Source organism: Balaenoptera musculus, chromosome 1 (assembly GCF_009873245.2).
Source record: "Balaenoptera musculus isolate JJ_BM4_2016_0621 chromosome 1, mBalMus1.pri.v3, whole genome shotgun sequence".
Classification (NCBI taxonomy): domain Eukaryota; kingdom Metazoa; phylum Chordata; class Mammalia; order Artiodactyla; family Balaenopteridae; genus Balaenoptera; species Balaenoptera musculus.
The window spans coordinates 115,915,197-116,059,375 of record NC_045785.1 but is presented as its reverse complement, the minus strand read 5'-3'; the positions used below and the strand labels follow the sequence as shown (position 1 = coordinate 116,059,375).

Genomic DNA, 144,179 nt, shown 5'->3' with positions numbered 1-144,179 from the left:
AACTAACTCTGACTGTCTCAGATCTGGAAATTAGCCTGTGATTTTCATTCATCTCTATGCGGAGCCTGAGGTGATGCCTGTGTCTTGCCTTTGCCCTCTTCATTTCTATTTACATTGATGAACTCATTTTCTGTTAACCGTTGGGCACCTCAAACTCTGAGTTTAAACACTTGCCTAAACAAGAGTCTGGGAGTCTCCCAATTCTTACTGTTATTGCCTTCTGAAGGGGAAAATTGTATTGATTTGTGAGAAACGTTTAAGGCTTTAGGATGATTTGTCCTGGCATTCAAAAGAGGCAGAACTTGCCAAATGTCTTCCAGTCCATAAAGGGCTGACATTAAAAGAAAAAAAGAAAGTAGTCCATGTCTCCCACCCACTATCCTTCTTCTGCTTGAGGACAGTCCAAGTGTCCCCACTGAGGATGCATTGAAATTGCCTGTCAAACAAAGGACTTGGGACTCCCTAATGGTACCAGGGTCAAGAAGGGAAATCTTCATGCTTATGGAGAATTACCTGCAGGAATATAAGCTTTGCCTCCCTAGAGGAGCTACCTCCAAGAGAGTGAATGTGAAGAAGAGCCTCCAAGGCAGTTAATCTTTGCCTTTATCTGGGTTCCCTGAGAACACTTCTGAATCCTTTCCGGGTTAGGTTCAAGGGTAACAGTCACAACCTTGCTTTCTGAGAAAGCCCCATTGGAGATTTTCTATTCGGGGGTCCTGCTCATGATAGTAGCCCATTCTTGAAAGGCCTCTCTCAGCAGTCACATCATTTTTATAGATTGATGAACTTTTTTGCACTCAGGACCCCCATGGGGCATCCTACAGCTATACAGGGCTCTAGAAGATTGACAGCCATACTGAAAGCAGTGTTTTCCCCTGAGTTCCTATAGTTTGATGCTGCAGAAAATTATGTAATGTGTGCAACAACAAAGAATGTATATTAAAGGTCTACCTAGTCCTTGTGTCTTTAATGTAGTTTACACCATCTTAACAGAGCCAGAAAAATGGAAATCAATGTATTTAATTTCAAAGAGAATGTGTGAGTGACTATTATTAAACACAAATCATGTCTGAAGGGAGTGAGGCTTACACCTACAACTTGGGCTTCACCACCACATAGCCCCTAGCTTTATAAGTCAGGGCCCGCCAATTCAAGATGTTGCCATTGTAACAGGAGGAGCACATATTCTTTAAGGGGACCACATGATCCCACAAGGACACATCCCAGATCTTCCCAACAAAGGATTGTTTTGCATCAAAACGTCCCCCAAAGGAATGCTGCTCTTGTCCCAGGATGATGCTTGCCTCTGCTCCCAAAGAGTACCCTTTCCTCAAACGCTTCCTCCCCACAGGCTTCCCATTCACCCGGAGTTCAGCAATCCCAGAAGCAGACTTCCAGCTGACACAAAGATGGATTGAGGCATAAGGGGACAGGGAGACCTTGAAAGTGACCCCGGTGTTCCCAATGTACAGCTTGTACTCTCCTACTTTGTTGACAAAGAGAAGCAGCTCATTGTCTGTAGACCTAGTGCTGTAGGAGAAGAGGCTGTAAGAGCGGGTGAGGTCTGTGGAGGCTTTCAGGCACAGAGTGAAACTTTTCAGCGGCTTCTTCACCCTGGGGATCAGGGACACATGGGCTTTGTTTGATTCTTTAGGGAAAATAAACACCTTCCCTCTCAAATCTGTGGAGAAAAAAAAAAAAACAATGTGGCAAAAATTCTATCAATTCTTTTGTTTGATTTGCTCTCACTATGGATCATGGGCAGCTTCCTGATAGAGTATATACGGTGTTTACAAGGTGCTTGTAAGTGCATTATCTCAGTGATAGTATAAGCAAAATGTTAGTGTTAAAAGGCAGGTTTTGCTACAGTTGTCCTGATAGAAAGAGGAATTAAAGATGTCCTATATCAACTCCCACTCTCATCTTCTTTGTAGGTTTCATCTGGGTAGAGCAGCAAACACCAGTGTAGAAAATGAAACACAGGGTACTTCCCTGGTGGTCCAGTGGTTAAGACTCTGCGCTTCCAGTGTAGGGGGCATAGGTTCCATCCGCAGTTGGGAAACTAAGATCCCACATGCTGCGTGGTGCAGCCAAAGAGAAAAAAATGAAAAAAAAAAAAAAAAGAAAAGAAAATGAAACACAGATGACTCATGGAGTATAATGGTTAAAGTATGTAGCACCCCATATTCTCCCATTGCTGATCATATTCTGAGATGTCAGTGATCTAAATATCACCGTATGTGTGGTTTGTGACCTTGTCAGTATACAAACCTGAAGCAAAATAGCGTGGTTAGCCAGAGAGTGGTGTTTTGAATAACTTATAACTGATAGTGATATGATAGAAAAGTGGGTGTCTCAAACTTGAGGAGCTGGGGTTGGGCTTATTAGGTACAATAGAAAGGGAGAAAAAAAGAGTGTCAGGACATTAAAGCTTTTTTACTGCTAATAAAACCTAACTTCTTTGTAGCACTTATGCATCACAAAGTAAATTTTTCCCTTTAGTGTGATGTCATCCTTATACCCATTTCATAGACAAAGAAACTGAGGGTCAGAGTTCAGCAACTTCACAAAGGCAATTCAGTTAGTTTGGGAGAAACTGGTTCTCTACTTAAAGTTCAAGATTCTTTTAAAATTTCATATTTCCTCTCACGTGACCCAGACTAAAGGATTGAGAAGGATCAGAGAATGAACACCCTAATAACTGTAATAACCTCTTTTTCTAATAAAAGTTGCACATCCCTTCTTGTTCTCTCAGGTGAGAGGTAATGGTGTTCCCAAGTAGTAAACAAAGCCAGCTGTCCTTTCTCTAGCCCTGGGGCTTCCTTCTGCCAGGCATGTCCTTACTCATCAGCATCTGTAGTGGTTTTAAGAATATGTCTGAAATAATTCTCCTCTCCTTGATTGTAGGCTAACTTGCTGTTAATGAATAGAATACAGCAGAACTGAGGTAAGTGACAGAAGATGAGATTTTGAAAAGACTGTGCTTTTTTTTTTTTTTTTAGTTGCTTCCAAGTTTTATTTCTTTTTTAAAAAAATTTTTAATTTAGTTTTTATTTTATATTGGAGTATAGTTGATTTACAATGTTGTGTTGGTTTCAGGTGTACAGCTAAGTGATTCAGTTATACATATACATATATACATTCTTTTTCAGATTCTTTTCCCATATAGGTTATAACACAGTATTGAATAGATTTCCCTGTGCTATGCAGTAGGTCCTTGTTGGTTATCCATTTTATATATAGTAGTGTGTACATGTTAATCCCAAACTCCTAATTTATCCCTCCCACCAGTGTTTCCCCTTTAGTAGCTGTAAGGTTTTTTTTCTATGTCTGTGAGTCTGCTTCTGTTTTGTGAATAAGTTCATTTGTATCCATTTTTTTTAGTTTCCACATATAAATGGTATCATATATTTGTCTTTGTCTGAGAAAGGTCCATCCATGTTGCTGCAAATGGTATTATTTCATTATTTTTAATGGTTGAGTAATATTCCATTGTATATACATACCACATCATCTTTATCCATTCATCTGTCAATGGACATTTAGGCTGCTTCCATGTCTTGGTTATTGTAAACAGTGCTACAATGAACACTGGGGTACATGTATCTTTTCAAATTATAGTTTTCTCTGGATATATCCAGGAATGGGATTGCTAGATCATATGGTAGTGCTATTTTTAGTTTTTTAAGAAAGACTGTGCTTTTGGGCTGGGCCCTTTCTCTCTGTTAGATCACTCACTGTTGGAGAAGCCAGCTGCCATGTCATAGGCTGCTTGATAGAAAGGTCCATATGGCAAGGAACTAAGGGAAGCCTCCAGCCAACAGCCTGTGAAGAACAGAGGCCCTCAACCCAACAGCCTGTAAGAGCTGAATCCTGATGATAACCATGCGAATGAGCTTGGAAGCAGATCCTCCCCAAGTCGAGCCTTCAGATGAGAGGACAGCTCTGGTTGACTGACTGCAAACTTATGAGAGACCTTGAGTCAGAATCATCCTGCCGAGCTGTTCCCTGAATCCTGACCCACAGAAAGTATGAGATAATAAATGTTCGTTGTTTTAAGCTGCTAAATTTTAAGGTGATTTGTAATACTGCAATAGATAACTTATAACATCCTTCATTCACATCTTCCTCAAACAGCAACCCCAGTAGTAACAAAATGTGCTGTACTCCAGTTCCCCTGGGACTTGGAGAAAACTTTATCCCAGCAAGGCTCAGGACCTACCTTTCTGTGTCATACCCTCTGAGAGAAAGGTGAGAAGCAGGACACCCAGAAGAAGCTTCTCCATCCTGTGCTCCTTGGATCTTCAGGAGTAGTGGGAGGAACAGCAGTGGTCCTACCAATGGAGAGATGCTCACTGTCTGACTTCTTATATTGTGCTTTTAGAGGCACAGCCTTTGTTCCAGCAACAGAAGGCAAAGCTATAAATGGTAAATATTAACTGAACCAGGAAAGGATTTGGAAACAGATTTGTTTACTTTCTGGTCTATTGCTTCAGTTGTAGGGTCTTTCCTTTCTTTTTTAAGTGTTCTATTTCCTGCTGAACTGTCCTGGTCATGTCTCCCCACAAGAAAAAGAGACTCTATGTCCTCCTAAAGGGACATTTAATTACCTAATATATGTAAGGAAATTGTGGCAGTCTGTTGTTAGTTCTGTCAGATGGGCATCCTCGTGGAGCTGCTGGAGGAACCATTTCCCCCCTGTGTTTAGGGGCTGGGGTATCACAGTGGAGAAACTGACATTTACTGATTCAGGTGGCTGTGAACTTCAAGATAGTGGAGATCTAGCTCTTGTGGTCTTGATGATGAAGTTGCCAGGTTGTCTGTAAGGAAGCTTCTAGATGCTGGGTGTTAAGATGATGCCCTTCACTTGGAATCTGGACATCAGCTAGGAAATAAGCTCAAAGAAGGTGTCTGTGAAGGTGGATAGACTGAACCCATTTTGAGAGGGCACAGAATAGTGCTTAGATACTGGGAACAAGCCAGATATGTTATGACCTAAATCTGTGATTTACAAACCTGACTACATCTAAACATTTTATCCTGGTGTTTCTCTGTCTCTAATAAATTTTTTTTTGTAAGTTGCTGTATCAATTTCTCCTTTATTATTCATTACACATTATAAGATTTTAAAATTTGAGAACATATGGGTCAGGTATGTTTTCTCCCACAGTTTAATCTCCAGCACTTATCACTGTGATTCATTTATAAAAGCCCTAATACTACTTATGGAATGAACTAATCTGGGTGTTTCCGGGTTGATGAGAAGAACTAAAGGAAATTATCAAAGGCTCTCAGTTGCAAACAACAAAAGCCACTGTATTAGTTGTGGCAGTTTATTTCTACTTAATGAAGCTGTGCAACAAACCACCTCAAAACTCAGTTTTTAAAACAAAAAACATTTATTTAGTTCATGAGTCTGTGGGTTGATGATTTGGGCTTAGTGATTCTTTCAGTCTTAGCTGGGTGATTAACAGCAAGTTAGCTAGTTGGACAGTAATATTATATGAGTCAGAAATGGTACAATGAGAATTAAAGCATTTTAAAATTTTTGTCTTATTTGTATAATTTTAGGTTGGTTTAAATCAATCTTGATTTCTCCCTCTCTCCTTTAATTCTAAACTATATGCACATTAACATATCAAGAATTCCCTAAGGAATTTTTAAAATTATTTTTCATGGTATATGTTTATACAACATAAAATAAATTATTTTCCATAAAATATGTTACTTTAGGTCAATATATTACAATTAAAGGTTACATTGTAAGTTAATTTTATTAAAGCCTTTAATAATATTCATGATACATATCTAAAAAGACAAATTTGACCTATCCACATTTAATGTGCTTCATATTATTGAATTAACTTTATGAAAGCAAGAACACAATTTATGGACAGATTCAAATTGACATTTTGTCAATCCCACATTTCATTTGAGGATAAAACTAAATGCATTAAAATGAAGTTTGAAAAAAAATGAAGTTTGAAATTTAACTACTTTTTGCTACATCAGAAATATACAAAAATTTCTTTGATGATTTTGATTTGTGTTTCTGATGTTTAGAGCCTAAACACACACACACACAATTTAAAAATATAAAACTATTATGGGACTTCCCTGGTTGTCCAGTGGTTAAGAATCCACCTTCCAATACAGGGGACGTGGGTTCTGGTTGGGGAACTAAGATCCCACATGTTGTGTGGCACAGCCAAAAAAAAAAAATAAAAATATTAATGCTAGATTCCAAGTACAGTACTCCCTCAGCATCTATGGGGGATCCCCCCCCCCATATTAGAATTCATGAATGCTTGATTTCCTTATATAAAATGGTACAGTATTTGCATATTATTGACACACAACCTCCTGTATACTTTAAATCATCTCTAGATTACCTATAATACTTAATGCAATGTAAATTCTATGTAAATAGTTGTTGGTGCATGGCAAATTCAAGGTTTGCTTTTTGGAACTTCCTGGAATTATTTTCTAAATATTTCTGAACAGCAGTTGGTTAAATCTGTAGATATAGAACCCATAGATATGAAAGGCCAACTGTGTTTACCTTACAAGGACTTAATTAAGTGCTAAAGACATCTTGATGTGCTATAGATTATAAGATTAGGATCTTTTTGTCAATCAATACGGATAAATTTTGAAATACATATGTAAATTTAAAATAATACCATATGTTTATAATTACATATGTATAAACATGCAAAGGAAACATACACACATTCTCAGTGTGGTTACCTCTGAGGAAGGAGGAAGTAAGGAAGTGGAAAGAATGTGGGGACTTTCTGATTGTATCCATAAATATTACCTTAAAAAAAAAAGACAGGAAACAATTATGACAAATATAGTGTGGCAAAAATATGGTATATATGGTATTTGATATACAATTTTGTAACTTTACTCTGTTATAAATTTAAATTTTCACAACTGTTATTTTTTTTTATTTTTAAAGATAAATATCAGGTATTTCATAAACAAGACGAAAAGACAACCCTCAGAATGGGAGAAAATATTTGCAAATGAAGCCACTGACAAAGGATTAATCTCCAAAATATACCAGCAGCTCATGCAGCTCAATATCAAAAAAACAAACAACCCAATCCAAAAATGGGCAGAAGACCTAAATAGACATTTCTACAAAGAAGATATACAGATTGCCAACAAACACATGAAAAGATGCTTAACATCATTAATCATTAGAGAAATGCAAATCAAAACTACAGTGAGGTATCACCTTACACCGGTCAGAATGGTCATCATCAAAAAATCTACAAACAATAAATGCTAGAGAGGGTGTGGAGAAAAGGGATCCCTCTTGCACTGTTGGTGAGAATGTAAATTGATAGAGCCACTATGGGGAACAGTATGGAGGTTCCTTAAAAAACTAAAAATAGAACTACCATATGACCCAGCAATCTCACTACTGGGCATATACCCTGAAGAAACCATAATTCAAAAACAGTCATTTACCACAATGTTCATCGCAGCACTATTTACAGTAGACAGGATATGGAAGCAACCTAAATGTCCATCAACAGATGAATGGCTAAAGAAAATGTGGCACATATATACAATGGAATATTACTCAGCCATAAAAAGAAACAAAATTGAGTTATTTGTAATGAGGTGGATGGACCTAGAGTCTGTCATACAGAGTGAAGTTAAGTCAGAAAGAGAAAAACAAATACTGTATGCTAACACATATATATGGAATCTAAAAAAAAAAAAAAATGATTCTGATGAACTTAGGGGCAGGACAGGAATAAAGACACAGAGGTAGAGAATGGACTTGAAGACACAGGGAGGGGGAAGGGTAAGCTGGGAAGCAGTGAGAGAGTAGCATTGACTTATATACACTACCAAATGTAAAATAGATAGCTAGTGGGAAGCAGCTGCATAGCACAGGGAGATCAGTTTGGTGCTCTGTGACCACCTAGAGGGGTGGAATAAGGAGGGTGGGAGGGAGATGCAAGAGGGAGGGGATATTGGGATATATGTATACATATAGCTGATTCACCTTGTTATATAGCAGAAACTAACACAACACTGTAAAGCAATTATACTCCAATAAAGATGTTAAAAAAAAAAAAAGGAAGATGTGGTACATATACACAATGGAATATTACTCAGCCATCAAAAAGAACAAAATAATGCCACTTGCAGCAACATGGATAGACCCAGAGACCGTCATACTGAGTGAAGTAAGCCAGACACAGAAAGACAAGTATCACTTGATATCGCTTATATGTGGAATCTAAAAAAAAAAAAGAGTACAAATGAACTTATTTACAAAACAGAAATAGAGCCACAAATGTAGAAAGCAAACTCATGGTTACCAGGAGATAAGGGAGGAGGGATAAATTGGGAGATTGGGATTGACATATACACACTGCTATATATAAAATAGATAACCAATAAGAACCTGCTGTACAGCACAAGGAACTATGCTCAACACTCTGCAATGGCCCACATGAGAAAAGAATCTAAAAAAAAAAAAAAAAAAAGTGGACACATGCATATGCATATGTAAAACTGATTCACTCCGCTGTACACCTGAAACCAACACAACATTGTAAATCAACTATACTTCAATAAAAATTAAAAAAAGAGAAAAGTAATAGTACCCAGCAATCACCAGGGCTGGGAACAGAGCCTGATCCCACCAGCCAGAATGGAAAACCTTAGAATTTAACACCGTATTTATTTATCATCAGCCACATTCAACTCTATGTGGAAAATTCTCTGACTTTGAGGGTGTACTGTCCAGGCACCAGGTATGAGAGATAAAGGGATATATAGAGTTCTACCACCTTTGTTCATTACCCTCAGTAAATCATCCTTTTAAAAAATTTCCCTGGAATTGAGTTGGTGGAACCAAACAAGTAAGTTAGGGAAAAAAATACCTCATAAGATCTTTAATTCCTCTATCACATATAAATAAAATACATATATTTGTAAGTCTTCTGTAAACTCCAAAATACAATAAGCTCTATATGGAGATAGAACATATGGCAAACGTGAGTCATGAAGTTGGTAGGGTAATTTTCATCTTCTCTCTTGTTGACATTGTTTCTTGTCCTGATTCTAGAGAAATCCTACACACCAAGTTCACCTGTCACTAAAGCCTCTGTTGCTCTGCAGCACCCAGACCAAGACAATGCTCTCTTCCTATATCCAGATAAAACTGAGGAGTACGGCTTACCAATTGGGCATAGAGAGGGCATTGTCAAGCCACTCAAAGACCCTCTCACCTCAGTCCATTTGTGCCAACTGAAATCAATCTCTGCCACCGTAGAACTCCTGGGTAGAAGAGGAACAAGTGAGAAAGAGATGCTCAACTGGACAGAAGGAAAAGATCACCCTGGGGCAGGAGCAGGATTCTTTTAGGGGAAAATTTGAAAATCTTTTAGGGGCAGTTCTTTAATGGCGACATTTGAGATTAGTCCTATAGGATCACATGCTCTTCTCAAAGGAGATAATATACCATCTATTGTGATGACATCGTCACAAACTGGCAGGTTCTGAGGTTGTCTTTTTATTCATATAACTTTTTATTTTAACACAATTTCAGACTTACAAAAAGTTGCAGGAATAGTAAAACAATTTCCATATACTTAAACAATTTATTGTGGTAAAATATGCATAATATAAAATTTACCATTTTATCCACTTTTAAGTATATACTGGTAATATTAAGTGCATTCACAATGTTGTGTAATTGTCACCACTGTGCACTTCCAGAACTTTTTCATGATTCCAAACAGAAACCCTGTACCCATCAAACAATAACTCTCAATTTCTCCCTCCCCCAGTCCCTGGTAGCCTCTATCTACTTTCTATCTCTATAAATTTACCTATCCTAGGTACCTCACATAAGTGGAATCATATAATATTTGTCCTTTTGTATCAGACTTATTTCACTTAGCACAATGTTTATGTTGTATCCATATTGCAGCATGTATCAGAATTTCATTTCTTTTTACAGAAGAATAATATTCCTTTGTATGCACATACAACATTTTGATTATCCATTTATTGTTGATGGACATTTGGGTTGTTTCCACCTTTTGGCTGTTGTGAATATGCTGTGAACATTGATGTACAAGTATCTGAGCCCTTGTTTTCATTTTTCTAGGTATATACCTAGGAGTGGAATTTCTGGATTATACAATAATTCTATGTTTAATTTTTTTGAGGAGCCACCAGACTGTTTTCCACAGTTGCTTCACCATTTTACACTTCCACCAACAATAAACAAGTGTTCCAATTTCTCCACATCCTCATCAACACTTGTTATTTTTCATTGTTTAAAAAAATACATATTAGCCATCCTAATGGATATGAAATGGTACTTCATTGTGGGTTTACTTTACATTTTTCTAATGGCTAGCTAGTGATGTTGATTATCTTTTCAGGTGTTTATATTGGCTATTTGTTTATCTTCTTTGGAGAAATGTCTATTCAAATCCTTTGCCCATTTTCAAAAAATACATATATATATACATACATACATACATAAACACACATATACACATTCTGGATAACAATACCCTATCAGATATATGCTATGCAAATTTTTCTCTCATTATGTGGGTTGTCTTTTCACTCTTGATATTTTCCTTTGATACACAAAAGTTTTAAATTTTGATCAAGTCCAATTTGTCTATTTTCTCTTTTGTTGCCTGTGCTTCTCTCATGCATATCCAAGAAGTCATTGCCAAATCCAATGTGACAAAGATTTTTCCTATGTCTTCTAAGAGTTTTATAGTTTTAGCTCTTACACTTAGGTCCTTGATTTATTTTGATTTACATTTTGCATATGGTATAAAGTAAGGATCTAACGTCATTCTTCTGCATGTGGATATACAGTTTTCCCAACATCATTTGCTGAAGACTGTCCTTTCCTCGTTGAATCATCTTGTCACCCTTATTGAAAATCAATTAACCATATATGCAAGGGTTTATTTCTGAGATCTCTATGCTATTCTATTGGTCTATATATTGGTCCTTATGCCCCATATACTTTTCACTTGGATTTCCTAAATGTTAATATTTTACCATGTTTGACTTTATAGCCCCCACTGCATTCTCTCTCTCTCTCCCCCCTCCCCCTTTCTCTTTCTCATACATACACACACATACACAAACATGTGTGTGCACACATATATATGTTTATATAATTTTTATCTATGTCTTTTTTTAAACTGCTGAGAATCATTTGCAGACATGATGCTCCTTTATCCATGAATACTTTAGTGTGTATTTTCTAAAAGCAGGGATATTCTCTTATATTATGCATTCTCAATAGGGGTGATATCACCCTCAAGGGGGCAAACATTGATTCTATGGGCCAAAAAAAACCCCCAAAAAACAGATACTACATATGACCTGTAGCTTTCCAAAGCTCAGCCCTATTCAACAAAATCTTATTTCTTAGTATTTAATTTCTCTTATTAGGGAGAAATTAATTTAATTTAAATATCACTTAATCTAATTTTTCTCCTGGGGGGAGTACAACAATGAAAAAATAAGGTTGAGAAACATTATACTGTATAATCACACACATCGAAATCAGGAAATTAAAATTGATACAATACTCTATTGATTTGATTTGTTTTGTTTTTACATTTCACTAGTTATTCTACTAATATCTCACAAGGCAAAAGAAAATCCCAGATCACCCATCGTATGTCATTGCCATGTCTCTTTAGTCTCTTTCATTCAGAACAATTCTTCAGTCTTTCCTTGTATTTAGTGACTTTGACATTTTGAAGAGGATAGGTCAGTTGTTTCGTAGAATGCCCCTTATCTTAGATTTATCTGGTGTGTCCCTATGATCAGATTCAGGTTGTGCCCTTTTGTCAGGAACACCACACAAGTGATGTTGTGCTCTTCACAGTGCCCTTTTCAGTCCTTTCCCTCTCTGAGTGAAGCACTATTCCAAGCACTGGAAATACAGCAGAGAACAAGGTAAGGTTTCTGCCCTCGTGGTGCTGATGTCCTAGGGAGGAGTTTGCAAAGCACTGAGAAAGGTTGTCCACAGGAAAAAAGACTTAGGGGTAACACTAAGGACTAGCCTTGTTCTTTACAGCCCCATTTGATTGGACAAAGTCTATTAGAAAACAGATTTAATCCCAATGTAAAAATCTCTCTCTGTCTCTGTCTCTTTGTCTCTGTCTCTGTCTCTCTCTCTCTCTGAGTACTGCAGATGAAGTGGGTTTCTCAGGAAGGTGCTGAGTTTCTTGTTACTCAAAGGACATTATTATGTAATGGTTAGCATTTGACCTCTGCCATGAAAAATCCCTTTTTTGGGGAATTGACCTGCTTTCTGTGCTCTTGGAAAAATAAAAACTCCCTCAGCCTTAATATTCTTATCTGTAAATTGGAGAATAAAAATAGTACATACCTCAAAGAGTTATTGTAAAGATTAAACGCAGTAATGCATGAAAAGCTTTTAGCTCAATGCCTAGCATTTACTAAGAGCTTAATAATTATTGATTATCATTACAATTTTTAAGAAAAAGACTATTTGCTTAAGTTATTATTTTTCAAGAAGATTGTTTACCAAACAATTCTTTTAAAAGCAAGGCCAGCATGGGAGGAAGCTTACACTAATATTATTAAGTTGTATCTCAACTATGCTAATATTTAATTTTTATTTTTAATTAATAAGCATCAAGGTTGCATACATAGTAGTTTTCTATAAGTACAATAGGGCATCTGGGTGCCCTGGGTCAGGCCGGTTTGGGGGATGGTTTCTTTCCATTACAGTTAAGTTTATACCTGGCTGAGTTCTAGATGAACTGGGAAGAACTTATAGCATTAAGGTTCTGTTTAGGCTCAGAGGTGGATTTACTAAGAAGTTAATGAAACTTAAGCTTCTCCTTCATTTGCACAGACCTCTTATAAGAAACCGTCTTTTCTCATTCAAATAAACATTCATTTTCATGTACTCAGAACCTGAACCGCGCCCCTCCCGCCCACCCCCCACCTCGTTAGATGCCTGTACAGAGAACTGAGGTCAAGTTCTGGCCATCTGTTTTATTCAACTGGAAAAAAATCCTGGTTTTAGGATCTCATCTCAGACTCTTCTCAGAATTTCATTGTGTGGCATACAGCAAACAAAACACAATGGGCATTAAAAAACGTCATTTAAGGCTATTTCTTTCTTCAGAGGCTTGTCCCTTCTCTCTGGAGCAGAGGGTCTTTTCCATAGAAAAATGCCCTTTTTAGGCCACTTTGTGTCACAATGTTGAGCTCCCATTTTCTCTTCCTTCCTGGACACCCCAGGTCATTGTTTGGAGAAGGACAAGTAATCAGAGATTTGAAGCTGCTGTACATAGAAACGACTTGATTTTTGGTGGCCTCTGTAAACAAAGAATAGGGGAAAAGGTGTAGAGAGAGGCTCAGAAATGTGGCATACATGATGACTGTAGAGAAATACGGTACAATGAGAGATTGTAATGAGTGAAGACTGTCGAAGAATTTTAAGAAGACTTATCAGATATTAACACTGAAACAGTTTGCAGTGTGATGCTACAATGGAAACTTTCTCCATCCCCTCCTGCTATTAGTTCTGCTACACAAACAAGTATCTATCTGGCTGACTGCTACTTTGTGGCAAGTTAGAGAAATGGGCTGGATTCCTCTCCTGTGTTGGTATGGGATCAAGAGAAGACAATAGCCACAGGAGGTAAGGGCAAGAGAGAGCAAATGGAATCAAGAAACCAGAATTTGAAACAAGCCTAAAAATAAAAATCCTGGTGAATTTGCAGAAATTATAAGGGCGTTTTGGATTTCCCATCAGACTGAATGGAAGGTGTGAATCCATTTCAAGCAAGTATTTGTGTATGGCAAAGGACAGGGTGACCCTGACTGACATCTGGGGTGACTATGTGAACCAGCAACATTTGACAACAGGGATATGTTTAGTGAATATTGAGATTACCTTCCCTGGGGTGATGAGGGGAACCAGTGACCATTACGGGGAGGGGAAGTTTGTGATCCTTAATCCATGTGTGCCTCTGATTGGTTTTCCTGTTGGGAAAGAGAGAATTAGGCCTACAGTATGGAGAAACAGCATGAGCCATGGAAAGAATACCATACAAAAAGCTGAGGTGACTTTGGGCCAAGTGCCAGCTCTTCATCTAATTCTGTAAGACTCTGAGCAAGCAGTTTACTTTTTAATTTCTTTACACACCAATTATTCAAATCACTCTCTCTCAAATGCTAGGCAGCCTCTTAGGACTGACCTCTTCCATTTTTCTTTCTTATAGGACACACTTTTTTTTTTTTTTTTTTTTTTTTTTTTTGCTTTGGGCAGGTGGCCTATTATCTCAGGCATCAACAGATGCTTTAGATTATAGCTATGGCTTACTGACTATACTTAATGCCCTAGTTTTCATTGTCATTCCCAAAGTATTGGTTTTTTTCTTCCCCCTAAATAACTCTCCTTGATTAAACTCAATATGTGTGTCTCCTCTGTCCAGACAGAGTACTCATTCTTTAGGGTCTTCCTGATTCTTCATCCTAATTATGTCCTAATCAGTGATGCCTATTGCCACCAATTCCCATTGGCAGAGAAGCATGTCAGACTATAGAGATAACTACTTCTCTCAAATATTCAGAAACTCCTACCCAATTTTTTTGTTTCAAATGAGTTCTTTGGCTTTGGCAGACAGGAGTGGGGGGTGCAGTTGGTAAGGATCAGGAACTATTCAAAATCAAATTGGTGTAGGTTGGCAAACATACTGTTGTTGGCTTCCCATCTGTTAGAACAAAATTTATAGGAATTGCTGATTAAACAAACATTTTCACATTCAGGTTTGCAGTTAAAAGATGAAGCGGCTCCAATTGCGTCAGGAGGCTGGTTTTATTTTAGTGGGAGTTTCCTTCTGTTTGTTTATACTGATAACAAGACTTAGATGTTAAGTGTTGGTGGTATAATAAATATAGCATGCTTAATGGAAGAGCTATCAGAAGGGTATAATACAAATAGCATGCTTATAAGAATGATATAATAGAGGGAGCCTGAACCAAGATGGTGGAGTTGAAGGACGTCCTCTCACTCCCTCTTGTGAGAACACCAGAATCACAACCAGGTGCTGGACAATCATCGACAGGAAGACACTGGAACTCACCAAAAAAGATACCCCACATCCAAAGACAAAGGAGAAACCACAGTGAGATGGTAGGAGGGGTACAATCACAGCAAAATCAAATCCCATAACTGCTGGGTGGGTGACTCACAGACTGGAGAACACTTATACCACAGAAGTCCACCCACTGGAGTGAAGGTTCTGAGCCCCACGTCAGGCTTCCCAAACTGGGGGTCTGGCAATAGGAGGAGGAACTCCTAGAGAGTCAGACTTTGAAGGCTAGTGGGGTTTGATTGCAGGACTTCAACAGGACTGGGGGAAACAGAGACTCCACTCCTGGAGGGCACATACAAAGTAGTGTGCGCATTGGGACCCAGGGGAAGGAGCAGTGAACCCAGGGGAGACTGAACCAGACCTACATGCTAGCGTTGGAGGGTCTCCTGCAGAAGTGGGGGGGGGTGGCTGTGGCTCACCATGGGGACAAGGACACTGGCAGCAGAAGTTCTGGGAAGTACTCCTTGGCATGAGCCCTCCCAGAGTATGCCATTAGCCCCACCAAAGAGCCCAGGTAGGCTCCAGTGTTGGGTTACCTCAGGCCAAACAACCAACAGGGAGGGAACCCAGCCCCACCCATGATCAATCAAGCTCAGTTTTACTGAGCTTTGCCCACCAGAGCAACACCCAGCTCTCCCAACGCCAGTACCTCCCATCAGAAAACCTTCACATGCCTCTTAGATAGCCTCATCCACCAGAGGGCAGACAGCAGAAGCAAGAAGAACTACAATCCTGTAGCCTGTGGAACAAAAACCACATTCACAGAAAGATAGACAAGATGAAAAGGCAGAGGGCTATGTACCAGATGAAGGAACAAGGCAAAACTGCAGTAAAACAACTAAATGAAGTGGAGACAGGCAATCTTCCAGAAAAAGAATTCAGAATAATGATAGTGAAGATGATCCAGGACCTAAGAAAAAGAATGGAGGCAAAGATCAAGAAGATGCAAGAAATGTTTCACAAAGACCTGAAGAATTAAACAACAAACAAACAGAGATGAACAATACAATAACTGAAATGAAAACTACACTAGAAGGAATCAATGGCAGAATAAATGAGGCAGAAGAACGGATAAGTTCTTCTGGAAGACCAAATGGTGGAATTCACTGCTGTGGAAGAGAATAAAGAAAAAAGAATGAAAAGGAATGAAGACAGCCTAAGAGACCTCTGGGACAACATTAAACGCAACAACATTCACATTATAGGGGTCCCAGGAGGAGAAGAGAGAGAGAAAGGACCCGAGAAAATATTTGAAGAGATTATAGTCAAAAAATTCCCTAACATGGGAAAGGAAATAATCACCCAAGTCCAGGAAGCACAGTGAGTCCCATACAGGATAAACCCAAGGAGAAACACACAGAGACACATAGTAATCAAATTGGCAAAAATTAAAGACAAAGAAAAATTATTGAAAGCAGCAAGGGAAAAATGACAAATAACATAAAAGGGAACTCCCATAAGGTTAATAGCTGATTTCTCACTAGAAACTCTACAAGCCAGAAGGGAGTGGCATGATATACTTAAAGTGATGAAAGGGAAGAACCTACAGCCAAGATTTCTCTACTCGGCAAGGATCTCATTCAGATTCGATGGAGAAATCAAAAGCTTTACAGACAAGCAAAAGCTAAGAGAATTCAGCACCACCAAACCAGCTCTACAACAAATGCTAAAGGAACTTCTCTAAGTGGGAAACACAAGAGAAGAAAAGGACCTACAAAAAAAAAAAAAAACCAAAACAAATAAGAAAATGGTCATAGGAACATACATATCAATAATTACCTTAAACGTGAATGGATTAAATGCTCCAACCAAAAGACACAGGCTTGCTAAATGGATGCAAAAACGAGACCCATATATATGCTGTTTACAAGAGACCACTTCAGACGTAGGGACACATACAGACTGAAAGTGAGGGGATGGAAAAAGATATTCCATGCACATGGAAATCAAAATAAAGCTGGAGTAACAATACTCATATCAGATAAAATAGATTTTAAAATAAAGAATGTTACAAGAGACAAAGAAGGACACTACATAATGATCAAGGGATCAATCCAAGAAGAAAATATCACAATGTTAAATATATATGCACCCAACAGAGGAGCATGTCAATACATAAGGCAACTGTTAACAGCTATAAAAGAGGAAATCGACAGTAACAGAATAATAGTGGGGGACTTTAACACCTCACTTACACCAATGGGCAGATCATCCAAAATGAAAATAAATAAGGAAACAGAAGCTTTAAATGACACAATAGACCAGATAGATTTAATTGATATTGATAGGACATTCCATCCAAAAACAGCAGATTACACTTTCTTCTCAAGTGCGCACGGAACATTCTCCAGGATAGATCACGTGTTGGGTCACAAATCAAGCCTCAGTAAATTTAAGAAAATTGAAATCATATCAAGCGTCTTTTCTGACCACAATGTTATGAGATTAGAAATGAATTACAGGGGAAAAAATGTAAAAAACACAAACACATGGCGGCTAGACACTACGTTACTAAATAACCAAGAGATCACTGAAGAAATCAAAGAGGAAATCAAAAAATACCTAGAGACAAATGACAATGAGAACACGACAATGCAAAACCTATGGGATGCAGCAAAAGCAGTTCTAAGAGGGAAGATTATAGCTATACAAGCCTATATCAAGAAAGAAGAAAAAATCTCAAATAAATAATCTAAGTTTACACCTAAAGGAACTAGAGAAAGAAGAACAAACAAAACCCAAAGTTAGCAAAAGGAAAGAAATCATGAAAATCAGAGCAGAAATAAATGAAATAGAAACAAAGAAAACAATAGCAAAGATCAGTAAAACTAAAAGCTGGTTCTTTGAGAAGATAAAGAAAATTGATAAACCATTAGCCAGACTCATCAAGAAAAAGAGGGAGAGGAGAAAAATCAATAAAATTAGAAATGAAAAAGGAGAAGTTACAACAGACACTGTAGAAATACAAAGCAACCTAAGAGACTACTACAAGCAACTCTATGCCAATAAAATAGACAACCTGGAAGAAATGGACAAATTCTTAGAAATGTATACCCTTCCAAGATTGAACCAGGAAGAAATAGAAAATATGAACAGACCAATCACAAGTAATGAAATTGAAATTGTGATTAAAAATCTTCCAACAAACAAAAGTCCAGGACCAGATGGCTTCACAGGTGAATTCTATCAAACATTTAGAGAAGAGCTAACACCCATTCTTCTCAAACACTTCCAAAAAATTGCAAAGGAAGGAACACTCCCAAACTCATTGAATGAGGCCACCATCACCCTGATACCAAAACCAGACAAAGATACTACAAAAAAGAAAATTACACACCAATATCACTTATGAATATGGATGCAAAAGTCCTCAACAAAAGACGAGCAGACAGAATGCAAAAACACATTAAAAGGCTCATACACCATGATCAAGTGGGATTTGTCCCAGGGATGCAAGGATTCTTCAATATACGCAAATCAATCAATGTGATACACCATATTAACAAATTGAAGAATAAAAACCATATGATCATCTCAATAGATGCAGAAAAAGCTTTTGACAAAAGTCAACAGCCATTTATGATAAAAACTCTCCAGAAAGTGAGCATAGAGGGAACCTACCTCAACATAATAAAGGCCATATATGACAAACCCACAGCAAACATCATTCTCAATGGTGAAAAGCTGAAAGCATTTCCTCTAAGATCAGGAACAAGACAAGGATGTCCACTCTCACCACTATTATTCAACATAGTTTTGGAAGTCCTAGCCTCAGCAATCAGAGAAGAAAGAGAAATAAAAGGAATACAAATTGGAAAAGAAGGAGTAAAACTGTCACTGTTTGCAGATGACATGATACTACACATAGAGAATCCTAAAGATGCTACCAGAAAACTACTAGAACTAATGAATGAATTTGGTAAAGTTGCAGGATACAAAATTAATGCACAGAAATCTCTTGCCTTCCTATACACTAATGATGAAAAGTCTGAAAGATAAATTAAGGAAACACTCCCATTTACCATTGTAACAAAAAGAATAAAATACCTAGGAATAAACCTACCTAGGGAGACAAAAGACCTGTATGCAGAAAACTATAAGACACTGATGAAGGAAATTAAAGATGATACCAACAGATGGAGAAATATACCATGTTCTTGGATTGGAAGAATCAATATTGGGAAAATGACTCTACTACCCAAAGCAATCTACAGATTCAATGCAATCCCTATCAAACTACCAATGGCGTCTTTTATGGAACTAGAACAAAAAATCTTAAAAGTTGTATGGAGACACAAAAGACCCCGAATAGCCAAATCAGTCTTGAGGGAAAAAAACGGAGCTGGAGGAATCAGGCTCCCTGACTTCAGACTATAATACAAAGCTACAGTAATCATGACAATATGGTACTGGCACAAAAACAGAACATAGATCAATGGAACAAGATGGAACAAGAAAGCCCAGAGGTAAACCCATGCACCATTGGTCAACTAATCTATGACAAAGGAGGCAAGGATATACAATGGAGAAAAGACAGTCTCTTCAATAAGTGGTGCTGGGAAAACTGGACAGTTACGTGTAAAAGAATGAAATTAGAACACTCCCTAACACCATACACAAAAATAAACTCAAAATGGATTCGAGACCTAAATGTATGATGACACTATAAAACTCTTAGAAGAAAACATAGGCAGAACACTCTTTGACATAAATTGCAGCAAGATCTTTGATCCACCTCCTAGAGTAATGGAAGTAAAAACAAAAATAAACAAATGGGACCTAATGAAACTTAAAAGCTTTTGCACAACAAGGGAAACTTTAAACAAGATGAAAAGACAACCCTCAGAATGGGAGAAAATATTTGCCAATGAATCAATGGACAAAGGATTAATCTCCAAAATATATAAACAGCTCATGCAGCTCAATATTAAAAAAACAAACAACCCAATTGAAATATGGGCAGAAGACCTAAATAGACATTTCTCCAAAGAAGACATACAGATGGCCAAGAGGCACATGAAAAGCTGCTCAACATCACTGATTATTAGAGAAATGCAAATCAAAACTACAAGGAGGTATCACCGCACACCTGTTAGAATGGGCATCATCAGAAAATCTACAAACAACAAATGCTGGAGAGGGTGTGGAGAAAAGGGAACCCTCTTGCACTGTTGGTGGGAATGTAAATTGATACAGCCACTATAGAGAACAGTATGGAGGTTCCTTAAAGAACTAAAAATAGAATTACCATATGACCCAGCAATCCCACTACTGGGCATATACCCACACTAGGCATAAAAACCACAATTCAGAAAGACACATGCACCCCAATGTTCATTGCAGCACTATTTACAATAGCCAGGTCATGGAAGCAACCTAAATGCCCATCAACAGACGAATGGATAAAGAAGATGTGGTACATATATACAATGGAATATTACTCAGCCATGAAAAGGAACGAAATTGGGTCATTTGTTGAGACTTGGATGGATCTAGAGACTGTCATACAGAGTGAAGTAAGTCAGAAAGAGAAAAACAAATATCGTATATTAACGCATATATGTGGAACCTAGAAAAATGGTACAGATGAACCAGTTTGCAGGGCAGAAATAGAGACACAGATGTGGAGAACAAACCTATGGACACCAAGGGAGGAAAGCAGCAGGGGGGGTGGGGGGGTGATGAATTGGGCGAATGGGATTGACATGTATAATGTATACACTGATGTGTATAAAATTGATGACTAATAAGAACCTGCTGTATAAAAAAAAAGAATGATATATTAATTAATTCTTATCAGAAGAGAATAATATAGATAGCATACTTATAAAAAGAGGTAGACATTAAGTACTGGTAGTATAATATAGATAATATGCTCATCGGATTAGGTTCTTAAATGTATTACCTTTAGAAAGGGCCCTTCTTATTTTTTCCTCCTGGAATTGCATATATTTAAAGGTTTTCAGGTTTTTGCCAAATGAACTGTGCTTCTTAAGTAACTCACATTCTCATATTAAAAAAAAAAAAAAATCAAAAGTTTCCCAATTGTTACCAAACTTAATTGAAGTAATTCTAAGCAAAATCAATGAAAGTTGACATGTGGTTTAACAATACTACCTTAGAGAAAGTAACAATACAATTTCTTTCAGGATATTTGAGGTAAGAAATAATATATGGGTCTTTACCAGGCAAAACCTTTGGACACTAGGTCAGAGCAGAACTTAACAGTGATTACGGTAGTGAGTTGAATGGTGCTCACCCAAAAGATATGTCCACCAAGAACCTCAGAACATGCCTTATTTGGAATAAGGTTTCTGCAGGTATAATTAAGGTAAGGATCTTGATGTGAGATTTATCCTTCGTTGAGGTGGGTTCTAAATCTCATGGCAAGTGTCCTTGCAAGAGACAGGAAAGAAGACATAGTAAAAAAAAGTTAACCACAGGAGAAGGCCACTTGAAGCAAAAGTAGAGGCTAGAGTTATGCTGACACAAATCAGGGATACTGGGAGCACCAGAAAGCAGAGGTAAAGGAAGGAGTCTCCTCCAGAGCCTTCTGTGGGAGCATGGCATCGCAGGTACTTGATTTCAGACTTTCTAGCCCCCCATAACTGTAAGAGAATACAATTCTGTTTTTTTTAAGACACCAAGAGTGTGATGATTTGTTACAACAGATTTTTAAAACTAATATAATTGTCTTGCTGGAATATTCTAACAAGAGCTTTATAGGGTAGGAAGTAGAAAAAAATATGACTAAAGGATCCAGAAATTCATTGATGAGTTGAGATTGTCTGGGGGTGATTCCAAACCTAAAGAGTCAGAGAAAGTTTCTTCTTGGATATGGAATGTACATGGGGCTGGGCAAGGTTGGCTGACACAATTATTTTCTGGTCATGACCCTTCACATACATTTCACACCACAATTTAGAGACAGCAGCCAAATTTAAGGGGTTCTATGCAGAGATTTCTGAGAAAATCAAGGCCATGGTATTAAAAATTATGAGATTTTTGATAAGTTAGGTATTTCCAGAGAAACTTGCCCAGGATGAGCCTCAAATAAGTTGATCTTATCTCTAGATTCAGCTGTTTAGACTCTTGTTCTCACTTCCCAATAAGAATGCCAGACCCTGCATCCTGGTAGTGATAGAAATTTCCCAGTGATAGACACACTGTAAAGTTAATCTTATTAAGACAAATATCATATGATATCACTTATAAGTGGAATCTAAAAAAAAAATGATACAAATGAACTTATTTACAAAACAGAAACAGACTCACAGACATAGAAAACAAACTTATGGTTAACAAAGGGGAAAGAGTTGGAGGAGGGATAAATTAGTAGTTTGGGATTAACAGATACACACTGCTATATAAAAAAGATGAACAACAAGGTCCTACTTCATGTCACAGGGACTATATTCAAATATCCTGTAATAACCTATAAAGGAAAATAATCATCTGAAAAAGAATATATGTATATAAACTGAATCACTTTGCTATATTCCCAAAAATAACAAAACATTGTAAATCAACTCTACTTCAATTTTTAAAAATCCATTCTCCTATGGAATTAATATTACAGTGAATTTCACTGAACTTTGGTGTCCTGATATCAAAGACATGCTGGGTCTCTTTGTTTCCACTAATTTAATAATTTTAGAACAGTTTTACATTTATAGAAAAATTGGAAAGATAGTACAAATGGTTTCCATATACCCTGCACTTTTTCTTATTATTAACATCTTACATTGGTATGGTACATTTGTCACAACTAATGAACCAATATTGATACATTATTATTAACAAAGGCCATACTTCATTAAGATTTCCTTGGTTTTTACCTACAGTCCTTTTTATTTTCCAGGATCCCATATAAGACACCTCATCATATTTATTCATCACGTCTCCTTAGACTCCTATTGGCTATAACATTTTCTCAGACTCTTGTTTTTGATGACCTTGACAGTTGTAAGTATTGGTCTGGTATTTTGCAAACTGTCTCTCAATTTGGATTTGTCTGATGTTTTTCTCATGTTTAGACTGGGGTTATGAGTTTAGGAGAGGAAGACTACAGAGGAAAAGTGCCATTCTCATCACTTTATATGATGATTCTATAGGGTACACACTATTACTGCTGATGTTGACCTGATTGCATGGTTGAGGTAGTGTTTGTTAGGTATCTCCACTGTAAAGTTCCCTATTGTTACATACTCTAGTCTTAGGAGGTGAAACCGAGCAGGACCCTGTGGGGCTCCCAGGCACGGAAGCCTTTCTATTCTCCATTTCTTGTTTGTAGGGAATAGACTCCAGCCTCCATGACCTTCCCTGTGTTCCAAAGGGCAGATTTGAACAGTTGCTAATCAGGGAAGGGAGGGGATGCAGAGACAAGGGAGGAGCAGACAAGAAACAATAAGTGCAATCTTGGGGCAGGGTCCTGGTTCTGCCTCAAGGAATACACATAACAGTATCTTTGAGCTCTTTACAGAACTAAAACCCAACAAATGGAAGATGTCAGTATTCCTTATTCCAGAGAAGACCACCTGCGGCCAGATTAAAGGAACCAGAGAAACTCATCAAGAGATTACCTGAGACCAGATGAAAGGAGTGCAGGCCCCATACCCACCCCAATCCTATCAGTAACTCCGTCCTAGGACCATTGCTATAAAACTCCTTACCAAATCCTCCCATGTGGGGACACACAATTTTTGAGGGCAGGAGTCCGCTCTGTCCCCGTTTGCCTGGCAAAGCAATAAAGCTATTCTTTTCTACTTCACCCAAAACTCTGTCTCTGAGACTAGATTCGGCACCAGAGCACAGAGGCCGAGTTTTCAGCATCAGAAGGAAGTCACCATACATAGCCCATACTTAACTAGTGGGGAGTTATGTTGCACCTCCTTTGGTGAAGGATACATTCAGATATTTTTTTTTCCATTTTATAATTGGGTTGTTCGTTTTGTTATTGTTGAGTTTTAAGGATCCTTTCTGTATTTTGCATACAATGCCCTTATCAGATATGTGAATCACAAACATTTTCTTCCAGTGTGTGGCTTTTTTTTCCACATTCTCTTAACAGTGTCTTTCAAATAGCAGTTTTTAATTTAAATAAAGTCTAATTTATCAGTTTTCTTTTAATAATCATGTTTTTGGTGTTGTACATGTAAATTCATCACCAGTCCAAAGGTCCTATCAATTTTCTTCCATGCTTCCTTCTAGAAGTTTTATAGGTTTGCATTTTACATGTAGGCCATGATCCACTTTGAAAGAAGTAAGGTCTTGGTTTAGGTTCATTTTTTCATTATGGACATCTAATATTTCCAACACCATTTGTTGAAAACACTATCCTTTTTTCTTTGAATTGCCTTTGCTCCTTTGTCAAAGACAGTTTGCCACAAAATAACTTGCTAGAATTTTTGTTGAGATTGAGAGGAATCTGTAGAGCAAGGTGTATTTAGAGCATTCACAATTGAAGGTAAGTTATTGATAATTTGGGTTTATATCTACCCATGTTGTATTTGTTTTCTACTTGTTGCATTTTGTTTTATTTCTAATTTTTTCCCTATATTTCTAAATTTCCTGGTCTTAACTGAGCATTTTCTGATTCTATTTTATCTCTTTAGCATATCAATTATGTTTATTTAAAAAATATTTTAGTGGTTGCCAGTAGAGTTTTCAATATGCATTTTTACCTGATCTAAGTCCAACAGCAATAACACTATACTGTTTCATGTATGGTACAGTACTTTATAACTGAGTATTATCAATTTCTCTTTTTCCATCTCTTATACTTTGAATCATTTATTTCAGTTTTCCATATACTATAATCAACCCAATACATTGTTATTATTATTACTTTAAACAGTTATCTTTTAGATAATTTCAAAATAGAAAAATAAAATATTTTATTTTACCATGTATTTATTTCTTCTCTGAACTCTCTTACCTTTCTTTATATAGATCCCAATTCCTGATCCATACCATTTTCTTTATGCCTGAAAAGTTTCTTTTAGAATTATTTGTAAGGCCAATATCTTGGCAATGAATTCCTTCAGTTCTTATTTGTTTGAAAAAATCTTTATTTCTCTTTCGTCTTTGAAGTACGTTTTTGCTGGATGTACAATTCTAGGCATGTGGCTTTTTTTCTTTCAAAGCATTAAACATTTCACTTCACTCTGTTCTTGCTTGCGTGGTTTCTGATGAGAAGTCCACCTTAATTCTTGTCTGTGTCCCTCTATCGATAAGGTGGGGATTTTTTTTTAGCTTTTTTTTTTTTTTTTTTTTTAAGATTTTGTCTTTCTCTTTGGTTTTCTGGAGTTTGACTGACATGTCTGATTGTAGATTTTTGGGTATTTATTGTGTTTTGTGTTCATGGAGCTTAATAAATCTGTGGTTTGTTGTCTGTCATAAATTTTGGAAAATTCTCTCCATTCTTATTTCAAATATCTCTTCTGCTCTCTTTCTTCTTCTTCTGGTATTCTAATTACACAAATATTACACTTTTTGATTTTGTCCCACATCTCTTGTCTTAGATGTTCTGTTCTTTGTTTATTTGTTTTTTCATTCTTTTTTCTCTTTGCACTTTAGTTTGGGAAGTTACTGTTGACCTATCTGCAAGCTCACTGATTCTTTCCTTACTCATGTCAAGTCTGATGAAACTATCAAAGGCATTTTCTAACTCAGTTACAGTGTTTTTGATTTCTAGGATTTCCTGTTGATTGTTTCAAAGTGTTCCCATCTCTGCTTACATTACTCATCTGTCTTGTAAGTTGTCTACTTTTTCCATTAGAACTCTTAATGTATTAATCATAACTATTTTAAATCTTCTGTCTGATAATTCCAAAAACTGTGTCATATGTGAATCTCCTCCTGATTCTCACTTTGCCTTTTCAGAATGTGCTTTTTTTCTTGCCTTTTAGCATACTTTGTAATTTTTTGTTGAAAGCTGGACATGATGTATTAGCATGGAAACTGAGGGAAATAGGCATTTAAAGTGAGGTTTTATGTTTATCTGGCTAGGAGTTGGACTGTGTTTTAATATCTACTGTATCTGTAGTACTAGAGACTTCAAATTCCTCTAGCATCCGTGCCTTGGGCTCCTCTATTGATTTTGGGATGAAACCAAGCAGGACCTTTTGGGACCCTCCTGGGTACAAAAGCCTTTTCATGCTCCCCATTTCCTGTTTGTAGGAAAAATGTTTCAGCCTCCTAGACCTTCCCTGAGTTCCAAAGGGCAGATTCAGTTACTAATTAGAGGAGTGAGGAAATACAGAAACAAAGGAAAGGCCATCAAGAAACAATAGTTCAGCAATTGGGCAGGGTCCTGGTTCCTCCTCGAGGGATATACATAACAATATACCTCTGAGTTCTTCTACAGGAACTAAGGCCCTCACCCAGGTGGAGGATGGTAACTTCAGGCTGAGCACAAGAAAGTGAACCCCAGACTGGCTGGAACCAGAAGGCTGATGATTGAGATTCCTGGAACATGACCCTGTTATCTCTCTACCAACCAATCAGAGGAGGGTCACACACCCTGAGCCCTCCCCCCATATTTTGCCTATAAATACTCTTCCCCCAAAACCATTGGGGAGTTTGGGCTTTTTGAGCATGAGGCGCCCCATTCTCCTTACTTGACCCTTGCAATAAACCTTTCTCTGTTCCAGACTCTAACGTTTCTGTTTGTTTGGCTTCACTGTGCATCGAGCATATGAACTTGGGTTTGACAATATCAGGTCTATGTAAGTAATTCAATTACTTCAGAGTTTCTTTCAATATCACCTCTTCCTTGGAGCATTCTTTGAAGCCTCATCTCATACTGAGCTCATCTTCATTTGAGTCTAAATCCTTTTTTTTTTTTTTTTTTTGTCTTTTTCTCTTAATTTGCACTTAATTGAATACCAGTTAGTAATACTTGATTTTGGATGAACTGCCTCTTCAACTAGAAGCTCTTTTATGAGAGGGACAGTCTTTTATGCAACCATTATATCCCAGGTTGTGCTATCATTAAGTGTATATGAGACATGTAGGAAATATTGAATTAAATGTTTGGGGTAGTTCAGGGGTTACTTTTCTTTGACTTTGGTATTAGTGAGGCTTCATCAGACTTTCAGAATAGAAATATGTCCAGGTCACCACAGTTAATAGAGGCTTATTGTAAGGATAGATGAGTTGGTAAGAAGGAGAAGGTAAAGCAGTTAAACCACCAGACCCCGCATGTGGCTGGCACATCATTCATTACTTGTTCAAATGCATTCATTTCAAAGTAGGTGTAATGAACCAACAGCAATTCTGCAAGTATTCCATGTGGATGACAACTCCTGCATCTCTCCTCCCCTCTCTACCTACTTTCTGCTTGACTACCCTTCCTCTTACTCTTGCCATATGTTTCATTGATTGAATGATTGGTTTAATAAAGATTTGCTGAGCACTCTCTGTGTGCTAGGCAATCTGCAAGGCTTTGGAGAGGTAAAGGAGAAAAAAGATACTGTTCCTGTGCACAGAATTTACAGCCCAGAAAGAAAGGCAAGTAAATTGGCAATTATAGCATCATGTGATGAGTGCTATGATGGGGGAACCTGAGAGTATAATGGGAGCACATAGAAGGAGGATTTAATCCAGTCTAGGGGGTCAAGAAAATCTTCCTGTAGAAAGTAACATCCAAAATGAGAAGTAAATGAAGAGGAGGAATATATCAGCAGGGTGATTGTGATAAGTCTTTGTTACAGGCAAAGGGAAGAGTAAGCATGAAGGCCTAAAGAGACCACATAGTGTTTGGGAAAGAGAAAGCAGTTTAGTATGGCTAGAGTATGGAGTATAGGATGGTAAGCAGAGGGGGGAGGTGGTAGAAAGATAAAGAGATAATGCCTTAAAAATAAGCAGGGTCCAGATTATTAAGACATTTTAATCATGTCAAAAAGTATAAACTTTATCTTGAATGAGGTGGAACTGTGTGGGGTAACTGGAAAGATCTCCAATATGTGTTAAGAATGATAGACAAGAATACAGTGAAATAAAGAAGAATACATATGTTTATGCTCTGTATGTCTAAGTTTTCTGAATCTTTGCACTAGACACTTTAATAGTGGTTTCCTGTGAGAAGGAGGAGAAGCAACTTGGACTTAAATATGTTTATGTTCTTTAGAAAGTATTCTATCATGCGCATTCATTACTTTTACTTAAAACTGTTTAAAAGTGTCTTGCTTTAAAGAGTGATTTGTGTTATTGTGTTTTCCTCTCTGGAACCAGAACAGGCCAAAAGGAAAAAAATGTGAGCAGGGGAAATAGACAGTGAGTACCTGAGAAGTAAATAAAGATATTTTACTGGTAATAATAATAATAAAAAAAAGTGTAAACTTTGTCCTAAATGCCCCTGAAGAGAAAACACTGGAGACTTTCAAGGATGAAAATGACATGATCCAATTGATATTTTGGAGGTACCTTCCTGTTAACAGTTGGAAGAATCAGAGCAAGTCTTGACACAAGAGACTAGTTATTGAGTTTTTTCCAGCAATCCAAGTAAGAGATGATGGGTGTGGTGAGAAAGAAATGAACAAAATGGAGGGAGAAATACTTAAGAAGTAGAATGGCTAGACTCAGGACTTCTTGTATATGCAGTTTGAGAGGTGACTGGCCAGCCTCTTGGTGCTGCATTTGCTTCAGCAACCCCTCCTCCCTGGGCTAGTCAGGGAGTGCTCAGGGCAGTAGAGTCATGCAGCTCAAAACAGTGTCATTCTGAGCTCTTGCATGTACTGCTGAATAGTCTGACTTCTGATTCCTGGGGGTGGGAAGGAAAAAGGAGATTCTAGGGGAAAAAAATCTGCAGAAGCTTCTCTACACCAAGAACGAGGGAGGATTTTAATAAGGGCAAGTAAGAGGCTCGTTGAGGATAGAAGGGGTAGCAGGAAGCCCAAGTAGCTCACCCTCGCCTTTTCCAAAGGCGGTGTGCATGAGTGGGGAGGACACAGTGTTCCCCAAGATGCTCTTGTCCACCATAGGCAGGTGTTTCTTTATGGAGAGTCGCGTGGTAAATCGAGGCAGTTAGCTTCTCCTTCATCCAAGTCTTAATGTGTAGCAGTTCCCTCGGAGGAAATGAGAGTCACACTGCTCTCTCCAGACCAGGGCATCCTAGCACTTGAGTAAGCAGTCCTTTTCCTGGTGGCTAGTCCCCATTTGGACTGGCCCATGAAAGCTGTTTTTCAGATCCACAGTAATACCTCCATTTTAAATTTATTCATTCTTCTGTGCAAGGAGGTTTCACTCAAAATAAAGCTATGCTATCAGTCTAATTATTGTGTAATTCTGAATGAAGATGAGTCCCACCACCAGCAGCCAAACTGTAATGCTTATGTCTTGATGGGTTACAGGCCTATATTCTTGTGCTCTTATGAAACTATTTTTGGTGAAACTGAAGAAGGAGAAGGAGAGGGAGAGGGAGAGGGAGGGGAAGACAAGGAGGAGGGAGAAGGGGAGGAGGAGAAGAGGAAGAAAGAATACTGCTATTTAAAACAACAGCTGCCTTCTGGGGGAAAGGGGGATGGATCTTGTTAAAAATAATCTGAGGGACCCTGCTAGACTTTTGTGCCACCAGTGTAATAGTCAGCCTCTGTGCCAAGCACTGTAATGGGTTTTGGTACAGCCAGTGTGGACGGGGAACTGAGTTTTAGAAGAAAGACTAGAGAGGGTTTGTTCTGCATCATAGTATGAAAAGAAGTCAGAGTTCTTTTCAGGGCAGGGGTTGGGAGGTGGTGTGGATATGGGAGAGAAATAGGTGATGAAAAGATGGGAAGAAAGATGGGAGGGAAAAAGAACCAACAAGATGGTGAGAAGCCTGTTAAGTCACATAAGTGCCATGAACTTCAGCACTCTTCATAGGACTGTGGCTAATATAATTTTTAGGACAAGGGTGACCAACATTCATTTGTAGTTGTGCATTTCTGCAGTCTTCTATACCCTACTGCTCTCCCCATCATCTTGAACTTTTAGGAAAGTCTGATACATACCATATATGAGAAGTTTTAAGCAGAATAAAAGGGAGAATTCCCTGGCGGTCCAGTGGTTAAGACTCTGTACTTTCACTGACGAGGGCCCAGGTTCAATCCCTGGTCGGGGAACTAAGATCCTGCAAGCCTCCCTGGGTGGCCCAAAACAAAACAAAACAACAACAAACAAGCAAGCAAACAAACAAGAACAGCATAAAAGAGAATTCTCTTTTCCAGGGGAATCCATGAGTTGGGCAGTATGTTTTAGACATGAAGCCATCTATAAACTGAACTATTGTAATAGGAACCAGAGGTAAATATGAGAATATAAACCTCTGAGAATTCAAAGAAATCATGGGGAAGGCATTGGACTTTTCATAAATTATAAAATGGGGGTTGAGAAAACTTTCTTATTTTATTTTTAAAAATTATTTATTTATTTTTACTTATTTGGCTGTGTCAGGTCATAGTTGCAGCATGCAGGATCTTCACTGCTGTGCACAGGCTTCTCTCTAGTTGTGGTGCACGGGGGTTAGTTATCCCCTGCATGTGAGATCTTAGTTCCCCGACCAGGGATCGAACCCGTGTACCTCTGAATTGGAAGACAGATTCTTAACCACTGGACCACCAGGGAAATACCAGAGAAAACTCTTTTTTTTTTTTTTTAAATTTATTTATTTGTTTATTTATTATATTTTTGGCTGTGGTGGGTCTTCGTTGCTGTGCGCGTGCTTTTCTCTAGTTGCGGCGAGTGGGGGCTACTCTTCGTTGTGGTGCATGGGCTTCTTATTGCGGTGGCTTCTCTTGTTGCGGAGCATGGGCTCTAGGTGCTTGGGCTTCAGTAGTTGTGGCACGTGGGCTTCAGTAGTTGTGGCTCACGGGTTCTAGAGTGCAGGCTCAGTAGTTGTGGCACACAGGCTTAGTTGCTCTGTGGCATGTGGGATCTTCCCGGACCAGGGATCGAACCCGTGTCCCCTGCATTGGCAGGCAGATTCTTAACCACTGTGCCACAAGGGAAGTCCAAGAGAAAACTTTTTTAAAGCAAGGGTTACCCCAGCTAAAAACTTAGTTATAGTAGCCATAACTGCCTCTAATATGTGTGAGTTGTGGAAAAGTACAAAAGGATGCCCAAATATATTTAAGTATATAAAAATTATAAATCAAGTGGAAAAATTGGTAATTAAAATGTTCTAAAATCTTATCTAGACAAATATATCTTCATACTCTCAAAACTAAAAAAAAAAATGTATAAAGTTATGGTTTTGATATGACTGGAAGCTGGCAAAACATCAACGATGACTGAAATTATCTATTGTTGCATATGTCTGGGTGTTCAGTTTAGGGACTAGTTATGTTTGGATAAGAAATGAGATAAATGCAGAATTCATAAAGTATATGTTTATTTCAAGAAATTATTTTTTCTTTCCTTCATTTCAGAAAAAAACACTAATTATGTTCTTTTATCAATATTTTCATATAATATTGTCTTATTGAAAGCAATGCCAAATTAGATCATTTTCCTTGAGTTACTGTGGTTCTTAGGTAGTTTTTATTAATTTCAATTTGCAGAAAATTTGCTTTTCTGAGTCACTACCAACTGGAACTGACAAGAAAATGTTTAGGGCAATATTTTTTTTTTTTTTTTTTTTTTTTTTTTTTTAATAAATTTATTTATTTATTTATTTATTTATTTTTAGCTGTGTTGGGTCTTCGTTTCTGCGTGAGGGCTTTCTCCAGTTGTGGCGAGCTGGGGCCACTCTTCATCGCGGTGCGCGGGCCTCTCACTATCGCGGCCCCTCTTGTTGCGGAGCACAGGCTCCAGACGCGCAGGCTCAGTAATTGTGGCTCACGGGCCCAGTTGCTCCGCGGCATGTGGGATCCTCCCAGACCAGGGCTCGAACCCGTGTCCCCTGCATTGGCAGACAGACTCCCAACCACTGCGCCACCAGGGAAGCCCCCTAGGGCAATATTTAACTGAAAATGAGCTATAAATTTTACCTATTATGTTTGAGCATAATGAGTCAAATATAATAAATTATTTCTATCACAGAGTATGTTACAAAATATTTAAATTTCACCATATAAATTACTAACACTTTTATCACAATTTTTTGCTGGCTCTTAAAATAATATCTTGATGCATACAGTATTACTTAAGTCCTTCTTTCAAAAATTTCAATGCTGGAATATTATAAAGAAAACCAAAAATGGCAGTATGTAGTCATCTCTCTTTAACTGAGACTATACCATTATCTCTGATGGACTTAAAATAGTTTGTGTAGAGATTTATACCAGAATTTTTAATATATGAATATTTTCCTTCAGAGTTATGGAAATGTCTTTATTTCATTTTTATAATTTCTTTTATGTTGCTGGAATATCACTTTCGTTGCATATTTCACATGTAATTTCTTCTGACAGAAAAAACAATTTCTTTAAAAATTTGAGAAATACTTCTTTACCCTTTCAGAATATTACTTGTTTGCTATTGATGGTGTTGTTCATAAGCTTTTGCTAGCATAATTAATACAAACAACATTTCTTATAAAATAACTATGGATAACACAAGTTGAACTTTATTTTCTGCTGAAGACCATGAATTGCTATTTTTTTAATTTAATTTTATTTATTTTCTTATACAGCAGGTTCTTATTAGTTATCTATTTTATACATATTAGTGTATACATGTCAATCCCAATCTCCTAATTCATCCCACCACCACCACCCCACCTACCACTTTCCCCCCTTGGTGTCCATACGTTTGTTCTCTACATCTGTGTCTCTATTTCTGCCCTGCAAACCGGTTCATCTGTACCATTTTTCTAGGTTCCACATATATGCATTAATATATGATATTTGTTTTTCTCTTTCTGACTTACTTCACTCTGTATGACAGTCTCTAGATCCATCCACATCTCTACAAATGACCCAATTTTGTTCCTTTTTATGGCTAATATTCCATTGTATATATATGTACCACATCTTCTTTATCCATTCGTCTGTCGATGGACATTTGGGTTGCTTCCATGACCTGTCTATTGTAAATAGTGCTGCAATGAACATTGAGGTGCGTGTCTTTTTGAATTATGGTTTTCTCTGGGTATATGCCCAGTAGTGGGATTGCTGGGTCATATGGTAATTCTATTTTTAGTTTTTTAAGGAACCTCCATACTGTTCTTCACATGACTCACTATTTAAGGCTGTTCTTTTGTTTCATTTAACTCTTCTAATATTTTACCTTGTTTAACCTAAATTTAATTGTTTTACCAATGATTAGTAATGTTTCCATCATGTGTTCAACCGTGGTTGTAGGGTCAATTTGATAGGCATTTCAAAAAAAAGGGATCTTTAGTAGATTCAGAAAATATTGTATATAAATTTGAATTGTTCCAATGAATGTCATTTCTATTGGCACAGTTGAGGACATATCTTCTAGTGACAAATTTAAACTATGCAATGTATATGGCACCAAAAAAATCTTCTGAATTTTTGGCTAAAAATCTGGCATAGATGTATTAATTTGGATTGAATTCTGTTTTGCTCAAAATATTTATATGATGTCAAAAGGATGTGATGGCCATTTTCCAAGGTCTTCATCTAATAAAGCTCAAGAGGTTTAGTCTTCCTCAGCCATGAAATTTGCCAATTTCATGAATGTAATTTTCTTCATCTTCCAATGGCAAGGTCAAAATTACATTTGGTATTTCCAAATTTTAAGTTTGATATGAGTAATTCTCTTTTTCATTCTCATTGATTGTATTAGTAATTAGTTTTCTTTTAGTAAGAGATATGAAGAGAAATGAAAGCATTTTGTTTCACCTGTTCAAGTTGCAGACTTGATGAGAGTAGTTTTCTTGTTCACGTGTATTGTTTTCATAAATTATTAAATCCTTAATAAAAATTGTAGGATCATAATTACAAATTTTATGTGGGTCACATGTGGATGTGTTCATTTTCATTGTTTGCAGTTCTAAATATTTCATCCTCTTTTTCTTTTTCTCTTTCCAGCTCTTTTTCTTTTGTGAGCTCACATTTTTTCCTGCTGCCCTCCTCCCCCGCTGCTTTATTGAGATATAATCAATATATAACATTGTGTAAGTTTAAGGTGTATAACACATTAATTTGATACATTTATATATCGCAAAATGATACCACCATAGCATTGGCTAACACCTCCATCTTGTCACATAATTACAATTTCTTTTTTGTGGTGAGAACATTTAAGATCTAATATCTTAGCAACTTTCAAGTATATAATACAGCATTATTAACTATAATCACCACATTATACATTAGATTCCCTAGAACTTATTCATCTTATAAATGCAAGTTTGTACCCTTTAACCAATACCTCCCCATTTCCCCCACCCCCCAGCCCCTGGCAACCACTAATCTGTTCTCTATTTCTATGAGTTTGGTTTTTTTTAGATTCCATGTAAAAGTGATATACAGTATTTGTCTCTCTGCTGTCTGGCTTATTTCACTTAGAATAATGCCCTCAAGTTTCATCCAAGTTGTCAAAAATGGTAGAATTTCCTTATTTCTCGTGTCTAATTAATATTCCATTGTGTGTGTGTGTGTGTGTATCTCACATCTTCTCTTTATCCAGTCAACTGTTGATGGACATTTTCAAATTTCTTAATTCTTATTTATCACATTTTGACTTGTACTCGTTCTCATTGACCTAAAAAAATTTTAAATGTCTTCCTTCAAACTGTAAAAGATTTGAAGATATTTTCACCAAAAATGCAGATTAAAGTAAATGTAGAAGATTTTCCAAACAGAATAACTTTCATGTTTTCAAGAAAGTCATTTTCTTCTACAGTATTTAAATATGTTAAAGTTAAAAGGCAAATATGAATAATTGATAAATATAGAATTTTTCTGCAGCAGCCTGGGTGGGAGGGGAGTTTGGGGGAGAATGAATACATGTATATGTATGGCTGAGTCGCTTTGTTGTGCACCTGAAACTATCACAACATTGTTAATCGGCTATACTCCAATATAAAATAAAAAGTTTTAAAAAAATGAAAAAAAACTACCTTTCTAAAAGCTCTGTCCAGTCTTTCGGTCTATAATTCTGCTCCATATCTGGCAAAAATAAGAATTCCTGCTTGTGATAAGACTTAGATGGTTAATCCTCTATAAAAATATTTCCCAAAGGAAAAGAAATATAAGATTTTTCATTAAAATTATTTTAAGCTGAAAGTTTATCTAATAGAAAAAACTTTATTTAAATCATATTGAATACCTTTATAAAAATAAAACTATTTACAATTCTAGAGTTCAGTGTCTATTTATCTGCCAATGTAAAGAATCAGTGCCTTGCTTTTTAAATTTCATGTATATTATGCTAGCTACAAATGTCTAAAGTTAAGAGTAATGTAAATTGTTTAACATGCAAAGCGTTTTTCATCTGCCATGTGCAACCTGGGCTAGTCTGTGCGTCTCTGTGTAACTACAAATTGGTATGCAAAGAGAAGCAACAAAATAGACAGTTGGGCACTACTGGGAAATGATAATTTTTTTATACAAGAACTTCCTGCATTCATGTTTTCAGAGAGGACAAGTTTGACAAGTTAATTCATTTGTTTTTCGCTGTCTGAAGAGCTCCTGCCATTCAAACCTCTTCTCATGAGGTAGCCACCTCATAGTGCCACAGCCCACCAACTTAACAGTATTTGGACACAACTGCTTTTTATTTTGAGGACAAAGGGCAAGAGGTGTGGATCAGCATTTCTCTGGGGGAGTAAAACATGTCAGTTAAAAGGGTTCTATGTCCTTAGGCTATCACTGGACACTAGATCTTCAGGGTAGAAGCACCACTGTGTTTTTTAATAAGTCCATTTTGGGCTATGTTTATGATATGAGTCCCTCTAAAATATGAGGTGTAGGGCAGGATCCCTTTGCCAGAATCAGAGTGTTACTGACACTAGCAGTTGTCTTAAATATTGTTTAGCTTATTAGCATTGGTGATGAGCAGCCATACTCTTTTTGGCTTTACCTCAACTGTCAGCTATAACATCAACAGCCTTATTATATATCCTGAATTTCAAACTCTTTTCCAGTTATGCCATTGTTTTTTCTCTCTTTTTTTTTTTTTCCTTATCTTTTTCTCCTCCATTTGGTAATAAAATTCTGCTTTTCTAGAAACTGTAGCTTCCTAACCCTGGGCTAGGTTCAGAGGATGGGATTTTCTGATGGACCAACCTGGATTATTCACCAAAGACAGCCTTGGAAGAGATGGGGTCACACAACCGTGCTTGGCCATCAGAGTTGTCTTCCCCACTCCACACATGATGATTAGTTCAGAGATGGGCACATGGTCCCAGCAGGGACAGTTTTTTTTTTCAGAGATTGATACCATCTTTGAGATTTCTCTGCTTCAAACTTATAAGCACTGAGGGCCATGTAAGCCTAAAGATGCCACCAGCTATTTTTTTCTACAAACTAAATAATGGTTACCTGAGAAAAAACCCACACAGAAGAATAAAGAGATAAGAGATTAAGAGGACAACTGGGGGATTCCCTGGTGGCGCAGTGGTTGAGAATCTGCCTGCCAATGCAGGGGACACGGGTTCGAGCCCTGGTCTGGGAAGATCCCACATGCCACGGAGCAGCTGGGCCCGTTAGCCACAATTACTGAGCCTGCGCGTCTGGAGCCTGTGCTCCGCAACAAGAGAGGCCGCGACAATGAGAGGCCCGCGCACCGCGATGAAGAGTGGCCCCCGCTCGCCACAACTAGAGAGAGCCCTTGCACAGAAACGAAGACCCAACTCAGCCATAAATAAATAAATAAATAAAAATATATTTTTAAAAAAAAGAGGACAGCTGATGACATCATTTGAGCCCCTGGATCCATCCTCACCTACTGTGGATTTTTGAGTTGTATGAACAATTAAATTCTTTTATACTTGTCTTTTTTAAAAAAATTATCTAATTCAGGTTAAATTCCCATCATTTATCGCCAAAATGTTCCAAATAATACAGTCTTCCTCCCATCTGGTTTCTGGTTTTGTTCTTTTATGTTCTTCACTTTAGCATTTTCAACATAACTTCCCCATTCAAGTCTCCGTGACATTGAATAAAAGAGTGAATGAAGCTAACAATGACTTACTGTTTTTTTCCCACATATGGAAACATTTATCACATCCTCCATGTTTAATTAATGTCTTTGAGATGTGAATTATTATTCTCATGATTACAAGTGAGGAAATATCTGCTCACAAAGTTTCAGTATCTTGCCCAAGATAGTGGGAAAACTGAAGCAGGATTTGGAGCCTGGAAGGACTGACTCCAAAGACTAAACTGTCCATCCCCCTTATACTGAATCACCATTTAAAAAAACAAAACAAAATAAACAAATAAATAAACCCTCCAAAACAACATTTGTTTGTTTTAGATGCCCTAGATGCAGTTGTTTCTTGCCTTTCTCTTCATAGTTCCATGATTCTCTTTGCCACCATTTCTTCCCATTTACTTCTTTTCCTATTGTCTGAAAACCACTTAGTTTAATATTTCATAGTTTTCAGGTTTGCCTTTTATACTTAGGATTTTTAGGATTTTCCTTTAATATCCCCAGAACCAAGCACAGTCCCTGGCACATGGTAGGTTCTCTAGGCTACTGGTCTATGGACATACGTTGGGGAATTACTTGGACCATTGATTACTTGCTTCCCTATAAGATAACTCCTTCAGCCTGTAAAAATAACTACTGTGTTCTCCTTGAGTCTCCTCTCTTTCCAGAGTAAACTTTCTTAGTCCTTTCAGTTCTTTCTGAAACAGGTTCCAGTTGAGGAGGGTTTAGGCTTACTGTAGTTTTATAAGTATAAAGATCCAATTCCCTAGGAAGATTAATTTTGTTTTCATTTACAAGTTGGCTAAAAGGGGAAAGAGGCAGGAAGCAAAAGGTCCAGTGATGTTCTATCACAGGAACAAGTTATGCATGTATCATGGCCCTTATCATCATATATAATATTCATTCATTTGTTTTTCTCCACAAACTGTAAACTTCTTGTGAATGGAAATACTGTCTTATTCTTTCTTTTTTTTTGAATGCCCAGCACAAAGCACATGACCTCATACCTGATATTAAGCACGTACATGGGCTTTGAAGCCAGACTACTGAGGTTCCAATCTTGGATCAACCACATATAGGCTCTAAGCAGTGGCAAGCCACCTAATTTCCAAAACTCTTTATTTCCTTATCTTTAAATGGGGATAATAATCATTCCTATCTCATATAGTCATTGTGAAGATCAAACTAGATAATCCATAGAAAGTGTTTAGCATAATGACTGGCACAGATTAAGCGCTCAGAAATGCCTGTTGCTGCTGTTGTTGTTATTAATACAGAGGTCCTTATAAGTATTTTGAAATGAATTAGTTATGTGGCTCCAGGCCCTCACTTTTCCTGTCTCTAACCTCTCCATACTTAACCATTTCGTAATGCTCCCCACATTTAACCAACATATCAGACAAGATGCAACCAATGAAAGGTCATGAACACTGGTCACCTCCCTTTTGCATGGTTATCTTTCTCATCTAATCAGGAGTTAACACATAGTGTGTTTGCCAGACCCCTGGGCTTTCTCAAACATGTGCCATTTATCAACTTGTCCTGCGAAATCTAGGGGTAGAAATGATGGATTCACCAGCCTAAAATCTAGCACTTAGGATGATAGCATTGGCTTCAAAATGAGATGTGGACCTGAGGGCAAGATAGAAAGGACATTGGTTCCTCAGTGACCCAGGAAAGCAAGGAAAATAACTCTAGATCTGGGGCTGGGCGGGGGGAGAACAAAAGTTAAAACTAGAAAGCAGGATAAAGACAACAGTAAGGACTTGCTTTATGTGTCAGCAAATGCCAAGCTGAAGTAATAAAACTATGCTTATAAGGATTCACCCAGACGTAGTTTATACCCTGAGAGCTCTGCATGTATCCCCATAAAGCATCTTTGTACTCTGAAACAGCTGTGAGGGAGGGGCAGAGCAGAGGTGAAGGGGAAAGGATGTGGGTTCTGGGGCATGATCTTCGGAGGAGTCACTCACTCTTGCCTTCTGTGGTGGCAGTGGAAATGTACTCAGCAGCAAAAGTGGCCACAGAGCCTGCTGTTTGGGAGCTGCTCTGGGCACCCGCATTATCACATGTTCACAGATCATGTGCTTTCACCGGTCCAGATGGACGCCACCTGTTTCTGTGCCAACATCCTGAACTTGTGGTCACTGAGCAGTGGTCAAAATGTTATGCCCCGACCTAATCGTAGCTGTGGGCCTGAGCCCTGCCACTGAACTAAAAGTGTTTCTCCATGCCCTTGTTACTGCTCTCTCTGTGTGGAGAGGGGCCCACGGCTCAGGCACTAGTAGGCAAACACCAATACCTCCCTGCTCTGAGGTTTATGTGGGACTGAGCCAGGAGAGCCTCTAGTTCAGATAGGGAGCTCGGTCCTCTTTTGAATAAATCTTTCTCCAGGTTTCAGATTTTAAAAATGCATAATAAATATTTATTTATGGGGTTGATTCATTGATTAATGAATTAAAATGTTGCTTCTAAACTTAATTTTTGGCTTCTGTAAGAAACATTTAAGCCTCTGTTTCCTCTGATCCGCCCAAAGATAAAAGTCCCCTTTCTCTCAAACTCAAAACTCCTTGAGAAAATGCCTTATGGGACCCAGTCCCAGACTGGTCCTTTTGGGACCAGTTTTTTTCTCCTGGGTTGCATATAAAGACACTTTAAAAACAGAAAATAATTAAAGTCAGAAAGAAAATTGTCTGATCTCTATTTGATTCTCTCAAAGAACATTTAAGGAAATCCCATTCAGAATCCACATTTCTGGCACAGATCAAGCATTCCATACACAGCGGTTTTGCTTATGCTTTTATTATGAGTTTTCATTTATTGTTGTTCTGTTTTACAACCCACCCCCCAGAGTTCCACCTCTACTGGGGCTCTGTCCTGGAACCCTAAATTCCTTTTGTGAAAGCTCTTGTTGAAACACACATCTTATATGAATCACACAGAAAGTCATTATCAGCCAGAACCATAGCTTACATTATATCAGATTGGCTTCAACCATTTGCCAGAGACCAAAGTAGCAGAACCATGGAACCTAGTGAGTAAAAAAGAAGTGTCCTTGCCCCCAAATTGAAGAGCATTCAAAGTGGCACTGGTAAGAGGCTCAAATTTCCTAGTCTAAACAAAAACCAAATCCTTTGAATGACTATGACAGAAAAACAATAATCCACCCATAGTGGATGGAATTGCTTCTCATACACTTGGAGAAAGTAGCCACCTCTAAATGCTGTGAATGTGAAAGAAGATGAATTTGCAGACTTTCTATGTCATAAGACAAGTGATATAATACAAATGGAGCAGTAAGGTTCTACTTTGTTACCTTCTACAAGAAACACTGAAACGACGAAGAGTGTATGTCTCTAGCATTGACTTAAAGATGCAGTTCGATTATTCAGTTATTGAAAAATATACCTTAACAAGAGAAGGTCAATTTACCAATCAACAGAAACTTTTAAAGTGTTAGCTTTCTTTTTTAAACATCTTTATTGGAGTATAATTGCTTTACAATGTCATGTTAGTTTATGCTGTATAACAAAGTGAATCAGCTATATGTATACATATATCCCCATATCCCCTCCCTCTTGTGTCTCCCTCCCACCCTCCCTACCCTACCCCTCTAAGTGGTCACAAAAAACAACAACAACAAAACAAACAAACAAACAAACAAACAAATCTTGGGTATATCCATACAATGGAATATTACTTGGCCATAAAGAAGAAGGAAGTAATAATTCATGCTACAATGGGGAGGAATCTTAAAAGCATGCTGGTGAAAGAAACCAGTCAAAAATGCTACCTATTGTAAGATTCTATTTATATGTAATGCATGGAATGGACAAATATATAGGGACAAAAAGTAGATTCATGATTGTTTAAGACTAGGGGCACAGGCGGTGCTGGGAGATGAAAGCTGAAGGGTATGGAGCTTCTTTCTGAAGTGGTGAAAGTGTTTTAAAATTGATTGTGGTGATTGTTTCACAACTCTGTGAGTATACCAAAACCCACTGAATTATAGACTTTAAATGGGTGAACTGTATGGTATGTGAATTCTATTTTAATAAAGTGGTTGTTTAAAAAAAATTTTTTTTAAGTTAGCTTTTAAGAACATTCCACTGCTTAAATTCTGAATTCTACAATTGCTAAATAGCTTTATGTTCTCTGCTTTGCCAACTGTGTGACCTTAGTCAAGGCACTTAAATTTCTGGGCATATCTTTAAACATTCAATGAAAAGGCTGGGCTACATAATCACTGCGTGACTTTCAAGGGCTAAAAGATTGTGTAAATTATAATCATTTATAATTTTATCTGCTGAGTAGAGCAACCTACCGCAAATCTAGTATAAGAGTGCTAGTCCCACTACTTTTTTCTAAATAAATTTATTTATTTATTTATTTTTGGCTCCGTTGGGTCTTCATTGCTGTGTGTGGGCTTTTCTCTAGTTGCAGCGAGTGGGGGCTACTCTTCATTGGGGTGTGCGGGCTTCTCATTGCGGTGGCTTCTCTAGTTGTGGAGCACGGGCTCTAGGTGCGTGAGCTTCAGTAGTTGTGGCTCGTGGGTTCTAGAGCGCAGGCTCAGTAGTTGTGGCGCACAGGCTTAGTTGCTCTGCAGCATGTGGGATCTTCCCGGACCAGGGATCGAACCCGTGTCCCCTGCATTGGCAGGTGGATTCTTAACCACTGTGCCACCAGAGAAGTCCTAGTTCCACTTCTTAATATTTATATGCAAACCTCATTTTAGGGTGTTTTGCTTTATTGTGCTTCTCAAATACTGCATTTTTTACAAACCAAAGCTTTGTGGCAACCCTGCATCAAGCAAGTCTATTGGCCCCATTTTTCCAACAGTATTTGCTTACTCTGTGTCTCTGTATCACATTTTGGTAATTCTTGCAATATTTCAAACTTTTTCATTATTTTTTTTAACATCTTTATTGGAGTATAATTGCTTTACAATGGTATGTTAGTTTCTGCTTTATAACAAAGTGAATCATCTATATATACATATATCCCCATATCTCCTCCCTCTTGTGTCTCCCTTCCACCCTCCCTATCCCACTCCTCTAGGTGGTCACAAAACACCAAGCTGATTTCCCTGTGCTATGAGGCTGTTTCCCACTAGCTATCTATTTTATATTTGGTAGTGTATATATGTCCATTCCATTATTCTTTTATTGGTTATGGTGATCTGTAATCAGTGAACTCTGATGTTACTATTGCAAAAAGATTATGACTCTGAAGACTCAGATGATGGTTAACATTTTTTAGCAATAAAGTATTTTTTAATTAAGGTATATACATTTTTAAAAGACATAATGTTATTGCACATTTAATAGACTACAATATGGTATAAAAATAACTTTTATATGCACTGGGAAACCAAAAAATTGTGACTCTCTTTATTGCGGTATTTGCTTTATTGCAGTGGTCTGGAACCTACAATATCTCTGAGATATGCATGTATGTAATGTGCATCTTTTTCTGTTTATGTTGCTACCTCTATTTATCTTTAGACTGGACTGATTAGCCTACTTCTTGTGAACAATATTATTGTTCACACTGAATATCATATTATAGTTTACAAAGTGCTGTCAGGCTAGAAGACAGGCAATAGGGCATAATCATAAAAGAGTGGTGGCTCAGGAGCCACGTTGCCTGGTCTTGATACCTTCTCTACTACTTCCTAGCTGCATGACCTTGGAACAGTTCCTGGTGCCTCAGTGATGTCAGCTATACAAAAGGAATACAAAAATACTTACATCGTAGGGTTACTGTGAAGATTAAATAAATTAATACTTTAAAGTGCTTCAGACAGTTGCACAGCCCATAGCAAACACTCAGTGACCATTAGCTACAATGTTAATTATTATTATCATGTCCCTTGTTCTTCACAAGGCTGAAGAGGCATTTCCAGGGACACTTCAGAAGAAGCAGCTGTAGGTTAAGACAAGCTGGACTGATTGCCAAAGGTCACCAAATGCAGAAGTGTCTAGTGATGAGAGCAGACCTGAAGCACTCTAGTTTCCAATCCAGTGATCTCTCTATACACTGCTTCACTGTGAAACTAAGGGCTGGAGTTTGGCCATTCACTGGTCTGATGAGCTTCACTCCAGCAGACTCTGCCTGGTAGGTCAGAGAGTACCCCACAGTGCTCCACCAGCCATCTCAAAGTTCTCAGCTTGAGAACCTTCAAACAAGACTAATAACTATAAAGCTTTCTGTGTGAGGCACAAACCTGTACATATAGAACCTCCCAAAGACTGCTGCCTTTACTTCCTTTTCACTGGAAGTAATTCATCTCTTCTTTTAATAGCCACATCACTTTCTCTGCACCTCTTCCATTTGGCATCATTCACTTCCCAGCACACGTTATGGCATCCTGCACACATGTCTTATCTGCTCTGCTACACTGCTCACTCGTTGAGTAAACTGTTGCTGCCTTATTCTTTTTATATCTGATTGTGTACTTTATCAGTATCTGTTGATTGAATGGATGGATGAATGAATGAATGAATGAAGGTATCCTTGAGGGATTGAAGTATTTGGGATCAGAATCAAACCCCTGCAGAAAGACACAATTTAATTCAGCTCTAGTCAATTTTGAGTGGTGAAAATATCCCTGGCACTTTACCAGATGTTATAGGGGATCCAAAACATATGTCATAGTCTCTTAAAATTTTTTGGATGGGCAAAGACTTGTCTTCATGGAGAAATTATACCTGAGGGAGAAAAAAGGAAATGATATAAGAGAGTCCTGGCAGTGCTTAAATTAGAAGCCTTCTCCAAAATTTCATTTTTTGTTATTTGTTGGAAATTTGGAGTACATTTATGTATGAAAACATTGTCATAAATTGTGGTCTGTTTTCAATATTGGTCCACAATATTTTGCCAGAAAAGTCAAAGACGGAAAGGACTTCAGAATTTATCTGGTGAAAACCTTTCATTTTATAGAAAATACAGTGTGACTTTCTCAGGATCACACAGTGAGTGAACTGAGACTAGAATCTGAATCTCTTGACTTCCTATTGTGTTCATTTTAGTAACACTCAGTACTAATGACAGAAAAAACCATCATCATGACAGTGTACTATATTTATATAAATATTTATCAAACACCCATTATGTGACAGACACTGCAAATGTTTTTTCACCCAAACTACTGCAGACTCAGGCATCATCCTTGACTGCTCCATCTCCTTCCTCTACCTTCTCTCCTACCTTGTCCCGCTGATTTTACTGCCTAGATATTCCTCAGATCCATCCCCTTCTCCCCATCCCTACCATCACTTTCTTAGTTCAGGCCATCTTAACTCTTATCTGGCCAATTACAGCAGCTTTCTATACAATCTCCAAAGTGATTTGTCTCTGATATCTTAAAAACAAACCATATCATCTCATTTCTCTGCTCAAAATCTTTTCATGAGTCCACACTGTCAATAGGATAAAATGTACACTCCCTAACTTGTTCTGCGAAGTTCCCCATAGTCTAGCCCTCCCTACCTCCCTGTCACTCCCTGCCTCCCACTGGGTGCTACAGTAACACACACCTGCTTGCCATTATCTGCTCAGACCATGATGTCGTTCCTCCCTGTGCCAGCTCAGTCCTCCCTTCTGCCTGAATCCGCACCTCCCCACTCCTCTCACCTAGCTAGTCTTTATCTGCCCTTAGGTACCAGAGGTATCCATTTCACTCTCTCCAGGTTGCTTCCAACCATCTACTGGGTACAGGTTCTTGAACTCCTTACCCAACGGACTGTGATAGAGGAAAATTCAAAGCAATTCTTTCACCCCCTTATTAAATGACCAGAGAGTTTCTAAAGATTTAAAGTGTCCAAGAGCTTTGCTTGGGTAAGAATCCTCAGTATTGCTGGATGCACTGCATTGACTGAAGAGCTGTGGATGGCCTCTCTGAGGCAGAGACAGATTGCATGCAGTGACTCTGAGTACCCAGAGAACAAGAGTGGTCAGGGTTCCAGATGTAGATGGCCAGCTACCCTGACAGGAGGATTGTCCCCAGCAGCCACTGCTGGAGTTGTCCTCTATGTAGGTGCTACATCCAGGTAGCCAGTTCTCTTGTCCACCAGCCCTGGCCTTTCCTGGCCCAGTATCCCGCCTCTATAAACTGCTCTCTCAGGGACTTAGGACCCTGACACTTTTCTTTCCTGGTCTCTCCCAGGTCCTCTCACCTTTTCTCTCAGATCTTCTCCAACAAGGGGTGATTCCACCCTCTTTATATAATAGGTGTGTTGGCCCACCAGGGCCCATACATTTTCTTAAAAGCCTATTTAGCAGGTTATGATCTGGGCCATCTGGCAATTTCTCTTGTCCAGTCTTTAAACCCAAAGGTTGATCATTTTCCCAATGAGGGCAAGAAGGTGTTTATTTTGTGCCACAACATTATCTCTCTAGTTAGAAAGAGACTGGTGACATTTATTTACAACAGGGCATTTTGCTAAGCTTTGAGACTTAGCTCAACATCACCACTGACCAGAAGTCACTCTAACAAGCAGTATTTTTCCACTCCCCTCCCGCTGGTCTGGGTGCCTCTCCTCTGTGTCCCTTAATAGGCAGAACAATATCTCTCTCGTTGCACTTATTGCACTGTGTTGCAATTATCTGTTTATATGCCTATCTTCACAATGCCTATGAGTTTCTGAGATAAGACGAACATGTCTTATTTGTATTCTTTATCCCAACAAGTGTCTGACACATAGTAGATGCTCAATAAATGATTGATGTTGTTTCACTGACCTCCTTTGCTAATTGGAGTAAATCAGAAAGCTGGCCCCTGCCCTCAAGGAACTTACCTCCCATTTAACATTGATTATTACTACTATGAATGATGAACTTTTCCTGATAGGAGGGGTAGCTGAGACACCAAGAATTACTATGAAGATGGGAGACACATAGAAATACATTTAGCTAACCAACAACCATCAGATCAGCTGAATGGCTAGCTGTGATGATTCAGCATCAGTCAGAGGCCTGTGATAAGAAGTCCACCAGGAGCCCAGGTATCTTACATTCTCTGCAGGGTTCTGGATGAGATATAAACTTTGTGGAGGGGTGGCGAGGGCTCTGACCCACAGAGCACAGAGTCAGATACCAAAGGGGTATTTAGCAGATACTTCTTTCAAAGCAGCTCCATGTCGAGGAAAAATCCTAAAGCCTGGAGAAGAGCTGATGAAAAAAAATAAATAAATCTAGCAGAGTCTTAGGAATGCATGAAGGGTGCTTAGAATAGGAAGTCTTCTGGGAACTTTCATTCTTACAGAGGAGATGAGGCAGGTCCTTGTGCAATTGGCATATAGATATCTTTCTAACCTCTTTTCTCCGAATTGCAAAAATTGGCAGAGAAGCAAGATCTAGTGGTGATGAGGGACTTCAGCTAGCAGGACATCTGCTGGAGGTCTCATGCAGAATAGCTGATGAATTCTTGCCTTGCCTTGCTGACAACTTAATCTCTCAGTAGGTAGAAAAAGCAATGAGGGGGAACTGCTACTCAGGACTTAATTATGACCAGTAAGAAAGACCTGGATCATGAGGTATATGTTGTAGGAAACTGGGGGAAAGTGACTATGGCATTTCTGAAAACTAATAATAAATGATAGGGTATCCTCTTATTATAATAATATATGGCAACCATCTCAATACCTTCTGGGCAGCATTATATGAACACATTAGTTAAAATATTCAGATCAGTGTACCCCAGACACCAGGAGAGCAGATTTCTGAAAGTTCAGAGCAAAGGATTATAATCTTGTGACCCATGATGCAAAATAATAATGGAGCTCCACTCTCTAATGGGATGGGCACTTCTAAGAAATGAAATTCAAGTAACATAACCATGAGTCATCCTGATAAAAAAAGGAGAAGGCAGCTAGCAAAACCCATGGGGCTTCATAAAGAGTTCTTTGATGAGCTCAGATTGAATAAAGCCCTGCACAAAAGATATAAGGAGGAAAGTGTAACTCATAACAAATCCAAAAGTTCACATGGTCCTATAAAGACAGTAATAATATTAATGTCCAATATTTACTGAGGATTTGCTGTTGTGCCAGGAATTGTTCTCAGCACTTTACATATATTAACTCATGGATTCCTTGGAAGAACATTATGAAGTAGGTGTAAAATTTATCTTGCTTTTACAGAGGAAGGTTCTAAGAAAACAAAGTGATTAAATTACTGATCCAGGGTCAAAAAACCAAAAAGTTGGGATTTGAATCCAAGCAAGCTGGCTCCAGAGTCGGCACTCTTCACCACTATGCCCTACTTTTATCTACTTCACAACTCTTCTCGGGCCATTGTAGGCAGGTTAAAGAGCAGAATGCATAGGTCTTTGGCAAAATAATAATTTGATATGGCTTTTAAAGGGGATATTCCTGTAACAGGAAGAAGAAGGAAATATAGACTTAATGGAGGAGACAAAATGGGAACAGGTGTCAAAGGAAAAGCAGTCCTATTAAACTCTTATTTTGTTGCCATTTTCTTTGAAGCGAGGATTTTTAAGTTGGAAAAGGTAGATTAAACATGGTTGTAATACGGAAGCCAAAATAAAAAGGAAAATGTTTCTTGTTGCTCCAAAATAATAGCTGTCCTGGATTCTGGGGATTTTAGCTGGCCAGAAAGGAAACAAGACCCATTTGTGCTGTGATGGCATACAGGGTTCCCCTGTCAGGAGGGGTAAAGGGGTGATAGGCATGGAACCCGGGACCCTAAAGACCACCCAATTCAGCTCTTTGTCTCATTTCACTCCATATAGTTGACTAGATTTTGCTCAGTTCTGGGCAGACTATTTTGTGGGAAGCATTCATCAACCATTCCATCCATGTCCAGAGGAGGAAAAGCTGATGGTATAGAGTAGATGCTGTGCTGTACGAAGATCTCCTGATGGAAATGGGGCCCCCTGTGACTACAGATGTAACGTTTGCATGGTACATCACCACTCGGAGAGTGCTTTCAGGTACATCACCTTCCTTGATCCGCACAATATTCTTCAGCAGTAGATGCTCCTGGCCTATTTGATAAGAAGGTTAGAGGAGGAACCCAACACTCTTGCAGAACTGGAAATTCGTTTACACCAAAAACTCTGCCCACTATCCCAGGCTCCCTCGTGGTTGCTGTCTTCAATCATCTGAAGGGCAGTTGTGTAGTACAGGGGTTATATCTGTTCTCTTAGCTCTATCTGGGATCCAAGGGGAAAGGAATTTCCCAGCAGGGTGGCACCCTGATCCTGGAAGTGTTCAAGTGGAACCCAGAGATTAGCTTATAAGGTTATGCTACTGATTGGAGTTTGGTCTGATACCATAGTGGTCCTCAGACTTAAATTTCATGAACAAAACAGCGACAACAACAACAATAATGATAATAAATGGAGGACCGACATAGGATTAACACTCTTACCATCTGCCTTTTATCAGCTCGTTAAAAAAAGGAAACTGAACACCGAGAGAATAGTCTACTGCTACATTGCTTTTTTTGTTTTCACATTTTGCTGTAGACTGGTAAAAAATTTGTCACAAACTGGCAACATTCCACAGCCCATTATTTGGGAAACATTGGATTAGAGGGTTTTTAAGGTTCTTTCTAATTCCAGAAATTGTACTCCTCTAAATCATACATTTTGTTACCTAATTATGCCTTTCTTATATTTCAGCTAACATCCTGAAAGCATTCTCAGTGCCAAGCAATGTGTTAAGTTCTTTACATGTCAGGCAACTTAATCCTCTAAATAACCCTATGTCATCGGTAGTTGCTGGTCCACTTTCAATGGAGACAGACTCAGAGAAGTTCTATGACTTATCCCAGGTCACACAGCTGCGAATTCAACTTTGGTCTCTGCCTTCAATGCCTCTGCTCTCAACGACAGTATCACATGTTTTATTATTAAATACAAACAAAGTATTTCAAATATCTTCCTAGACTCTGAGTTCCTAGATGGCAGGGTGTGTACATTTTAGCTTCCAAATCCCACGACTGATGTTAGCACAGTACCTCTACTGCATTCAACAAAATTAGAAGGTATTTATTAAATACCTACTGTAGTTCAGCTCAGGGCTCCCTGAGGCACACAGAAGATATTTGTTGATTAGCTGATCAACAAATTAGTATAGGAGAATGTTGAATCTATGAAATTGGTTAAACAGTTCTCTTATTTCACTTATATGCTGTCTGAGTATTCAATTTCACAGGAATCACCAACAAGGAGAGTCTTTTCTCTGACTTACTAACTCAAAGGAGGAAAGTCCTGATGTTCTATTGCTTCTCAGACTCTCCTCCCATGCCAAGAAGAACAGCAAGGACCCTGTCCTTTATTTCCTGTGTTCTCCAAGCAGCACCAGCTGCCTGCCTTGCAGCCTGAAAGACCATATAGACTTCCCTCTGGGTCTTTTTGAGCCTCTGCACTGTTAAGAGGCTGTTGGGAAGAACCCACTGTGAGCCAAATAGCGGGAAAAGCTGGTTCTCTGAGAAAAGGGGAAAGGACTTGGGATAATATGGTGAAGAGGAAAGATTCTAAAGGGACCAAGAGCCTGGTGGTTGACTTCACAGTTTATATTCATATAATGTTCATGATGTGCCCACTGTCCTGTGTGCAGGAGGGGTTTTATTGTATTGCACTGCCACCAGAACAGTGAGAAACCATGTAACTTGCCAAGAACGTCCAATCAGCATAGTTGTTATCTTAGTCTGAGCACAGCAGATGTGACTGAGCAGCCTCTCCCAGCTTGTCCTGAGGACAGGGACTCAGGCGAGGCTGCTGGAGCTGCCCTTGATGCCCCCCTCTCTGCCACCAAGCTGGAGCTGGGTGTTCCTGTCCCCCTGTCAGCACTGCCCTTCCCACAACACCTGTGCACAATCATCCAGTGTCAAGGTTCCGGGATTGTGGGCAGATGAGAAGGAAAGTGAGAAGAGCAAAATCTATCCACGACAACCAGAAGGTGGCAATAATCACATTTACTTGAAAATTGTCTAAGAATGAACTATGCACTCTTGGGTGGGTATGCAAATGTATGCAAATGAACCCAAATGAGAGACCCTCTTAACTAGTTTCTGCATCTGGATGTGGCCCTTGTGGTGAGGCCAGAAGGAAATGGACTCTAAGTGATGGATTCTGCCCAGTTCTCCCTTTGGGCTGGGAGGTCAGGGGTGGCTGGATAAACATATTCTTTGTTCTCTAGGCCACCTTTTTCCCGTAGCTGGGATTTGGGATTTGAGATTTGGGCACGTAGCTCTTGATCAATCAATATATATTGCTTTGTTTCAGTGTGATCTGATCTGGAGAAGATGGGCTTTGTGTTCTCTGGCCCCTTCCTCATTCCCCAGCTGCTCTCATCAGAACCTGGCCCAGACCATGATGTGATAATATGACAACATTATCATGTTGCTCTCAGTACCACAATAAAAAGGGAACATTCTATACCCCTGAGCCTCAACCATTAGCTAGAAAACAAGAAGGCAGAAACTGATTCACTTTAAGGTCCCTCCCAGAAGGTCAGATCTGAATGTCTGGAATCGCTGACGGAAAATATAGCAACAGGGCTGTGCTGTGATGACTCATCACCAGCTGGATGCAAGAGAGGAAGAAGCAAGGGCTTTAAAGTTGAAGTCGTTCTGGAACACAGACCCGGGTTCAAATCTTAGATTTTTCTGGTTCCTAACCATTTATGCTTGAACAAGTTGCATAATTTCTGATTAGATATTCCCTTTTGGTACTTAACCTCTGTCCTCCATACATGCGTTAATACACACAACAGACATTTAACATTTAAAATGCATACTTTGTGTCCGGTACTGGGCTGGGTTATAGAAATTGAAAGATAAGGAAGCCATAGACTCTGTTCTTAAGACACCTAGTCTAGTGAGAGCAACACACAGGGACAGAGACTAAATAACACAGGGTAAAGTAACTATTGTGCCCAAGATGCTTTGGGAGCACAGAACAGGTGCACCTAATTCACCAACACAGCCTATGAGGATACAGAGGATGGTTACAGGTTAGGGGACACTTGAGTCGAATCTTGAAAGACAAGTTTAGGAATTGATCAGACAAAGGGGAGGTGTAGAGTGCTTTTCAGTCCAATGGAGCATCCCCATGCAAAGGCATGGGGCCCTGAGAGAAGGTGATTTGATTTTGGGGAGTTGTGCATCATGTCTGGAACTCAGGATGTTTGGCGAGGCTGGAGAGGTGGGTTAGGGGAAGCTTAGGGAGGACTGTAGGTGCCTTGCTAAAAGCTTGGCTTTCCTCTAGGATGGTGGGCCCATCAGGAGGCTGGAAATGCTAGTTCCTCCACTTGCCCCAAGAAGCTGGATCTGTGTAATCCCAGCCCACATCCTACACTGTGGACCAGAGCTACTCCTTGGCACAATTGTGAGGCTGGGAGAGTCTATCTGGGCTCCCCCACCTCTGCTCCTCCTTCCATTTGGTTCTTTGTTCCTCCTCAGCTGACTGATTTTCTCCTGTTGCCCTCGACCCTCCTTGCAGTAACATTTCTGATAAATTGACTTGCACTTGGTGTCTGTTTCTTAATTCATTGCCCCTCTTAAGGGAATATCTATGTTAAAATAGGAACCCGGTTGAGGGCAACGTTTACCAATGAGAGAGAGCTTTCTAACAGCAGTCATTTCAGGAATCAGCAGAGTGGACATGGGTGGCAGGGATTGGACTATGAGGCCTTCCCCACCATCCCGTCCCCTCCCCTTCCCATCCCCAACACTCTCAGACCACACAGTAGATCAGAGACAGCCTGCTGGAGTTACGTCTGTGCCACCAAATGCAGACAAGCTCTGGCCAGTGAGGATGGGGCAGCACGGCCTTTGCCTAAAGGACACGGTGCCCAGACAGCATCTGGAAGGGGAATGTGATGTGTGGCTGTGCCCACAGGCAAGCATGAGTGTGCCTGCCTGCCTCTGTGTATGGTGTGACCCTGTGCGGTCCCCTCGCTACCTAGAGGGAGTGATCTTTTTCCATTCTGTGGCTGGCAACCCCTCAACACCTGGTCACTTCTTATCCTCTCTTACCTCATATCTGACTTACTGACAGTTTCCCACAGTTGCCCTTCCTAGAGATCTCGCTCACCCACAGTAAGAGGAGAAAAGAAAGGTAGAAAGACTATATTCCCCATTGCCCCACAGCCCTCAAACCTGTGCCATTTGGGGCAAGACTTGAGGAAGGTCTATCCTTCTGGGACAGAGGGAGCCTGGGAAGGAACCTGGGTGTGGTTTTTATCTCACTTTGTCTAAAGCATGGAAACTGTGCAGGGCCTCCCCTCTTGCATGGTAATTCCTGAATTTTGAAGTGGAGTCTGGAAGGCAGGGAGACTGGAGAAGGGAAAGGTTCAGGGAACCAGGTCTCCTACCTGCTGGGGATGGGGTGGTAGATGGGGGACGCTGGAGGAAAACAGAGCCCAGGTTGAATATCCAGCAAAGTGTGCGGTGCTCCCCAAACTTCCATGAGCCAAAAAATCACCTGGGATCTTGTTAAAGTGCAGATTCTGATTCAGCCGTGGGTCTGGGGTGGAGCCTGAGAGTCTGTATTTACTACAAGCTCCCAGGTCTTGCCAATATTGGGATCCATGACCCCCACTTTGAGTGGCAAGGGTGTAGAATATGTAGCATTAATCTTTCCCAAAGAGTTGGGGGAAGCTCACCGGCTGCTGAGCAGGCAAGTTCTCCCACAATAAGGAGCCTCCAAAAGATGCCATATTCCAAGGGACAGAAACTCTAGGAGAGAACATGTGAGAAGAGCTGGAATGTGGTCGTTTTAGGGTCCCTGGGGAAAGGTTAGGTATCATAAACAGCATTTAGGTGATATCACTTTTTGGCATTCCAGGAACACTTTGTGCTCTGCCCTAAATAATACTGTAATGCAGCAAAAGCCAGCCCAAATGCCAGCAAGATGCCTGCAACAGTCCCTATTATTACCACCACCATCACCCCCACTGGGTCAGCCTCTCTTTTAAAGGCACACTTCCTGGGAGCTTCCTATTAAACTGTCTCAGACAGATTCTGTTAGCCCTTTGGTCACAGGGTTAAGTGGAGACACAAGGACAGAGGTGGAGGTGAGTCTCAGCAGTCCAGCTCAGTCTATGTACTATTGCCTTTGTAAAAACGTTTCAGTGGAATGGCCCAGAAGGTAATGGACAATTTTCCCAATTGCCTGCCCGGCAAATTTTAATACTAATTGCATTGTATTTCCTTCTAGCTGTAACTCATTTTACAGCTTCCACATCTGCGAGTTCATTTAATCTTTATGTCAGATCTGTAAGCTAGGCAGGCCAATGTCATTACCTGCTTTTTCTCAGGTGGGAAAACTAAACCTCAAAAAGCTGGTAAATGACACATTTCAGAATGCCATGATCCCTGTCTCCCAACTCAACCCAATGCTCTATCCAAATACTCATTTCTCATATATTTTGTATTTTCCCAGGGAATTGAAATGACCCGTGGAGTCCCTAATTGATGGCCTGGTGTCCTGGGGAGTTGTCAACTCTGGTTTTTAGAAGTTACCTAAATTAAGATCATCTAAGACATGGCAAGGGGCAGGAGGAATTTGGTAAGCAATTTCTCAGTTTTACCATTTCTATTTATTAACATTAATTCTAGTGAATAACTTTCTAAAATATGTATTTAGACTTCTCAAAAAAAAAATATGTATTTAGACTTCTCTGCTTTATTTTCATAAGGCCCCTCATCTTCATAGAGCCTGTGTCAGAAAATAATTCTCTGGCTAAACGGGGGTCTGGAGACGTGGAGCTGAAGTGATAATTTCTGACCACTAGAGGGACCCCAGGCACCAGCTACAATTTTTCTGCAGCAGCTGGTGCCTGGAATGGTACCCACCAGCCTGGAAAAATTCAGGTCAGGTGCATATCTGGCTAAGAATCCCTTTATTGTTCTACAAACCAGGTCTGGAAGAGACCAAAGCATCCCAGCTCTGAACCAGAGGACTTTAATTCGAGGATCCAAGCAAAGAGATTAAAATCGTCACAAGTGAGACCTAGACACCAGAATCAAAGAATATGCATTTTAGTCTAGCTCTTTCATTTAACATATCACCTTAGGGTTTTCAGAGTCTTCTAGTCCCAACTATTCGGGTTCAGAATATCCTGAATTGAGTCAAGGACTGTTGAAAAAATCTCTCCCTGGGAGATTCTGATGCACTGCCAATTTGGGAAAAAGCTGCTGGACTGGTCCTGGCTCTATCCCAAAGCATGGGATATCCCTCGACTATATTTTGATGATTTGTTAACTGTCCAGCCTCAGCTTGAGTCCTTTCTGTTACTGTGAAATCCTGACTCAAATCAGTTCTATCCTCTTATTCTTTTCCATGGCACCAGTTCTTTTCTCTTATAACAGCATTTGTAATTTATCTGTGTGTTTAGTCTCTGATCTCTGCCTCTCTTATTGTCTCTAAACTTGACAAAAGCAAGGCCCTCATTCGATATGCTCATTGCTGTGAAACAAGAACACAGAGCAGTATACAGCACATAGTGTGTGTGTGTGTACATGTATGTGCATGTGTGTGTGTATTATTGTTTTACATTATCAAGAATGCCACAGCCCATCCCTGTAATCTGCAATCCTGTTGAGGAAAGCCTTTCCTAACATTCAGTCAAAATCAATCTCTGTTATTTCTCCGCATCCCGTGTTTCTAGTTCTAAAGCTCCAGCTACATATATGTTTAATGCTTCTTTCAAGGACAACTCTTCAGTTATACAAAGATAGCTATGTATTTTTCTATTTTTCCAGTGTCAATGCCCCACCCGCACTCAACCCTGCTCTTTCAACCCCTGCTTATAGAAGAGGCATGGTCTCCGGAGTGGCATCATTTTGGCAACCCCCCTTGGAAGAGCTCTGATTTGTTAGTGTCCCTTTCAACATTTGGTACCCAGAGTTGAACCGTTTATTCCCCAAATGGCCTGTCCTGGGCAGGAGAGGATGGTGTAGGGATGGTGCCCTCTCTTGTCCTGTACACCGCATCTCTTAATGCAGCTGGAGTTTGCATTAGCTTTTTTGGCTGCTACACACACTATTGAATCATCTTTAGCCTGTGCCCAAGCGAAACCGCTAAAATTTTTTTTTTTTTCATAAGAACTTTTGTTGAGCCAGGCCTCTTCCATCCTGCTTTAGTGCAACTGATTTTTTAAAACACAGGTTTTGCATTAATCTCTCAAACTTTATTTAATTTCTGCAAAATTTTTTTCTATCTCAGTGACCTTCCCTCCAACTTACTCCTTTCACACTTCCAGAGCTTTCCATAGATCTTCCTCTGTCAATCAATCAAGAATGTGAAGTGAGCAGCCCTCTTCTGGGGACTGAAGGAGTGGGTGTAGAGGAGGAGAAACATGGTCATATTTTTGGAAGCTTCCAGGCTGATAGTCAAGAGAGTCCACTTCTTCCTCACCTCTCTCTCAGGTCACAGACAGAAAAGGGCCAACTGATTTGCAAACAACTTTCTTTTCCAATGCTCCACACCCATCCCCTCTTTTCTGGGTAATTGACCTTCATTGCACTGGCTTCCAGAATCCACCACATCTACCTTATAAGAGTGTGAAAGGAAAAATGTCCTTTATTCTTGTATCTTCTCTGTATTTGTACATAAAGAACATTCTGGATATGACAGTGAGACAGAACTACCCATTGGCCGGGGGCTTTATGGTTTGCTAAGGGTCTGTAGCTGTGAAACAGAGGCCTGGACGGAGCGGTCTATGTGACGGAGGGCCTTGTGGATTTCCAGTGTGTCCTGGGATCCGGATATGTTCAGGGTTATTAGGGAGATGGCTGGGAAAGCCTGCGAACCAAGGAAGGAAGGGGACAGGAGGGGACCAGATGAGTCCAGAGAGATGCTGATGTCCAGAATTGTGTCTGATTCACTTCTGTGTCTTCTGGGACCTCTCACAGTGTCTTGAACTTAGAAGGCACTCAATACATCCTTTAAATGAAATGAATTATACACCCCTAAGTGCCTTAAAGGGTTAACCCGACCAAGTACCTAGAACTGCAGAGAGATAAATGCCACATTCTGGCTACAGAGGCAAGAATGGGAAAGAAGAAACCAGAGTTCAGAGGTTGGGAAAGGCTAGGGGGCAGGGGCATTAACCTGGAACTAAAGAAGAGGAGGAGGGAGAACAGAGAAGAAAAAAGTCAGCAAGGAGACGGAAATGACTTTTAGATCCAAGGAGGGTGTGGGCTCTCCCGCTGAGTGTGATGAAATGTGAGGAGGTGGCTAGGCTCCAAATTTGGTTCTGAGCCAATGGAAAACTGTCTCCCAGAACTGTGGTGAGTCTCCTGGGACTCACTTTTCCACAAGTAAAGACGAAGAATGACAGCGCTTCCCAGCTTTCCCCTGCTGTCCAAAGCTCGCAGCTTTGTCCCAAAGGAAAGCACGCATTATTCCTCCGACGTGGCTGGGGAACTGTGGTGAAGTGGTGAAGTCCCCCAGCTCCAGCCACCTGAAAGTTGATCCAGAAAACAGGTTCTCAGAAATTGTGTGCTGACAGCCCTCCAGTCTCTTCAGCCCCCAAATGCTTGCATGGTGTGGGAGAGATGGCCTATAGGACTTAGGGAGAGGAGCTCTGTTTTCTGGCAGTTCTTCTGTGCTAATTCTTTGCTTACTTGTTCCTCTTCCCCACGGGACCGTAAACCCTCCAGGGTGGGGACCATGCTTTCTTCATATAAAATTAATTAATTCCCATATTTAGCACATGTTTACTGAGCTCTGACTATGCTCCAGTCACAAAAGGGGAAAAGTTCTTGCACTCTTGGTGCTTGTTTTCTAGTGGTGGGAGGAAGGGTAGATTAGCAATAAGTTGGTAAGCAAACAAATGAAGAAAGACACGATTTCAATGTGTGATACATGGTACACTGGAAACGTCCCAGGTGAATTGGTGGGGAATCAGTAGGTGCGTGAGGTGGCTGGGGGCTATAGCCCATTGGATGTCAGGGAAGGCCATTCTTGGAGGAGGCGAGATTTGCATTGAGATCTCAAGTATGGGAAGGTGTCAGTCATGGAAAAAGCACAGGAAAGAGAGTTCTGGGTAAAAGAGATGTCAAGGGCAAAGACTCTTATAGTGGAAACAGGACTTGCCCATTCAAAGAACAGAAAGTCCCCTAGGCCACTGGGCCTCTGGCTTACTGAGCAGGGAGGAGACTCATGGAAGTCCCAATAGGCAGTGGGAAAGCATGTGAGTTTAGCTCTGGGTACAGCAGGGGAGAACTAAATACCAAATTTGGGGTGTAATATTATATTTTCCTGAAAAGAGACTTCACAACTTTCATCAGATTTTCCAAGAGACCTGTGATCTCCCCTCCCCCATACGCTAATGATACCTGATGTAGAGGGAGAAGAGAAGGCCCAGGCCCTTCAGAAACATCCAGTTTGGAGTCACATGCAGTGTATTCTTCCAGGATGCAGAGAATTACCCAGGAAAAAAAGTACAAAGAATGATCCTTGAGGAGGTCAAGGGTGGAACTTGGGACATTATCTGTGAAATCTTAGGGAGTAAACAACTTCTAAGTGTCCCCCAAATATGGTAGGAACATACCCAAAAATATGGGGAGAAATGGCAGGGTTGGGAATGTTGGGGATCTCATGGAAGACATCAAATTTGCAAGCAACTGGACAATGAATCAGAGATATTTGAGCATTACAAGGACCTCTTCCTCTTGTTTCTACAACTGTGTCTAAAAGGTTTCTAAAAGTCTAAGGGTGATGTAAAGATGCCTAAAATCCCCCTAATACTATGCCCCTAGATTTCCCTAAATCAGTTTTTTCAAGGACCCCTTTCTCCTGGAGATTCCCCCTTCCCTTCACCAGATAGTTATAGGGAAGATGAAAGCTGACATGCATTTTGGCTGAATGGACTTCTAACCTCCCCCCACACCCTGCGTGCCCCACACCCCTCCTGCCCAAATCACGAGAAGATGTGCAGAGATGATCTGGAAGGGCTTGGACTTGTTTATTAACCTAAACAGTCACATTTGTCTGCAAGGTGCGTTATTGTTAATTAAAACTGCGTTTCTCCTTGTGCCCAGAGAATAATTGGATAGCATACAATGGTTTTCATGCAAATCCCTGGCAATTAGAGTTGGCGATGAATTGGGTTTGAAACCCCAGTGAAGTTTTCAATCAGAATTCTCTGAGGGTGGTTTCTGGAGGAAGGTGATGATGGGGCTGGGGGTTTACACAAATAGGAGTAGATAAAAGGGTGTGAGGACCAGGTATTTGCTTCCTAAATCCTTTGGGAGGGGTTGCAGTTTGAAATCAATGAACTATGGGTGTCAATGTGATCTTCCATCTTCCCTTAGGGAATAAGTCTCTCTCCATAAAGAAGCAATGCAGACTGACCCTCCCCAGGGCGTGGAATGTTCCCAAGAGCTTGCTCCCTGGCTGTCATCTTTCTGAGAGGATTTTTTCTTTAGGCCCAATAACTCATACACAGCTAAAGTCTTTGCCTTCCCTGAGATTAAATTCTTAAGGGTTCAAAAGAAATAGGATTTGTATTCCTGAAGGGTTGCAGAAAAGATGCCAGAGTTAGACTAGTTTGGGAGTGGTTGGTGGCATTCAGTGGGTTAAATGGACTAGGGTGACAGAACCCCAGGAAAGCCTTAAAGAAATGACTGAGGCCAGGGTTAGACTTACAGAAGAACTATCCAAATGCAGTGTAGATAACACAGGGAAAGGCCAGCCCCCTACGGGACTGGGGCAAAACTGTAGAGGTGGAATGGGGAGGAGATAGCCATGGGGAGGTGTCTCCAACCCATCCTGACCTCTTATCAGCTGCAGGCTTCTGCCTCTGCCTTTCTTTTGTGAAAGATGTGAGAGCTGCAGAGCTATCTGAGGGTCTCTCTAACAGGACTGAGCAAAGAGGGATTTCTATCTGGAGGCATGGCTTGGGGTGTAGATAAGACAACTCCAGTGGTCTTAAATTAAGCCTCCCTTGCATCAGGTTGACACTGGAATATTCAACAAGCAAGTCGAAAATGCCCTCTCCTCCCCCCCTTAACTAGGTCAGCCTCCGAATCCAGTAGCTTGTAAGGGAGTTGGCCAATGTCTGAAGGATTGAGAGTGGTCAGGTGCTGCAGGGGGCAAACTATGAGAATAGGCGGGAAAGGGAGTAAGAAAAAAGAGAACACTGGGACACATGCATAAACTGTGGTTGGAGACCTTAGCATAATTTAGGTTTGTAAATTATGTCTTTTTTCTTCATTTTCTCTGTCTTCCTTTCTGTTTCAGAATGTCTCCCGCCTCTCAATAGGTCCCTAAATCCCACCTTTCAATTTAGGATACACCAATCGGCAGCTAATCTGGTGGTTGCTAGGAGACAGGAGGTGGGGGATTGAGAGGATTTGTCACTGCACCCACCCAGGAAAATTCCCCGAGTCTAGGATTCTCTAACTCATCTCTGCTCCTCTCCTGCACTCCTACTTATCTCCAAAGTCCAGAATCAAGCAGAAACGGTTTAGGGGAGAAACCAGTTATAGCACATCTTTGAAAAATGAAAGACCATACCTAGATTCAGACAGATGTAAGGTACCTCTCAAGTCTCCCCAGCTTTTTAACTGGGTTGGAGGGAGAAACTCATCTGTGTGTGTGTGGTATCTTGGGTAGACGGTGAATTTGTTGGTGCCAGTAGAAGTTGTTCCCCTTATGAAGTGGGGTTTATTCATGGTCCTTCCCATCATCACCCGAACTTGGCTGAGAAAAAGCCCTCAGGATCATGACTAAGCATCCCGAGAAAGGGGCGGGGGGGGGGGGGCGCCCAGGGTGAAAGGGTACAGCGTGGAAAGCGGAAGGATATATTTGTGTGGCAAACAAAAAAGGTTTATTTTGAGAGCTGTAAGGTGTTTGAAAGGGAAATTTGGGGGATTCCAAGAAGATGACCCAGCCAGATCAGGCCCTTTCCCATTAAGTATCTCAGGCTTCACAACTTCTTGGTTTTTTTAGTTCCCTCTACACAGCCTTCCACGGAGAAGACTAGATACAGAAACCGGAGTAAGGAAAACTCATTTGGTAAGGAGTGAGTTACAAATCCTGATTCCATATCCTGAAAACAAGGAAGGAGAACAGAATGAGGTGGAGGGAGAGGCCTGAGAGAGATCAGAGCACACACAAATGCAAATCAGACACTGATGGAGAGGCAAGTATACACGTAGACATCTGTTATTACATGCATGCATCGAACGTGGATATGGGTTCTAACGGATTGAAGACAGACAGATGCACACATGCACACACACACACACACACACACGGGCATTAGGATTATGCTGAAGAGTAAACCTCGGAGAGATGACTCCCGGGAAGTGGCTTTAGAATTATCTTGATATGTTCCCTGGACTAAGTAAGGTCCCCCAGGATGCTTCTCTCCACCTTCCCTACCACCACCCTGATCTCTAAGCAAAGCGAACAGGGAGACAGAAGGCAGGGAGGAAGGCTGGACAGGCTGAGCAGAGAGGAGGAGTCATGCTCTGGCCTCATCTTCAGTTTTCTCTGTTTTTCTCTCTCTGGCTTCTATTCGATTTCATTTGCTTTCTGCAACAGCTTCTCTTCTTTCTTTACTAGCTAAGCCACCTCTTCTAGTTTAGGTTTAGCTGCTCTCCTCATATTCTGGTCCCCCTGCTCTCCCCCCTTGAGATGGCAGTAACCCCACACCTCAAGAGAACATCTGTGTGCCCCGAGGATGTTTGCACATCATTCATTTTCTCCCCAGGTCAGCCAGAGAAGCGGACGCTGCCAGGAAAGTCTGGTGTGAAATCTCTCTCTCGCTCTCTCCATTCTCCTCCCTCTCCTCTACATCCTCAGACAAAACAAGAAACCACCAGCTTCATAAAAACAGCATAGACTTTAATTCAGGTTGACAGGTGGGAAGAGAGCTAGGATTTGCATCCAAGGATGTCCAGATGAGAAGACTGTGCTGCCGAGAGAGGCAGGGAGGGCAGAGAAGTTTGAATGGCCTGGTAGCAGACCTGGGCGAGGAGCAGGGGTGTAGCCACACAGTGCAATATTGCCAGGGCTTCTGCCAGGTCCAGCAGCACGTCCAGGGTCTGCTGGGCCAGACATGTTGACACCACCATGGCCCTGGACCTCACCAGGGAGTCCAATCCCAGAACCATGCCCTGAGGCCACCAGAAAATGAACCAGATGCATAGGATATCAACCCAGGGACATGGCCCCCTGCCCAATGCCTTCTTCAGCCCCTTGGCTCCCAACAAACCCAGTGGCAACAAGATGAAGATGGCAAAACAGGCTGCAGCATGTATGTACCGCAGAATTTCCCATTCCCCACTGAAGGTCACTGTGCAGAGCCCATGGGAAGTGTCACTGCCCAGCGTGATTGGCAGTGACAATAGGGCAGCCACTCCCCAAAGTCCCACACTGATCCCCAGCCTGAGGCCTGGGACATGACCTATACCCAGTTTGGGGCCCAGGCAGGCATGGCACCCTATCAGCAGAGCTTGGGCAAAGGCTGAGCCATACGAGACCAAGTGAGCTAGGTGGCACAGGGAGGTGATGAGGGCCCCACTTAGCCCCCGTGCCAGGATGGGCACCATGATGCTGAAGAGAGCACTGCCCACAGCCAACTGCACCAGGATAGACCGGTTCTGGTAGACCCGACGGGGGAACAGAGGTCTGAGAAACGCGTAGAGGACGGCTCCACTCATCAGGATGCCCAGGACACTGGCGAGGATGAAGAAGGGCAGTGAGGAGTCGTCGAGCAGGATACAGGAGTGGCAGGGCGCAGCTGCTTCCACGTCGGTGAAGTTATAGTCTGCGTCGTACAACTCAAGAAATTCACTCCAATTCTTGTCTTCAACGGCCATCTTAGTAGAGTTGTCATCAGCCACCTGGAGGACATTCTCAGAAGGGGCAATCAGAGCATCTAGTTACCCCACTGAAGGGTATCCTGGGAACCGAGGGCAAGAGGTGGGGAGAGAAAGACAGTGGGGACGTGGGGGCTGGAAGAGCTGGATGGAGTGGGGATGGTGGGAGAGGACAAGGCAGGGCGACTCAGGAGGAGCCAAGAGTCGGAGGAAAGCAAGGGAAGGGACTTCCCTGGTGGTCCAGTGCAGGGGGATGCGGGTTTGATCCCTGGTCGGGGAGCTAAAATCCCACATGCCTCGCGGCCAAAAAACCAAAACATAAAACAGAAGCAATATTGTAACAAACTCAATAAAGACTTAAAAAAATGGTCCACGTCAAAAAAAATCTTTAAAAAAAAGAAAAAGAAAAGAAAAGAAAAGCAAGGGAAGGGGAGTGGACAGGACTGGGAGAGCGGGGAGGGGGGAGGTCTGGATGGAACTGACAAAGATGAATGAGGAGGCAAATAATTGGGGACCTAGGACACTGAGGTAACAAGGGGAGAAGGAAAACGAGGGAAGGGACAAGAGATGAGAGGAGGAGAGAGGTATACAGACGCGAGGGGCAGACAGAAGGAGTGGTGGGGGGCAGAGAGGGAGGGGCTGTGGGCTCAGCCCCACACTCACCGGGTGCAGACAGTTCCCCATGACACTGCTGGGCTCAGGGCAGGCAGAGAGATGGGCTGGGATAATTCTGTCAGTGGCTGTGGTTCCCAGATAAGTGCCAGGGACTAATGAAGGCCATTGGCTCTGGGCAGGGCTATGGGGCGGGCAGTGCAGGATGGGGATGCATTCAGGAAGTCTTTACCCCACGCCCACTGCCTGCCTGAGCCTCAGGACCACTTGAGGCCCTGGCCCGGGGCTTCCTGTTTTGAGGGTGGATTCCGCTGGTGGGGACCTGCACTCAGGAAAGGAAAAAGGTGGGGACCAGAAGGTGGGTATTTTCCCGAAGGTGGAAAGGGAGGCTTTCCGAAGGTGGAGAAGCCAGGGGGTTCCCAGCATAAAGGGATTCTTCAAGCACAAGGAAGGAAGAGGGGGCCAGAGGTGAAGTGTGAGACAGAGATAAGAGATGTGCTGGGAAGTTGGAGGGAAAGGGCAGCTGATGGCTCTCGCTGCTTCTCTGTCCCCTTGAACTTGATCCAAGGAAAGATAGTTCAAAAGGGACGTGTTTGTGGGAGGAGGTATTAGTGCTGCTTGTGGCTGGATCCATGTGATGTTGACAGCCTGAGCCACATGTGTGTGAGCAAGGGCTCTTTGTGTATCAGTCTGGGTGTAGGAATGTACTTACTTATCTGTACTTGTCTGTGTGTGTGGCTGTGTATTGTGTATCCTGTGTATCATATCTTAGTGCTAGGTTTTAGGCACGTGTCTTGGTGTGTGTACTGCTATCTCCAGGTCTGGGTGTTTCAGTGTGAGAGGAGGGAGGGCTTGGGGGCAGCTGTCAAGGTTGCATAATGAAGCTACTTCAGGGAGCGATTGGGCACTTGCCCAGCCACCTATGGGCACAGCGAATGCATCTTCTATACCAAGCAGAACACATGACGTGACAAGTTAAAGCAGGCTCCAGGGGACAATGGGACAGCATATTTTAAAATGGGACTGTTGCCTATGGGATAATCTCTATTCATATTTCTGTTGGGGGACATAAAAGCTCTGGAAATGCTACACTGGCCTGACACCTTAGCAAGATGTAAAGTTTCTTGTGGTGGGGGAGAGCTATTTCTCTTCAGTTGACACAGGGAGAAAAGGCGTGTACCCTGAAGAAGGATGCCCCTAAACCGACACCTCTGCTCCTTGGTACCCCCTCTCCCCACCATCCCACTGCTTTCACGTGATCTCTGCTCTTTTGTTCCCTCCACCCCTACCCTGCATTTTATTTCCTCACGTGGAGACACTTAGCCTGGACATTGGGAGGGGTGAGTCATGGAGTGTCCGAGTTGGAACAATGAGATAAACAGAGTTGGTTAGGCGACACTGTTTCATTTGTCCAGGAAAGCGGGGGATGTGGTAGCGTCAGTTCTGACGAGTGGTCTTTCCCACTCACACAGCGCCGCCTGGAGGCGGAAGCAAAGGTGCAGAGGGATGGCCATCTTGCTAAGATGGTCCCCTTTCTCCCAGGACTCTAAAGGGGATGAACGCACTTCTCTCCCTTGGAGAGCTATATCCATTCCATACAAGATGCCCTGGGGGGAGCAGCACGGCAAGGCACACACCACCCCTGGAGGCGCCACGTGCAGGGGGACCAGCAGAACAGCCCTTACACACACGCATCCCAACAGGAGCAAGAGCGGCAAGAAGGAGGCAGCCGAAGGACACGGATAATCCAGATATATTGAGGGTGGCCCCTCTGAGATTAGCACAGGAGAGTTAGAAAGATTATAAAGATACACGATGCCCTCGCTGCTCCCTGCCCCGCCCCCCCCAGACAGACACACACACACACAGCACAACGGCCCCTCTCCCCCTCCCCCCGCCCCCGTACAAATATGGCTTCTGTGTAATATGGACAGAGTGGTTCAGCTCAAAGAGGAAAAGTCATTTTCCCAAAAGCGGGTGCTGGGAGGCAGGGAGCCCACAGGCCTGGGGCCCTAGGCTGCCTTGCTGCTGTAAGAGGAGGGGACCCCGGGCTCTAACCAGCGGCTGGAAGATTCACAACGGTGTTACCTGGACTGAAAGGGGTGGCAGCTCTGCTGCCTGCAGCTGCCCCCACTTCGCACGCCCCTGGGTTGTCAGGGCAGGAGGACATGTTGGAGCAGGGGGAGAGCAGTGCCAAGGGGCACCCTGGGTCTGAGGCAGGGCGGCCGGCTGGCGGGGAGGGGCGAGCAGTCTCGTCTCCACGGCAACCGGCTCGGCCACAAGGAAGACAGAAAATCAAAAGCAGGGGTGGAGATGGGAAGGAGACAGGCAGCATCACTCCCAGCCCTCAACGCGCCGGGTACAGACTATGGGAACAAGAAGTGACAGTGGTCATTCCAGGGGTCAGCGCCAGGGGGAGGCCGAGGGATGCATAGCAAAGGCTGTGGCACTGACTCCGTGGCTCTGAGAGGGGAGATGGAGGCGGGGGTTGAATGCCCTGTGTTTTAGGGAGAGATGAGGCGGACGTGAGCAAAAACACACCCTGGGACTGTTTTCTCCATGACAGATGGGCGCTGGGGACGGCACGGAAAATACCAGGATGGGGCAACATCCCAGGTGAGGTACACAGCCTGCCTAGGGACCGTCAGCTCCCAAAGCCCTCCTTTACAGGAGCCCTCCTCCCACAGCCCGCCCACAAGCCCAGGAGCCCCTCTGCCTTTCACTCACACACACATATGTGCACAGACACACACAGACATGCACTCACATTATTCCCTTCGTTTGGGCAGGAAACAGCTCAGTGCAGTGAAGCTCCTTTTAGTATTTTTGTTGTTATGTCTGCCTGGCTGCTGAGGGAGGGATGGAGGACTAAGGGACAGCTTCGGGAACAAGAAGGGGCACAGGGCAGCACAAGACAGGGAGGAGGAGTTGCCGAGCAATGCCATAAGATGAGTGGTTGCCACAGTCCAGGGCTCGGGTGAGAGTGAAGGGCCCCTCGGCGGGGAAGCGGATGCAGTTTAGGGCCCAGAGCAGTGCCTCTCCCACAGCTGCTGGAGCAAGGAGGGCAGCCTTGCTCTGCTATCATCCCCACCGAGGGCGGTTCCTGGGAAAAGGGCCTGGCTTCATTCATCGTGGGGGGCCATCTCTGCCATCCTTCCTCTCCAAGTCTGCCCCTCCTGCAAGGACCGGTGTCCTCCCCCACGGGGAAGCCCTGGGCCCCCGCGCACGTGGCTGCATGCCACCTGCAGGTCACATCCCCTCGGGGACCCCCATTCACTCCTTTCCTGTTGGGGTGGAGAAGGGGGTGTCAGATGGTACCTGCTCCTCTGTCCAGAGCTCAAGGTGTGCGACTAACAGAGGAAAAGCCACCTCCAGCTCCTGCTCACAACCTCCCCGTCCCTGGAGAAGTCCAGGAAGAGCTCCTGCTGTAGAAGATGGAGGGCTGGTGAGAGCCCCCCACCAAACTGACCCCGCTTCTTTCCTGCCCTTACCCTCTCCTCATTCTCCTCCTAACACTCTGGGTTTTTTTAATTTTGCTTTTGTTTTCTTTTTTGTTTTTTGCTTTCCTCACCCCAGGACCCCTGCCCCTCCAGCCTGGAGACGGATTTGATTTGGGATTGTTACAAAAATAATAATAACCCAAAAGCAGAGAAGCCATGGAAAGGGCTGAGGGCAACCTTCCCTCCCCCCGCCCTCCTCCCTCCCCATTCCAAACCGAGTACAAAACCGCACCCAAAGCAGACATTCTGTACAGGGGGGTGGGGGGGGGGGGCTGGGGAGCAAGCGGGAGGGGCGGCCCTGGGGTCGCTCTGTACAAGTCCAGGTTGGTGATGGCCCCAGCAGTCCCCACGGGGTCCCTGGGGGGCTGCCCCTAGATGAAATATTCCTTCTTGTCGTCCCCGCCCGACTGCCCGCCTTCTGCGTTGATGATAGCTGTGTCCGCATCTGGGGCGTCATCAGAGCCTTTCGCCTCGTGTGTCAGGTAGGTTCCTGGGGAGAGAGAGAGGCTCCTTCTTTTAGGAGCAGTTTCCAAACCTCTGAAGCCCCTCTGTACACTTTCCCACCACCCACCCACACCTTGCTTCTGTAATTTTTCTCCTGCCTAGAGCTTTCTTCCTCCCCGCCTGCCCTAATTTGCATCTTGCTGCCAACATCCATCCCCTGACCACACCTCCAAGAATTAATGAATCCTGCCCTTAATTAGAGTCTGATCTATAATACAGGCCAAAAAAAAAAAAATGGTGTGTGTATGTGTGTGTATATGTGTGTGTATGTGTGTATATATGTGTGTGTGCATGTAAGGTGGTGATAGGGAAACTGCTAGGTCAGCTCCATGACAACGAACCTGAGATCTGGCTAGCATTTGCCCAGTCCACGTAAGTCCAGCTGCTGGCTAGAAGGAATAACAGAGGGGAAGGTCTGAGAGGAAGGCGTGTGAGAAAAGGGGAGGGAGAGATGGCAGGGATACAGGAGAGGAGAGAAAAGTAAAGGGGTGGTGTGAGGACAAGGCACAGGGAGACCAAAGGACGAAAAACACGAGGCTAAACAGAAAGGAGGAAAGTGCAGGAAGGAATGGGAAGAAGATGCAGAGTTTTCGGCAGTCCTCTGTCTTAAAGGCAGGAGACCCTGGAGGCAGAGCAGCAGGGGGGAAGCAGCTGCTGACTGAGTGGGAAGGTTTGATTTTACTTGGATGATCACCAAGTGATCACGCTCTGCTGTGGGGTTGGAGGTGCTCAGTTTATCACAGGGTTGGCTGTGTTCTTTCCTCCTCAAACTCTCCAAGGGGCCGACTGAGTCTCCAGAGGCCCTTCCTGCAGCCTGCTCCTACCGGCCTGTCCTTCACTCACTGATCTCCCTACCCACGCCCACGTCCTCCTGATGCTTCCCTCACGCCTCTGACCTTTGTGCCGGATCAAGTAGTGGCCAAGGAAGATGAGCAGGATGAGCAGCAGGAAGACGATGAAAGCTACAATCCCGCCAATGATGGCGTGGTAGGTGCTGGAGGATGAGGGCACCGGACTGGGATCTGGAGGGAGGTGGGATGCACAACAGTCACGTCTGGGAAGAACCCTTTATCTTACAGCATTTCTGACCTGGCCATGGATCATCTTACACGGCACAGAACATGGACTAACATCAGGAGAATGGAGTGGCATCATCCAGCAAAAAGGGATACGTCTTATTTTGTACCTAGTTTCTTACAGAGTATCTGGAACAGAGTAATTGTTTTAAAATAATGTAATCATGAATACATAGATACATCTGCTCACACTGAACCTTTTAAGTTGAGTTCGTGAACCTGAAGCTTGACCTTGGTCAAAGATCATCACTTTCATGTCTAAATCATCTCTTGTTCTCTCTCTCTCTCTCTGTGTGTGTGTGTGTGTGTGTGTGTGTGTGTGTGTGTGTGTGGTGGTGTGTCTGTCTGTCTCTCTCTTTCTTTCAATTTCTGGTTATCAGAGTATTTCTTCCCTATCCCCCATGCCCTCTTATCCTCCCGTCTGCTTTATATTCTGAGCTGGCCTTTCTAGGGGGGCTTCTCACCATATCCACCCATTGTCCTGATATCAGATAGGGAAGGAGAAGTGAAAAGCTGATGGAGCCAGGAAGAGGCACTTTGAGAGCACCTTACAAAAGACGATGGAATGTGACTCCCTGCATAAAGAACAGTGTTCCTTCTTGGTAGGGGAGCTTAGAGTTCCAGCAACACCCAATCCTCCAGCAGGTCTCATTAGAGAGGTCTGGGACTCCATCTTCACTTCCCCACCAACCAAAGGTTTGTGGGAAGGACAAAGACTGAACTGCTTCCTCCCATGATGGCAAGGTCTCGGCCACTGGATATAGAGAATCTGTCCTCCATAGCAGCATCTATAGAGGACAGATTCCCAAGCACAGGTTTGGCCAGGCATGCGAAGGAGAGCCACAGCCTTAGTCAGAGTTCCGCAGATCTGAGGAGACAGTGCACAGGCCCAGGACACAGTTCTGATGTGTCCCAAATTACATGAGCTGTAGTTGCGGCTCTCCCACCCATGGGAGAGCTACTGTTTTTTTATAGACTCAGCTGGAGCCTTGATGCCTCATTGACTCCTCATACATTTTGTCTCTCCTGCCTTATGTCTCCTCAGGCTTGACTGGACCAGCTTTTTAGTTCCTTGCCTGTCTCCGCCTTATTTGGAAAAAAAAAAAACTTATGCTCTGGTTTTTATGCTCTGCTTGGGAGGGAGGGAGAAGAAGGTCCCCGGGGCTCTATGATAGGAGGGGTGGGTATGATGGTGTAATCTGGAGGAAGCACAGTGAGGTTATCCACTGTTCTTCCTCTTCTCTCCCCTCTCCTCCCGCCCCCGGGAGAATGTGAGACACAATCCACATTAAAAATCAGTCCTGGATAATTATCCCAGAGGCTGTGGGAATGTAAATTCCCTAGAAGAGCATAGGTCTGCACGACCAAAATGAACTCTGGGGTCATCAATTACATGTCACTGTCTCTAGGTAGAGCTCCATTTAATTTCACTCCAGGTAGTTGGGAGTCAACACGGTTTAGGATTATTTCTGGAAGGAGATGCAGTAACTCCTGCTACCACCAGGTGTCAGCACTGGCAGCAGATGCCGTCAAACAGGACCGCGCTTTCTAGCACAGGGTCGGGGGAGATCAGCAAGAGACCAACCACAAGGGCACAGGAATTTTCTCTCACTGCCAATCATCGTCAGAGATCTGGGGGCAGACACAGGACCTCAGTGCATTGTCCTTGCTCCTGGCACCCTACAATAGCTTTGTTTGTTGTGCTGAGGCAGCTCCCACATGCTGAGGTCTGTTCCTGGAGTTGGAATCACCCCATCTAGACACTTTGGTCCCAAGATCTCCGATCTCTTATCCCTGGGAGGCCTGGCTTCTATCCCTACACTGCTTTAATGGGCATTTCACATACGGGAGTCTCTCATGTTCCCCTGCCGATGCATTTCCCCTATTCTGAGGAAAGGCTTATTAAGGCTTTCTGGCAGGACCCCACTGCTGTTGGGGTCTTCAAAAAACCTCCTGCCACCTCTGCATAAAGAGGCCTCTGTCCTAGCCTATCACTTCTCCTGAAGCTGGATTGTGTGGTCACACCTTTGGGAAGAACTTCAGAGAAGGAGCATCATGTAGTCTCTCTAGAAAATATGGCATCTGAGAAAAGATTCTGACTGTCTCTCAGCATAGTACGAACTTATCTCTATCTTCCACCTGGATTCTATATAGTGTGTCCAAGGTCTGCGGAAAAAGGAGATGACAGCAGCAGCATGCATCCTGTACTAGTCACAGGAGAAGCAACTCTGAGGACAGCCTGTTGGAAAGGGAGACGCATCTACACTCACACTTGAGCGGCTCTGGGGCCTCTACACACAGAATTCTTATTCTTGTTGCCAGGTGAGTGCAGGGGCTGGAGGATGGTATTGCCTGGGTCACCACTGCTAAACAAAGGCAGATGAAAGTCCACCATTCCACTGAGTTTTCCTTATTCCACATTCTAGAATGGACCTAGAGCCTAAGTCCTCAGGCCCTCTGGTGGTGGGCTGTTGCCCTACTAGCCCACTCCCAACTATGGTCTGGGGATGCTATCAGGAGATGGAAAGACCAGGGTACCAGATGGCAGAGGAGAGGAGAAGGGGTTTGCTGGAGGAGAGCTACGCAGGGCTCACCGTTCACATTGAGAGTGTAGTAAGCCTTGTAGCTGCCCATGTTGCTGGTGGCTGTGCAGCCGTAGGTGCCGCTGTCACTCTTGTTGAGGAAGGGGAAGATCAGGGCACTCTCCTGGGTCATCCTTAGCGGTGGCACACTGCCCTCCTTCTCCCATAGGTACTGCTGGGGGCTGTTGAGGCAGAGAAGTCGAAGTGATCAGAAAAGAGTAGGGCAGGGAGCTAAAGAAGGACAAAACAAAACAACACAAAACTGGGAGCAAGGAAGTCAAGGACAGTTTGATGAAGGCTGGAGCAGTTATAGGGGCCAGAGACACTGAGCTGCTCAGAGGCAGGCGGAGAGTGACTCCTTGGGGTTCAGTCTGGGGACGAGGAAGATTGCCTAGCTTGTATCTAACTGTGACTTGGTTCCTTACAGGAACCTCAGGGGCTCAGCCAGGGGGCGGCCCCTCCCCACTTCTGCTGCTCTGCAGGAGAAGCAGTCAGAGGATGGGCGTTGTTAGACAGTGTCAGGGAAAATGAGAGGCTCAGACAGGATGAAGGAGATGGGAAGACTTTAGGCAAAGTCTTAGTCTGTAGAGGTGTATTACAATCCAGGAAATGGATTTCCTTACGCGGGATTGCCACGCCCCTCGCAGTGGAGCAACAGCTTCTGGCCCTCGCGGGGATGCGGAGGGTCTGGCCTAATCTTCGCTGTTGGTGTGTCTGTGGAGAAGGAAATGGGGTCAACGTGAAACTCAAGGTCACCTCGATCTCAGAATCATCCAGTTACGCATTTCAGCCACCACCCCTAAAGGCCCAGGAGCCCAAGAGGCTGTGAACAAAAAGACCACCCCCCAACCTCTGTGAGCAAAGACCACTATTGCTGTTGGATGTGTGATGGAGTCATACGGCAACCTTGCAGAGGTAGGATTATGGAAGGTCTGTCCTTGCTGGGGACCCAAGGGATGTCTTAACAGCTGAGAAGGGGGAATCACTGGATCATCTGTGCCTAGCACATAAATGGGACTTAATACATGTTTCTGACGGAACAAATAAACTTGAATTTGATCACTGATTGAGTTCACAACCTCTCCGTCCTCTCTGCAAGGGAGCTTAAACGGGAAGCAATGCCTTAATGCAGAACATCATTTTTAGTGGCTGGTCCAAAAATGAAGTGAGAGCTTTGAAACAGCAAGAGATGGAGGTCATATTTTGGCTGCAAAAAGGCCCTGACACAATATAGATGGGTTCTGGGAAGGAATGATGGCATCTGCCACCGATGCCGAAGGGCTGCTTAGGAGACTGGGTCCAGATGGCCGCATAGAACAATACAACCAGATGCCGGTTTAGAACAACAGATAAAGAGGCCGAGCTTCCCCTAAGGATAGAGCCAACCTTAACATCCGGTTAATGAACGTGTTTCAGTCCAATCAAACGGGACAAAGAGAATCAGGCCAGGTGAGAGAACAGGTGTTCCAGGGGCCCACAGCCAGAGAAGCCTCTAGTGCAGCACCTGGAGGATAGCATTTGTTGACTGACTGCTGATCACAGTTGGGCCAAAATGATCCCTGGAGAGTAACTGCCAGATGGTCCAGTACCCAACAGAGAAGTCTCTGGGGCTCAGACAGGGGATGGCCTTCTTTAGCCCTGGCCAGGGACCAGGCCCTGGACAAGGAGCCCAAGGCCAGGGGCTTTACATTCAGAACTAGTAATCAGAGAAACACCTTATAGCAATAGAGAACTTTGAAGTTTACAAAGTTCTTTCATTATATAGCGTTTCATTTATCCTCATGAAAATTCACTGAAGTAAGAAGGGGCCACTATGAGATTAAATGCTTTGGTGAAAGTGACCTAGCTAGTAAGCAGTGGCTCTGCGGCTAGAATCCAGGTTGTCTGTTTCCAGATTGAGAGTCTGCTAAACGGACAGTGACACCACCCCAAACCTACCTCATGGTCAAGTTTCAACAATGGGTCTAGCAATTGATTTAAAGAGCACTGAAGTCAGGCCTGGATCGTCCACAAGGAAGAGATGAAAGGTTTGAGTTACTTTAGAAAAACACCCAGCCTTTAGATAAGTTAGGACAAGAAGTGCATTCTTTTATAACTCATTATCTTCTGCCTTTCTACTTCATTTTTTTCCCCCTTGACTTTTCTACTCAGAAAAGTTCTTTTTGAAAATTTGTAAATTTCCTCAGGTGAGTGGGTCATTTCCTACCCATATTCAAGGCAGATTCCATAGAGGGATGAGGATCCTTGGAAAGGTTGGGAGTAGTGATTTTGACAGTGGCCACTTCAGGTCAGAATCCCAAGAAAAATCATAGACCTGGGGCAGACTAGTGGGGGTACTATAGGGAAAAATCTGGGAATAATGATGCCAGAGAGAGCATGTTTTCCTACCACCTCTTTTCTTGAACTCATAGTATGTTAGACCAAGAAGAAGCCTTTGTGATTCCATGTCCATCTTCTCATTTAGCAAATAAAGAATCAAGCTCAGTGGGGTAATTTCCTTAACATCACTCAGCTAGTAAGCGGTGGAAGGCAGACTAGAATCTGTCTTCTAATTCTTGATTTGCTACAGTTACTGCTACAATTTACAATCTAGATGCATAACACTGGCCTAGCCTAGGAGATGGTAAATTTACCTATCGGGCCAAATCCTGCCAGCTACATGTTTCTGTAAATAAAGTCTTATTGGAACATAGCTACGTTCATTTGTTTACATATGATCTATGGCTACATTCCTGCAGCAACAGCAGAGTTAAGTAGTTGAGACAGAGACCACATGGCCCTCAAAACCTAAAGCATTGACTATTGGGCCATTCATAGAAAAAGTTTGCTGACCCTTGGCCTAACCCTGGCAACTCTTGTCTTATTTTTTTTTAACCTATTTACTTATCTGTGCCTGGTGCTTCATATACAGTAACCCGCACGTTTCTTTTCCCCACTCCCCATCTCATACCGGATACTCTTCACTCACAAGCCCATGACATACATAAAACTTCAATGCGTTGAGCGGTGGATCTGTCAGCTCCCTTTAGAGATTCATGGTTCACAGAGCATACAATGTCTGCCCCATCATCCTCCCGGGTGACCTGGAAGGTGACTGAGCTGCTCACGGTGAAGGTTTTGCCATTGGGATCTTCCTGTATTCGGGTTGGTTCCCCTAGAGAGCAGAAACAGACACACACTCGCACACACACATAGACACAGAGTGAGCCCTAACATGCAGAGATTGTGTGGGCCCCACTGTAGACATACAGATGGTGCGTCTCAACTTAGGCAGACTTAGGAAGTTGTGAAATGGATATGTACACACAAGGAGGATGGAGTCCCCAACGCGCGCACGCGCACACACACACACACACACACACGACTGTACACAGAATATCTGTCATTCCCCTTTCTTCTTCCACACCATGCCTTATGTGCCTATACACAGGCATATAGACATATACCCCTCACTCCCTCTCTCCTCCCCGCTGTCTCAGCACCACCTCCTCCTGTCACCCCCAAGGCAGGAGGAACTTACCATGAAGCTCTTGGTCACCCTTCCTCCAGGTGAGCTGGGCTGCAGGTTTGCTCCCAGAAGACTGACAGTTTAGGGTAGTTGTATCCTTTTCCCGTAACGATGACTTGTAGCCAGTGATTATGGGCTTCTGTGGGATTCCTGCCATGGATAGGGGATGGCCAGGATAGGAAAGAAAAGCACCCTGAGGTCACACCTCATCTCCCCCTGCCGAGATAGACTCTCTGAGGGTTAGGATATCTGAGTTCTATTTTGGTATATGATGGGTAGAAGGCTAGAGAAATTATCTTTCTCTTTGATAAGAGAAAGACCACCCCAGGGGGAGGAGATATGGTGGCGGGAGATTTACCACACCTGAGATGATACATGACCCAACAACCCAAAAGCACAACTGGGTGGCCACAGACATAGTGTGAGGCTCAGGGGAGCAAAGAAGGAAATTGAAATGTAGGATCAAGATGAGAGCATGCAAACAACTGGGGTGCTCATCTTGGAAATTATAATCATACACTGCACATACTTCTCATGTTTCCCTTACGCAATCTTGGGAGGTAAGTGGAACAGACACTATCATCCTTTTGTTACAGGTTAGGAAAGTCAGGCTCAAAGAGGGTAAGAGATTTGTCCCAGAGCAAACAGTAAGTAAAGGAGAAAAGCTTAGACCCCACCACTCTTTGCATTTCATTCCATTGCAACGGAAACACGCGCTGAACTTTCCCAAAATGCTTGGAGACTTGCTTGGCTCTAGGCTGCTTCAGGGGCCCACCCAGGGAGATTTGTTTGCAAGGAAGCACGCTGTGGAGACACTGGGGTTTGGGAGCCTCACCGAGCACGGTGACGAGGGACTTGGCAGTTCTCACGGGCATAGTGAAGATGGAGCAAGTGTATTCACCCTCGTCTGCCAGGGCCACGTTGCTGATGCTGATGCTGAGCTCATGGGGCGTAGATCTAACCAGCTGAATCCGATTATCTCGAAGGGCTGGGGGAAATTGGGAGAATTGGAAGCAAGGCTTTTACTGGTGACTTTCATCTTTATCTTCCAATCCCAGGCCAGCTTTTTTTTTCAAGAAAGGGTCTAGTGTGGTTTGGGGCAGGGGAAAAAAAAAAAAAAAAAAAAAAACTGCTCCTGAGTTTGAGTAGTCTTTAGTTTATTCAGTTACTTTCCTGGGCCATTGGGCTCAGTAGCCTCAGAGATACTCAGAAAAGTAGGTTGGATCTGTGGGCCACATTGGGGAAACACTGACATCAGCTGTCTCTTAGGGCTCCTTTGGGGTGAGTCATTCCAGGACCCTATAAGACCATGCATGGCCTAGGTCAGAGTCATAATTATGAAGTTTCTCTGGAACCAGCTGAGGAGCCCATGGCCTGCTGCTTCCCCAAACAGCATCCCTTCATGTTTCTCAGTCTCTGGACTACAGGGACATTTCCTCTCAGCTCTGCAGCCCCCTTCTCCAGCCCATGTTTCCCATGGAGGCAGATAACTCATGGGACACTACCTCTCTTCTCCCCAAAGTAGAGAGTCTGCTGGGCAGGGTTAGACCACTGCAGGGATGAATCCTCATGATCTTTGACTTGGCACTTGAGCACCACGGTGCCACCAGCCACCACTGTCTCATCAGATGTCCAGGGCTGACTGTCTGCAGGGGTAGAATTGGGTTAGTTTCCTAAGGCAGCACTAGCCCCTCCACCCATTTCTGGGCCACAGTCCGCCTCATCTAATTCAGACGATCCAAGGCCCACGTCTCTGTATTCTCTTAACGCATCATGGGGGAAGGAATAGAGGTGGGGGTGAGGCAGGGGAAGACAGACCTTACTTCCTCTTGCTTTGAACGCACAGAAAAACAGTCACTTGTTGAATATTTGCTGAATGAACTGACAGGGCGACAAACATTTAGAGGGATAAAGGCACCCCAGATCTACACATACCACTCCCCACGTATCTTTTCTGATAGAGTTCTACCATTCACCTTTGAAAACACACATACGAGTCTGTCATTCTGTTTTACCTTCCTGCCACCACCTGCATATAAGAGCAAGAACAGAAATGGTTGTAATAATGCCCAAACTATAAAAGCGAAGAAAAGGCCAACCCCCAAGAATGTGGGTTGCACATTCATTTACACAAGAGGTAGCTAATAAAACTGCAAAATAAACAAAAAAGATTTAAAAAAAAACCTAAAACGTTTTGACACAGACTTTTCAATTCCTCCAACAATAACTTCCCTTCAATCATCAGCTCCCTTAACATATTCCTTTCAGTATCAGTACTACCCGCCTCCCAAATCAACACACAAACCCAAATCACTATCCTGACGTTATTTTAAAGAACAATGGATTAAAGTTTTCCCTTCGACGTGATAGAAATATGGTTTCTAATCCCTCTCTACTTAGTCAAGTTAAACAAAAGAAGGACTAGTAAGATATCGTGAGGATGAGTCATTTGAATCCCAAATGTGCCTTCTAATCAGGCCTAGCTGTGAGCCCCTCAGTCTGTGTGACACTTGCTTCCTCACCCCAGTATTGTCCCATGTTCCCCAAAGCATGGATTCTGATTCCTAATATTGATTCCCTCATCTTCAGGTCTGACTTCCTGTGACCCAATGGCACTGACCTCTGCAGAGCTAAAATAACACCTTCTAGCTCTGATTCCTGAAACATCCACACAATTTCTTCTATGGTACTAAATTACTTAACCAGCATTGTCGCCTCTGAATCAGAAACCAAGAAACGTACTTCCTACATTCCCTAATTGAGCAATTTAAAACAATCCCCATACTCCCTATGGCACCAACCTTACCCCTGCCCTATCTGCTTATTCCTGTCTTTCCTGGTCACCAGAGCTCCATTTCCAAGGAATATTCAATGAGCGTTCCTAGCAGAGAAGGGGCCCTGAAGAGTGAAGGTGGCACCTGCCGGAGCTGACACCAAACACCAACGCTTCTGAGTGGCTGTCTCCAAATTGGAGCCCAAAGCCTGGTTGCTAGTTTTAGCGTTTAGAATCATAAAAATTAGAACTGACAGGGATCTTAGGAATCATGGAATCCAATTCCCTCATTTTACAGATGTAGACAATGAGGCAATGGAGGCGAAGTGATTGCTTAAGATCATTCTACCGATCAGTGATTCTAGTTAGGACTAGAATCCTGAGTCTCAAGGCAGTGCTCTTTTCACTGGAATGCGCCTCAGGTAATCATCTAACTTGAGAATCAAAACTATGACTTTAATGTTAGCAAGCCAGAGACTGAGCTGGCTGAATAAAGGTGGAAGTGATATCTTCCTTAAATATCTCAACGAAAGGTTTGGGAAACCTATCATTTACTGCTAGCCATAAACCGATTTTTGACTGGTAATCCCATTGTCCCTGGTTCCTTTTGAAGAATTCTATCTTGATTGTGTCTTTCCAGAACCTCTTTATTCTGAGTAATACACTCCTCCTGGAATCATTTTATTTTTGGAAAAAGGTGTAAGGGATACAGAGGTCCCTGTACCGGAGTGAGGGAAGGAGGAGTAGGTGCCAGGGGAGTTGGTGGTGCAGAACTAAGTACTAAAATGTCAAATGGAGAGGGGGAAGAGTTGTGTGGTAATGAGGGGAGTGAGAACACAGGGTGGAGGCAACATGAGTGGGAGACGATGTGAGGATGGCGGAGGGAACTGAGGGACATTGAGATGAGGGGGCCTGGATTCTCACCTTGACTGGCCAGCATGTCAGGGCTGCTCCACACTGTGGAGCCCACGGCCTCTTCGAGTGGAGCCAGAGTCCCCAGCTCCAAATTCTGCTCTTGCCAGTAGCCTGGGGAGAGAGTCTCCATGAAGGATGAGCCCTACATTTAAGCTGCTACCGTTTGGGATCTGTACTTTCATTGTTGGGGATGGGGGAGAGGACTGGCCCCTGTGAAAAGCAGCTTCACCAGGGTACCTAAGAGAAGGTGGCTTTCTCACAAAAGGGGGAGATTAACTCAAGTCCTGAAAAGGGAAGTGAAGTCTTCCTCCGAAGGGGTGAATTAAAGGAGGATGCTAAGCTTTAGCAGTCAATCACATAACGTTAGAGCCAACAGAGATCTTAGAGGTCATCTGGTCCAGTTCTCCCAGTTCACAGGTGAGGACACTGACGCCCACTAGGGTTAAAAGTGACTTGGCGAAGGTCATGCAGAAACAGGAAAGATAACCAAGACTTTTCATTCCTGATCCGGGATTCTTTCTGCTACACCAAATTATCTACTAAAATAATGACAGGTTTAATCATTAAAAAGTACGTTCCCATTTAGTCCTTTTAATAAACCAGTTAAATAAGTACTGTTGGTATTATCACTTCTACCTTGAAGAGGGGAAACAGAATGAAGTGACTTGCCCAAGGTCCTACAAACAGAAGAACAAAGACTGGAAATTAAATGCCTGATTCCAAATCCAAAGCTCTGTTTCAAGGTGACACCCTTAGCACTGACGACACAGACCACAGCTGGGGATGAAAGTTATCCCACGCCTTCCTAGATTGTTACCTTCTATCCGGTGCTCCGATTCTTAAGCTTTCCTCCTCCACTCTCAGTCCCACTCACCATTTTATATCACTGACTCTGCTCCCTCATCTGGCACGGCACACGCCCAAGGCTTGAGTCACCGGCTCTCTTCCTAGTTGGTAGGCCCTAAACCCTTCTGTGAAGTACTGTATAGTTTCCATGGCCTGTTTCCCCCAACTCAACCTGAGAGACGGAGGGACAAAGAAACCGGCCTTGAGAATCTTTTCATGATCTCCCGTTGTAAAGCCAGTAGCCAATCACATGCGCACAATTCAGTAACGTCATCGGCTGCTGAGCAGAGTCCGGAACTGCTCCTTGTCCCGGGCCTGGAGTCCGGCAGAACTTCGCCAATTGTCCCAGCGCGCCCGCTCCAGAGGCAGCGGGGGAGGGCGGTGGGAGAGGAAAGAACGAGAAGGGGGCGATGGGACCGAGGAGGATGGGTAGGGGAGATGGGGAGGGTACGGGGTGGCAGGGGTGTGAGACTAAAAAGATAAGTGGGACGTGGTCTTAGGGTCCACGAGAAGAAAGGGGACGAGGAAGAGAGTTGCAGAATCAAAGGGAAAGAAGGGTGAGGGAGAGGAGAGAGTGGGGGAGGGAGGGAAGGGAGTACCGGGGAAGGGAGAGGGATGGGGGAAGGGAGAGGGTGTTAGAAAGAGTCCTAACCTCGGGATAGGGCTCTAAGATAGCTTCAGAGGTTCACTGGCCTTCAAGGAGACGCCTCGCCTCTCCACTGTTCCTCAGACATCCTCCAGGAGGTTTGAGAAATGACTCTGTTCCCGAACAGGAGAAGCGCTAATGCCCAAATGCGGAGGGGGAGTAAAGCAGTGGAAAAAAAAAAAGAGTATCTGTAACAGGTAGAAGTAGGCAAGAAAGCGAACAAGGAAAGTGTTGGTGAAGAGAGGCAAGAAAGATGAGGATGGGAGAAGGAAAGGAGGCCAGGAAGAGGACCAGGGCGCTCAGATCCAACAGAGAGTCCCCCTGGGTGCCCTCGCCCTGCTGCCTTCTGTGGACATCAAGAATGGAGGCAACCGGAAGTTGGTGAGTGTTTCTCGGTATTTTCCAGGTCGTCTGTTTGTGGGCGCTTCCACACACAGTGGGAAGCCAAACTGGTTGTGGTAAAGCTTGGAATGGTAGAGGGACAGGGAGAAGCCAGAGAGGGGTCAGTGCTCCACACCACAGTATTGGTACCTAGTGCACCAAGTAAGCACTAAATAGACCTTTGCTCAAATGGATAAAATAGCCATCTCCTACGCTGGCATAGGGCTTTCAGTTTGCAGAGTGGATTTTCAATCATGATTTCATGTCAAAACAACCTTGAGGGAGAGGCAGCCAGATACAATCTTTTTTTTTTTTTAATTTTAATTAATTTATTTTTTTGGCTGTGTTGGGTCTTCGTTTCTGTGTGAGGGCTCTCTCCAGTTGCAGCAAGCGGGGGCCACTCTTCATCGCGGTGCGCGGGCCTCTCACTATCGCCGTCTCTCTTGTTGCGGAACACAGGCTCCAGACGCGCAGGCTCAGTAGTTGTGGCTCACGGGCCTAGTTGCTCCGCGGCATGTGGGATCTTCCCGGACCAGGGCTCGAACCCGTGTCCCGTGCATTGGCAGGCAAATTCTCAACCACTGCGCCACCAGGGAAGCCCAGAATCACTTTTTAGAGATGAGGTTTAGAGGGATTCAGTGACTTACCTAAAGGCACACAAGTAACACCCTCTCAAGGATCCTCTTTCTCCTGCTGGTGGTGCACTCAAAGCTTTTTCAACAGCTTCTGTTTCTTATAGCATTTCAGTCCATTGTATTGCAATTTACTTGTTTCGTTATCAGCCTCCTCATCTAAACTCAGAGTTGGTGAAGAGAAGGAGCCTTCCCTTATTCATCTTTGTATTTTCAGCACTTAGCCCATAGTGGGCTCTCAGTACATTTAACTGGCTCTGGTAATTCATTCAGTCACAATTGGCACTCTGCTGTGTCCATTCTTACTCAGGCAGAGCATGTCTTCTGTCCAGATAGCATAGGTTTAGTCTTCATTCTCTTGCTCCTTATTTCATTTGTGCTGTTTTCTGCCTTCTTCTCAGTTGCTTTTCTCCTTGCTTATATTCCTTTCATCCCTCCCCTCCTCCTGCATTTTGCTGGCTTTTTTTTTTTTTTTTTTTCTGAATAGGATGAATAAGTGAAATGATGATGTCATTCAAACTAAACTGAATTGTTTAGATGAGGGGTCTGATAACTAAACAAATAATCTCCAATAAATGGCATATTAGGGATATGCTTGATATACAGTATGGTCCCTGTAGGTTTACAAGGAACTCACTCTGGTTTGTTGTGTTTTAAGAAACTGATTAAGAAGTAGCTGGGTTTTTTTTTTCCTCCTGGAGGTGATATTTTACCTTGTAATTCTCCAAAGTACTTATGATCTCATGTCTCCTCTTGAGAACTGTCTGTTAATATGCCTGAACGTTTTCTTGCTGTTTTTATAAAATTGTACACCTGTAATGATAAATTCCGAATAGCCACTCCCTTGGGTGCAGATGAGTGATTATAATGTTATTCACAGAAACATGGATAAATGGCAGAAATTATAACCTGGAATGTGAAAGCCTTGTTCTTTGGATTTAGAGCTTGCCAACTGTTTATGACATCAGCATAAATTCCTTCAATGGATTCAGACTCAAAAGGAAAACTTAAGAGTGCTCTGAAAAGGTGGCATGCACTTTGAAGTGGAAATAATGACAGTTCTGCTCAGGCAGGGTCATTGGAAGGAAATGCAGACTTTGAGTCCACAAGACTGTTAGTAAGGGGAGGGCCCAGGTTAATCACATTGAAAAACAGATAAAGAGAGCTCCAGTCATATGGGTCATATTGTTTCCCTGCTTAGAAACCCTCACTGACTTCCCACTGTCTGCAGATGATATCCAGATTTGTTAGCCTGGCTTATAAGATCCTGCACGGTCTGATGCCATTATGCCTTTCAGCTTTGTCTTTTCTTTACTTCACTCACCCCATATCCCAGACATATGACGCTATTTGGAATTCTTTCTATAAACCCTTTCCTTTCCTGCATACATTCCCTTTCCCACAGTCACTCTGTTGATAATGCTCTTCACCCATCTTCACACATCTAAGCCCTAAAAAGCCTATTTTCTGTGGCACTTCCTTCAAGAAGCCTCCCCTGATTCCCTGATTGCCTCAGATGGAAATAATTTCTGATTTTTTTTTTTTGAGTCACAACACTTTATCTACTTTTCTTAAATTATGCATCACTCTTTACTTTGTACTGCAAGTTTCGCTTTCTTCCTAAATTTTAACGATTCTGCAGGTAGGGTTGATATCTGATTCGTCTCTGTATCTGGTACTGGCCCTAATACAGCATATTGCACTTAGAAGGTGCTTAATGAGTACTTATTTAATAAATGAATCCAAGATGCTTAACATCTTCAACTATGAGAGCTAGGTTCAAAATATGCCAGTGAAGAGGAAATAGCAAACCAAAAAGCCTAGGAAGAAATGGGCCAAGGAAGAGGGTAGATCACCCAGAAGCTGAAGCTCTGTAAGTTTACAAGATGGGTGGAAATCTCTATTTATTGATTACCTTCTGTGTGTCATGATCCAAGCGAGGTGCTCTATATGCATTATTCCAGAATAACCCTTTAATAGGTATTATTATGCACATGCTAAGGATGAGTTAACTAAGACTCAGAGACTAACTAAGACTCAGAAAAGTTAAGTAACTTATCCATATGATGCATCCAATAAGTGTTGGGATAAACTTAGATCTCTCTGACCACAGAGCCCAGACTTTCTGCATATCTTCAGTACACTGCCTCCCTTTGCAGGAGCATGTGCTTCGTGTGTGTGTGTGTGTGTGTGTGTGTGTGTGTGTGTGTGTGTGTGTGTGGTGGGGGAGGGCAGAGGTTACAGGTGGAAAGATTCCTTCTTGCATTGCTGGCCTGGGGGTGCTCACCTAAACAAAATTCACAACGCTTACCTGCAATATGAGAAAAATAACAGTGTAGCAAGTTGGAAATGAGTGCTTATGGTGGTGGTGTGATTTGTATCCACTGAATTACATTTTTAATTGGATTTCTTGGTGTGTCTTCATCTATATCTTTGGGGGCTCACCCCAAAGGCCTTATAATTTGGGATGATTCTTCAGTTAACCAAGCAATAGACGTGTCTGGTTAAAACTAAGAGTGCCCTCACGTTTTCATAGCACTCTAGCACCTAGGCTACGAACTAAGATTGTCTTCTTATTTGCTCTCAGTTGTCTGGGAGGTTTCTTAATTCTTGGTCTATTTACTCATGGGTTCCAGTAGCTTTAAGACTCCCAGCATTTTAAAGGACAAAGTAGCCCTTTCACCCACTGATTTCCTTCTGATTAATTGTTCATATTAAGAGTAGCAGAGGTGGGAACCAGGGACTTACTAATGTGCCTTTTAAAGCATACATTGGCACCTCTGATTTCATTTTTCATCCATAGTACAGGACCTCACACATAGTAAGTGCTCAATATTTATTGAATAAATAAATAACTCAGATGAATAAAAATGTATTATGTTTCCAATTTAAGTGATGCTAGTAAGGAAGTTTATATGTCAGTATAACCCCTTATTGCTTGGTTTATGTATCTTCCCTGCCCTGTCTGTTTCGGGAATCTACATTGCATGGGCCTTAGGGCCATGTACAGGGTCACGGGTGCACATTTGGGATGGTGGGACAAGGGGACAGAGCTCCCCTGCATAACTGTTGCTGGCCTTGCCAGTGCTTGGGTCCAGAACTCCACTTCCCAGATTATAGAGAACACCAACTCCCCGAGTAGGAGTTGATGATGATGGTGATGATGATGATGATGATGATGATGATGATTCAGCATTTCTCTAACTCCAGAGTTAAAAATACTCTTCATCCCAGCCTACTTGTTATTCCTCACGACTACCATGACAGGTGGGTGGAGGAGTGTTATCTCCAAGGGAAAAACACATTGGGGGCTGTGGCCCAGAATGCCGGAGGGACCCACTTTTAGAATGGTTTACCCACCCCTATCACTGGGCTCCCTGACCAGGTGATCTCACTCTGATTCTTCCCTAACACTAGCTACGCAGTGAATTCTTATATGTATTTCGATCACACACTGAAGAGAATGGCCATGAAATCAGAACTAGAACTCAGCGCCTTAATCTTTTCTTTATGCGCGGAGCCACATTTTTCTTTAGCAGTGAATGTCTGCTTCCGCATTTGGAGGAAAGTGGACCAATCTCACCTGAGGCCTGATTTAATCGATAACTCCAAGATTTGGGAGGGGAGTTACTTTGACCTGAGTAACTTTAGAGCACAACACCCTGATCACAAAGGACTCTCTTAAAACTTAATTTTCTCCATTTGCTCTTAGGTTGCCAGGAATTATGCTACTTCTGCAGAAGTTACTGTGTAGTTTCCTAGTCTAAGACACTGAGGGCAGGAGTGTCAAAATATTCTCTCACTACCTGCTCTACGTTCCTTTCTAACTTTGTCCTCTCCAAGCTCCCGATTCGCTTCCATTCCCAATGTTATAGTGCGGTCAGACGAAAGAAAGCTGGGGCCATAGAGGTAAGAGTTATTCTGTATTGGGGCTTGTCTGTCCTTTCAGGTGTACTTCCTTCCCTTCCTGTTGCTCTTCAGGGCAGGCCCCTGTCCCCTCCCAGGCAGTAGGATCCCCTAAAGGATCTCCTTGCTCAGCTCAGATATGCGCCGGCGCACATCCACTTCAGAGCGCCACAGCTCAGTCACGCTTCAGCTGCCTGCCTCCCTGATCTAGGCCTTCTCTCCAGCCCGCTGGCCTCTCCACCCTTTCTGGCTTGAGCTGCTGAGACCTTGCTCCTTTGTGTTCCCTCCCTCCATTATTTCTGTTGCTGTCTGGTTTTCCCTCCTGGAGTCTTGTTTATCTACTTTCTCTCTGGCTCCCAACAGCCTCTTGGGCCCGAAGTCACTACTCTCTGGGTGTAGCTTTACTCTCCCAGGAGGCGTACACGATATAAGTGAAACTGGAAGGTGAATAGGGTGGGGAAGAGAACCTTCCCTGTAAGAAGTCCCTACTATACTGATTAGCCTCATAGCTTGGTAAAGTGTGGCCAAGAGGTACAGATTTATAGAACCAGGGATCCTATTCTGTTAGATGATCCAAGAGATTTAGGTTTGGAAAGGACGGATCTGGGCTCAAACAGGTTTATTATTGCATGAAGGCAGATACCTTTTGCTTCCATCCTAAGCAGTTGTTGAAAATGAAAGGCTTTTGTTTCCTGGGATTGGAATGGTGTGGGGCTTAGCTTTTCTAGGCTGAATGAAGAGGAGGGAATCTTTAGGGTACTTGGCTAGTTGGCTAGCTTGCCTGTGGTGGGTGTGAGGGTGGGGTTAAAACAAAAAGCACATCTTGATGTTAACCCTCTTTTCACTGAAAAAAAAAAAAACCCACTTATTCCAAATGTTTTCCTATATCCAAATGTTAAAAAAGTATACAAGTTTAAGTGCCGTGAGTAACTATATTTGATACATTTGCTAAAACCCTGCAGTCAATTTGCATGTTCTAGTCATTTTCTACTGACCCCTAATGGCCAGAGGTGGTTATTCCTAAGATCTTTTTGAGTCTTCTAGACAGAGGATGGAACTGATGTCCTTTCTGACTCCCTGTTACCAAAGTTCAGTAATTCCTTGCCTTCTCTTTCTGTACCTCATTCTTCCTAAAATATTTTCCCGTCTATGATTCTTAGAAGCATAGACTTTTAGAGTTGATAAGAATCTTAAGTAGCAGCTAGTGCAAACTTCCCATTTAAAAGATGAAGAACCAAGGCTCAGAGAGGCTTAGAAATTTAAGCATGGTCACACAGGCAGCTAGTGGGAGCTGTGGTTATAACCCCAGTCTTTTGTTCTCGTTGCCATTTGACAGCAGTCCTGTGAACTAGCTAATTTGGAAGTTAAGTTGCCATTTAGTGTGATTTTACTTCCAGTGACATCCACTCTTCCTGCTTCCCATCTCCCTGTGCATTGTAGTGAGGAACCCCAGGACCCTAGATCTCAAGGGAAGTAACTCTACTAAATGCCAGGCAGGTTAGAGAAGTTGGGGTGAGATGAGGAAGGAGTCTCTGAAGGTGCGAAGAATGGCATCGTCACAAATGTCGGGGACTTCATGGCAGATTCCAGTTCTCACAAAAGAGGAGGCCGTGGGGCAGAAGCTACTTCCATGCCCTTTAGGAGTTAGAAGGGTGATGAGGAGGACAGGCCGTGTGTACGTGTGCGTGTTGGCATCTGTGTGGTGGAGAGCTGGAGGCTGCTAACCTCATTGTGATGTGGGAGACAGAGACTAGAAGAGAGAAAAACGCAGAGGAGCTTTTCCTATTCTTGAGCTGGTGAGAGAAAAAATCTGGAGGCAGAAGTGGGCTTGCAGTAGGCTGAGGGGGGCCTCTCGGAGACTTAGTTAAGATTCTGAGGAGCAGAGACTGGGAAGTGGGTGGCAGAGAAGGAGGTGGGGACAGCTGTTGCTTTGATTTGCTATTGAGTCAGTGTTCTCGGTGCATTAGCACTGGGAGGGAGCCCTGGGCTGGCCCCCAACAAAAACAAGCCCCTCTGGAGCCAATACTTTGTTGTAGTAAGAACTGCAGTTGGGAGACAGAAAGGAAGGGGATCTAATCCCAAAAGAGCCCCTTCCTCGCCTTAGCGCCTACCTTCTAGGACTGGGCTCTGTGCTCCAGACAAGTGTCTAGTGTTCTGTACTAAGAGGCTGGGGGGGGGAGGTGATGAGACAGAGCAGAACGGATGGCTCAGTAAGGGCTGCTGGGAGCATGGGTTCTGTGCAGGGCTTTGACTTTCATCAGTTATTTCTCAAGCAAGTCCCTAAGGTCGGGCATGAAATCACTCCAGTTGATGACAGCCTTGAGCCATTTTAGAAGTGTCCTTTTACCCCTATCGCCTCATTCCCTTCCCACCATGCTCACATGCTCAGAAATCACAACAGGTATGACCTGGAGTCTGTATTCTAATGCAACAGAGAGTCAGGAGTCTAGACTTTGAACTCTCAGATGTCCCTTGAACCAAGTACAGGCACTTTTATACCCTTTCCCTAAATGTATCTAGCTGCTTTCACACGTATGTAATAGAACTGGGGAAAAAAATCACCCCATCTTAGGAAAGTACTTAGGAAAGGATACATAACAGAGTCAGTGTGGAGTAAATGAAAGCATAATTCAGTTTAACTTGTTGGAAAATATGTTTAGCTATGAGAAAATAGGGACTGGGAATGGGAGGGAAAGCCCAGGGACCCTGGGGAGAAGTAAAGAACAGATTCCCTGAGGAATCTCCAGCCAGGTGCCAAAGCCTTGCTCCTAAGCCTCCAGAGCCTCAATACCTGTTTGAGTGCGTGGCTGCATTCCCTTCTCAACAAGCTCTATCTCATTCTTTGCTCTTTAATGTCGCACTTTAGATATTTCAGGCTGATGGCTTGGTGTAGCGGGATAACAATGCTGTGAAAAAGTTTAATTTGTTAGAAGTCAGGCAAGAAAGCACTCATCTCGGCTGGCTCTCATTTTACTGACTTGTTTTTACTGTTTCTCTTCACTGGGTCATCAGAATCAGGGTGTGGATGACAGGTGCAGGGCAGTGATTAGGAGGATCACATGGAGAAAAAGGTGGTCTGCTCTACACACCCACACTACTCCGGGTTCCCCTCTTCTGCCAATCCTAGCTGAGATGTAGTCTCTGCCCTTCACCTTTCTCACCTAAAAATGTATTTTTCAGCAGGTGGTTGTTCAATTAGCCTTACTTTGGGCCTTCCTGGGAATTTAACCCTTCTGTGAGATAGACACATTCTTCCAAGTCTGCAGACCTCACAGTTCCCGATATGGCCAATAATTCTGTTCTGACCCAGAGATCTCCTCCTCTCCTTAAATCTTCATTGAGAATCTCTTCTTCAATGTGGATATACATTCGATTTTGTTCCCCAAGATGCACACATATTCCAACCTGGTTACTCTCTTTTTCTCCTTCAGTATGTGTCCCTCACTACACACATGACAACTACCATTTTCACTCCTTGTATCTCTGTTTTCATTTTTTTTTTTTTTTGGTCATAAACATAGCTTTTTCTTATGACCCAGATACAGAGCCCTTTTCACCAGCCTGTTATTAATCAGAACCCCTAATGTCCAGCAAACCATATGGTTTAAACTCAGATTCTCCCCAAAGCAGAATTCAGGCTCTCTCTCCTGCTCAAACTCCCCAGGAGAGGGCCAGAATCCTCTTCTCCCCAGGGCTGAGGCTCAGTCCATCTGTCACTGACACTGGACTCCGGGGCTTGGAAACCAGAAGAGAGTTGGCATTAAGCAGCAGTAGAGGATAAATGAGAATGTGTGAGGCCCATGGGCTTAGTGATGGTGGGTTTTATATTTGTTTGAGATTATAGGATGGAGATTAGAGGAGGGAATATATAATATGTGTTTGGAAATTTCTTCGTTAAGAACTAGAGTAAGAACTAGTAAGAACAAGTGAGTATAATTGTCTCACTGTTAAGTTTGCATTTGCTGAGGGACAAATGATTAGGAGCAGACGGTAAAATGGGCCCCTCATTTTATGATAATGAGAGAACTTGACTCCAGGCTCTTCAAAGACTGACCTAGGCTAGGCTAAGTCTTAAGTTACTTGTCATCGATGTATTTATTAGAGGTTTGCTGGGTTTCCAAGGAGCATTGGGTATTTAAGTCAGAGACTCAATAAACCAGTTCACCTTCTGGAGCTTTTTACTCTGTCTGAGGCTTTGGCTGGAATTCTAGAATCCAAATTGGAAGCAAAGAGCCAGGTCCCAGAAGAAAAATGAATACAAGAAACAAGGATCTGCATATTCCCAATGAAATCTGGTATTGGAAGTATAGTTCTCCATTCTATTTTGCTAACAGCTGGGACTATATGAAGGAAATGGAGAACTAAGTAATGGCTAGCTTAGAGATGAATGGCTGAGATATCAGCCTTCATTTCTTTTTCTTTTTTCCCTAGGGTGAGGTGATGCATCTGACCTTTCTGACCCTGAACTGGAAGTAAATGAGCCAAAGGTGCTTATAATTAGCAATCAATACACAATTAGTGTAGGTCTAGCTGGGGTAAGGAAAAATAAATCCTTAGAGAAAGCAACATTTTAGTTCTTTATATTATTTAGCTTTCTTATTCTCCTGCAGACGTCCAGAAGAAAGATGGAGAGAGATGAGAGGGCTAAAGAATCCCAGAGGTAAGAGCTCACATAGAAGAATGATACACATATTGAAAAAAATGTTGGAGTCTCTGCATGAGAATCCTTTCAGAAACATGTCTGCTCTTTATGAGAACGGGGTCTCAGGGAGATGAGTAGATGGGAGAAACTCCAGCTGTTACCATAACCCTAATTCTGTCTTCTTGAAGGCTCGCTCATGGAGATAAATCACTTCCATTACCTGTCCTTGAGGAATGAAGTTTCTCCTTGTATCAAATAAGGAAATGGAAGAGGGGTCCTGGAAATTAATTCTGGAAACCTGTCTCCCCAGCCTCACTCTGGTGTAGGTCATTCATAAGTGTTAACTATTATATGAACTATTATGCAAAACTGACATGGGGAAATCAGCATTTAGGGGAAGAGAAGCTTGTGTAGCTTTGATGTGATGGGAGGAACAGGCTATCTAGTCTCAGACTGGCAGGGGCTGAACATTCTCATTGGGATCATTGGCAGTACCCCAAAAGAGTAGCAGAGTCCAGTTTAAAGATCCGTCTCCTGAGATCTGGCCAAGGACTTGGACTCTGGGATAGGATGGTTCTATTTAAGGCCATGTAGTCTGTACTAGATGGTTATAATGATGAGGGACATGAGTCAGGGATTTGATATTTATCTTCTATTCCTCTCATATATTGAATTCCTCTATTATCTATTCTGATAACCTATTCTATATGTTGTCTTTACGTTTACTGCTAAGGCTGAGGGGACAGGAACAATGGGTACCATGACAGGACAATTAGAGTTGGTTGTCAGGCTCAGAGTGGTGTTAAGAGGTACATGCTCATAAACTGAGTAGGACTCATTTTGCATTCCACATTTATAGTGTATATGTGGTTATAGTATATGAGCAATGTTGTCTCAATCTAAACCACGACTATTTGTAGTTCTGTTTTAAATCTATGAGTCCAAATATGGCAAAACATTCAGTTCTTTTGAGGCCATCTGAGGTCACTCTATGTCCTAGTCTCCTGAACATTGCAAACAACACTTCTTTTCAACCTCAGTATTATTTGCTCTTTCTGTCCCCTTCCTACAGGGGATTAGGTGGTAATGAAGAATCTCCAGATCTATATCTACAGGTCTTGTTTACCTCTTTCTGGTGGAGCAGGTCAGGGATCATAACAAAGATCATGTGTGTGTTTGTGGTAGGGGGAGGGAAATTCCAGCCCCGTTCTGAGGGCTGCACTGTAGCGAGTAAAGAGATTAGGAGCTTGGATGGGGAGCAGGACCACGGAGAGCAGCAAGAAGAGCCTGGAGTGTCCCTGTCAGGGGCTAGCACCATGGAGAGCTCAAAGCACCTGTGGTTTGTTCCACAAAGAACAGGGCAACCAGGATCATAGGTGAAGGCAGCCAGCTCTCAAACAAACCAAACAAACCAGACATCAGGGCTTCTGCTAGGATCACGCCACACACATCACTTGCTCTCAAAGGCCTCCTGAAGTACTCTGTTTGAACCTGCCACACATACAACCAAGAGATTGTGCTAAAAAGTGAGGACCGCCACCAGACTGAGTTGGTCAACATGAGCCTCAGTAATTATGAAAATTACATTAGTATCAGTGGTGGTGGAAGAGGTTTTGACTTGCTACAACCAATTATGAATGAAATTAATAGTATCTTTCATTGTGGGAAAAAGAGCACCACAAAGCCTGTGTCCCCTCAGAGACACACTAGGCATGAGGAAACCAAAACGTGTATTACAGTCAGATAAGGTATGAGATGTATCAGAGTCCGAGTGCTCTAAGGCACCCCAAATTGCTGTGAACAGTCCAGTCTTGATCATACACAGAAAAATGGAATGGATTATGACTCTTAAAAAGGGTATTGTCCTCAGGACTTAGAGGCCTCTGTGTTAGTTGGGAAATTTGGCCACTCTCTTTAGACTTAGGGGAATTTCAGTAAAGGGACAGATAGTTCTCTCTTTCAGTACTTGTTGCTTCCGCGAAGAACAGGTAGCTTTAATGAGCTTATATTTTGTAAAAATCTCAGCAGCTTCATGTGTTCAAGACTCTTGACAACTTGACTTCTCAGTGCTAGAATGGATGGATCTCCTTGTTACAACAGGACTGGATTGGGTTTTTACTTGGGTTATAAAACCTCTGAGCATCAGCTGGTTCTGACTTTGTAAAGAATCATCTCTGCTGCTGGTCCTAGAGGAAGAAGCAGATCTTTGGCCCCAGAGACTTGTTCTTCTCTATTTTACAATTACGTGGAGTGTTTGTTCTTAATTTGACTGAGTTCTTAGAGACCCTGAATCTTTTTCTGATGGCTTGCTTTTCTGGTGGTTTGTTTCTCTCTATTTCTTATAAGCATTCCCATGAGTATTGCTATTCTCGGAATTTATGGATGGACCTCTAGGACATGACCTTATCCAGGAAACAAAATGTTCCAGTACGTGGACCTATAGCCAATGATTCAACAGGACATACTAACTTTTAGCCTGAAAAATGAAAGGAGAAGATATAATTAACAAAACTATCTAATACCCTGGCTTTTTCATTCAGTAGTCAGTAAGGAGCTGGTCCAGTCCACAGCTTGCTTTCATGGAGAACCTGGATTACCACCCTTCAGTGAAATTCCGTTACTGAGAAATAGATGACAAAAAAGGGATTGTTGAGCTGGTTCTATTGGAGTAGGAAACAACAAAGAATGTGACTAGCCACGGCCCCAGGGGTTTTATTATTTCTCTGATGATAACCGTGAGGATCTTTTCCTAGGTTATTTTTTTGTGACCTAAGGACAAGCAGCTTTTGATTCTATTGTATATATTATTTGGACTGCAAGAAAGTAGTAGCAATAACAAGGGGTACCAAAATCAGATCTAAGGCTTTTCAGAGCAATGGCACAACTACTTAGTCTGCTGTTTCAAAGTGACCAGAGCACCAAAAAGATGCCATCTGTGGAATTTTATGGCTGCAGAACTATGAGTCATTCTTCAAGTGAATAGTGAATGTCTCCAACAAGGCGCTCTTGAAATTAGATTTGGCCCTCCTTTTCTCCTCAGTTGGAAGAAGAGAGAGAGAGAGAGAGAAGACACCTAAGGGTAGTGAGCTGTCTCATTTACTGTCAGTCTAGGGCAGAGGATTTCAAACTGTATGTGGCAGAACCTCTGTCTGTGCCTTAAGGATTAGGGGGAGTGTAGGGGAAGCCAAAAAGAAGGGTGAGAGGGCTCCAGGTCTTACTTATCTGTTTCAATAAGAGTAATTCTCCTTGGATCTGTTTTATTTATTTGATAAAGGAATTTCACATCTTTAAAGATAAAAGTGAGAAAACCACTGTACTAATAAAAGAAACTACTAAAACCAATAGTGCTGTCTAGCCCTAGGGAGAGCTTAGGACAGAATCTTTGGTGTAACTGTTGGATAGGCAGCTGATATGCCACAGCTTGGACCCCACATCAGACAGACTGGTTCTGCATAGTATCAACTCAACTCTATGATACCAGTGTCTCTCTGATGGTTTCAACTTCTTTGTGCCAGAAAATGCACATGTCTGAAGGGAGAGCATCTCTTTCCCAGGGGTTCCCAGCTGCAACTGGGAAGAGAACAGGAACAGAAACAGAACAGCTACAGCTGCAACTAGGAACAGAAACTGGATGGAGTAGGTCTGCCAAGCAGATCTGTGGGCAGCTCTAGAGTGAATGCCTGCTGGACTTCTCCGGCACACTGGGCATGATCTCTGCACTGGGCACCTGGCCAGGGGGCTGCAGAATGGATGGCAGTGGACGGAAGGTCATTGGGAAGGGAAAGATATTCATGCGTGAGGCAGTGCAGTCCAAAGTTAAACTGCTATATCCTGGTATAAAGCAAAGTGACGCTGCCCACTTGTCTTGTCTCTGCACTAGATCAACGCACAGAGTGCTGGAAATAACTTGAAAAGGAAGAATCCAAGGAAGTCTGGTTACAATGTTGAATGTTGAGCTGCTCACCAGAAAGACAACCACAGAATACATTAAGTTCACAGGCCTTGTATCCCCCAAAGCTGGAACTGCCAACTTCTGCCCATACTAGTGGACAAACGTGAGAAGGAAGGGGCAGGTGGCAAACTCTGAATATCTAAGCCATTCCTGAGTTTCTAGCCACAGCACTCATGGCCGGGTTCAGATAACAGTCGTTTGCCCTTCTCCAACCTCTCAATCCCTGTTCAGCCTTATGAAACCTAAAAAAAAAAAAATGTATGCTGTACTTCAGGGAGCTGTATACCCCAGCAGCATATGAAGTTTGTTTTCCTCATTCTAAATGGAAATAGCCGCTCTGCCATACACCCTTGACCACTCCAGCATCTGTGTATTAGGATATCTTGTCCTTAAACTTTCACACCACATCTCTTCTTGTTCTGGTCAAATGTTACCAGGTAAGCTATATACTGCCTAGCTCCCTGCCCAGGGTCCTCAGGCCAAGTCAGGGGTACTAGACACACCTTCTTCATGATCCTGGGCAGAATGGCCTTAGGATCACCACCCATGAGCATTAAATCTATGCACCTACCTCCCCCATCAGAGTGGGTCTTTTTTGATCCTGAAGCTAAGAAGTAGAATTAATTTAGATAGAAGATCACATGTGGTTGTGCCTCTTGTACATCAGTACATCCTGAGACATTACAACCAGACATATGTCCACTGTCTGGACAGATGATGCTCTACAAGGAAAATGATGCTTGATTTGACTCTTTCTTGGGAACAGATTTCCCTCCCCATCCCCAAATTCTCAACCCCTCCTCCGGACATTCTCCATTCAAAATTTACTGCCTTCCACTCTTCCCTCAAGCCACTGCTCTGAAATATATATATGGATAAAGCATTTCTCTTCCTCTAAACCTTAAAGCCTGAGTAGGGGCTGGAGCCCAAATTGAAGACCAAGAAAGAATAGTGCAGTAGGTGAAGAAAGACTTGGCTAGGATATGGATTTACTCTCTTCTCCAATGTTTACATCCTAGAATTGAGCTCACAGCTTTCTGGGATGACTTCATTCTGTTTAGGTCTCAGCCTGGCCCCATCAGTTCCCATTGCTGAACAGGGGCGGTTTGGGTCATGCTCGTCTCTCTTAAACCCAGCTACCAGGATGGGAAGGCCAGGGGCTGCAGCTGAAAGTCAAGGCTTAGTAGAGACTCGTTATTGTGGTACATACACCCAGCAGCCTCTCCTTGCCTTGCACTTAGCCTGCCCTCCCTCAGGACTCTCTTCACCTCCTCAGTGAGTAGGGTCATCAGTACAGTCCTCTGGGGAAGGGGGATTCCACACAGGGGAGAGGAGGGGCCGCTGTCTCTATGGTGACTTGGGCAGGAACTCCCTTGGGGAGTGTTAATGGGTATAGAGTAGAAGGACTCAGCCAGCCAGCTGTAGGTAGGGGATCCCCAGTGTCCTCATACCAGCAGAAACTCCTTTATCATGGTGGAGACAGGGCTGGGGGAGCAGGTCAGGAGAGATGGAGCAATTATTCCTCCAGCACCCTGGCTCTTCGCCTGTTTCCTTCAGATGAAATTCTCTACATCATCATCCCCAGTTTCAACCCCTCCCCTCTCCACCCCCGCCCCGCCCTGTGCCCATCCCTTCTGGCCACTGGGTCCATCACCCAGGAGCCGCCTCCCCTTTCTCCTCCCCTGCGGTTCTTTCTGTTTTTCGTTGGCATCTGGCCGGGCATAGCCACCACCCTCCCCTTCACTGTCCCCACATCCCTTGGCTCTGCAGAGGTCCCGGTCCCTCTTCCCCTCCCCCAGCCCAGCCTGCCTCAGATAGGGGTGGGGGAGACCGAAGGATGCATTCCTTTAGTCCCTTCACAGCCTGCCCTCCCTCCTCCAGGGACCTGAGGCTCGAAGCTGTGGCTCCCTTCCTGGTCTCCCTACAAACTGCCCCCTGCCACTCCATTAATCGTCAGCAGCCTTTAAGAAAGCTGAGGTGCCCCGACAGAGCTGACCTACATAGCCCGGTCCAGGGCAGGAGGGGGCCCCAAGTCCCCTCACCCCTGGCCCCGCCTCCTTCCCCCCCCCCACCTCCTTCATCTTTCTACTGTGACAAACCCAAGAAGGTTTGAGTTCCTGACTGAAGCAAAGGGGGCTAGGCAAGACACCCCACCCCAAATCTGGCAAATCAATCCTTAGCCCAGGAAAGCTTTGGGTTTTCTATGCATTTCTCCTCCCCAAATATCTTCATCCTTCCCTTTGCCCAGCCTCTCCCCACTGCCCCCCCGCCCCCCTCCCCCGCTCTCGTCTGGGTTTCTTTTACCAGCTTCTGCCACCGCTAGGGATGTTGCCATCCCGGGGCCCTCTCCGCCCAGTGTTGTTGTTTTGCTCAAAGGAGAAGCCCCCCACTTCCTTGCCCACGCCCCCCTCAAGAGCCTCACCCAGGCTCCCTTCCCTGCCCACTCGGAGCTCCGCCGTGGGTTGGGGGGACAGGCTGGGGAGCAGAAATGTTTGCATACAGCAGTTTGGGGGATTGCACTGGCTACCCAACCCCTCCAGACATACATACACAAACACCCGACACACGCCCTGACTGAAACAGCGACAAATCTCACTCCGCCCCCAACACACACTGACACAGACATACACACAGATACTGACACAGAAACGCAGAACCAGACACCAACACAGACGCGCACACCCAGACACACACACGGACATCAACACATCCATACCCCGGGATGCTCATAACAGACCCAAACCCCGACTGCACACGCAGACACACTCGACGGTGTACAAGGAGGGGGCATACCCGGCACACCCCACGATCCACAGAGACACGGACGCTCAGAGACAGACACAGGGGTATCAGCAGCGGCTGGCGACTTTAACCCCCGCTTCCAAACAAAGCCAACAGGCTCCCTCCGCCCCCGCAGCCGGTCGGAACCCCCGCCCCGGTCCCTCCCCACCTCCCCTGGCGCCGCCCCCTCCCTCACTTACCGTCCTGGGAGAGGTTGGCCCCGCCGGGCGCCCAGCAGCTGGCGAAAAGCAGGAGCAGGGGCAGGGCGGAAGGGGCCCCCATCGCGCTTCCCGGCCGGCTCCCTGGCTGGGCGCTGGCGAGCCTGGGTCCCCAGGGGCTGGGGCTGGGGAGGGGGTAGACGACGACACTGACCGAAAGGGCGCCCCCGAGCCGCTTCGGAGCCCGGGGCCGAGGCGGGGACCGGGAGGGAGCCGGCGCTGCTGCAGTCGCGGGGATTAAATAGGGCGCTCGGAGCAAACCATTCGGTTGGAGGTGGAGGGGGGGGTGACGGGGGCTGGGCTGGTCGCGGGGGGGACAGGTTGCCGCATTCCCCACTGCCCCCCGCCTCCTGCACCCCCTCCGTGCAGTCGTGGTGCCTTCCACCTTCTCCCTCGGGAGCTCCACCGGACCGGCTCGGGCGTGGAGCAGAGGGAGAGAGCTGGCTCAGCAGTGGGACCTGGCGCCCACCCCTCTTAGGCTTGGGGTGGAGGGAGGCGGGGGGTCGGGCAGGGCTCTGGGCCAACTGGCGGGAGAGGCCACTGCAGGCCTGGGCAAGGGCGTGCCCACTAGCCCGAGATCCTCCAGCCCCGCCCTCCCTCCTTTGGCAACCGGGGATCCCCAGGAGCCTTGGGGTTCCCCTATCAACAGTATGCCCAGGGACATCTCTTCAATGGGTAACCAGTTACCCTGGTCATTCTCCAAAGCACTAACATCCCTAGTTCCTCTGACCAAACGAGCCCCTAGTTATACGCCCAGTAACAATTTGTGGCCCCAGGCAATTTCCTTTGAAAGGCATCTTCCAGCAAGCCCCCAGGCCATGGGAATCAACACTTCCCTCAATCCCTCCTCAAAGAAACTACTCCCCATCTAAAAACAGTGACTTCCCTTCAGACTCTGCCCAACCAAGCTACCTACAAAGCAACTCAGTGGTTTCCCACCTTAATCCTTCCTATTCCCCCACTTTACTCCCACCCCTTACCCCCAATATTTTTCTTCTTAATATTTCAAAAGAGTTTGTCCTTCCTTCTCAAATTTTAGTGAGTAAGATTCCTGGGTGAATGATCCGATCTACACACCCTCAGGAAGCTGCTCTCTTAAGGGCCAGTGCATCTGTGGCTAATGCAGTTCTTGCCCCTGAGGCCAGATATAAGACGAATGAGAGAGGCGGGGTGTCTGTACTTGCTCTTGGCTCATGAGTCCCAAGCCCCTGGGATTTGCTTTTTTTTTGTGATTGAAGTTCTGTGGAAGAGTTTTGGTACATCTCAGAAAGAGATCCTTCTGAGTCAGTTTTGCTCAAACTTAGCTTTTGGGAATACATTCCTAAATTTTAGAATCTCTGAATCAAAGAATTTTATGTATATAAGGATTCTTAGAAAATATTTGGTCCAATCCCTTACTACACCGGTGCAACTGAGATCCAAAGGGTATGAATTGATCTACCCAAGGTTATACTGACAATAGTAGAAAACACAAGTGTTGCCTAGGACATGGAATCATATGATTTTTAAAGTGCCATCCAATCTTGGGAGGCCAATTTTGTCCCTAGATGAGGGATTTGGGCACCTGTCTTCTAAGCCGTGGACCAGTCTCCTCTCTGAACTGCCTGTACCTCACTGTGCTAATCTTCAACATTTGGGTAATCTTTCCTCCTCTCAGATAGGCTTTCGCAGCTGTTTGTGATGAACTTAATGTCTCTGTCACCTAGTAACTCAAGGACAAGGATGTGGATAGTACTTTGTAATCAGTAAAGCTCCATATAAATGTTAGTCACTGGTGGAAAGGATGAGAGAGAATATTCTCCAGGAAGACCCTTGAGGATAGCCAGAAAGCTGCCCCTCTTTTTTTCTTCTCGCTGTTCGTGGAGTTTATCTATGGTTTCTGGGAGAAGAGCTCTGCCTACCTCTTGAACACTTCCTGAGTGTTTGGGTGTTTATTAAGAATTATTTGTAAGAGTTTTTGACCACCTTGGGTTGCCTGACTTGCCTACCTTGACACATCTTAGTGACTCCAAACCGTTCTGCTGCCCTGGGGTTCTCTGCCTCCCTGGGGGTTCTCTGACACCTTGAAATGTGTGAGAGGCAAAGCTAGAGGGAGGAGTGTGGTTGAGGGATACAGACACCTGAATGTAAGAGAGAGGTGAGACTGGGCTATGGGGTGGGGCAGGAGGGGAGATAAGGGGAAAATTGGACCTTATGACAGAGGTGGGATTAAGTTGGCATGAGTTTAGTCCGGCAGAGAAAAGGAACGAGTGGGTGTGTTTTCAAAGAGAGAATACGGCTTCAGAGAAGAAGGATCAGTCTATCCTAGTTAAAGAGTCTTGATGGATAAAGAGTATTATCTTTGGAGCTAGAAGAAGTTTTAGAGATCACCTAAGTGAGATTAAGAGAGGACAGGTTAGTGTTGGGGGGAATGAGAGTGGGGATGGGTGGGATTGGGATGGCAGGATGTGGGATTAGGTCCCAAGCTCCTGTAACTAATCACCTTTTCCATCTGCTACTCTGCCGTGATCCCCTTCTGCCTGCCCTTTAATTCTCTAATGACTCTGCTGGTCTGTCCCCACCCTCTACTGTAGCTGCACGGGATGAGAACCAAGGGTGGGAGGAGAGGGGGAGAGCTTTTGTGGAGAGAGAGTATCAGAGCAAGCAAATGAGACTCTGGAATGCTCTTTTCCTACTGGCTCCTTCTCTTTTCTGCATCATTAGCATCAGTTTGGCAGCACTTTAGGCCCTGGGAATAGGAAGCAGTCATTGGCTTTTAGAATTATAGGATAAAAGAGTATTAGAATTGTAAGGGACCTTCAGGATTACCTAATTAATACCCCTTGTTGAACAGATGAGGAAAATGAAACTCAGAGAAGTTAGGTGACTTTCTGTGTTCACACCGGTATGTAGTAGAGGGGTTAAGGTATTGGATAAAGGAGGAAGATATACTCTTGGGGGCAGGAGGAATAAGGAGAATCATTACTCTCCAGCAGTGTCCTCTGAGGAATTTCCTCTTCTGCGTATCTCAGAGTGAAAGGGTAGTGTCTCCTACAGAGGCAGATGTCTCCATTTGGAATAACTCATTACCTATAATCACTCTAATGCCCTTTGTCCCTGTGTACCCAGCATCTTACAGGCACCCTTTTCACTAGGAATAGAATTTTACAAAGAAAGCCTGACCTACAAGGATTATCCTCATCCTGAAAACAGGTAAAATAAAAGTATCCATGCTGCATTGTGATCTCTATGGTTACTTTTCACCCTAAAATGCTATGACATACAATCTGTGTTTCCCAGAGACTTGCACAAAGTCTGGAGTAGGTTGTCTGTGGGATTAAAGAACTGGTCACCACAGTGAAAACTGGGGGTAACAGTGAAGGGGAGTGGAAAGAAGGCGAGTTCTGGCTCCTGGGTGCCCCTATCCACTCAGCAGCAGCCTGGGTGGCTAGGGTTGAGGAATGTGGTGCTGGCACCGGTGCTGGGCTGGATGCAGCTGTGTGGGCCCTGGGCATTCCTTTCCCCACGCGCCTCCTCTCAGGGAGGGGGGAGGGCAGGAACTCGGCCTGAGTAGGGTGAATACTACATATTCATCTAGGAGGGGGATGACAGCACCTGAAGGAAAAAATCTCAGAAGCCTGGCTCAGTTCTGCTTTGCCCTCTAACCCTTCGCCTCCGTATGACTTTTTCTTTATCAGTAAATTCTACACAGGTTTCCATATTTGCTTTCCCCTTTAATTTTCCATCCAACTAAACCAGGATTCCTCATACTGTTTCTTGTTTCTATTATACAGTTTTAATTAACCCTATCCTTAATAATAACCTTTGTACGTGTTCTAATTCTAACCTTAACTGAATTCTAATTTCAACCCTAACCCTAATCTATTACAGACTCTAACTACTAATCCTAATACCAACCCCAATTTAATTGTTAATTTTAAGCAACATCGTAATTCTAACCTGTTATAAGCCACCAATTTAGGACAGCAACTTGCATGTAATAAAAATGATCACAGGTACCATTTTTGGGGAATCCGTTGTATGCCAGACTTTGCACTGGGTACTTTACAGGCACAGTATGTCATTCAGGTACCTGAAAGTACCCTAATGTGGTTGGAATTATTAGCTGCCTTACAGATATGAGGAAGTAAAGGTTTAATGAGATTATGTAATTTGTAAATAGTGGATCCAAATCCACTGTTGATGTTCATCTCTCTTTCTGCTAACAAATACTTTCTGATCTATCTTTTCCTAAAATCCTAATTCTGACTAGAATAACTTCTAAAATACTGAGTTTCTTGAAAGTATATTAGTAGTTACGTTTAAAAAAAAATAGTGGTACAAAATAGAAACCAAACAAACCAACAAAAAGGCCCAAATTCTCCCTGCCCAGAAACCCCACTGCCACTTTAAAACATTAATGTATTTATAGAGTTAAACTAATCAAACTATGGAAAGAAACAAACTAAAAGGAAAAGCCTCCTTCTCCTCCCCAGGCTTGCGCTGCCCCTGGGGGCATTGTTCCCATTGGAGTTTTGCAGCACAGCTGCCCTGCCTCCCACTGTGTATCAGGAAAGCACTAAAAGTCAAAATAAATACCTACCAATGAAATCACCGTATATATGCACGACTTAGGCTTGAAGCCCTCTAGACAATTTGAATTTATGATTAACAATAACTGTTAAAGGCTAAGCGTGTGCCAGGTTCTGTGCTAAGCTCTTTACATTTATTATCCCTTTTAATATTCACTAGCTCCTGGTGCAGAGTATGCCTTACCCCTATTTTACAGATGAGGACAGCAAGACCTGGAGAAGCCAAATGACTGGCACAAAATCACAAAGACAGTGAATGAGAGACACAGGTTTCAAAGACAGATTTGTCTTACTACACAGCCTCAATTTTTAACCACTAGACTTAGCCAAGGAGGCTTGTTAGAGAAAGAGGTCATTTGAGCTTTGTTCTAAAGGAGAGAAGGGAAGTTGCTTGATATTAGAAAGGAGGATGACCTATGGGACTGTAGATAGACTCAGATCGATATGGGAGGAGACAATACAAGGGGAAAAGGAGCAAGATGGCTAGCAAATGGAGGGAAATGAGTAAAAGGTGAGAGCATAACAGGGAAACAGAACAAATATGAGCAGAGACCCAGGGAATTTTTTGTGATGAATTCAGGCAAAAATAAAATCATGTAATAAATATGTGTGCCACTGTTGTTTCAGCTACAGGCTGATTGATGTATTTTGGAAAGACCGTAGGCACACATAATCATCTGCAAACAAAAATACACATTTCAGTTACATGGGTATCTGTAGCCTCTCCAACAAAATATCTCCGCATCCCTCCCCTTACATTCCATGCTCCATCGATATCATATGGCTTGTAATTTCCCAAACACAGTATGTTGTTTCATGCCTCAGTGTCTTTGCACATACTATTTTCTATACCTGGATTGCCCATCTTATTAAGCCTGATGAAACTTGTGTTTGTGTTTATTCATCCAAACTTTGATTAGGTGTCGTTGCCTCTGTGAAGCCGTCTGCACAGAGTTAATCACTCCTTGCTAGGTGCTACCATGGTATTGCATATATCCTTCCACTGTTACACTTTTTTCACTGTGTTATGATAGTTTGTCTACATGTTTTTCTCTTCTAACTGTGAGCTCCTTGAGGGCAGGAATAATATTTTATGAATCTTGTTATTCCCACTGCTTAGTATAGAAACAGAAAAATAGTAGATTCTCAGTTAATTCTGCTGAATTAAACTGAAATGATATGTTTACAAACACATAGGCTTAATCAACCGATTTTTTTTTTCAGAAGCATGGGCACACTGATTTCATTGGTATACTTCCTGTACGTTTGTATGTGTTCATATAGATACAATGTGTCCCAAATTAGGTGAATGAGTCTAATACACATGTACACATATTTTCATCCACTTATTCAAGATACATTTTGTAATTCTGGGAGTTGACTTAGAGCCTGCCACTTCCTTTTGCATATCTTCAATTGTGGAAAATTTTTATCCTTGGAGGTTAGCTTTTAATTTTGAAAATAGCCAAAGTCTTTGGGATCCAAGCCTTATAGATAAGTGGTGGTTCATGTTGGGTAATACAAAAACAAGATTTGGCTGTAAAGTAATAGTAAATGGCTTATAGGTTGACTAATATGTTGGTTCTTAAGGCAGTTTCTGAAGAGGAGCTCTAGAAAATTTCTGAGCAGTGACATTCTGATCAGTTTGTTAATACAAACAAAGTCAAACAGGAGTTTTGTCATTTTATAGTCACAATCGAGTATAAGAACACAAAAAATCATTTGTCCAGAATAGATCCCTGATCATTCTTTCATTCATTCATTTATAGTTTATTGAGTTTTTATGTGCAGTGCACAATGCTAGTTGAAAGTGGGTGTTTTGACACCGCTGTTTTGTTGCAATCTATAAAAAAAATCTAGAGACCCAGGTTTTATTTTTATAATGACAAAACAAAATGATCAGTGGATGCTCTTACCCCATCCCCAATTCCCACCCTGTTTTTTGAGCCTCACTTTATCTGCAAGGAATAATGCAAGGGTCAGGATAATATTCAGGGATGCAAAGTTCATGATGATGAAGACCAATCTGACAGTAATGGCTTACTTTTTAGAATCATAAAGTAGGAGTGAATGTTAAAAAATGTTATGTCTAGTGTTGGCCTCTAGAGAATACAAAGATAAGTCATGAAATTTACCTTCAAGGAACTCATAGTCCAGTAGGAAAGATAGGCAAACATATAATTACTACCCCATGTAATAAATGCTACAGTACAATTATATATACGGCATCATAGAATCAGGGAAGAGGCAGGGATTAAATTTATGGAAAACCTTAAGAAATGACTAGGAGTTGGTCACGTATAAAAAGGATGAAAGGTATTACAAAAGGGAACAGCATATACAAAAGCAGGAAAGCAGGCAACAGTATAGTCTGTTGTGGCTAGATTGTGAAGGGAATTTATGCTAGAGATTGCTCTTTATTCTGCAGACAAGCAGTCATTGAAGGGTTTTAAGCAGGGAAATGTCAGTGCCACATTTGCATTTTAGAGCGATAACTCTGGCAGTGGTGGATGGATGTACTGGAGGAGGCACATCATTTGATTCAGAAGGCTGACCCTTCTGGGGACCACAAATCCAGTTCCATGACATTGAATAGGACCCACTGAGTGTGGTCTTGTCTGATCCTATGGGTAGGGTGAAGATAACCCCAGGATACTGTTGTAGGACCCAGACATCAATGTATAGTGTAGACAATGCTGTGGAGTGTACAGACCCAAACAGTGGTGCACAGCAATGTAAAGTTGTATAGAGAAAGGGGTTAGGTACCATGACCAACTGTCCCTGCTTGCCAGAGGCACTTGCCAGGACTTTCAGTGCTAAAATTGGCAAAGTTCCAGACAAACTCAGATGAGGTTGGTCTCCTTAGGCAGTTCCTGGCAGAAACAGCCTGCATTCAGGGACACCTGTTACTTAGACCATCTCCCTGGCAAGCTGCGGTCATCTCCAGGGCAGGCTGGAGTGGGAGGAAAGCTGAGCGTTCTCTTTTCTGTTTTAGGAGAGGGTAGCAGTGGGAAGGGGTAGAGGTGGCAATGAGTCAGAATAGCTAGGCCGGTTGAACAAGAGGGAAGAGGAAAGGCTAAGTAGGAGGCAGAGGGTGGAAGTTGGTTTCTGGTCCAGGATCTCACCTCCATTCTCTCTGAGATCCTGGGCTCTCTGCTGGTGGTAAGGAGCACTGCAGACTTGAAACAGAAAGGGTTGCAAAGAATGAATTGAATGTATATATTTAGCTTTTCATTCATGCATGGGGTTCATATACAGTTGACCCTTGAACAACACGAGTTTGAACTGCACTGGTCCACTTACACGTGGATATTTTTCAATACATGTAGTCAGCCCTCTCCGTTGGAGGATGTGGGACCTGACGATACAGAGCGCCAATTGTAAGGGACTCAAGCATCTGCAGATTTGGTATCCTAGGGGTAGGGGTGGGGGCCTGGAACCCATTCCTTGTGGTTACTGAAGGGTGACAAATATTCACACATATATTTATTCCTTCAGCATTCATGGAGTGCTTACTATGTGCCTGGCACTTTGCTCATGCTATATCATTCAGCCTTCACACACGGCCCTGTGTCTTGTCGGTATTATTATTCCCAGTTTACAGATGAAGAAAATGAGGCTCAGGAAATGTGGTAACTTCCTACAAGTCACACATTAACTGGTGGAGTCCTTGGTCATCCAGAAACCCAGTGTATCCATCTGTGCCCAATCATAGGAATTACATGGGGGCACTGGTTAAAAATAATACAGGTACCCAGGAGATTCTTGTTCCATAGGGTAATAATAAAGATTCCTGACCTCACTGTTAATAAGTGCTTCCAAATGATGCCTAGGTTCTGACATTCCTGAGAAGCAACACACCACAGCTTGTGTCTCCTCATAAGGGGCTCACTGACTCCTGAGAGAACTGTGTCTGTAAATAGTCTTTTGTGTTAAGTTTTAAAACCAAAAAATATAACTGAGTCTTTCAACACATAATTTCCTTGACTCTTCCTCTCCAGCGATTGCTGACCTTGTTTATAAAACCCTATGCAATCTGGCCCTTGCCTATGCCTCTGACCTCATGTTACTTTTTGGCCACACTACTCCTCCCACACTGTTCTTCCTTTTGTATCTCTAATGCACCAAGCTCATGCCCACCCTGATCCTTTGCACTGGCTGGCCTTCCTGATCTGGAATCTTCCCTCTCTGCTCTATGCAAAGCTGGCCTTGCTTGCACATATCAGCTTAAAATGTCGCCTCCTCAGAGAAGCCTTCTCATTGCCTTGTAATCAGTTAGCATTTTCTGCTATTTTCTTAATAATTTATCTTTGCTTTATTTGTTGTCTGTACTCCTTCTCCCAGTAGATGTAAACTTCATGAGGAAAGAAGCCCTGTCAATTATTCTGTCAAGTTGTGTTGTCAGAAACAGAAAGGATATTGCACATTAGAATGCTTGGCACATAATCGGTGCTTATTAAATGTTGTTTGAATGAATGCGTGAAAGAGAACTCTATCCATCACATTTGGAGAAGAGTGTCCACATTCTTTGATTCTACACGTTGATTTTACAATCAAGAACCTCCCACTGTCATTTAAGGCTTTTCCCTCTGGTTCATGAAAGAAGACATCTCTTTCTCTTTCCTAGCCTCTGTGTAATGTCCCTCTAGAGGCTTCAAGACTGTTATTAAATTGCCCCTCAACCTCCTATATATCAGGTGAAGTGTTCTAATTCTTAACCTTCTGCCATGTCCTTTCTCATTTCAGAAACTTTCCTCTGATTTCTCTTAGATAGTTGAGTTCAGAACAGGTCCCAGTAGATGAGTAAGGCCATGGCTGATGGTTATGAGTTGAACATGAGATACTATTCCAGGCTCTCTTGTATATTTTTCTGCTATCCTTGATTTTAAATCTGTCTTCTTGGCTAACTTGTGATCACTTGTGGTCCATGTTGGTCCTAAGACCTTTTTAAGCCCTAAAATTCCAGAGCTTGCTACTACTCGAGTAGTATTCCCTTGCCAGGTGACACTTGATGAGATTCGCCATCAGAGATTCCAGTCCCAGGGCTTCCTTGTGGACTACTGTCCCCACTACCTCTCACCACCTGTCAGGCTGACCATTGCTGCTGCTCTTCTTGTGGCGAATGAAGCCAGACGCCGAGGCAGGTACATTAGGGTGTTCTTTCTACAGTCACGTGGAGCCCTGGCTAGTGCTGGTGTGGACGAAGGAGGCCAGGAAAGGCTGTGTGTCCTGCTCTAAGGAAGTTAAACAGGCTCTGGGGTCCAGCTGCAAGGAGCTATTCCTGACTCCTTGTAGAAACAGTGCAAGACAAAGGATGGCTTTTGAAGTTGGACTTTCCTGGGCTTAAATACCAACCGTGCCACTTCTTTTATTTGAGATCAGTCTTTTCACTTGTTGAATGTTCCACATTATTATTTTCCATCTTGTTGTGAAGATTAATTGAAGACATTTCTGAAAAACTCCTAGCTAAGAACTCAATCCATGTTAGTTACCTTTCTCTGTGCCCCTTCACCTTAGGGCAGATGTGTGAGGGATGTTTCTCTGTTCTGCCTGTGTGTACCATGCAGTTTTGCTCTGTGCCCGTTGTCTGAATAGAAAGTACTTCTTGGGTCTAGATGTTCGGTTCCAATAACTTGTTCACTCTTACCCAGAGCGTTTCTGTTTAGCCTGCTCTCTGCTACCCTCGTGTGGCCACCCTGACCCCTCACCATTCCTGGTCCTCTGCTCCCTCGCTGTGGTTGCTTTGCTGTAATGCAGCCTCTTCCCAGCTTCTCAGCTGAACTGGCTCCCAACTCCTCTGAGTTTTGAACACATACATACAGCATTTTTCAGGTTAACTTCAGTCTTCTCTCTTCAGGTAGTATTATCTCAGTTCTTCTAACCTCTCCTGATTGCTTTCTAATATTCATCTCATCAGTCAGAGATTCTGTAAGAAATGGATCCTGAATGTTGCGAGTTTGGATGCCAGTAAGGCTTCTTCAAGTTTCAGATCCCATTATCTGTTGCCTTGTTTAACACCAAGTTCTCTGGCCTAGGAATGCTGAAAGAGCGGTATGCTGCCATAGGTTATTTAATCATAGAAATCCCCTCCTTTTTGCCCTCGACGTCAGAGCTTTTTAATAAGAGAAAATACACCCATTCTTGCCTTGCCAAAGGGTAGTGGTGGACCTTGGATAGACCCACAATGCCAGTGCCTCAGACTAAAGATGTGTAGACAAAGAATGTATCTGCTTTCTTTCTCTCCTAATTGCAAAGCATGTCTAGCAAAGGTAATGAAGGATTATTTAGGCTACAGTCAAGTACACTAGTTTGTTTGAAAAACTTTGTGGATAAGAATAAAGGGAAATAAATTTGGTGAGGTGGCTTTAAACCAAATTTGAGAAGGTAGGACGTGAAAACCAGACACTGAAAAGTTTTATCTTTAGCCCAATGTCAGTGGGAAAAATTTTGTATATATATATATATATTCTTTTTCAAATTCTTTTCCCATTTAGGTTATTACAGAATATTGAGGAGAGTTCCTTGTGCTATACAGGAGGTTACTGCAGGATTTTTAAAGATTGATATAATTGTAGACACTGTAGGCAAAATTTAAAAGTAAGTTACAGATTGGGATAATTTTATTTACAACATATATAACAAAGTATTAAATTGATAATATGTAGAATATTTAATAAATACGCGTAAAAGACAAACAATTCAATAGAAAATTGGACAAAGGGCATGAGTAGGAATTTTCAGAAAAAGTATAGTTGTCAAATAAACATCTGAAAAGGTGATTTACTGCCTGTGAATTTTGAGAAATGCAAGTTAAAGTAACAAAGAGACCCTAGATTGTTAAAAATTAAAATGATGGATAATATCCAGGCTGCCAAGCATTTGGAAGAACGGGCACATTTATTTATTGTTAGTGAGAATGTAAATCAGTGCAGTTTTTTTGGAGATATTTTGGCAGAATGTATCAAAATTAAAAATGGAAATACCAGCAGTGCTATTTCCACCAATCTGTGCTATAAATCTGTTCACATGAGTGCCGTGATTTATGTACATAGGAATCACGTCATTGTTTACAGCAGTGAAAAATGGAAAACAACCTGAATATCCATCAACAGTGAATTGGTCAAATAAATTATGCTATAGCCATACTTTGTAATAACATATAACAAAGAATGAGGTGAATTTATATGTACCAACATGGAAAGATAACCAAGATGTATTGTTAAGAGCAAATACAAAGAAAATACACATACTGTTATCCCTTTTGTGTAAAATAAGAGAAAGGACTAAAACGATATTCTTGCATATGTTATATTTCACATATAACATATGTGAAAATGTGTTTAAGTAAATGAATAGCTACTTGCTGGCTGTGTGACCTTGGGCAAGATGCTTAACCTCTCAGTATTTTATTCTCCTTGAATGGAAAATAGAGATAATAAGAGTACATGTGTCCTAGGGTTGTGTGATGTGAGGCTTAAATAAATTAATCGATTTAAAGTGCTTTGAATAGTGCCTGGCACATAGGCCATACTTGATGAGTGCTCCTATTATTCAGACACATATTAAACTTGGAAAATTATTATTTTGGGGGTGGGAGTGAGATTTTCAGATTTAAGATAATTTTAAAAGCTTATTTTAAAGAGGTTGTCCAAAGATGATTATAGAAATCCAAGAACAAAGTCAAACAGTCTTGAGCTAGGGTGATGGCGCTGGGAACGGAAAGGAGGCTCTGTGTTTGGTGTTGGTGATGGAAAGGCCGAGAGAGGGAGAAGGCAGGGGCCGCTCTCAGTTTGCGGGTTTGAGTGATTGACTTGGAAAATGCTGAACCCTGGAAAGAAATAGTGGAGGCGGGAGAATCTTTCTGTGGGGTGTAGTATTTTGGGATGGAGGGAGGTTAGTTTTGTTTAAACTATGTTGTTTAAGCTTCTGGAAACCCATCTAATAAATATTCAGTAGACTGGATATAAAAACTGGAGCTCTGGAGAAAGTTCCAACTACCGCTTTGAGGTAGAACAGCAGAAAAAGTCTCCAGTTCTTAGGACTCATTTTAAGGGTTTCCATCTAATATTTCCATTATAAAAAAAATTATTGTAGTATTATGGAACAATTTCTGGGCGGCTGGGGGGTGGGACAGAGACCAGTTCTAGTTAGTTTGTTTGTCTATTCATTTTTTTTTTTTTTAACCCAGCAAACATATGTTGAGCAACTCCCATGTGCCAGACACTGCTGGACTGATGAAGTAGAAGGAACTCAGTTGCTCACCATCTGGTTGGAGAGAGACCTGCACAAATTTGATTGCAGTACAGTGTGCTTGGTGCTCCAATAGCCATCTGCACAGGGTTGTGTGAAGATGGGTGTGATCCAGTCTGCTTAGGGCTATGGGGGAGGTCAGGGAAGATATGATAGAAAATGAGGTGACGGAGTTGAATCTTTAAGCAGGAGGAGCAGTTCTCCAGGCAGATGTGAGGGTGGGGAGAAGGGAAGGGCCTTCCAGAAAGAGGAAGCACTGCATGCTAAAGCATGTTAGCATGGGATTGGAACAGGTTTTTCATTCTGGTTTATTTTGTTTCTATTTTAGGGAACTGTAAGTACTTTGGCATGGCACAACATGGGGCGTAGGGGTGGGGAATATTAGTAAATGCATTGAAAAGGGGGGCAGAGATCAGATCATAAATGGCCTTTAGGCTCTTCTCTAGGCCATGGAGAAACATTGAGGGGTTTCGCCTTCCAGAAAAATCACAATTGCTCTTGTTGGTGGTATGGCAGATGGGTAGAAGGGGCACAGGGGTGGTTGCAGGTAGACAGGAGATGGGTTATTAAAATTTTTAAATTGCCCTGGTTACAAAGGATGAACTAAAAGCGATGAGAATGGAAAGTGAGGGATAGATTTGAGAGCTAGAGAAGAGGCAGAATTGATAGAACTCAGTAGCTGATTAAATTTGGAGGATAAAGGTGAGGGAAGGAGCCTTGACAGTCTCCATGTTTCCAGCTTAAGTGAATGGATGACCAGTTCTTTCTCCTCAGTACTCTTTATGTCAAATCAGTCTTCTCCTGTCAATTTACTGTTGTGGAATCTCTTCTATTACTGGGGTCCAGATCTCCATCATAACTTACCTTGATGACTGCCAAAGCCTCCTCACTGTGACCTCTTGAAATTATCCACCGTGCCGCATCCCGAATGATCTATCTTAAATGCAAATCAAATCATAGTTCTCCCTCACTTAAAACTCATCTGTCACTGCCCCTGCATCTGCTGCAGGATGAAAATCGAAGGCCTTTAACATGACGTATGAATGTCTCCAGGATGTGGTCTTTCTAGCCGCGTTCTTTGTAACTCCCTACCTGAGACTTTGGACTTAAGCAACCCCTCATTTCTTGTAGTATCTTACACAAAGCTATATCATTGCTTGTGCTATCCCCTCTCCTTAGAATGCCTTTCTTTCTCTGTTTCCCCAACACACACATACGCACACACACACACACATGCACGCACGCATATACGCATGCACTCTCCCCGCTCTAACCTCTTTTGCTCAGATTCACAACTGTTCTTACTTTAAACCTCAGGTTAGGTCTGCAGCTCTAGAAAACTTTCTCAGGTTCTCCAGCCTGGATGAGTTTGCCCATATTCTTTGATATTGCAGGACGCTGGACCTATGTCTACAGTTGGACAACTTTTTTGTTTTATGATTCTGTTTATTTTGTTTCTGACTGTAACTCTATCCAGGGCAGATATGGTACCTTCATGATCTCTGTGTCTCAAATGCTTAGCACTTTCTTGGTATATAGTACATGTTTGTGGGTTTGCAAAATCAATAAATGAATAAATGAGTAGGTGGATGGCACTAACATTAGCTAGATTGGTGGATTATGAAGAGCAGGAGATTTACGGGGAACTATAAATTCAGATTTGTACATTTTACAGTTGAGATGCCTGTGAGTTACATAGGGATGGCTATTTCAAGGCAGCCAAATGCACCAATCTGGCTTTCAGGTGAGATGTCTGGCTTTAAGATATGGGTATGGGAATTTTTAGCTCGTAGTTGGTAGTATGTGGTTTGGTGCTATTTAAGATCATTCAGGGTGAAAATATAAGAAGAGAGCGAGGCACACTTTGGCACAGTACTTTTGACCACAACTCACAGAAAAAGTTAATTTTTATTGTGCCCCAGAACATACAAGTCCACACAAATCCATGTACATGTAACTAAAACAAAATTTTATGAACCAGTACATGGTCTTATTAGAAGGTGATGCCCTCTGATATTTTCTTTTTTATTTTGTCCTGTCTCATCCTATCCTATCATTTCTTTTCTCTTCTATTTAATAATATAACAACGCTGCTAACATTCTGACTGGCAGTCTGATAAACGCTGCTCTGTGGAACACTGATATTTAAGAAGGAAGAGGAGGGGCTAGTGAAGGACACTGAAAAGGGGTGGGGGCAAGAAGGAGGAGGCAAATTAGAAGAGAGTAGCGTGTGTCACAGAAACCAGAGGAGTGAACATTTTCGAGAACAGAGGTGTGGTCACTAGTGTGAAATGCTGCAGAAAGGTGAAGTGAGATTATTGAATTTGGCGATTAGGAAGCCATTAGTGACTCTAGTGAGAACATTTTCACATTAGCTAGGTTGAAGTCAATCGTGGCATGGGTCGGGGGTGAGGGAAAAAGCCTGGGTAAGCTCTTCTCTGTAAAAATGGAGACTACCTGGCACTAGTCTACTAAGGATTTTCTCATCCTTTATCTCATTTATTCCTTATAATGACCTTACATGGCATTATTTCTTGTGTGCATTAAAAAAATCAAATGAGTAATTCAAACCTCAGAGAGGTACATTTAGGTGCCCTTCAGTGCCCATCATCACATAGTAAGTTGCAGAACTGAGATTCAAACCTTGGTCAATCCTGACTTTAAAATCTGTAGTTTTCCAATTGGACCATTATGGTTAGTCTATTTTTGTAATTTTGGATAAGTAATTTAATTTCTATGGTCATGAGTTTACTAATCTATGTAATTACAGATGGAGAGGGTTGACAAAAATTACAGACTACAGAAATATAGAAAATAAAGAGCAAGCATGCACACACTTAGCATTATTAATTTAATCTTCAAATCAGTTTTTTAAAATTTATTAGTGTCATAAGAGCATGTGGTAAAAATTCAACTGATGCATAAGGTTAAAAATTGAGACTTAATTATTTTAAACTCTTTTTCTATTTTGAGCCTTCAGTGATTCTGGGAAGAGTTTATTCAATACTTTTGATTTCTTAATTTATCAGTTAAGACGGAATACTAAGCATGTTGGTCTTCCCTCCCCTTTCCCACACGCACTGCATAGGGACGATATTGAAGATTCAGGAGTGAATTGGTGACACTATAATAGAATAAAAAGGGCACTGAAGTTTATCACTGCTGTGTGTTATCTAGGAAAGTTGTTAAGAGAGCAAATCCTGAGAGTTCTCAGCACAAGGAAAAATATTAAAAAAAAATTGTATCTGTATGAGATGAATGAGCGCTGTATTTTATCTAAGGATTGAATCTGTTAAAATGTTTTTTTTGCTTACCTGTTATTTGATGTATTTCATTAAAAGATGTTTGATGTTTTCTGACTCCTACTTTTTTGCACTAAAGTAGGAGTCGGAAAACCTAGAATTGAGTGCCAGCTTTGTGAATGACTAGTTGACTGATCTTGAGTAAGTTATTTTATTTATCTGGATATCAGATAAATGTTTCCTGTGTTTTGACTTAAAGTAACTGAAAAAGGAGTGAGCCACTAAAGGGGAACCCATAGAGAGCTGCCTTACCCAATGCTGCTGTCTGTCTTCTAAGCACCATAGCCTCTTCCTCCCCCCTGTGGCTTTTTTCCAGGCCTGCCTGGCCCTTCTGTCCTTCCCTGGGCCACCACCCTGTGTATGCAAAGGCGGGGAAAGGTCTCAGAATCTCACTTCCTGGGACAAGTCTTACGGGCAGCCCGTACCTATCAGCAGATCTCTTCTCTGGACAGCTGGCTGGAGTGGTGGCAGAAGTCAGAACACGGCACTGGTGGCTCTTCTGCCCCACCGCTTCTGAGCTGAGTAACTTTGGGCAAGCCACTTAATGTCTTTTTATTTACTTTTGGCTGCATTGGGTCTTTGTTGCTGTGCGTGGGGCTACGCTTCGTTGCGGTGCGTGGGCTTCTCATTGCGGTGGCTTCTCTTGTTGCGGAGCACGGGCTCTAGGCACACTGGCTTCAGTAGCTGTGGCACGCAGGCTCAGTAGTTGTGGTGCAGGGGTATAGTTGCTCCATGGCATGTGGGACCTTCCTGAACCAGGGCTCAAGCCCATGTCCCCTGCATTGACAGGCGGATTCTTAACCACTGCACCACCAGGGAAGTCCCAAGCCACTTAATGTCTTTGATCAAAGTTTTTCTTTGTAAAAGGAAGATAATGATAATCACTTTTTACACAATCTAGGGTCGTTCTGATGATAAAATGAGATAAAGAATTCCAAAACCTTTTATCATCATTATGACTACTGTTAATAATGTTTCTTAGAATCGTAGACAGGTAGCATGAGGAAGGACCTTGAAAATTCAGCTACCACCTTTTAAAGGAGGAGAAGCTGAGCCTGAAGGAGATTAACTGGCTTACTCAAGGTAAAATGCTTTCCCTTGACCCTGTTTTCATTGTGGGGACTGAACACTCTTTAGGACAGACTTTAGAAGGCCCAATCCTCTGTAAGCAGTGATGAACTGTTGTGTAAGGATAAACTGTATATAGATGTTGCTATGGTTTGTCAAACAGAAGGTCCTTATGTAAGGACAAGTTTAGTTCCTGGGATTGAAACTTTCATGGTTGTACTTTTTTGTTTAATTAAACTGATGCATTGTAAAAGATGAATACCTTTCTTGTCTGGCCATTGTGGAGCCTGCTTTATTGTGTTCACCTCAAGGTTCCTTCCAGGCTGAAAGGGAAGTGGAGCTGAGGTAGGCGAAAGAGAAAGAAAGCTCAGTTTACTCCTAGTATTAGGCAAAACCAAGGTTCTTGAATCCCTTGGCCAATGACTACAGAATAATTGGCCTTTTGAGGATCCATCTTCTTATTCTTTGGCCTCTGTCCTAGAGCATCTGCCCCTTTAAGGACCAAGGGCCCATGGTCACTGTGAAGATTAAGGATCCTGGTTGCCAGCCCATCCCTGTGGTAACTCAATGCCGTGGGGATTAGCAGGGCCCTATTCAGGGTCTCCCAGTTTTAAAGCCAGTGGTGCACGGAGTCCCAGGCAAAGAAGTAAAAGAGACACAGGTGTGTTGTAGAGACTGGAAGATTCCAGGATGTCTGGAGGTGAACATGGTGAAGAAGGGAAGGACCAGCAAGTCATTCTGGACAACCCTCAGAAATTTGGCACTGTATGGACTGGGTAGGAGGAGATTCAGAACAGGTACTATAGACTGAAGATTTAAGAAGGAGAAGAGATCTGGGCTGAAAAGATGGGAGGAAAATAAAGAGATCTGGGTATTGAAATCTAGAGGAAGGAAAAAGCCTGAGGATGAAGGAAAGACAATACCAAGACTCTGGAGCCAAGTGACAGAGTATAATGATTGAGGGTGAGGCTCGAGGAGCTTGGGGGCCTGCGAAACTCAGAAATTCTTCAGGATGGTGGCTACAGGGACAGAGACAGAGAGAAACAGTGGGCTGAATCTGGGAGAGACCAGGCACAGTGAGTTTGGGCAATAGTCCTTAGAATAGATGAATCCAAGGGCAGATGAGAACAGGTAGGAACATGGCCAAGAAATTGAGCCTTGCAGAGGATAGGGACTGGGTGGGAAAAGATGAGGGAATGTCAACTGCAGAATGTGGGAAGAAGTGAAATGAACACGAGTGAGGAGTGGTGTGGGCAGAGGGGGAAGGGACATTTTAAATCAGGAAATGACTAAGGTTGATGTACCCTGAGGAAGAAGGAGAAATTGATGGAGATGATGAGAAGAAACTGTAAGAAAACACGATGGGGGAGTTAGTACTGAACACACAAGAAGGGGATGGCTTGGGGTTAGCAATGGAGGCATAGAGACCCTGAAATTTATTATTATTATTATTATTTTAATTAAAAAAAATTTTTTAACATCTTTATTGGAGTATAATTGCTTTACAGTGGTGTATTAGTTTCTGCTGTATAGCAAAGTGAATCAGCCATACATATACATATATCCCCATATCTCCTCCCTCTTGTGTCTCACTCCCACCCTCCCTATCCCACCCCTCTAGGTGGTCACAAAGCACCGAGCTGATCTCCCTGTGCTATGTGGCTGCTTCCCACTAGCTATCTATTTTACATTTGGTAGTGTATATATGTCCATACCACTCTCCCACTTCGTCCCAGCTTACCCTTCTGACTCCCCGTGTCCTCAAGTCCATTCTCTATGTCTGCAAGACCCTGGATTTTAAAAAGAAGAAAAGGCATTGAGCTAGAGAGGGAATACCAGAAATTAATTCATTTTGGGGGGAACATTTTCCAGCAAATTCCCAGAAAGATCTGGTGGGACATATTGACTCACTTCCTCTTCTTTTGTTAGACACTGCTAGCTGCCTCATCTTTTTTGACCAAATAGAGAATTCATATCCTTGGAGACATGCCCTCTTGAACTTTGTAGACAGTTTCCTAGAGAAGGTTGAGAAAGATGGGAGATAGAGGCAACCAGGATAGCGAGATTCTATCTCCAGATTCTTTGGCATTATTTAGACTCCCGTAGGAGGTTGACCCTGGGTGGACTCCATTGTGACCTTGACTAGTCACTGGAAGTCCAGCCCGTTGTCAAGATAGATTGGTTCTAGGTCTACCTTTGGGGAAGCTTGAGAGGGCTGGGTAACCCAATGGGACTGGGCTAGACCTGGAATGGTTTCTGAAAGTTGGATGTGATGATTAAAGCAAAATTTGCTCAGTATTTGTTCTCCTTTGGCTTGATCTCAGGCTCAATTATTCCCTGCATTAACTCACTTCTTTCTGCTTAGAGAACAGGAAAAAGATGAGGATGGAACAAGCAATCTTCAGTCAAGCTCCTTGACTGAAGAAGCAAGGAAATAGAAGGCTTTAGGAACATAAATGCTTTATTATCATGGGTTAGAAAAATGCATGAGAGGAATAGACAAATGACACGGAGCAAGGCCCAAAAAGGATGCAATATCTGAAAAAGAACTCAAGGCCTTTTGCCAGCCTTATGGATATGTCTCTGCTGCCCTTCTTTAAGGGGTAGGGAGTTAGGAGCTGAGCATCTGTAACTTCTGCAGAATGGGCCTAGCCCCACAGGCCTGACCTTGCAAAACACGTTTCTCCACCTCCCTGGGAGGTGCTGACAGAAGGAATGAGGTGGGCTGACTTGTAAGGGTGAAAAAGTAAGAGGGAGCTTTTAGTCATTAGGGACACTAGAAAATGGTATATGGAAACCACTTCTGGAGGATGTGCCCACATACATGCGAATGAATAAGGTTTGGAACATTGTAGGGACTGAAAGATGAAAGTATAGTGTTTAAAGGCTGTGATATCCAAATGACTATTATACTGTCTTACTCCATCTAATACCCCTTAGTATTTAAAACATGGACTAGTTGGTATAAGTACCTTTAGGGAAGCTGTCAGCAGGACCACAGTAGGATGTGGGATTTAATTGTATTTGTTTCTGGGCCAATGGGAGAATTTATTTTGGCATTTATCATATGTATCCCAGCAACACTTTGTGAATGAAATAATGTATGAGCATCACCAGTGTGTCTGTGGGGTCAAAGGGTGGTATTCAATTAGAGGCATGAGTAATGCTTGAGTCACAGATCTTTGGAGAATTCAATCAGTACAAAATCTCTTTTGGAAGGAGAATGTACTCATCTTCTTAAGGGTTTACGTAAACACAAATGACATACCTAGTTTAAAAGAAGAAAAAAGATGTACTCTCTTTAATCATTTTGAATGGCTTAACCTTATCTTTCCTGCCCCTTTAAAAACTATCACTTTCTTTGATTGTTTCCCTTCTTATTTTTAAATTAAAAACTTAGTTGAGAGACAGTATTCACACTTATCAAGAAGCTTTATCTGATTTATGGATGTAAAGTGAAATAACAGATGTCAGAGGGACACTCCTTATTTGATAAAAACACTTGGACAAAGTCCAAGGGTATTTTTAGTGATATAGATTGTAAGTATAAGGGGTCCTGGAAAGACTCTTGTTGAGGAGGGGTGTTTTTTTTGCTAGAATGGAGAAGTTGCTGTGGGGGTGAAGGAAAGATAAAGAAAGGGTATTTGAGAGGAAGGAGGCAATCCAGGCAAGATAGTCAAGAATTATAACTCATGGGACAGAGGAAGGAAGGGGACAACGGCGTGTACCATGAAGTCTCAGATCATCTTCCTCAACAGCATTTTTTTTATTGCCCTCAGTTTATAAGGAGGAAATGGAAGATAGAGAAGATAAGTCATTTTCCCAGGGTTTTGAAGCAAGTAAGCTGCACAGCTTGCTACTGAAGCTGGATCTTTCTGTTTCCAGAGTTACGGTCTTAGTGTGAACTTGGAAAATTGACACCTTATTTGGTGGGTAATAAGACTGATTCCATCTTTTCCTGTAAGTCTTTCAGAGTAGTTCCTAGATTAGAATTTGCCTACAGGATCCTTGAGGGTGGGACCATGTCGTTATTATCTCTCATCATTGTATCCACAGCCCCAAGTGAGAACATTACGAACAGCAAATGAAGGTCCTGGAGGGAGTTGGAGAGCTGGGGCTCTTCATTCAGGTTGTGGAGAACACATGATCTCTTAAGGTAGTGAAGCTTTGGGCAAAATTTGGGACTGATAGATTTCTTGGGTGTAGGGCTATATCATTATGAAGAGCAAAGGATGTGTGTCGTGTCTCAGAGAACATGGACAGAGCCTGGTGCGAAGTACCCTGAGAACCTAGGCTTTCCTATTCCTTGTGCCCAAGGGGTTCATGGCTGGCCTAAGGGTTGAGCTTCCCTTTACAGGCACACGGATCTCCTGGTGAATTCCTTGACTTGACCTTGCTACTAGCCACCCAAAGTAATACAATCTCTGGCCAGCATGGAGTTCTATGTGTCAGGTTCTTGGAGTTGTCTAGGGTAAATGTACTAAGAACGGCCTATCATATGCCTCCTTGCTTTAGGTTTGTAATATGCATAATCTGTTTCACTTTTCTGAGCTCCTATCTCTAGGTCCTAGATGGAACGCAAGCTTGACTGGAGTGGCTGTTTTTCCCCAGGTGTTAGTCTTCCCCTTGCATCCCAGCCTGACTGAATCACCTTGGTCTGTTCTCTCCCAGATCCCATCGCTGGGGCTATAGGAACGGGTAGGGAAGTGTGAGACATTGCACTAGGATGTAGTCTGAGAGTTAGAAGAGCCCTTAAAGATTCCTCTAATTGAAGCCCTTCATATTGTCATATTGTTCTTCACTTGGCCATCACCTAGATCTTGAGTTATAATCGGAGTCAGTTGGCAGTGCCCAGAGCTGTGGGCCCTAAGAAGCACACACTGAGGGAGCAAGAGGGGAGTCTGAGCCGGCGCTTTGCTCTTATTGCAACCTTTTGAGTGGGAGTGGGGTCCTGAACACTGAATCAAAGTCTTTAGATCAATGCATTGTCCCCTGATGTATCTGGGAATCAAATAAGATAAAATGAGCTGAAGGTGAGGTAAGAAGGACTTAGATTAGACTTTCAGAAGGACTGGCATAGTGGAAACAGTGATTATGGCATTGTCTTCTCTAGGAGGCTTTTAAAAATAGGAACTGTGTTATTGGGTCTGGGCTGGGTATGGAGGTCTTTATGTATGGTTGTGGAGGGATGATCAGTTTGATTGTCCTGGGACACCTCTAGCAAGCCCAGACAGCTGAGAAATCCTCATTCTTTAAATGAGACAGTCCTGGGAGGAAAGAAAAGCAGACTTGGAGCTGGGGAAGGTGGGGGAAGGGAAGCAGGTATTCGTGGAGGGCTGCTTGAAGACCATCTGTATTTCATTACAGAGCTGCCACTCTCACCCTCTTCCCTGTGTATGCTCTCCCTCTCTCTCTCTCTCTCTCTCTCTCTCACTCTCACTTTCTCTCTCTCTCTCTCTCTCTCTCTCACACACACACACACACACACACACACATACACACACACACTCACTGCTGCTCTGACTCCACTCCCATCCTTAATTCTAGTGAAGATGCTAAAGGAACATCATATCAGACTCCTGTTACCTCTTCCCCAGACTCGACAGATGCAGCTCTCAAAGCTGAGAACTGGACCAGTCTCCTGGAGCCCAGCTTCCCTGCTAGCCGCTGCTGCTGTTCACACTGTTTCTTTACGGAGGCAGCTCCTTTGTCTCAGGGATCGAGGGTTTTCCTGAATCTCCCAGCTTTGCCCAGCCCCTGTGTGAGAATAGCTGGAATGGGATGAAACCACAGCGAGGGAGAGGGGTGGAGGTAGAGAAGGCTTCGGTTTTCTCTGCTGGGCTGGGTGCGCTCTGCTTAATTAGCATGAGAATAGAAAGGCATTCTCCCTATCCTCCCTTAGGGATGGAGAGGAAAGAAGAGCAAAGGCTGTAGCTCTGTCCTACTCCATCAGAGATTCTGGGACTGGGAAAATGACCACCTTCACATTTCTCCAATCCTCTGAGGACCCCAGGACCCACGGTATTGAGAAAAGCTTTGATGGAGCCGGCTGGTAGATCTCCACTCCAGATTTTCCAGCTGTCCCTGTCCCCCCACCGCTCAGAGAGCAGGATGCTGAGATGGCTCGGTGATGCAGAAGGTATGTGCTTTTTCAGTTCTGGTGCTGATGCTGTGTGTGTGGTGAGGTCTCTGTGGCGCAATGGACGAGCGCGCTGGACTTCTAATCCAGAGGTTCCGGGTTCGAGTCCCGGCAGAGATGGTCACCTGGCAGGTACCTCTTTTATTTTGTATGCTGTCATGCTAGGTCGATAATTATATTTATTCCTTCCTGGGGCTCTGGGAAGAGAAAGGAAACCGCTTTCCTTGGGAATCCTGGACCTCCCCTCTTTTTCTCTCTCCTCCTTCTTTGTTCTTTCTCTGTTCCTCCCTTACTAATTTTCGTTGTCTAATGAAGGCTCAGATGTCTGCTGCATCTCTCTGCTCAGCCTGACTGACACAGCCTTTGAATCCTTTGCTTCATAGAAAAATCATTGGCACAGAGGGACGGAGACGCCTTGCCATAGGTTTTGGAACCACTATGGTTCCATCCCTTTACCTCCAAGAAAACAAAAAAGCAGATCGTCCCATATGCTGATGAGGAAAGGTCCAGTTGTGTTCCAAGGTGACAATCACCTTGACCCAGGTGGGTCAGGAGATGGATGGGGTCATGCAGAGGATGATTTCTTGTGTTATCTTTGTTGGCTATACTTTTGTATTCCAAAGGGTGGGCTTTTTGTGCTAATGCTCATCACCGACTTCCTCATCTACAAGGTGAGATGTACTCATTGCTCTTTGTCTCAGTGGAATAAACGACACAACAGCATGCTAATTACCGGCAGCAGACAAACTTGTACAAGAAAGTCAAGGTCTTAAATGCTCTTTGCTGTGAAAAGTTTGCAGCCTTTCCTGATTGCAGGACAAAGTTTGAAGTTTGTATCTGAGTGTTACTTTCATAATTCCTGGTTTCCAACAAGCCTTTTTCTCACCACCTCTCTCACCCTGCATCCACTTCTGCTCTCTTTCCCTAGCTCATCTAATGGGCCATATTCAGCAAGATTGGGAGCTCGGTCAGATTGGTTTTCTACTTTGGGCTGGCCTGGCTCTCTCCCTTTCACGTTGCAGCCTCTAGTCTATTAGCTAGAGGGAGCCACCCAAGCTAGGAACTGACCTCGACCTCAGGTGAACTCAGGAAACCTGAGAAGACACACCTCTCCTCCTGACTGCTGGCGAGTCAGCATCTCTCCCACACGGGGCTCTGGACGGGCGACCAGAGGACACAGCCAGCTGTGCACTCCTGCTCTAAGGAAGCTGGGGCGGGCTGAGAGAGGAGAATCCAAACCACGCCAAGAGGTAGGGAATTGACAGGGCAGACAGGAGGACAATGGAAGGCGACTGATGTGTTTTAAGCCTTTAGGACACATACATGTTTGTAGCAAGTTGAAACTCCTGAAATTCTTTTGAAGCAGTCTGGTACTTTAAAGGGACTTAGGATTCTTGCAGTAAGAACCAACACAGCTTTACCTTCCTGAGTTACTTTGGTAGAACACCAATTCGAATATTAACTCTTTCCTACCAGCCCCATGGATATGCCCTTTGGAGGATACTGGTGTGGACCTGAAATCCCTGGGCAGCCCTTCTGGAGCCTATTTTTAGCTCAGTTTATCCTAGATATTTTTGCTTAAAGGTCAGGCCTGAAAGGAAATTGGTCTGTGTGTGTGGATGGGGGTGTGTGGCGGGAGGGCGTTTTGGGGGGAGGTTTAGGGAAGGGGCGTATCAGAGTTTTCAGCCTTAATTCAGAATACTACCTACATCTTTTAGCACCCCCACCCCGCCCCTGCATCATTCTATTATAATTGTGCTGCTCAATAGTAACAGTTTTGAAAAGTTAAGAGGGTTGTTCCTCTGTCACTGTTAAAGTTTGTGGTAAGAGTACAGGTTCATCATGGCCTACTCTAAGGTTTTCTCAATTCTAGAAGCTTTCTAGGAATGTTGTTTTTATGAAACTGTGGGAACTGGGAGGGAATGTGTGCCCAAGTAGGCACTGAATTGAGATTCGTTCAAGTGTTTGATCAGGGTGGAATGTAGGCTGCTCCTTACGTGAAGTTCTATACCAGTGAGAAATAAACCTCACAGATAATCCCCCAAACTTATTTTAGCCAATGATTTCCATTTTCTAACTTAGAACCAGAAGACCTTGGTTTAAGTCGCAGCTTTGCCAAGTTTCTAAACCTCTCTGAACTTTAATTTGCTAGTTTATAAATACAAAATGGTACTATCTATCCTCCAAACATAAAAATGAATGAGAAAGTCCACTGTACAGCTCTGTACAAGTATATAGGCTCTGTTAGTTTGGGGATTGCTTTTGTCTCTCTCCTCAGCATGTGGGAAAGATGCCTGGCCAGAGAGTAGGGAAATGAAAGGGTCTGAATGATCAGCTCCTGCCTGGAACCTCCACTGTGGCTGTATGCCACCAATTGGGGCTGATGCTGACTTGTGCCACCCTAACAAAGAGGATGGAATGGACTTTCTAGCTAGTGGAGTCCTTCAGAGGGCAGATGGTCCCTCTGTGCCTTACAGAGGTGGGTTCATCTCAGCCAGGTGGGTAGAGGCCCCTGCTGGCTACACCACTGAAGGGAAATAAAAGCTTCCACTTATTCAAACATCATCATCCTTTAGCTCCCTCAGCCTCTGAGGGGTAATGTTTTGGGGACTTGAAGAAGGACATCACCAGCACCGGCAGCAAGATTTTCCACATTGGTAAAAATTCCTTTATATGTGATAAAAACTTTCTTCTTAACATACGAGAGATAACTTCTAATTTATGAATATCATAATTATTGTATTTTAAAGATACTCAGAATATAAAATAGAAATGGGTGGGTTTTTTTAAATAAAATCATTTCACTGTAGGACTCAAATGCTTCACGGGTGCTGACGATGATCATTAATTACAAAGTATGCAGGCAGGATATGTCTTATTTATTATTGTATTCGCACTGCCAGAAATATGGTCAGCGTTTGATGGATATATTTGAAAGAATGAATGCTGACTTAGACTGGCTATAAATTATGTAGATAGGAAAGAGAAAGAGACGGAGCTCCTAGGGATCAGGAACACAGGAGATATCTTCATGCATTAATTTACAAATATTTATCAAGTGCCCACTCTATGCCACTTTCCATGTTGCAGGCACTGGGATCCAAAATAGCATTACCCACTTCCCTCATGGAATGCATATTCCCATGGGCGAGATAAAGAATAGTTAGGTAAATAATATTATGATAGAATTGTAGGTAGGGATACCTGCTGAGGAACTAATGATTAAAGGTAGAGTGATGTGAAGTGTGGTGGTCACAGAAGACTTTCCCAGGAGGTGGCATTTGAGTGAAGACTGAATGAAGCAAGAGAGCTCAGTGAGATCCAGAAGATGGGTGTTCCAAACAGAGAAACAGCAAGAGCAGAGAACCTGAGTTGGGCATGAGCTTGATGGCTTTGAGGGAAAGCACAAAGGTCAGTGTGGTTGGAAGGGAGGGAGTGATGAAGAGTAAAGTTCAGAGATAAATATGGGGCATGTCATATAGGATAATGTACTCAACCCTATCACAGCCAACTCTGCCTTGTGTAATAAGTCCAGTGTCTCCTCACTTTTCCTTTACTTTCCTGCAGTGAAATTTATAGGTTATATAACTTCCTACGCACATAAATAAAACAAATCAATAAAATATCCTCTTTGTAATATAAGGAAATAAATTTGTAATAAATGCTGTGTATTTTAATACATAAATGCCACACTAGCAGTCATACCTATATGAAGAATCACCTTCAGTGCAACAGCTATAGATGTTATATATGCAAAAAAAAAAAATGCAGGCATGTTTTAAATATCACAAGGAATGTCAGTCACAAGCAGTGTTGTGATTTTCCAAGCTGGTGCACACTTGATAAATTTATCATCAAAACAAATTAAATCTTCTTGCAAAGTATGCAGCATTTTGCATTCCTGAATATTTTAGGAAGTTTTAAACCATGCAGAAACTGTAGTTATATGGAAAAATAAGATAGAACCTAGGTCTAGACACCAACAACTAGCCTTTCAGTAGGCCATTCAAAAGAAGTGCACAACATGGGGCAAAGTCTTCTTTGTGTGAGATGCATCTACACATTGCAGGACACACAAATCCCAGGTAATCTTCCTCTCTGTGGCTAGCAGTGGTCCCCAATCATTACAAAAACAAAAAATACTCCACTAAATTTTCAAACCACTACCTCGGGGCAATTGCAGACCAACTGGCAAGTGCTGACATAAGGCTTGTAAGTCAAACTTTCCTTCATACTAATGAAAATCATTGGTGGGTTTGAGCATAGAAGTGGTAGAATCTGATTTAGATGTTAAAAGGATAATTTTGGCTGTTGGTAAAGAATAGACTGGATTGGGGGGAGTGGAATGTTTGCAGGTCTGCTGGACCCAACACCTTTTAGAAGCAGCGGGACGTGGCACTGTGGTTCCCAAGTGGTGGAGCTAGTACCACCAGAAGTGGAGGGTTTTATAACAATGCCCACCTACAAAAGTGATTTATCATCTCTGGAGAGCTAGCCTGGCATGGATCATTTATATTTTGTCTAGGAACTACTTTTATTTATTGTCATTACAATGATTCCACTTACAAGAAAAAAAAAAAATGTTCATTTTGTTTGTATTTAAGAGCCGTAGGAAATGGAACTTATTCTCCTAATCGTGATTTCAGTGTTTATGTCTTTTGCAGTTTCTATAAATTATAATGGAACAGAATGTTTTTAAACTTCTCCATGTCTTCCTTGGAAGATATATCTTTTTGCTTCTGCAATGGTAATGTTTTCCTGTGGTGGTTCCATTGAGAGAATGGACAGCAGGTGAGGCACAGAGTCACATGATACGAGAAGCTGGAAACACGAGCATAGTGGAGGAAAAACTGCATGGGGACGACACGGACCTGGGTCTGCATCACAGGGCTTCCTCTTTACTTGCATGACTTTGGGCATGCACTAGGTTTCTTGAGCCTTGGTTTTCTCATCTAGAAAATGAGCCAAATAATATCTAGAATTAAATAAGGTAAAATGGAAAAGTGTCTGGATACGTAGATACATAGTAGGTGCAAAAACAAACACTGGCTTCCTTTGTTTATGGACAGTTTGTCCAACCAGACTTCTTCAGACTGCATGCCTCAAGCTATTTTCTTGGAGATCCTGTGTGAGGCTCTGGGGGACTTAGCCATGGACCACATGTTTCTCCACCTTGAAAATGCTTGGGCATAGTAGAGTGCCAAGGGAAATAAGAAGTGCACAATGTATCTTCTATAGTAGTTACCCTCAAGAGGACTCACTCCCCTGTGGTCACTGTGGGAGCCCTGGATTTCTCTCTAGGGTTCTGAGCATCGAAACCTTGCAGCAATCCTTAGTCCAGCCCTGGGGACAAGGTTTCACAGGCCCTGTGGAGAGGGTCATGTGAAGCCTTTTCTGCTAGGAGCAATGCAAGGCTTTAAAGCTAGGTATGAGGGCAAGTATGTCTATACAGGGAAGGTGGGATGAGACTAAAGACAAATTCCTGGGGAGCTGGGAGGAGATAGGATACCAGAGATTGGCTGCTGTGTTCCTGACCAGGGCACTTCCTGGGAGTGTTGCCTGCCATGCACCCAGTTCAGTCCTGAGTCTCAGAGAAGCATCATCTGGGAATCACTAACAACCCCAAATATTCTTCTTCCTTCTTTCCTTTTAGGGAAATGGTACCATCCAAAATAGCAGACAATTTAGAACCAATTATACTTATTTTGAAGGAATATGCAACTTTTTTCTTTTCTAATTATGCACAAACTTCCAACAGTACTTTAAAATTTTTGTACTTAAGTGTGCCCCAAGTAGTGGAGGAGAGTGATTGCTTACCCCCAGGTGTCACGAAGCAGAGCCTAAAGTGGCTTTTGCCAAGTACAACATTGCTTTGAAGTCTCATACTTTTTGCTACATTCTAGTACAAATTTGGGGTTCTATTTCATTATATCTGCATTTTTAGGTACAAAAATATTTATGTGGCTCCAAACCTTATAATAAAAATGACTGGCATGTCCCACATATGGGTGTCTGTTATATATCAGTTATAAAATCACAGAGGCATATTAATATTAAAAATGAGTTTGTGACCCCTGAGTATTCACTCAGAGGTGACGGGGGAGATAGCCTAGAGACTGGTTAAGTAGATAGAAACCTGGCAGGGAATGAACATTCATTCAGTTACTCATTCGACAGATATTTATTTAGTGCCTACTCCGTGCTAAGCATCGAACTAGATGTGGTGATACAAGGATAAGCAAAAAGAGACAGAGATTATTACACAAATACATGTAGAATTGCAACTGTGAGTGAGAGAGGTCGATGGAGCCAAGGCCGTTTATGGCAGAGGGAGCTGACCTCCTCAGAGGGGCCAAGGAAAGCTTCTTCCAGGAAATGTCTCTTGACTTGAATCTGAAAGATCAGTAGGAAATAGGCAAAGAATGAAGGAAAGAGCTTTCCAGACAAAGGAACAGGGAGCACAAAGGTCTTGTGGTGGGAGGGAGGACAAATGGCTGAAAAGTGAGTGTGGTTTGACTACAGAGAGGAAGGCAGAAAGTGGCGTGAAATGAAGTTGGAGAGAGAGGCAGGAGGCTGACCCCACAGGGCCTTGTTGTGACTGCAGAGGGTTTTGTCCTTATCTGAAAAACAGGGAGAAACCACTGAAGGGTTTTAAGTCAAAGAATAACATGATTAGCTTTGCATTTTAGACCGATTACTACAGCTGCTGCTCAGGGGACAGGGTAGAAGGGTGCAAGGATAGATGCTGGAGCTGAATAGCAGTTCAGTAGTTGCTGTGCAAAGTGAGGTTAGCTTGGATTGGGGGAGGGGTGGGTAGTGGTGCAAACAGAGAGAAGTAGGTGGGTTTTAGAGATATTTAGGAGCTAAAATGTGCAGGATTCGGTGGTGGGTTGGAAATGGTACAAAGAGGAAGGACTTGTCAAGTATGGCTCCAAGATTTCTGGCTTGCCTGCCATTGACTGAGATAGGAAACACTGAAAGAAGACCAGGTTTGGGGTAGGTGAGTTCAGCTCTGAGCTTCTAACTTTGAGGTGCTCTGAAGTTGAGAGCTGGGTCAGGGTCTGAACTGATGGTTTGATTTTAGGAGTCATCTGCATGTTGGAATTTGAAGCCAAAAGTATGAATGAGATCACCTGGGAGAAAGTGTAGAGTGAGAAGGACCTAAGAATGAGCTAAGAGGAACTCTAATATTTAATGGCACAGTAGAAAAAGAGAAAAGCAATGGCAAGAGAAATAAGGGAAACCGGAATATTATCATTTCTGAACTCACAGGAAGGGAGCATTCAAGATGGGACTTGATTGAGTACCACATGCTACTGAAAAGTCAAGAATAAGCAGAACTAAACTTATCTGTTAGATTCAGTGACATGGAAGCCAGTGGTGGGAGTTATTTCACTTTCTATGGAGTATCAGGGCAAGAAACTGGATGGGAGTGCAGAGGAAGGGGGAGAGGAAGACATGGAGGGAACACAGAGAGGCAACTCTTAAAAGTTTGGCTGAGAAGGGATGAGGGGAGGGTGGTGAGCTGGATGGCAGAAAGAGCCAAACAAGAACATCTTTTTGTTTTTCCTATTTTAAAACTTTTAATTCTGGAAATTTTCCAATGTAAATAAATTCAACAGAGTAGTATCACGAACCCTCATGTACCCATCACTTAGTTTCAACAATGATTAACTCATGGCCAAACTTGTATCTATACATCCACCCATTTTATTTGTTTTTTCAGTGGGAGAGACTTGAGCTGTTTGAAAACCACTGGGGAGGAAGTCATTGAGAAGGAGAGTTTGAATAGTCAAGAGAGAGAAATAGAGGAAAAAGGCAAAAATGATAGCCAAGGTTTCTGAGGAAGTGGAGAGGGGGTGGGAATATGATGTAGAGTACCGTGAAGGGATTCACTTTGGTAGCTGGAGAGTCAGCTTCTCTCTTGCTGTAGGATGGTAGCATGTGTGCAGATATAGATTTGCATGTTGACATCCGGAAGATAAGAAAATTTCACCTGATGATGCAGATGGCTCCTTCTCCTCCTCTTCCTCCTTCTCCTCCTCCTCCTCCTTCTTTTAAAGTAAGTAATCATGTCGTCTTGTGAGAATAACTGGGAAAAAGAGGGTGTTGCGTGTTTGAAGAAAGCATAGAAAGTTGGATTAGTTATTGTGGAGAGAGAGAGAGAATGCTAATATAGCAGAGAAATGTGGACTATTTAGTAGATGGTGTTAAAGGACCAATTTGGAGGAGATGGATTGGCCCTGAGAAGCAGATCCAATTCACATACATATGTATGTGTGTTTGTATATCTGGCTTGTTAACATTAGCCTTCATAGTATAGTAGTAGTATATCTAATGCTACCCTATTCCTCAGTGGAGGAATGTATCTAGGCGCATGTATATGTGTCTGCACAGAAGGCATGGACTCCACAATCTCCTGAGTGTGTGATCAGAGTATATATATCTCAAAAAGGGAGGTGATTTAATTCTTAAAACATTTTAATTCTTAAAATGTCCAACAGCACATTGGCGTTTGTGTTTCCCATTAATTGGTTCAGGGCGCCACCTGCTGGAAATCTTGCTCAACAATGCCAGCCAGGCTTTTCCAATGCAAAATCTAAAACCTTTCTTCTCTGGAAAGTCAGTGTTCCTGCATATGGCATTTCCCTCATGGTATGTGAGCCTCATTTATTAGATACTCTTTTACTTTCTTTATTTGCATGTCATATCACAAACATTAAAATGTGTTCTTTTCTGACTTGATTTTGGTCAAAGATCGCATCTATCCCATTTCAATGCACGCATTGTCTGTAAACCTCATCCATGATCCATATATGAAAGAAGAGAAATAAGATGTCAGACTTCTCTGAGGTGGCGCGAATAAGAAGTAGATTATTAGTTAAAGGTGTATAAAGTATAAAAGATAGAGTCCAACTTTGACCAGGTTAAGAGATGTCTTATTTAGTAATCCCTCAAATTTGGATGTTGTCCATGGCTTCCTATCCTAAATTCCTCTATATGTATTTCTTTATAATTTCCAAACTTGACCCCTCAGGAAACCAGGCTACTATAAAGGATCCTTTTCATGGTCTATCTTAATCTGAGTACGACGCCATTAAAACCTTTTCTCCAAGGTCTCCAGGTCACACCACTAAACGGCTCCCAGTTTCTAGGTTTTCTTCAAATAATTCCTTTCCTTTGAATTAACTTACTCTACGGGAGAGTTCAGGGATAAATCACTCTAATTGCTCCTTTAATTCAGTCAATAACTTTTAATTATGGTCATTTTACATATACAAACTCAGTCATGATTCACGGGGAATTTAGAGAAATGCCGTATAAGTACTGAGTTATTCACAAGAAAAGCAGCATTTGTTTACTTTTTTTATTGGAGTATAATTGCTTTACAATGTTGTGTTAGTCTCTGCTGTACAGTGAAGTGAATCAGCTATATGTATACAAATATCCCCTCCCTCTTAGAAAAGCAATTGTCTATTTCCTCAGCCCGTCTTCATTAAATGCTTACTGTGTGTCAGGAGCTTTGAGAAGCACTGGGGAGATATGGGGAACAAGACAGGCATGATTCTGACCCTTACAGAGCTTGCTACATAGTGTGGAAAGCAGACATTAATTACGGCATCCCAACATGTTCTGGTGAGTTCTCTGCTAAAAGAAGTACAGAGAATGTCATGGAATATCTGGAGGACAAAGAGTCATGGAAGTCTTCCTGGAAGAAGTGGTATGAAGCCATGGAAGAAAGGGAGAACAAAAAGACACCAGGCAGGCTATGGGACGGGAGTCAAATGCTGAGAGCCAGACTGTGGAGGGGCTGATAAATCTTTTTAAGGAGTTTGGGTTTTATTATAAGAGCAAATACCAGCAATGAAAAATTTTAACTGTTTGTGTGTGTATGGGGGTAGGGGTGACCACACTCAGATTTATATTTGGAAAGATTATTCTAGCTGAAATTTGGAGAAGTTCTGGAGGAAAACCCCCGATGGGACATTAGTTTCAAGGTATGTGTGATGTGGCATTGGCTTATATTAGGGCAGTGGAGAAGGAGAAAAGTGAGTGAATCTGAGAGATATTTAAGATGTTGAATGGATAAGACTTGGTGGAAATTGGTTTTACGGTCAAAGGAAGAGACGAGTCCAGGATGGCTCACAGCTTTCTGGCTTGAACCAAGGGGTGAGGGGAGGTGCCACTTAGTGAGAAAGTGTGTACTAGCCAAGATGTAGATTCTCGAAATGGTCAGGGAAGGTGAGTATTCCCCCTTGGACATGTTGAATTTGAAATGTCTAAGACGTATTGGTAGATATTTCTAGTGAGCAATGAGATATGTAAGCCTGGAATGAGGAAGAGGAATCTGGGCTGGAGAGACAAGTCAGGAATCATCAGCCTGTTGGGAGTAAATTGATGTTTTGGGAGTGGTCGACATCTCACTGAAGGTACAGAAAAAAGAATGGCTAAAAAGAAACCCTGAGGAACCCATCATTTAAGGAATCATTAGAAGAGGGGGAAGCCAACACAGGAGACCGGCCAGAGAGCCTGGGAGACAACCAGGAGGACAGGTGCCAGAGCCAATGGAAAGAAGCTCTTGAAAAAGGGTGTGTGGGCAGCAGTGGCAAAGCCTGCTGATAACAACTGATGTTTTCTTTAGGAGTAAGTCATGTGTGGCCTTGCCCAGTGCAGGTGCAGTGGAGGGCCAGAGTCGATTTCAGTTGGTTCACATGCGAACTGAGGCATGAGGAAGGGATGAGAAAGTGGAGGCAGTGAGTGCAGATTTGTTGTGAAATGGAGTTTAGGGATGGGGTGGGAGCTGGCGGGAGAAGTATGGTTAGGGGAGGGATGTTGTTGTTTTTTGGAAATGAAAGGGTTGAGAATGTTTCAACACTCATGGAAATTATCCCATGAAAGAAAGGCTGAAGGAAAAAGAAAGGAAATACTCACTAAATAGTTTAGTCCCTAAGAAGATAACCAGAGCTAATTAAAAGATAATAATTTACTGGGCCCTTCGTTGTGCAGGAACTGTTCTGAGAGCACTATCTCATTTGAGTCTTATACAGCCTCTCTGAGAGGTACTATTTTTATTATCCCATTTCTTTGAGATGAGGAAACTGACGCACAGATAGGTACCAAGGCCATGCAGTACATGGTGGAGCTGGGATTCATAACCAAGCAAATCTGACTTGAGACTTGCACCATTAATCACAAGGCCTTGTTGTGGGATCCTCAGCCTAGCTGGAGACATAAATAGGAGGTATCCACCCTTTGTTCTTGTAAATAAAGAGGAAGGATATGGGGCAGTTACGGATGCAGGTAAGTGCCAGCTTGATTGGCATTATTAATTTCCTAGGGATGCCATAACAAATTACCCCAAACTGGGTGGTGTAAGAACACAGAAGTTTATTCTCTCACAATTTTGGAAGTCAGAAGTCCAAAAATTAAGGCATCATCTGGTCTCTCCCCCTCTGAAGGGGTCCCTTGTCTGAGGCTGCATACCTCCTACCTCTGCCTCTATCATCACATGACCAGCTTCTCTGTGTCTCAGAATTCTTTCTGCCTTTCTCTTATCAAGAGACCTGCCATTGGATTTAGGGCTCACCCTAAACTTAGTTATGTCTGCAAAAATTCCTTTTCCAAATAAGGTCACATTCACAGGTTTTGAGGGTTAGGATCTGGACTTTTTTTTTTTTTTTTTTTTAGTGGGGACACTATTCAATCCACTATAGTTAGAAAGTTGAAGGAGTTTGGTCGGATGGATCTCTATCTTCTATGAAGTAGAATAAGAGTAATTTTCTGAGAGTGAACTCAGATGTAGAGGAGTCAAGTATCTGAAGAGAGTGAAGAAATCTTGAAGTAATTATTATTGAAATGTGGAGAGTCAGCTGAGTAGGAAGCACAGTATGTTTGTGGAGCAGCGTGGAGAACGCAGATAAAGTTTATCATTAATTCATAGCTGTGTGATTTTCTCTAGCAGCGATTCGCAGCTGGGTACAAGCGTGGAGAAAGCTGACAGGTGAAGTGACTGGAGTTACAGTCTGGGGGGAGGGAAACGGATGTGGAGGAAGGACAGAGACGGAGGAGGTTTAGGATACTGGCAAGTGGGGGTTTTCTACAGCCCCTAGGAGCAAAGCTGGGTGTGCATGGAAATGAAGTCAGAGGGGGACTAAGGGATGGGTCAAAAAGCAGGCGAGAGGCTGGGAGCAATTCAGTGAACTAGCTGTGATGCTGCAAGGTTATTCTCAGAGTATAGAGTATTTGATTGTATCAATTTACATGAGGAAAAGAATCTGCTTGCAGCAGAAGCAAAGAGAAGGTTAATGGGAATGGAAAAGTCAAAGAAAAGAGAAGGCAAGAAAATAACAAAACAGAAACAGACTCACAGATGTAGAGAATAAACTAGTGGTTACCAGTGGGGGCAGGGAAAGGCAGAGGGGTGAGATAGGGGTAGGGGATTAAGAGCTTCAGACTACTGTGTATAAGATACATAAGCTACAAGGATATGTTGTATAGCATAGGGAATATAGCCAATATTTTATAATAACCTTAAGTGAAGTAGAATCTATAAAAATATTGAATCATTATGTTGTATACCTGAAACTAATATAATATTGTAAATCAACTATCCTTCAATTATTTAAAAAAAAGAGAAGGTAGGATTCAGGACAGGACACCCATGTGGACAGAGAGTCACACAGGAAAATGGCAGGACCTGGGTGGCGAATGCTGCCAATGGTGTGGCGTTTGACCTGGAACCCCAGGACTTTGGTGGTTGGAGGAAGCTATTGAGGTCGGATGCGTGATTCCCTTGGGATGACATTGAACACTGTATTAGTGAAGATTCTTTATTTTTTTAAAGCAAGCATCTGCCTTTTTAAAAATAATTAATTAATTAATTAATTATTTTTTATTTTTGGCTGTGTTGGGTCTTCGTTTCTGTGCGAGGGCTTTCTCTAGTTGCGGCAAGCGGGGGCCACTCTTCATCGCGGTGCGCGGGCCTCTCACTATCGCGGCCTCTCTTGTTGCGGAGCACAGGCTCCAGACGCGCAGGCTCAGTAGTTGTGGCTCACGGGCCCCGTTGCTCCGCGGCATGTGGGATCTTCCCAGACCAGGGCTCGAACCCGTGTCCCCTGCATTGGCAGGCAGACTCTCAACCACTGCGCCACCAGAGAAGCCCCCAGTGAAGATTCTTGAGAGAAATAAAACCAATAATGTGTGTGTGTGTGTGTGTACGGAAAGGAAGGGAGGGTGAGAGATACTGATTGATTTATTATTAGGACCTGGCTTATGTGATTATGGAGGCTGAGAAACTCCTACCCAGGAGAACAGATAATATAGTTCCAGTCCGAGTCCAAATTCGGAGGCAGGAGAAGACTGATGTTCTAGCTTGAAGACAGTCAGGCAGAGAGGAAGAATTCTTTCTTAGCCTTTTATTCTATTCAGGTTTTCAACAGATTGGATGGGGCCCACCACATTGGGAGGGGCAATTTGCTTTACTCAGGCTACAGATTCAAATGTTAGTCTCATCCAGAAACGCCCTCACAGACACACCCAGAAATGATGTTTGACCAAGTATGTGGGCACCCCCGGCCCAGTCAAGTTGACACATAGAATTAACCACCACAAACACCTTGATTACATGAATGGTCTTACTCTTTTGGTCTTAAGTCTCTTGGATTATAAAACGAAGGGGTGAAGAAGATTATTCCTAAAAGTGCTTCTCATTGTAACTTTTGTGTTTTAAAGTGTAATTTCAAATCCTTAAGGTGGAAAGAAACATCGTATTAAAGTTCTCCTTAATTAAATATACCTCGAAATGACTCCTGTGAATCCACAGGTCTTAGAAACGAATGATTATACCCAGAGTCTGGCTAATCTTCACTACCTATCTGCTTTTTTTTAAAACTATAAAAGTCTTGAGAAAACAACTTTACACAGCACAGCCACAGAAACTTCTCCATCATTAACACACAGTTTCAAAAGTTTCCTGGACCACGATCCTAGCTCTGGGTTGTTCTCTGCCTTTGCTGAGCGTGGAGTAAGTGATACTGTGACATGGCAACATCATCTCAGGTGAGTCTGTCATTCAGGTTAATGTACCAAACTTGCACACAGACAGTGTATTCCAAGTTGTTACTTTTGCTTGAGATCTGTGCATTTTACAGGTGGGTTAAATATATCTTTTTAAGTAGGTGTGCCTGAGATTAATAAAGACAGTACTTCCTGGAAGCAGAGGGTGGGGATGAGATGACATTTTGCAGTGTGGCACATTTGTCTAGTTTGGGGTTAAGGAAAGGAGAGTGTAAGCAGAGCCCTTGGTTTACACATTTCCGGCTGGAGGAGTTAGATGGAGAAGAGTCTTCTCCGACTGATACACTTTATCTATTCACTCCGCTTGGAATGCCCTTCCTCCATTTCTTCACTGGGTGACTTAAAACAACCTCTGAAATGTCAAACTCTTCTGTGTAGCCTTTCTTGGCTAGCCTTCCCACCCCATCTAGATCAGGTGCCTTACCTTTGACTGCCTGTCACCTCCTGTGTGTACCTCTGTCGTGGCGTTCCCCATGCCATATTTACTTGTCTTTTATTTCTGTCTCCCCAACAGAATGGCTGACACGTTAAGAGGCGATTAATTTACACTGAAGTCATTTTATTGTGGACTTTTGATGCCTTTGTCATTATCTTGCTTCTGTCGCTATGTCTGGCAACTATTTTATATCAGTCACTGTGTTAGGAACTGGAAGAAGAATAATAAACAAGACATAGGAGGCCCTGACCCTCGTGAAACATGTATTCAGGTAGGAGATATTGACAAAAAGGAAAGCAGCAGAAAAAAAAAAAATAATAAATGAAGTAGCCACCATTTGTAATTAGTTTGTTAGGAAGGGAATAAATAAGAGACTGAGACAGAGGCTGATGGGTGGAGGTACTTTGGGTAAGATGAACAAGAAGCCTTTCCCAGTTGGGAAAGGGGGGCGAACTCCAGGCAGAGGGAAGGGCAGAATGAGGCCCTGAGTTAAATATGGATGGAATAGAATGAGCTGGGCATCCTGGACAGACACAGGAGTGAGATCACACAGAGATGTTGCCCCATAGTTAGGAGTTCAGAAGGGAGGACTTGGGAGATGAGTGACAAAGTGCTGCAGGAACATCACCATCACAGTGAAGGAGATAGTACTGTCTTGGAGTCATGCAAGGGCAGTAAAGACAGAAGAATGTAGGTTTGAGATTATATGTTAAAGATAGAAATTGATCAGATATTTTGATGATTTAGATGTGAATGATGAAGGAAAGAAAGGAATCAAGGATGTTTCTCACTGAAGTAATGGATTGCTATGTACTGATCTCGGAAGATTTGGAAGAAGGAGAAAGAAACAGGCTCAAGGTCCTACTGTTATAGCACAGGGAACTGTATTCAATATCCTAAGATTAAACCATAATGGAAAAAGAATATAAAAAAGAGTGTATATGTATGTATAACTGAATCACTTTGCTGTACAGCAGAAATTAACACAACATTGTAAATCAACTATATACTTCAAAAAAAAAAAAAAAAAAAAAAGGCTCAAGAGAAAGATAAGAGTTCTATTTACATTTGAGATGTGTGTAAATTTTCCAAGAGAAGGCTGGAGCCAGGTAGTTGGATATGAGTTTTAAGCTCAGAAAGAGCTCAGAGGCTTCACGTGTAAATTTAAAAGGCCTCCACATAAAGATCATAAGTAGTAGACCTGTGGAAATTGATGAGGTTATTTAGGGAAGAAAATGTAGAGAGAAGAGCAAAGAGGGCTCAGACAAGCTCTTTGGACCCCCATGATTTGAAATTTGGGTAAAGGAGGAGGAACCATTCAAGAAAACTGAGGAGAAACAGCCAGTAAGAGAGAAAGTGGTTTTAGGAAGCAAAAAAGAAAAGTTATAAGAAGGAGAGAGTGCCATTGCTGAGAAGTTCAGTAACATGACTGAGAAGTGTCCATTGAACTTTGCACAACATGGAAGTCAGTGGGTGTTTCAGCATGAACAGTTTCAGTGAGCGGTGAAGTCAGAGGCTAGATTTCAGTAGTATAAAATTCAGAATTTAGGAACGGAGGCAGTGTGTGTAAGTCACCCTTTCAAGAAGTTTGGCTGTAGAAGAGAACTGAGAAATGGACCAGTAGGTTTGGAGAGGTGTGGATCAATGAAGGATTATTGTTGTTGTTATATTCTTAAAGAGAGATAGTAGATTATGTTTTTAGGCCAAAGAAGATAATCCAGGAGAGGGGCAGAAATTGGAGGTTCAGGAGAAGAAAGATAATGTAAGGCTTGACGTCTTCTAGGATTTAAGAAAAGATGGAGTCCAGAACCCAAGGGAAAGGTTGAGCTTCAAGAGGGAGGAAGGATGTGATGAGTGCAGGTCAGTAGGTGGGTTTGTAGGTCAGAAGATGTGGGGCTTCATATCCAGTGGCTTCTATTATCTCACTAAGAATGAGGTGAAACCATGAACTAAGAATGAGTGAATGAGTGATTGGACCTATTCTGTTTCTCATGGCATGAAACTAATTTTGCCAATTCCTAAGATAGTCAACATCTCTCTTGTCAGTACTCTTTGGCTTTGTAACTCCTTTTTGACAGGGACAAATTCCTGTTCATCTGTGCTTTTTCTTTTCTGACGTTAGTTTATTGTGGTAGTCAATAGTTTTTTGATGAGATTCAAAATTCTGTATCAGTCAATGCCCCCCAATCATGCTGCAGGGGCTAGGGCTGGCCAGGACAGCTGGCTCTGTGAGGTGGGAAGAATTGATCGTCATAGTTTCTAGACGGGCTTCTTCAAGGCTTCAGAGGAGACAGACGTATGAGAAAGAGAAAGCATTTGTGCAGGAAAAAAGGAAGAATAGAAATGATTAAAGGGAAAGTTTAACTTTTGCCATGTGCTACACAATATATAACACTCATTTGCATCTTCTACAAAACGTTTAAAAAAATTTGTCCTATTTGTCAAGGTTGACACTGGTGCTCTTCCTGGGCTCAGTGTAGAGTAAGTGCAGAGGCTACTCTGCAAGGGGCCCCATGCACATTTGGGTTACATTAATTTTTTTTTATTGTGAAATAAATTATTCATAGCCAAGGATGTATATAAAATATCTGAACAGTTTAAAATGTATAATTATGATCATCAAATAAACACTCAAGTTCCAACCAGCCAGCTTAATAGGAGAACATTGCCAGTTCCTCTGAAGATGCTTGGGTCAGCCTCCTCAATGGTACCCCTCTTCTAGCCTCCAGATGTAACAAATCACTCCCTTAGTTTTCTTTATAGCTAAATAATATGTTACCTAGTTTTGGTTATTTTTAAACTGTATATTAAGTGGAAACCTTCTTTTGTGTTGTTTGGTTCCCTCATCATTGTGTTTCTTGAGATTTATCCATGTCCTTAGACGTACAACAGTTTATTTATGTCCACAGATGTGTAGTGCACCATGATATGGATATACCACAATTTATTAATACACCTTGCCTTTGACAGACACGTATTTGTTTCTCAGCTTTTTTCTGTTATGACCAGTGCTGCTAGAATATTCTTGTATCTCATGATGGCAAGAGTTTTCAGACTATATACCTGGGAATAAGATTGCTAAATCATAGGTTATATTCCTAGTCAACCTCATCAGGGTATAACTTATTTGCTTTCCAAAGTGATATGTTTTTTTATTACAATTTTAGGTTGTCTTTTCATTACTGATAATACCAGAGACTTTGCAAACCTGAGGCAGGGATATACCTGGTTCTCCCTTTAGAGATAACCACAGTGCAGGAAAGGGGTGGGCACTCTCAGGCCAGTGAAATTTTGGTGGCACATTTTCCTTTGTTTCACTTCTTCCTTCCTAACCCTCATTCTCAGACAAGAATATCTCTTATCACATGGATGTGGGTTAGGAGTCTCCCAGGAGGCTGAGAATGTCAGAAAACAGGAGATTCAAAGTTAGAGGCAGAAAAAGAAGGGGGCATTGCCCTGCACACATATTGAGGGTCTGGAATGTTCAGAAAGCAATGAAGGAAGGGCTTGATTTACAACGTTCTGTTCAGAAATCTTGGCCCCCAGACTTGAAATGCTTTTTGCAGCTAGGAATTCCTATGTGTCACTATAGTATGGATTGTGAGAACTGCAAGTTTCTAATCTTTCATCCCCTAAGGATATGGAAATATGGATATAACCCTGCCTGAATTCTGCTATCCTGACACTCAGGCCACCTTGGCCCCATGTTTCTACTACCCTACAGCTTCCTCTCTCTGTCCCTCTTTCCCTCTAGGGAATCATTCATGAACCAATTACATTAGAAAAACAACCTCGAATCCTGACAAGATCCCTGAAAAGTACATACTGTTCCAACTTTAGAGGTAAGAAAACTGAGGCTCAGAGAGGTGAGTAACTCACCCCAAATTAGATCGCTTCTAAGTGATAGACTTGAGAGTTGAAGTCACATCTGTTTAATTTCATCTGTGCTCTTCCTCCCTGTGCTTTCCCTGTTCTTCTATTTCTGTCTTGTTTTTTATAACCATGTGGTCCTGAATGAGTGTCTTCTCCTGTCTGAGCTCTAGATCAAAAATTAGCAGTTCATATAGGCTTAATAAACATTTATTAAAAAATGAAAATCACCCTATGGACATCTTACATTCTAGTAAGAGTAACGTTCTGGGCCAGCAAAAGGTCTTTCTCCTTTCTACCTTATTATTGGTATTGTTGTTATTGTTTTTATATGTGTCTCCTAAATCTACTCTCACAGCCTGGATCTAAACATGTGAGTTTAGCTTGTTCTACAGTTGGTGTGTGCCTACAATTAGGTAGGTTTTGGTTATAAAGCTTGCTCCGGGTGTGTGCTGGTTGTCTGTTATTTTGCTTTCATCCTATTTTGCCGGCAGAGAGCGTTTCCCCTCATGACGGTTACAGTTTTTAGTGGAGGCTTTCCTGAGATCTGCTGTTACAAACTCACACACACCTTAGCTTTGGCATTTGTCTCAGAGAAGTAGTCAGGCTTGTCAGCACAAACAGCACACCCATCAATACCCCGGGGGCACTGCTATCACGACCTCCCAGGCTCTTTACTTCTCTAGTGACACCTCAACCTGCTAACAGGGTATCAGAAGCAGAGCCAGGAGTTGTAATACAAATGCGGGAAAGATTCAAATCAGTCTCTATCTTGGTGTGGCTGGGGGGAGACCCAGTCGCCACCACCTAGGATGCACCGGGAGGCTAAATGATTCAGACCTTTCTCCTCCTGGACAACCTCCCTGCTGCCTTGCATGCTGGTCCACCTCCCCTGCTTCTCTCTTACTCTCCTGGTTGGAGAGAAGGATGCTGGTTCTCCACTGTAGCCCTGATACAGCGGGAATGTGAAGGCCATGATCTGAGTTGTTCTCTATGACCCAAAATACTCTACCCCTAAGACAATAAATTGAGATAAAAAGAAGTTCTAAACCCTTCTAATAATGGTCATGCCACATGAAGAAAAATATTAGGGGCCTTGGGTTCTGGTTCCTTTTTGCAGTTGGTTGCCTTGTTATCCTGTGTCCTCTACTTGAAAACTGGGCAGAGAATCTCAAAGAATCATCAAGATTACTGAGGATAGCAATGGATGAGAGACCAGAAGTTTTTCATAGTCTGGAATAGGGGCTGGCAAACTTTTTCTGTAGAAGGGCAGATAATAAATATTTTAGGCTTTGTGGGCCTGTCTGTCTCTGTTTGGATTTACAATCCTTTAAACACATAAAAAGCATTCTTAGCTTAGGAGCCTTACAAAAATGGACCACAGGCTGGATTTGGCCTGTAGTTTGCCAACTGCAGCCCTATAAGCTCATCTTCAATTTTAGAGCAGCTGGATATAATGAGAAAAAACTTCTGGAGACTTAATATGATATATTTTTGGGAGGAAGCAATGAGCAGAAATATTAAGATCAAGTGTGACTAATTAGGAAATAATCTGGAAAAACAAAATGAACAAAAGAAAGTAAAGGGAGGGAAGAACAGAGATTGTGAGGCAATTATTTAAAGGAATTAGAAATGTGGAAAAAAGGCAAGAATATGGGATGAAAATTGAACGGAGAGTATCTTGAATCAAGTAGAGTCTGGGAAAATGGAGTAAACAAGGCAGATTTTCTCCTAAGCATAGTTACTGGCAAATACACACAAGCCCTGTTGTGTAACAGACTGGATTTGCATGGGGATTTAAGGAGGAATTTACTCCCATCTTGTGGCTTATCACTACAGTCTCCTTTTAACCATATGTGTCGGGTCATAGGTCTTTACTTGCTTTCCTGCCACAATCCAACACTGTTAGTTTAGTGCTTGTTCAATCAGCTTTCATGATTAAAAAGAAAAAAAAAGGAGGAAAGAGTGCATTACTGCCATGGAGAGTAGATTGGCAAGGGTGATTGGAAGGATGCCAGTCGTGGAAAATTTTCTGTGGATTGGGAAATAAGTGCAGGAATATGTCATGGCACTTATAATCAAAATATGAACCTTTTTTCCCCCAGATAACTGATCATAAGAAAATATTGAAGGTGGAGAAAGAGGACAATTAGAACATGAAGTAGAGGTAATACATGTTGAAGAGAAATAAGGAAAAGGATCTCAAATGTAAGACCAGGTTGGAAGACAGGTAAACAGGCTAATTTTTGCTGGAAGATCATTTGAAAGGCGAGACTTCTAAATACCCAAGAAATACTGAACATCACAAGAAAGGGCCCATTGCCTCAGAATTATGAAAGAGCACTGAGTAGGATCAAAACATCTTGGCTTTAGTTTTTAGTCTGCTCTGTACTGATTATGTGACTTTAGGAAAGTCATTTAGCTTATCTGAGTCTTAATTTCTTCATAAGTAAAATGGAGATCATATGTTTTTCTTATTTTATACTACTGTTTTGATTTGTACATGCATATTAAAGGCCTTTGTAAAATATTAGGAACTATGATAATGACAGATATTTTATGAGTTTTAGTATTTTATTATTATTTATTACTATCTTATTAGTGGGTTGACTTCACTCATAGAGTAGGCTGTGTACTATGATTTAAGGGCTTCCAAAGGACTAGCTGCCTGTCAAATTTCTCCTAAATTGGACTGTGATAACATGAGTTAATCATTTTCGTGGGGTCCAAGGTTTCTACAGTCCTTAGGTAATGAAAATAAAGAATAGTAAAAATGCAGATATATTAAAGACAGGATCAATTCAGTTGTGTACATCTTAGCTCTTGATTAGCTGGTCTTCTAGCAATGTCTTGAGAGAATGGGGCAGAATTACCATTAAATAGAAGGGTCCAAAGAGCTTGGGGTCACCATGAGAGCACTGAATGAATGCCTGTCTGAACATCAGAGGAGAGCAAGGCATTAAGGAAGAGAGGAACGGTCTTCTGCAATTGACATCACAGTTTTGATGACTTAGGCTAGTTTATTCTGCCCATTTCTAGGGTTTTTGAGAGATGGCAGCTTGTGATCCTTTTTCCTTTGAATTCCTTCCCAGTGCCATTTTTTTTTTTTTTTTTTTTTTCCTAAACAAGTGTTCTCAGGACAGGATCCTGACTAATGCTCCTAGAGTTATGGCATAGACAGCTAACATCCCACCAAGAATTCATGCTCCCCTTCCAGGGGCCACCTTTCCAGACTGCCTTGTATCTAGAAGGGACTGGGTGCCAGTGGCACGTGTGCGGATGTAATGTGAATGTCTTATAGGACAAGGTGGTCGAGAGGCAAATGCTCTTTCTCCACTCTCTTTTTTCTTGTCTGCTTACTGGATATTCATACCAGTGGTGATACTGGAAACCAAGTCCTGAGGATGGAACTGCCACAAAAATAGAAGGAAACTGGGCATCTGAGTCACTGCTTGGAGGAAAGCTGCCCCACCAGGAACACTTACATCAGACTGGAATGTGAGCAAATAATCCACTGGGACTTCTGGGTTTTCTGGTATCACTTGGATGAATACAGCTGCTGATATTAGCAAACCTTCTCAGACTATTCTGTTCTCTACAAATTGTGATCATCTAGCTTTTTCTCTTGATCTGTAACCCTTTCTCTTTTCTCCCTAGGTCCTTTCTACCTTTCCTGCCATTATCTCTTCAGATGAATAATAACATCAACAAAGAGCAAGGAGAATAGAAGAACAATGTTTATTTCATTCATGCATGCATTCATTCCTTTGTTTTTTCTCTGCTTGACTCAAATGCATGATAGTAGCCCAGGTGTTGGATGGGAGCCAAAGACGGATGTATGTAGGTTCTTGGCTTAAACTCTTGTCCTGGATATAAAAAATGTATAAACAGTAAAGACCATAAGTTTCAATGACATGATTTTAAATTCGGACTCCAAAGGAAGAGTGCTTTCTCACCACTTTACATCCATGGAATTTGCTTCATTATTATTTCTTACTTCCCATGTGGCAGAGTGCCCTTGAAATATACGATTTGTCAGTGGAGTAAGTACCCTATGGTCATTATCTGGTTTATAAAACCAGCACAGGGAGATCAGAGAGTTGTTTAAAACCTAAAACCATGTTGTGAGCCTGGAGCCCAGGCTTAAATATACTTGAATAGAAGAAAAACTGAGAGCCCATGTGTTGAAGGAGAATAACGTTACACATACAAAGCAAGTAAACAAAAACCTAGAAAACAAAAACAAACAAAAATAGGAGCTTACAGAATCACACCAAACTAGTGTCTGAGATCTCATAATTTTTCCACGTATACAGATTGTGCTCACAGGTCCCCCCACAATACAATCAAGCAGAGTCTATACTTAAAATGGTTGTCACAGCCTGTTATTTGAGTCATGGTGTTGGGTAAGATTGTGGTTTCTAAACAAGAAAATTACTCCACAGTCACTTAGGGATTAAGGGGCTTCACTGGAATGATAACATGGTTGGAGGGCTCCCTTTACAGTTTCTGTCACCAGTTTATGCAGGCAGTAGGGAATCTCACCGGTCTTGAATAATCCTTTAACTTTCTAAGAGCCAGTTACCTGGCTCTTGGAGGAAGAGCTTCTTATGATGTGCTGGAGTTTGGACCAGGCTCTGTTGTTTGAATCCTGACTCTGCCACTCAATATCTCTATGACACTGGGTGAATTACAAAACCTCTCTCTGCCTCACTTCCCTCATCAGTAAAAAGGGGATAATCATACACCCTACCATCTAGTTGCCAGAGGGATTAAATGAGCCAATAGGGGTAAGTCATTAGAACAGTACCTGCTAAAAAAGAATCAGTTGCCTGCAGATATTAAGGTTCTGACTCAGGTTCCTTCAGCCTTATTTGGAGGACCCTCACAGCACTAGTGTCCATGACCAGCCTTTCCCTTCCAAGTCACAGCTAGTTCCCTCCTTCTCTCTTGAGCTGTCACTCTCTCCCTTCATCTTCTCCTCATTGATTCTCTCTGTCTTCCCTGCAATCATGTCCTCCTCCCTGGCAGTTCTACACATGACAGCCCAGTCTTCCACATCTGGCCCAAGAGTTATAACAAAGAAGGATTTTCTTTGAAATTGGTGTAGGGATACTAAATACCTAACATTTTTCACAGCCAGCTCCTTGGCAGGGAAGGACAGTTTAGTTTAGGAACAAAAGACAGGCCAATAGCTGTGATAATGACACAGGTGATCAGAAAGACAGGAAGAGGTGGCAGAGCAAGCTGCTCCAGGATCCTTGTGCAAGACAAGTTGCACATATCTTGTCTGCTCAACTAAAAACTGTAACCAGTTAACCAAATTGCATATTTAATAGATAACATATAACTATACAGTAAAAGGAAATATTTCAGATGTCTTTTGCACACAAGACTCTGACTCACATAATCCATCTTTTGGTGGCAGGTTTTCTAAAGACAAAAGGAACTCAAGGGAATCCTAAACTTCACTTAGTTGTTTTATTGTTGATGTTATAATTTTGAAATTATTGTATGCGTGTTGTAGAATAAAGCAAATAAGCAGGGAATTCCCTGGCAGTCCAGTGGGTAGGACTCTGTGCTTTCACTGCCGAGCGCCTGGGTTTGATTCCTGGTCAGGGCAGTAAGATCCCACAAGACACATGGCGTGGCCTGAAAACAAACAAACAAAAAGCAAATAAGCAGAACTGTTCTTGGTGTTAGGATTCAAGTTTTTCAGTGTCTGAGAAAAGAAAAATAAAAAAGAAACAAAGAAGGTAATGGGGAGAACCCTATAATATAAAATCTGAGTTGGAAATATCAATAAGAGCATAAGGTTATATATAATATCATCTACATGTAGTCTATATAAAATATAGCATGTATACAATATAATCTGTATAATTTATATTTATCTGCATATAATCTGTAAGTATTATATATCTCTATCTCTATCTATCTGTACACATATACATATATGTGTGTGTTGAGAGGGACAGGGAGAGAAAGAAAATGTGAGAATATGCTCTGTTCAATGAAAGAGCTTAGAAATCAATATACTCCAGTAGCAATGAGCGCACCTGACATTCAGGTATTGTTTTCTGAAATACCATTCTCACTAGAAACAACCAAGGCTCCTTAGAGAAATGGCAAGTTCTAGGTGTGAAGCAGGGAAAATTTAAAGTGAGCTTAAGATGTCTTACTCTTTCAGAATAGAAGGAAATTCTGAAGATTAATCGTCTTGTTAAAAGGACAGAGCTCTCACTGGCCAAGTTTGGGACAACATGAGCCTCGAAAGAATAAAGCTTATGATTGATCATATCAATCAAAATGAGTCCATAATGACATTCAAAAAAAAGATAAGAAAAGAAAAGGAAAAACAAAAAAAGAGAAAGGGGGAAATAAAAAGCTTATTTGCTACAGTGGAGATTCTTAGTACACCAACTCCTTATTCTGAAAATTAGTAATTAAAGAGAAATAATTAAGCTTTACTTTGTATTAGTCTGGATAGGTAGGTTATGCCACAACCTCAAAATCTTAGTGCTTGAACAAGAGAGTTTATTTTTCACTTTCACTACATGTCTGTCTTGGGTTAGCAGGTGTTCTGATCTATGTCATCCTCACTTAGGGACGCAAAGTGACAGAGACTCAATAATTTAGAACGCTGCTGTGGCAGTGGAAAGGAAGGTGCTGGAAAATACACCACATGTCTGTGCATATTTCCATGGCCCAAGCAAGTTATATGGTCATGTCCCAATTTAGGAGGGTAGAAAAGTTCAATCCCACGATGGCAGATTGTATAATTTTTTTAGGAAATAACTTTCTTCTCCCCTTTTCCCCAGGAACAGAGTAAACTTCCTCTCTCTACTGATTCTGTGACTTGCTTTGGTTGATGCCATGTGGGTGGAAGTGACAGCACACTGGCCTGGAGCAGATGCTTTACAAGGCATCTCAGGCTTTTACTCTCTCTTTAGAGCTCATGCCATCCAG

The 144,179-nt window shown here is 42.5% G+C and overlaps 3 protein-coding genes, 1 long non-coding RNA gene and 1 other non-coding gene across 8 annotated transcripts; 2 read left to right on the top strand and 3 right to left on the bottom strand.

Annotated features, from left to right (window-relative positions):
* Positions 1 to 1,006: 1,006 nt before the first annotated feature.
* On the bottom strand, positions 1,007 to 4,342 carry LOC118886309 (mucosal pentraxin-like). Its single transcript, XM_036835854.1, has 2 exons — positions 4,223 to 4,342; positions 1,007 to 1,681 (listed from the first exon to the last, which is right to left on the bottom strand). Exons 1-2 carry the CDS (start codon positions 4,284 to 4,286, stop codon positions 1,092 to 1,094), a joined length of 654 nt encoding a protein of 217 aa, XP_036691749.1. The 5' UTR covers positions 4,287 to 4,342; the 3' UTR covers positions 1,007 to 1,091.
* Positions 4,343 to 61,029: 56,687 nt separating this feature from the next.
* Positions 61,030 to 64,467, bottom strand: ACKR1 (atypical chemokine receptor 1 (Duffy blood group)). Of its 2 annotated transcripts, none has more exons than XM_036828908.1 (2): positions 62,688 to 64,467; positions 61,030 to 62,048 (listed from the first exon to the last, which is right to left on the bottom strand). In XM_036828908.1, exons 1-2 carry the CDS (start codon positions 62,706 to 62,708, stop codon positions 61,077 to 61,079), a joined length of 993 nt encoding a protein of 330 aa, XP_036684803.1. In that variant the 5' UTR covers positions 62,709 to 64,467; the 3' UTR covers positions 61,030 to 61,076. The 2 variants fall into 2 exon arrangements, with proteins under 2 accessions (XP_036684803.1, XP_036684720.1); XM_036828825.1 differs by having other exon boundaries at positions 61,032 to 62,060.
* Positions 64,468 to 65,437: 970 nt separating this feature from the next.
* On the bottom strand, positions 65,438 to 95,731 carry CADM3 (cell adhesion molecule 3). Of its 3 annotated transcripts, XM_036834663.1 has the most exons (10): positions 95,481 to 95,729; positions 77,504 to 77,605; positions 75,312 to 75,452; positions 74,642 to 74,794; positions 73,819 to 73,956; positions 73,282 to 73,452; positions 70,922 to 71,012; positions 70,311 to 70,480; positions 67,537 to 67,662; positions 65,438 to 66,626 (listed from the first exon to the last, which is right to left on the bottom strand). In XM_036834663.1, exons 1-10 carry the CDS (start codon positions 95,560 to 95,562, stop codon positions 66,508 to 66,510), a joined length of 1,293 nt encoding a protein of 430 aa, XP_036690558.1. In that variant the 5' UTR covers positions 95,563 to 95,729; the 3' UTR covers positions 65,438 to 66,507. The 3 variants fall into 3 exon arrangements, with proteins under 3 accessions (XP_036690558.1, XP_036690575.1, XP_036690566.1); XM_036834680.1 differs by lacking the exon at positions 67,537 to 67,662 and having other exon boundaries at positions 95,481 to 95,731; XM_036834671.1 differs by lacking the exon at positions 77,504 to 77,605 and having other exon boundaries at positions 95,481 to 95,728.
* A 22,843-nt stretch (positions 95,732 to 118,574) lies between these two features.
* Positions 118,575 to 140,673, top strand: LOC118886911. The gene is made up of 3 exons (XR_005017825.1): positions 118,575 to 118,828; positions 137,095 to 137,206; positions 140,587 to 140,673. It is a non-coding gene; the product is annotated as an uncharacterized LOC118886911 (long non-coding RNA).
* TRNAR-UCU lies at positions 118,875 to 118,948 on the top strand. The gene has a single exon. It is a non-coding gene; the product is annotated as a tRNA-Arg (tRNA).
* Positions 140,674 to 144,179: the final 3,506 nt, after the last annotated feature.

What these genes read in the sequence shown, in the direction of transcription:
- CADM3 (XM_036834663.1), bottom strand. Translation starts at nt 95,562, where the DNA reads ATGGGGGCCCCTTCCGCCCTGCCCCTGCTCCTGCTTTTCGCCAGCTGC. An exon ending in GGGTGACCAAGAGCTTCATG is followed by an intron (nt 73,453 to 73,818) that starts GTAAGTTCCTCC and finishes TCTGCTCTCTAG; the next exon opens with GGGAACCAACCCGAATACAG. An exon ending in CTACTTGATCCGGCACAAAG is followed by an intron (nt 66,627 to 67,536) that starts GTCAGAGGCGTG and finishes CTCTCTCCCCAG; the next exon opens with GAACCTACCTGACACACGAG.
- ACKR1 (XM_036828825.1), bottom strand. Translation starts at nt 62,708, where the DNA reads ATGGGGAACTGTCTGCACCCG. An exon ending in TGGGGAACTGTCTGCACCCG is followed by an intron (nt 62,061 to 62,687) that starts GTGAGTGTGGGG and finishes GCCCCTTCTGAG; the next exon opens with AATGTCCTCCAGGTGGCTGA.
- LOC118886309 (XM_036835854.1), bottom strand. Translation starts at nt 4,286, where the DNA reads ATGGAGAAGCTTCTTCTGGGTGTCCTGCTTCTCACCTTTCTCTCAGAG. An exon ending in AGAGGGTATGACACAGAAAG is followed by an intron (nt 1,682 to 4,222) that starts GTAGGTCCTGAG and finishes TTTTCTCCACAG; the next exon opens with ATTTGAGAGGGAAGGTGTTT.